General features: G+C 40.8%; 6 protein-coding genes across 13 annotated transcripts in view; 4 read left to right on the forward strand and 2 right to left on the reverse strand.

Moving 5' to 3' along the window:
- Positions 1–11,596: 11,596 nt before the first annotated feature.
- Positions 11,597–32,158, reverse strand: mrrf (mitochondrial ribosome recycling factor). Of its 2 annotated transcripts, XM_058057783.1 has the most exons (8): positions 32,074–32,158; positions 31,342–31,491; positions 27,323–27,481; positions 27,096–27,248; positions 20,700–20,818; positions 17,250–17,341; positions 14,032–14,191; positions 11,600–13,209 (listed from the first exon to the last, which is right to left on the reverse strand). In XM_058057783.1, exons 3-8 carry the CDS (start codon positions 27,477–27,479, stop codon positions 13,132–13,134), a joined length of 759 nt encoding a protein of 252 aa, XP_057913766.1. In that variant the 5' UTR covers positions 27,480–27,481; positions 31,342–31,491; positions 32,074–32,158; the 3' UTR covers positions 11,600–13,131. The 2 variants fall into 2 exon arrangements, with proteins under 2 accessions (XP_057913767.1, XP_057913766.1); XM_058057784.1 differs by lacking the exon at positions 31,342–31,491 and having other exon boundaries at positions 11,597–13,209; positions 32,074–32,128.
- Positions 32,159–32,290: 132 nt separating this feature from the next.
- On the forward strand, positions 32,291–45,327 carry rbm18 (RNA binding motif protein 18). Of its 4 annotated transcripts, none has more exons than XM_058057508.1 (6): positions 32,291–32,489; positions 32,899–33,012; positions 36,701–36,827; positions 39,901–39,987; positions 41,946–42,046; positions 44,347–45,327. In XM_058057508.1, the coding sequence occupies exons 2-6, from the start codon at positions 32,906–32,908 to the stop codon at positions 44,516–44,518; spliced, it is 594 nt and encodes a 197-aa protein (XP_057913491.1). In that variant the 5' UTR covers positions 32,291–32,489; positions 32,899–32,905; the 3' UTR covers positions 44,519–45,327. The 4 variants fall into 4 exon arrangements, with proteins under 4 accessions (XP_057913491.1, XP_057913492.1, XP_057913493.1 ...); XM_058057509.1 differs by having other exon boundaries at positions 39,901–39,981; positions 44,347–45,324; XM_058057510.1 differs by lacking the exons at positions 41,946–42,046; positions 44,347–45,327 and adding an exon at positions 41,640–41,938.
- Positions 45,328–45,507: 180 nt separating this feature from the next.
- Positions 45,508–59,213, forward strand: lhx6a (LIM homeobox 6a). Of its 3 annotated transcripts, XM_058057506.1 has the most exons (10): positions 45,508–45,947; positions 46,025–46,264; positions 46,783–46,839; positions 46,945–47,130; positions 48,142–48,263; positions 54,901–55,121; positions 57,924–58,024; positions 58,113–58,208; positions 58,294–58,468; positions 58,571–59,213. In XM_058057506.1, exons 2-10 carry the CDS (start codon positions 46,199–46,201, stop codon positions 58,648–58,650), a joined length of 1,104 nt encoding a protein of 367 aa, XP_057913489.1. In that variant the 5' UTR covers positions 45,508–45,947; positions 46,025–46,198; the 3' UTR covers positions 58,651–59,213. The 3 variants fall into 3 exon arrangements, with proteins under 3 accessions (XP_057913489.1, XP_057913488.1, XP_057913490.1); XM_058057505.1 differs by having other exon boundaries at positions 45,508–46,264; XM_058057507.1 differs by having other exon boundaries at positions 45,508–46,264; positions 54,904–55,121.
- A 4,392-nt stretch (positions 59,214–63,605) lies between these two features.
- On the reverse strand, positions 63,606–69,611 carry morn5 (MORN repeat containing 5). Of its 2 annotated transcripts, XM_058057780.1 has the most exons (6): positions 69,577–69,611; positions 69,035–69,276; positions 68,804–68,951; positions 66,331–66,442; positions 66,131–66,262; positions 63,606–64,862 (listed from the first exon to the last, which is right to left on the reverse strand). In XM_058057780.1, exons 2-6 carry the CDS (start codon positions 69,079–69,081, stop codon positions 64,753–64,755), a joined length of 549 nt encoding a protein of 182 aa, XP_057913763.1. In that variant the 5' UTR covers positions 69,082–69,276; positions 69,577–69,611; the 3' UTR covers positions 63,606–64,752. The 2 variants fall into 2 exon arrangements, with proteins under 2 accessions (XP_057913763.1, XP_057913762.1); XM_058057779.1 differs by lacking the exon at positions 69,577–69,611 and having other exon boundaries at positions 69,035–69,475.
- A 17-nt stretch (positions 69,612–69,628) lies between these two features.
- Positions 69,629–74,342, forward strand: ndufa8 (NADH:ubiquinone oxidoreductase subunit A8). Its single transcript, XM_058057782.1, has 4 exons — positions 69,629–69,842; positions 71,796–71,959; positions 72,110–72,275; positions 74,077–74,342. Exons 1-4 carry the CDS (start codon positions 69,792–69,794, stop codon positions 74,212–74,214), a joined length of 519 nt encoding a protein of 172 aa, XP_057913765.1. The 5' UTR covers positions 69,629–69,791; the 3' UTR covers positions 74,215–74,342.
- A 27,210-nt stretch (positions 74,343–101,552) lies between these two features.
- si:ch211-243g18.2 (uncharacterized protein LOC559906 homolog) overlaps positions 101,553–102,450 on the forward strand; it is an 11,265-nt gene continuing 10,367 nt past the window's right edge. Inside the window, exon 1 of the mRNA XM_058057734.1 lies at positions 101,553–101,692. The gene's annotated coding sequence lies outside the window, so the exon portion shown is untranslated. The remainder of the gene's footprint in view (positions 101,693–102,450) is intronic.

Raw genomic sequence — 102,450 nt, forward strand, 5'->3', positions numbered from 1 at the left:
TGTGTGAGTGATTTTTTTGATTTGTGTGTAGAGTTCTGAGAATATGAGGCATCCTTTCAGAAAATGTGTTTAAACAATCGAGAAAAACTAAATACACTTGACTAACTGTATGGTATGGGCTGGATCCAGAAAAACACAGAAAGGACCCCCCCCCCCCCCTCCCACACACACACACACACTAACAAACAAAACGAGTTGAACCTCAGGGATGACCCCCCCCCCCCCCCAAAAAAAATGACTTGCCCACACCACTCACAAAAACCCAGAAATCCAGAAATGAGTTGCTCCCCCCCACAAAAACCCCAGTAATGCATTGCCACCCCCACTAAAACCCCCAGAAATTTGTTGCCTCCGCCCCACAAAACTCCAGAAATTAGTTGTCCCCCCCAAAAAAACACAGTAATGAGTTGCCACCCCCACCTAAAAAACTAGTCCGCCCCCACATACACACATAACACACAAAACCAGAAATGACTTGTGTTTGTATTTCCATTCAATGAGTGAAAGATCTGCTGACGTAGAGATATAAAGTAAAGGGAAGCACCAGACCAGAAGTGCATCATGAAACCAATGGAAGGATTCCCTGAGGATGACGTCATTTACACCACAATGTCATGGAAAAGAAGATAATAGCATAGCTTAGTTAGTTTGTGGAAGCGCAGGTAGCACAGGTTTGACTGGCTCATTGCTAAATAAAGATCTGATGTTTACTCTGGCCTGGGAACTATTTTTATTCTTCATGTGCATACACTATTAATACCACTTCAGTTATGGGAATTATGGGAATAAAGTCATAATACCACAGGAATAAAGTCATAATTTAACGGGAATTGGGTCATAATATTACAGGAATGAAGTCATAATATTACAGGAATAAAGTCATAATATTACGGGAATTAAGTCATAATATTACAGGAATAAAGTCATATTATTACCGGAATAAAGTCATATTATTACAGGAATAAAGTCATAATACCGCAGGAATAAAGTCATAATTTAACGGGAATTAAGTCATAATATTATAGGAATAAAGTCATAATATCATAGGAATAAAGTCATAATATTACCGGAATAAAGTCATAATACCACAGGAATAAAGTCATAATTTAATGGGAATTAAGTCATAATGTTATAGGATTAAAGTCATAATATTACACCAATAAAGTCATAATATTACCGGAATAAAGTCATAATATCACAGGAATAAAGTCATAATATCACAGGAATAAAGTCATAATTTAACGGGAATTAAGTCATAATGTCGTAGGAATAAAGTCATAATATTATAGGAATAAAGTCATAATATTACCGGAATAAAGTCATAATACCACAGGAATAAAGTCATAATATCATAGGAATAAAGTCATAATTTAACGGGAATAAAGTCATAATACCACAGGAATAAAGTCATAATACCACAGGAATAAAGTCATAATATTACCGGAATAAAGTCATAATATTACAGGAATAAAGTCATAATATTATGGGAATAAAGTCATACTATTACGGGAATAAAGTCATAATATTACACCAATAAAGTCATAATATTACCGGAATAAAGTCATAATATCACAGGAATAAAGTCATAATTTAACGGGAATTAAGTCATAATATTATAGGAATAAAGTCATAATATTATAGAAATAAAGTCATAATATTACACCAATAAAGTCATAATATTACCGGAATAAAGGCATAATATTACTGGAATAAAGTCATAATATTACGGGCATGAAGTCATAACATTACAGGAATTAAGTCATAATATTACAGGAATAAAGTCATATTACGGGAATAAAGTCATAATATTATCGGAATAAAGTCATAATATTACAGGAATTAAGTAATAAAGTCCTAACATTATGGTTAGAGTCGTGCCTGAAAGACATTGGAACCCTAGACTTAAATATCCATCAAATAATGTACCTTTAACACCATCTAGCGGCCAGCCCAAATTAAAGTCACTAAACGTAGACCGCAAACGGATTATTTCCGTTCGGTGGTACGTCCAGCTGCACCGCACGGAGCCAGATTGGGCTCGAACAACACAAAGTGTTAGTTTTATATGAGGAAATGCAATACTACACAAAAAGTTGTGATAATACAAGAAAAATAAGTATATATATTACACTGAAGTATTTCACCTTAATTAGAGCAGCTCCAGAAGGAAACTAAGACAGCCGCCATGTTTTCATCCAACGTGATGTATTTTTCAGAAAAATAATAGCACAGGCAACAGATTGGGGGTGCTTGTTCTGACAAAGTTTCAGTCTTTTGCGTGCGGCGCTTCAGGAGGAGTAGCGCTCCAAAGTGTTGGATGGCAGCAAAAACTTATTTTCAATTCAACTTGCATTATCTTATCGCTAGATGGCGCCATTATCCCATCCGTAAAAGCTGCACAGTCTTTGAAAATATCATTTGCATTAACTATTTGAAATATAACAGAAATGACAGCTACCAATAGCAGAGCACCATGCCCCCCCCCTCATTTTCTTTATGTAAAAAAATGCAATCATAAGGAAGTGTGGAAGTGTTCATTATTATTATCTTATTTATTATTATTCTATTCTATTTCACTTTGGTCTCATTAAGACCCAGACCATTTTTTTCAGGAAATTTACATACAACTGTTCAGGATAAAATAAAATGACAACATGTCAAGTGTAAATTAAACAATATATAAATAAAAATGGAAAAGAAAATTACTTTATTTAAAAATGATTAATTAAAATGAATGAAAGAAATGACCGTGTATGATAAACAAGCAACACTTGAATACAACAACTGCACTAAACTATCTCACACACACACACACACACACACACACAACAAGCACCCCCCACCCACCTTTCCCATTTCCTCTTTGGATCTCAACCTTACAGACCAAAGGCTTGGTTTCATCCTTTGGTAATTAATATTCGGGGGAAGAAGAAGACGAAGCAGGGGAGCATGAGGAAACAATTATTCCTATGATGTGGAGATGTACTACATGCACACCGTTTACACACAAAGCCTTGCACGCGCTCACAAATATTCCTCAGCCACAATATACGTATAACTGTATCTAACATACTGTACATTACCTTAGTCAGGTTTAGTGCTAACTACTGTGTACTAAGGTGTACTAAAGTGTACTAGAGTATGCATGCAAAGCTTTTTTTCGGCTTTTTGAAGGCCCTGGAATGAAAGCCACGCATCCCATATGTTATGTGATCTGAAAGCAAAAATGTGACCTTTCACCCCAAACACCAAGAAAAACTCGTCATAATTAATAAAGATTCCTGCCACTGCTTTTGCACAAAAGCCAAACATGCAGAGATCCATGCTTTTCATTGGCCAGTCAAATAGAAGTGTTTTGGTTCTACTGCCATTCATTGATCCACTGTTGGAAATGAAACGATAACCATAGATCTCCGTCTCCACTTTTGTGTTTTTCCCCCTTTTTTTTTAAATTTGAAACAGAAACTAAATGTTGGATTGTTGTTGTTTTGGTGTGTTCATGAAAGCACCACGGTACAAACTGTGGAGATATACGAACATGTCAGGCTTTCAAAGATTACAGAACTAGTCAACAGCAAAAGTGCTAAAGCTCGTGCCTAGCTAGTCCTGACAGCCATGCTAACTTGCCAACTCCCAGTGTGAAATGCAAAAGTGCACATAAAGTGCTGACACTAATACAAATTTTGGGAGAATACCAAAAATACAGCAATGCTAACAATGCTAATAGTTAGCATGCTAACTGCTAGTAAACTGCATGGACACACAGTGATAACAACATATCAGGCTTTCAAAGATTACTGGACTAGTCAACAGCAAAATTGCTAAAGCTCGCGCCTAGCTAGTCCTGACAGCCATGCTAACATGCTAACTCCCAATGTGAAATGCAAAGGTGCACATAAAGTCCTGACACTAATACAAATTTTGGGAGAATACCAAAAATACAGCAATGCTAACAATGCTAATAGTCAGCATGCCAACTGCTAATAAACTGCATGGACACACAGTGATAACAACATATCAGGCTTTCAAAGATTACAGGACTAGTCAACAGCAAAAGTGCTAAAGCTCGCGCCTAGCTAGTCCTGAAAGCCATGCTAACATGCTAACTCCCAATGTGAAATGCAAAAGTGCACATAAAGTCCTGACACAGTGATAACAACATAACACGGTACAAACTGTGGAGATATACGAACAGATCTCGTTAGCATTATGTCTTTGGGTTACCTATTAGGCCACATTTACACGTTTTTATCAACCCAGCATCTTGTGAAATAAAATGTAAAGTATGGATCTCCAATTTATGTTCCTTTTTTATCTGAAAGATTAAAAAAAATTGGATTTTGATAGTTTTTTGTGTGGACGTTGGACAGCCAGGGTTCGATTTATTTATTTTATGATGAAAAGCATCTCTAAAAAGTCAACAAGGATTGTTGATATCCTTGTAAGACGCTAACTTTACCAACGCCATCGCTTTCGTATGATTTGGTTTCCGACTAAAACGCCGTCGTGGTGCAATACCTGCCGGCATGCGGTGGCGTATGTTCAACGAAAGGTGAGGAAGATGAAAACGGGCTTAGATAGGACGGCGTGACGCCGGGTGGTGTGCGGCAAAGCAGAAGAACACACGGGCCGAGCCCATCGGACAGGAAGTCTGTTAATCTGCAATCCAATCCGGGCCGAGTCAAGTGAAACCCGGCTCGGCTTGACTGAGCGAATCCTGCAAGGAAGGAAGCGAAGGACTCAGGAAGCGGCGTTCAGAGCTTTCACCAGTCATATCCATCACCAGCGTGCACGTGTGTGTGTGTGAGTCATTAGAGGGGCCGGGCCGCAGCGCTGCATTTTAACTAAACATCTTTTCCATAAAATAAATGCTTCCAGGTTAGCCCGGGTCCTCGGAGAAGCCGGGTCGCCGAGGGTTTCTGCGCCGCCACTCATCTGATCCCAATTACCAGGGAGAGACCGGGTCACGGCGTACGTGCACGTGCTCGCGCACGGAACTCACAACGCGAGCGTGGTGCCGTCCCTTTTTGCTTCCAATTGACACATGCTCACCCCGCGTTAACCTTGCAAAACAAAAACAGCAATTACAGGACTCTTATGGGAGACTAAAGTATTGGGACACCTCCACAGCCTCCTACGAGTGGGGGACCATTTGTGTTATACGCAAAATGCTACAGTGCTAAAGCTAGCACCTAGCACATGCGGAAATTCCCAACTCCTATTTTCATTTGACAACCCCCCCCCCCAAAAAAAATTGCAATGCTAACAGTTAGCATGCTAACTGCTAGTGAACTGCATGGACACACAGTGATAATAACATATCAGGCTTTCAAAAATTACAGGACTAGTCAACAGCAAAAGTGCTAAAGCTTGCGCCTAGCTAGTCCCGACAGCCATGCTAACATGCTAACTCCCAATGTGAAATGCAAAAGTGCATATAAAGTCCTGACACTAATACAAATTTTGGAAGAATACCAAAAAAACAGCACTGCTAACAATGCTAATAGTTAGCATGCTAACTGCTAGTAAACTACATGGACACACAGTGATAACATATCAGGCTTTCAAAGATTACAGGACTAGTCAACAGCAAAAGTGCTAAAGCTCGTAGCTAGCTAGTCATGAAAGCTATGCTAATGTGCTAACTCCCAATGTGAAATGCAAAAGTGCACATAAAGTCCTGACACTAATACAAATTTTTGGAGAATACCAAAAAACAGCAATGCTAACAATGCTAATAGTTAGCATGCTAACTGCTAGTAAACTGCATGGACACACAGTGATAACATATCAGGTGTTCAAAGATTACAGGACTAGTCAACAGCAAAAGTGCTAAAGTTTGCGCCTAGCTAGTTCTGACAGCCATGCTAACGTGCTAACTCCCAATGTGAAATGCAAAAGTGCACATAAAGTCCTGACACTAATACAAATTTTGGGAGAGAAAAAAACAGCAATGCTAACAATTTTAATAGTTAGCATGCTAACAGCTAATAACCCGCCTAGTGTTTCAACAAGACAGGTTCTACAGACAAATATTCAAGGCTAGGCAAGGCAAGGCTAACAATGCAAATAGCATGTTAAGCTAGTAACCTGCATAGCTAAAGTACAACAACATCTCAGCATCTCTCTTGCTTCAGTAGATAGGTCGCTAAAGTCACAAATCTCCATTTGATATGCTAACTTATAAAGAGCTAAACTAGCACGACTAGCATGATAGCTACCGTAAAACGGCGTAATAAGGGATAATTTTCGGGAAAATGTTTTTGACGATTTGTTCAGGAATATACGCTTCTTTGAAAAAACAACAACACAAAGCAGCTTCCTGTTTAACATGAAAAGGCAGCATTACATTTAAAACATTTTCCAGAAAATTGTCCCTTATTACCCCGTTTTACGGTAGCTATCATGCTAGTCGTGCTAGTTTAGCTCTTTATAACTTGGCATATCAAATGATGATTTGTGACTTTAGCGACCTATCTACCCTTATTACCCTGAAAATTATCCCTTATAACCCCCGTTTTACGGTACTAAAAATGTAAAAAGCTATTTTAATTTTGTGAGTAAAACAATGTCAATGTTGACAATGCTACTAGCTAGCATGCTAACAGCCAGTATCACTTTACTCAAAAGATACAGTAGCTGGCTAAAGTGCTAAATTGCCATATGACATGCCAAATGCTAATGCTAGCACCAAGAAAAACAATTGTACTTTTAAAACATTTTTTAAATACAAATACATCTATTAATAAAATATTAAAAAATAGTGTTTTCATTGAAAGAGCTTTAACTGCTAGCATGTTTTGACCTACATGGCAGCGTGTTTAAATAAGTTTGTAACCCCCCCCTCCCTGCTTTAAGTATTAATTATAATTAGCGTCCATTGTCCTGCCCTCTGCTACAGCCCATCATCATCAACATGCAGCGATGTCCACCTCTCATCTTCCACCCTGCTGGAAGACTTGATTACACTCGTCTCTTGGTGGGGGGGGGGGGGGGGGGGGGGGGGTCCTGACATGGGGGCCACTCTACTAGCTAGTCACTTCAGATCAGCGCGTGCGGAGGAAATGGCGACGGACACAAAGCTAAATATGTAATTCCTCCCATGCCGGTAATCATGGCGGCGGGACTGAGGGCGGCTTTGTTCGCGTTTGCTGCAGAAGCGCGTGCGTGCAGGATGCTTGGAGGTAAATGTGTGTGTGTGTTGGGGGGGGGGGGGCAGGAGCAATTGTGCCTATGACTGACGTGGCGAGCGCTTGCGGAGGAAGGAAACACTCTCGCCCGACCGCCATTTAGTTGAGCTGATTATTAGGGATATCCAGCTTCCTCCTCGCCTATTTCCCAGTTAGCATCCCCCCCCCCACTCCCGTAAGAGCATCCACCTGTAGCACGGGGGCGGGTGGGGACGCTCCACCCCGCTATCTATAAATATTAATAGACTAATCTGCACTATTTGGCTTGAAAAGGTCAGAGATGCTCCGGAGAACATCAGAAGATGCTTTTCAACGTTGGCCTTCATTTGCATAAGCAGCTCTTTATGCCGCATTTCATATTCATGCGCTGATTGGAGCCTCCCTGGCATCTTCACACTCCAAAAGGTGACGAGGTGGGGGGGGGGGGGGGGGGCGTGTGCGCGATGCTCCCTCTCACATATGCAATCTAAAAATCAGCAAGAAGAGGATGAGAGGACGCACAGAGTGCAAATTGCCCTTTAACATCTTCTTCCCTACTCGCGTTTTTAACTTCATCATCTCCACCCGGGACACACAACGTTAGCACGGCCGCCCCACGCCACCTCATCCTGGAGCTGCGCTACCTAGTGGGCAAGGTGGTCTATTACACTTTACTCCTTCCAAACGCACACAATTCATCTACTGTTATTTATAGCATTTTTTCTTCCATATTAAAAAAAATTTAAACAGCTTTGATTTATGATTAAAAAAAACTATTGTTTTTACCTTGTTTTCATATTGGTGTTTACATTTATGTGGTACATTTACCAGAAAACAAATGGAGAAAAAGTCATAACATAACCTTTGGCCTTGGGCACGTAGGCCCCCTTTTCATAGCTGTCCCAAGCAGTGCCTGTTATGACCGAGTATTGAAATACTCAATGATTTTGTATATAAAGTTACAAGAAAAAAATGGTAAGTTTATGTTACAACTTGCATACAACTTTTTTTTTATTCTGAATTGAATTTTTTCCCCCTCATAAAATTACAACTTTAGTCTCAAAATATAAGATTCCGACCCCCCATGTGACCCTAATATTTCCCTAATAAATATATATTATTTTCCGGAAAACAAAAAATGTCATTCAAATTGCAAAGAAAACCATCACAGTGATTAAAAACAAATAGATATCATATTTTCATATTGGTGGTCAAAGCTTTTGAGTTTTAGTTTAACCCAAACCCGCCCCCCCCCCCCCCAAAAAAAATAGAAAAATGCAAAACATTTTAATAAAAAAAATATGCCTAGTAATGTTTTATTTTAATATTGGTCCTTAAAAGTCAAACAAAGTTTAAGTTTTTATTTATTTAAAAAAAAATCTAAAAAAAAATTACCAAAAAAATGATTTAAATCATTTAAAAAATTGAAATGGCAAAAAAAAATCTTAGTGATTTAAAAAGAAATGTATATTGTTGGACTTTTTTCATTTTGTTTTTAAAAACTGCAAAAAAAACCCTCTTAAGTTAAAATAAATACATACAGTCACGGATTAAACCACTTCATTTGTTGACTTGAATATTTGATACATATTTCTTTGGACTGCTATCAGAACATTTTTCATTGAAGAGATGATATCTGGCAACTTCCATGCTCTTCTTCATCATATCCAAAATTACTCATATTTTGACATGAATGTAACTTATAACATCGTATTTCCCAAAATGTAACTCTTTGTCCAAACAACTGCCTTTGGTTGTACCAGGCATTCAAATGAACAGGAAACTGAAGAAACTAAATGCTCCAATTCTTTTTTCCATGACTGTATATATATATATATATATACATATATATATTTCATATTTATTATCATTTTCTGGAAAATGTCATGATTATTTTAGAAAAACTGTCTGTACAATCACATTAAAGACATTTATTGTTTTATTATTTATGGAAACATTTGCCTCTAAAACGTAGCAAAGTGACTTAAAACGGTTTAAAGAAATATGATATTTTGTTTTGCTTTTTCTTTGGCTGTAGAAATATTGACTGTACCTCCAGGGACACCATCCAGTGTGCAGTGAACGCATCGTTTGATGGTGTATGATAGGCTACGTCTTTATGGGACATTCACTTTTGTGCACCGAAAGCCTATGCTAAATAAAAAAAAGAGGTCATGTAGACTGAAGTCACGCACGCCAAGAGGGCGGGGCCACGGGTTTTTGCAGTAAACATTTGTTAAAAAAAAAAAAAGAAGTGGTCCTCCACTTGATAAATGTCAACCCAAATGAAGCTATCAGCTGAAAGCAATTTCCTCGCCTGCGCTTTGCCGGCGTTGCGCGCCAGAGACTCGGGGAGGTTTTCTTCGCCCCTCCATCGATCATGAAGCCTCTGTTTTAGGCCAAGGTACACAATGCCCCCCAAAATTGCTGACATCTGGACACGCGGCGGCCAAAGAGAGAGAGAGAGAGAGAGAAAGAGAGCTGCCATTTCCACGCCAGGCCGCCTTACGTCCCCCGCTTGTTTATCCAAAATCTGCTCTGTTTAGGCCATTAAAGCAAAAGCACGGCTGAGGACGGCCCGATGCCGCCCCCCTTGGACAACTTCTGTTGGACCAACCCAACAACCACGGCTTGGGTTGGCGTGGACGCCCCCCTGCGCCACGAGGCCCCCTGCACCACAAGCTCAAAATAAAGACAAAGTAGTAGTTACCTTGGTCATGGTCTTCTAGTCCATCCCAGTCTTGGATAGGTCTACAAGCTTGTTCATGGTCTTCTAGTCCATCCCAGTCTTGGATAGGTCTACAAGTTTGTTCATGGTCTTCTAGTCACTAGAAGACTAGAAGACCATGAACAAACATGGTCTTCTAGTCCATTCCAGTCTTGGATAGGTCTACAAGCTTGTTCATAGTCTTCTAGTACATTCCATGGTCTTCTAGTCCATTCCAGTCTTGGATAGGTCTACAAGCTTGTTCGTGGTCTTCTGGTCCATTCCAGTCTTGGATAGGTCTACAAGCTTGTTTATTGTCTTCTAGTCCATCCCAGTCTTGGATAGGTCTACAAGCTTGTTCGTGGTATTCTGGTCTATTCCAGTCTTGGGATTGGTCTACAAGCTTGTTCATGGTCTTGGATAGGTCTACAAGCTTGTTCATGGCCTTCTACTCCATTCCACGGTCTTCTAGTCCATTCCATGGTCTTCTAGTCCATTCCATGGTCTTCTAGTCCATTCCATGGTCTTCTAGTCCATTCCATGGTCTTCTAGTCCATTCCAGTCTTGGATAGGTCTACAAGCTTGTTCATGGTCTTATAGTCCATCCCAGTCTTGGATAGGTCTACAAGCTTGTTTATGGCATGCCCAGAACTCCTCCCAGAGAGGCATCCGGACTAGATGCCCGAGCCACAGTGCAATGTGGTTTGGGAGGCGACGCCCAGGAGACCTGGTCTTTGACGGTCAAATCTGGTTCTTCAGACCTATTGCCCGTGTGATATCCATACCAAAAAGATGTCTGATAATGTCTCCTTCATTACTGGACACAGGGGTATGGTACAACTCCGAGGTGCCACTGTGCTGTGGGCCAGAAGTGAATGTCCCATAAAGACGTAGCCTATCATACACCATCAAACGATGCGTTCACTGCACACTGGATGGTGTCCCTGGAGGTACAGTCAATATTTCTACAGCCAAAGAAAAAGCAAAACAAAATATCATATTTCTTGTTCATGGTCTTCTAGTCCATCCCAGTCTTGGATAGGTCTACAAGCTTGTTCATGGTCTTCTAGTGACTAGAAGACCATGAACAAACTTGTAGACCTATCCAAGACTGGGATGGACTAGAAGACCATGAACAAGCTTGTTCTGGGATGGACTAGATTCTAGTCCATCCCAGTCTTGGATAGGTCTACAAGCTTGTTCATGGTCTTCTGGTCCATTCCAGTCTTGGATAGGTCTACAAGCTTGTTTATGGTCTTCTAGTCCATCCCAGTCTTGGATAGGTCTACCGGCTTGTTCATGGTCTTCTAGTCCATTCCATGGTCTTCTAGTCCATTCCATGGTCTTCTAGTCAATTCCAGTCTTGGATAGTTCTACAAGCTTGTTCATGGTCTTGTAGTCCATTCCAGTCTTGGATAGGTCTACAAGCTTGTTTGTGGTCTTCTACTCCATCCCAGTCTTGGATAGGTCTACAAGCTTGTTCATGGTCTTCTAGTCCATCCCAGTCTTGGATAGGTCTACAAGCTTGTTCATGGTCTTGTAGTCCATTCCAGTCTTGGATAGGTCTACAAGCTTGTTCATGGTCTTCTAGTCCATTCCAGTCTTGGATAGGTCTACAAGCTTGTTCATGGTCTTCTAGTCCATTCCAGTCTTGGATAGGTCTACAAGCTTGTTCATAGTCTTCTAGTACATTCCATGGTCTTCTAGTCCATTCCAGTCTTGGATAGGTCTACAAGCTTGTTCGTGGTCTTCTGGTCCATTCCAGTCTTGGATAGGTCTACAAGCTTGTTTATTGTCTTCTAGTCCATCCCAGTCTTGGATAGGTCTACAAGCTTGTTCGTGGTATTCTGGTCTATTCCAGTCTTGGGATTGGTCTACAAGCTTGTTCATGGTCTTGGATAGGTCTACAAGCTTGTTCATGGCCTTCTACTCCATTCCACGGTCTTCTAGTCCATTCCATGGTCTTCTAGTCCATTCCATGGTCTTCTAGTCCATTCCATGGTCTTCTAGTCCATTCCATGGTCTTCTAGTCCATTCCAGTCTTGGATAGGTCTACAAGCTTGTTCATGGTCTTATAGTCCATCCCAGTCTTGGATAGGTCTACAAGCTTGTTTATGGCATGCCCAGAACTCCTCCCAGAGAGGCATCCGGACTAGATGCCCGAGCCACAGTGCAATGTGGTTTGGGAGGCGACGCCCAGGAGACCTGGTCTTTGACGGTCAAATCTGGTTCTTCAGACCTATTGCCCGTGTGATATCCATACCAAAAAGATGTCTGATAATGTCTCCTTCATTACTGGACACAGGGGTATGGTACAACTCCGAGGTGCCACTGTGCTGTGGGCCAGAAGGAGCCGTGCTCTCAGTCTGAAGGTTTAACAAGCACGTCGGGGGGGACGGATGGAGACCCAAGCAGAGACCAGACCGGTCCTACAAGACACTTGGGACTTATCACAGGCACATCAAATTTGCATAGAAATTCTGGACTGTTCATATCTTTGTAAGGGGGATCAAATACTTACTTACCACTTATACATAATAATACTAATACTAACAATAATAATTAATAATGTCAGTTCCCTGCCAATACTTACCTTTGTAAAAATAAAAACTAACTAACTTAGAACTGGAACGGGAACTAAGTGCAAATTCAAAACAAAGACTAGCCGGCGACATTCACTTTGTTAAGTCCGCTAATGGACCATTGTGGTACCGTGCACACAGGAAAAGTCCATTATCACTCCAACTAATGGGGGGGGGGCTTCAAACTGAAAGTGGAGAAAAAGAAAATAAAAAGCCATCTATCTCTCACACACACACACACTACAAAGCGGTTGTGAGTCCATCAATAAGCCTGTGATGGAGATGTAATAGTACTATGTGTGTGTGTGTGTGTGTGTGCGTGCGTGTGAAGCAAAGCTTTGTGTTGACCATAACGTTGGCCTTTTTCCACCAAGACAAAAAGCTGGCAGCCGGGTGCGTTTGTTTTATCTAAATAGACAGCCCTTGTGGCAAGAGGTTTGCCACGGAGGAAGCCCACGAATCCCATTAAAAAGCCATTTGTCGCCAAGAGCTGTGTTTATTTTAAGACAGGAAGAGTGCTAGCTATTTCCTTCTTCATGTGAAGATATACTTCGTACAAACACTGCAATGTGCACGCCAGGCCGGTAGATGGCGATGGGGCGGGGGGACCCCCCACACATTTCTGCTGTTGAATATCAACATGGATGATTCCGTTTGTCTGCGTGTGTGTTTTTCACCCCAACAGCTCCTTGGTCTTCACCGCCAGGTGTTTGTCGATGTCTGCCGACACGTCGTCCGCCATCCGCTGAATCTGCCGAGGCAAAGACGCAGGCGCTTTGCAAGGAATGGCAGCAAAAACACAAGACCTCGGCCCCCTCCCCTTTGTCGGTTTGACTTTACAAACGATCCGCTACAGACGGTGCCTGAAGCCAGGCTTTAAAAATACTCATTTTGTCCTCAATTAATGGCTTTTTTATCTTTACAGAACGATGAACCGTTTACATCAGGTGTGCCCTAGGACACTGGCTCTCAAATGGGGGGGGCAGGACCCAAAGGTGGGCCGCACATGACATGAAAATATGTAATATATAACTCATGTCCAACTTCCTTTCAAGTCAATTTGAACGATATTTCAGTCATCTGAATGTTTATTCAACAGTGACATTGGAAATGATGTTATTCATTGTTCAAGTTGTAATGGAAAAATCTAACATTAAAAATGTCTTAAAAGTCTAAATAAATTATAATAAAAATAATAAAAATGTAAAAATTAAAATGAGTTATGAGAAAATAATAAAACATATGTAATAAACTAATATTTGAAGAATATTTCAGTCATCTTACTCTGTTAAATAAAAGCATAAAATATAGAAAATACTAAAAATGAAATATTTATAGTCAAATAAAATTTCAAGGTGACTATAGGGGTGTTGTTTCATGTCTAAAGGGCTCTAATAATGTAAATAATATATTTGGAAGATGTGTAAACATGTAAACATTTGTAAACATGTTTTATATGCCATCATTTATTAATATTTCATGTTACTTGTGGAAATTGACTTATGGCAGTCGGGTCTGGAATGACATCTTACACTCAACAGGAGCGTTTGCAACCAAGTTTCAGTCCACCTACCTCTTTCTCCACCAGCCGTATGGTGTCCTCCGAGTGTCCCTCCTTGGCCTTCTTCACCTGCGTCACGGCACTGGAGCGCACCCTCCTCAACGCCTCTTTGGCCTTGTTGCTCAACTGCTTGGCCGTCTTGGCGAGGTTCTCTCTGTGCTCACGGGTCACCCTGCCAGGAAGTAGCAGCAAAGTGGTCTGGAAAGTCTTTTCAAACATGTTCCTCTCCATCACTTTGGAGAGAGGAGGTTTCACTACAAGTCCTAAATTTACTATTTTAAAGGAATAGTTTAATACTGTGGAAAAAATATTTTTTTCTTACAAGAAAACATTTTTAATTCTCTGAGGGCATAGTTGTATATTGTGGATAAAAAAATACAGATTTTTTGTGGGAAAAATATAATATTTTCACAATAATGAATTCATCATTTGAGTCTTTTAAATCTTACAAGAGTAAAGTCAAAATATGTCACAGGAATAAAGTTGTCATTTTTAAAGAATAAGGTAAAAGAAAATGGCTAAATATTTTTATGAGAAAGTAATTTTTTTTTGAATGAGGGGGGAAAAAAGTGAATGTGGCTGTGCAAAAATTCATTTTCTACCGCTTTTCCTCACGAGGGTCGCAGGGGGGTGCTGGAGCCTATCCCAGCCAATCACAAGGCACATATAGACAAACAACCATTCACACTCACATTCACACCTATGGACAATTTGGAGTCGCCAATTAACCTAGCATGTTTTTGGAATGTGGGAGGAAACCGGAGTACCCGGAGAAAACCCACGCATGCACGGGGAGAACATGCAAACTCCACACAGAGATGGCCGAGGGTGGGGATTTAAGTCATAAGTTTCCGAAAGAATACTTTAATATTATGAAATGCATTTGCTTTTTTTGTGTGTGGAGGTGATGATGCAACTCCGCAATAGAAGAGATCATGTGTGGTGCAGCTGAAGAAACAGCCACAAGGTGACAGAAGCGAAGAAGTCTCCGCAGAAACCAGGAAGTGAAAAGGCATCTCGCCGATGTGAACATGGTCAATATTTGATGCTGTTATATTTGTAAAAGTATAATTGGGGACACGTCTCTCACCATATACACACATTTAATTCTGTCTTTTTGACATGGAAGTGCGTCCCCTGCCTCTAAATCAAAAATGGTACAGTCCCCCTTCAAAGCCCCAGACTGCTTCACTATTGCCAGAATGCACGCTGCTGATTGCGGAAGTACTGCTCACGTGGGCCCGACAAACAAACACTAATACAGTTTATACAGAGGAGGACGTAGTAATAAAATACTACCGGTAGAGTAGTATTGGTAGATGATACTAATATTTAGTGTGGTGATGTAAAATGAGCTCATCGTGTAAAGTTTGTACTTCCTCCCCAAGGTTTCCATCTTTGCAACTTTGCAATCACACCTCGCTTGTTTTAATCACCACTTGGCCATTCTCCTCCTTTGTCCTTAATTGGCGTTTTCTGCCAGGTGGAAGTATTTGCAAACAATCCGAGAGCAACGTATATTTACCGCAAACAATACGGCCTAATTACCGATTCCGCCGCCAAATCAACCACGGCGCCTTCGTCTCTTTGGAAATGCAAATCCTCAGGCTTGCCAAGACTGATTGGAGGAGGTAAAAAGGGGGGGGGGGGTTGAAACGGGCGGACGCGTGTCCCGCCTCAACCAGACTAACACCTGCTGCTGCATCCGCCAGGAAGAGCATGTGTGCATGCTCATGAACAGGAAGCACAGTTATGGAGATATTATATGCAAATGTGGGAGATGCTCAGATCAACGCGATGGGCATGAAAGCCCCGTTTCATAACACGAGCAGCTTCCATTATGTTCTATGCCACAGACGGGACAGTTGACTGAAAACAGTTATTAACAACAACGCAGCTTGGTGAGTGCAAAGCACTGAACTGTATCAGGGTCAGCTTGAAGCATGGCGCTACCAAATAAAAATCAGGGGTGGTGTCTTGTTAACGCCGTTTGTTAGTTAGTTAGCAGGACTACGCAGAAAACCACACCAGCGATTTCTATGTAACTTTGAGAAGGGATGGCGCGGGTGCCGAGATAGAACCTGTCATATTTGAGTGGAAGTCTGGTCCTATCGTCTTATTGATCAGCCGTGCACCACACCATAGGATTTGTGTTGTCATGTTTAGCTTGTGGTCAAACTACTTGGGTACAGGAAGTGTGACAAACATGGGAAAGACACTTTGGGGGAAGTGATTTTTCAAAATAAAATTGAAATTGGTAAAAAAAAAAAAAAACAAACAAAAAAAAAAGACAAGCGAGGGTAATTGCTTATGATTGACGTTTGCTTGTTAGCTAGCAGGGCTACACATAAAAAAAAGACACCATGATTTTCCATGAAACTTATTACGTATGGTACTGTGTGTGTACCAGTGGCTTCATTAGGCCTAGACAAATTTCATTTAATAGGGCAAAAACAGGCTAATAAGCAAGCCAATAAGCAGGCTAATACTAGCATACTATTACTACTACTAGTAGTAGTAATAATCAGAAGAAGAATAATGATGGTAGTAATAATAATAGGCTAATTAATAATATAATAATGATTATTATATAATTGATCACTGTCTACTGGACAGAATGGTTGCAGAGCTTGAGCAGCGGTTTTGCAGTGTAGATTGTGTGTACTTTTGTACATTTAAATGGTGGCCTAAAACAATTGAGTATCTCTACTAAATCTGTCCAAAAATGGGAAAGTTATATCCCGGTTCTTGTTCGTTATTTGTTTTTTTTTTTGTTTTTTTTTGGAAAGTCTACTACATTTATTCATTTCCTGTGCATCTCCAGGGGTCTAAGCCCCCCCGTCCTCAGAACCTAGTGACGCCCCTGGTGTGTACCACACCTTATGCAGTCTTTAGCATCTGTACCTTCTCAATAAAGTCCATTCAAAGATATCTAGCACAGGTTTCACTTTCACTCTCCTTTAGGCTAGGGTTAGCTTGTGGTCCTAATAGATTAGTTAGACATTAAAACATGGAAAAGACAAAAAGAAAGAAGTCATGAGGATTTGTCAAAAATAAAAGTGGTTGAAGGGGTAAAAATATTGAGGGGTGTTATAAGTTGTCACTATAATTGGTTCCCGAGTAATAGAATAAACAGTAGAGTGTTATTGTATGTAATCCATGTGTTGCCTGGAGGAGGAGCAGGAAAAGTGAAAATACAGGGAAAGTCTTTGTGTGTTTAAGAGACTCACTTGGGGACGGGCACCTTGATGATTGTCCCGTCCACCTCAGGGTTGAGGTTCATGCTACTCTCTCTCAGGGCACGGGCGGCCGCCGCTGTAGCCTGGAGGCACGCAAACACAAGGAGGGCGGGGTGAATATGAAAAGAAAACTGCAGGTAGTGGTCTTTCTCCAGCTGGCAATCATTAAGGTGTGTGTGTGTGTGTGTGTGTGTGTGTGTGTGGCGGCCCGTGCACTGTGGAAGTGCCTTGGGCCACTGTCAGCGCCAAGTCCTGTGGGACAGGACTGAGAGGTTGCAGGGCAGGGCGCTGACCCCCGGTGACCCCACAAGGGTGTCTGCTTGCGACACACACACACACACACACACACACACACAAACACACAAATGGGCCACACTGGAAAGAAAAACAGTAAACGCTAGAAGAATCAATCAGTGACATAAAAGTAGGGATTTCTCCATCCTCCATTTTGGCTTCTGATCCTATCCGATTAAAAAAAAAAATCTTACTGATCTGATACAGATTTTTGGAACAGACCTCTTGTGACCAGGTCCCTAACGCAATAAAAGACATCCAATCAAAGACAGAATGGGCATGCAAACTTTTAGGGTAGGACTAATCATTTGAAGTGGTGACAAATGACATGTTTCCACAAACCCTCCTCAACACAACAATCAATCAAACTTTATTTGTAGAGCACTTTTCACAAAGTGCATTACATGTTAAAAAAAACAAAAACTGTCATTTATTGACAGTCCCTAGTACAATGTTTCATTGGGTTGGCCAAGGTGAGACCATTGCTCACAACTGGGTGGCATGAAGTCGATACCTGCCGTGTCTAGATGGGGTGGGGTGGCACCTGCCGGCCCCCACGCAGCCCCCCCCCAAATCAGGTCATGTGATGGATTGCTGCTTGTTTACCTGCTGCGGCTGCCACAAATACCGAATGATAGTATGCGGCTACTTGAAGCAGGCTCTGATTGAGATTGCGAGAAAGTGAGGCCTCGTTAGCGTGGGCCTGATTGGACATCAGATAGGCTGAAAATCCGCCATGGTGCTGCGTGACATTGAGGGCCAAGTGGTGCAGAAATGCAATCATCATGCAACCACAAAAAGGCATTATTGATAGATTGCAAACATCTGAGCGCGTGCATATAGCTTCCCCGACAATTAGCTGCATGACAATTCCCTTTGCTGAGCATTCCATTACTTTCAACATGAAGAAAAATGGGAATATCATTTTTTTTCAGCCCCTCCTCCCCTTTCCCGTTCCTTCTCGACAGCTCCTTCTGCTGTTTTCCTCCGGGAGGAAAGAAATGGCAGCCAGATTAAAGGAATTTATTTGTGTGCGTTGAATTAATTCCTTCAGCTCTTGTTTCTTTTCCTTAGCGAGAGCTCAGACCTCTGCGTGCTCCCTCCCAGCGCCGAGTGATAGATTCGGCCCATACCTCTGTTTGATTGTTCTCCGCATCAAATTCATCACCGCTTCCGCTCTCACGACCACCAGTCCAGCGCAACAACAAAAAAAAAGGAACGGGACTGGAATAGCCCGGGCCAGGTTCTTGTTAATGTGTAGGAGAGGGGGGGGGGCTTACACTGAAGTTTGACATCAAACGTGGGCGCTGAGAGCCAAGGAGTGAGCTGAGAGGAACGTCCGTGTGCGGTGGCGCTCACCCATACGGGCCCATACGGTGAATTCACACAATGGAAGCCCAGGGTCCAAGCCTGGAGGCTGTGGCTGTGGGCACCCTGGACTCTCCTCAAGTGGCGGAGTGTGTGTGGTCTGCGGTTAGAAGGAACACTTACCAGAGGGGTTGGAGGTTCGTGTGTGTGGGTGGGGGGGGGAGAGGGGCACCCTTAGATGACTGGCTAAAGATGTTGGCGCTCTCACGTTTACATCCTCACACAAGACTGTGTAACTGGGTCAAAGTAGCTGTGGCTGTAGGCAACCTCCTCATGTAGGTGTTTTTTTTTCTCTTTATCTAGCTCTGCCTGCTCATTAAATGTTGCTCCTCATCAGTGCTACTACAGTAAACCTCGGATATATCGGACTCGGATATATGGGAAATTCGCTCACAACGGACAGATAAAAAAGAACCGATTTTTCTGTAATGCATTTCCAATAAAAATTCATTGCATATATCGGATTTTTTATAACGGATTTCGCCCATTTCGGACAAAATCTCCAGTCCCGTTCCAATGCATTTCCATTCAATTTCCCTCGCATATATCGGATGGCCGCATCGTTATGCTAATCTTGTTGATGTCACTGGCTATTGTCTTTCTCCTGGCTCCAGATTTAGGACAAATATAAAAGTGAGTGACGTCAATAATACTAGCACAGCAGTGAATGAGATCTTAACCTCACTATTGGAAATAACGTAGGCCTGACGGGCGTAACAGGGCCTAGCTTAATTAACAATTTGTTATGCTCAGAGTCCAATAAAGTTAAATTCTCATTACCTTGCGTCTCTTTTCATTGCCCAGTCCAGGTACATTGGAAACATAGTCAAGGAAGTGCCTTTTTATAACGGATAAAATCCGATTTACGCATATACCGGATATACTAAATCCGATATATGCGTAAGACGGACATTTTCCGGTATACGCATATAACGGATTTCGCTTATATCGGACAAAACCAGTGGGAACAATTGAATCCGATATATCCGAGGTTTACTGTATTTGCTCTTTAGCGAAAGGTGAGAAGAACTGTTTTCTGGTCAAGACGTTGCTGGTGAGGTGTTCAGGGCCCGCACGATTGGTAGGAGGCCTCGGGGGAGCTGGGCCAAGTAGCATGGGAGAGACAACCTCACATGAGCGGAAGCTGATGGATGTTATGTAAATGGAACTTGGTTGGTACGGTGGTGTTTTGGGTTTTAAGTGCATTGTTAGCTAGCTCGTAAGGATTGGAGATGGTAGGCAAATTTCCCACAAAAAAAAATGCCTGCATTTTATTGCGTTGTCAGATTTCACAAGAAGCCAGGAGCTCTACTGTCTGTAAGCGACATGATCATGACGGTGTAATGCCTCCATTCTTGTAACGCCTGGACTTTCCAGACCACCAGTCTGGAGGTCTGGACAGTATAAGCCTACTGGATGAAGCACAGCTCTAATTAGCGCTGCGTTGCTAAAGAAGGAGAGAAAGAAATGTAAAAAAAAAAAAAAAAAAAAAAAAATAATTCATTCCTTCCTATCCTGGAGGTAAGATGAGGTCATCTCCTCTTTGGTGACGCACACAAACACACACGTCTACACTTTGAACACACATCTAGTTCAAGTCCTTGGTGCTATCTTTCACTGCTTCCCCCAGTGATCAATCAATTGGCATGGGAGATTTGACAGTGGATTTGGGGGGGTTACAGTGTAAGGTCAGGCTTCATTTATCCGACAACGCCTCGTATCATATCAGGATGAAACATTCCACTTGTGTGTTGTTGTGTTGTTGTGTGGTGGTCTTACCTCAGGGAAGCTGCTCATGTTGACCAGGATGATCTGAGGGGATTTCATGGAGACCTGACCCAGCTGGTTGAGGGGGAACTTCCCATCTTGCGTTGACACCACAATGTGGTCCAGAGCCCCTAAACACAATTATCGTTAGCATCGACCTGCCGTGTCATTCATGTCATTGTTATTAACAGTAGAGTTTGGAGATACTTTCCCATACTTTCAATGGCTTGCCTCTTTCACACAGAAAGGTGATTAGGCATTTATTCAGCTGTGCATTTCACACAGAACACGGAAAACTGCGGTATAAAATATGTAACAATCAAAAGTTTGGAGACACTTTCCCAGTCAATAGGATGCAAGAGTGACTGAAAACTTTTCAATGGTTTGTGCTTTCACACAGAAAGATGATTAGGCATTTATTCAGCTGTGCATTTCACACAGAACACGGAAAACTGTAGTATAAAATGTGCAACAATCAAAAGGTTTGGAGACACTTTCCCAGTCAATAGGTTGCAAGAGTGCCTCAAAACTTTTCAATGGCTTGCCTCTTTCACACAGAAAGATGATTAGGCATTTATTCAGCTGTGCATTTCACACAGAACACGGAAAACGGTGGTATAAAATATGCAACAATCAAAAGTTTGGAGACACTTTCCCAGTCAATAGGATACAAGAGTGCCTCAAAACTTTTCAATGGCTTGTGCCTTTCACACAGAAAGATCATTTATTCAGCTGTGCATTTCACACAGAACACGGAAAACTGCGGTATAAAATATGTAACAATCAAAAGTTTGGAGACACTTTCCCAGTCAATAGGATGCAAGAGTGACTGAAAACTTTTCAATGGTTTGTGCTTTCACGCAGAAAGATGATTAGGCATTTATTCAGCTGTGCATTTCATACAGAACACGGAAAACTGCGGTATAAAATATGCAAAAATCAAAAGTTTGGAGACACTTTCCCAGTCAATAGGATACAAGAGTGCCTCAAAATGTTTCAATGGCTTGCCTCTTTCACACAGAAAGATGCTTAGGTATTTATTCAGCTGTGCATTTCATACAGAACATGGAAAACTGCGGTATAAAATATGCAACAATCAAAAGTTTGGAGACACTTTCCCAGTCAATAGGATGCAAGAGTGACTGAAAACTTTTCAATGGCTTGTGCTTTCACACAGAAAGATGATTAGGCATTTATTCAGCTGTGCATTTCACACAGAACACGGAAAACTGTAGTATAAAATATGCAACAATCAAAAGTTTGGAGATACTTTCCCAGTCAATAGGATGCAAGAGTGCCTCAAAAATTTTTAATGGCTTGTGTCTTTCACACAAAAAGATCATTTATTCAGCTGTGCATTTCACACAGAACACGGAAAACGGTGGTATAAAATATGCAACAATCAAAAGTTTGGAGACACTTTCCCAGTCAACAGGATACAAGAGTGCCTAAAAATTTTTCAATGGCTTGTGCTTTCACACAGAAAGATGATTAGGCATTTATTCAGCTGAGCATTTCACACAGAACACGGCCCACTGTAGCATAAAATATGCAACAATCAAAAGTTTGGAGACCGTTTCCCATTCAATAGGATGCAAAAGCGTCTTCAAAGTTTTGAGTGCTTAACCTCTTTCCCACAAATTGGGAATCTGGCATTTAGTCACTCGGCAAAGTGGAAAACTGCACTATAAAACACACAATTGGCAAAAGTACGATGCCAAAGGGTCACCAAACTTTGGACTAGTTGGCCTTTTTCACAGTGATCCAACAAATCAGTGATTCCAATCAGAGGAACTGGAATTTAATTTATCCAAATGCCATCGAATTGCAACGTTCAGTATACAACACTCATCCACCGTATACAGATCGGTCAAAAGTTTGGAGACGAGGGTCCACTCGACAGGATGCAATAGTGTCTCAAAACTTTTGATTGACAAGCCTCTTTCATGCAGAAAGTCCACAAAATTGGCAAATGTGATTCATAACAAGCGACGGGGGCATCTGTGCATGTCACACAGACAATGTAGTATAAAATAAAAAATACTTGATTGCAGTATACAGAATGATAGAGAATACGGCATCGGAAATGACAGGGATGGAGAAAAAGCACCTCGAGAGAAGCAAAGGTGTGTTGACCCCCCCCCCCCCCCTTCTCTTCTCTTCCATCTGGCTAACCTCAAGACGCAGTTGTTTCCTTCCCTTCCACCTCTGCCTTACATCACACCATCCCTGCTGCTGGGCATGTTTCATGTGTGTGTGTGTGTGTGTGCCAGGGAATGAAGGGGGTGTGAGGGCGACTTTCTCCATTCCATCCTTTTATCATTTGACTCCAGGAGCCAGTCAGACAAAGAAGATGTTAATAAAGACTGTATGGTTGTTGTCCATTTAGAGTACGTACATAGACGTACATAAACGTACCGTACACTCCTGTCTGCCTGTCCGTCTTTGCTACTTGTGGCTTGACGATGTGCACCTACACATCTGTTAGCACTTAACGCACACGGGCCAGACAGGCGGCCATTTCTTTACCCGGGAGGTGAGGAGGGTGAGGGGTCTGACAGGGAACGTATCAGAAATGGGCTAAAACAGGGGTCTCAAACACGCGGCCAGCGGGCCAAATGTGGCCCGCAGGACACAAGTTTGAGGCCCCCGCCTTGATATGAAAGTTTAATGTTGCGGCCCGCGCAAGTTTGATATGGATGCTGTATGGTATCATGTACCCAGAAAAAATTATTACGTTTGATTAATGTTCATGTTAAAGGTTAAATAACTGTTAAAAGTTATCCTCTCTATCTGTGTGGAAGTGGTAAGTTTTGGGCGTTTTAAGTTTAAAGGAAATAACTTGGAGGCTACCGTTTAGGTCGCTAGCTCTCTACTTTGCGAGTTAGCATGCATCTCAAGACCCTGCAGTTGCGCAATATGTTGTAAATAAAAAGAGTATAAATGTGACTATAGTCATGTTTTGTCATGTCTACAGGGCTCTAATAATGCTTTGTTCATTTTAATCTGAAAAAAATAATTTGTCTACCCACCAACTATATGTGGTTTCTTAAGTTTTTATTATTTGCCGTTTTATATTTATTTATTACTGATTGATTGGTTTCCTTTATTCTTGATTTGTTTATTTATTTTTCATCTTATTTTGTGTAGAAAAATAAAAAGTAAGATATTTGAGAACAGTGGAATGTTTTATCAGAGATTGACTTTATTTTATTTATCTAAGTTTATTCATTTTTCTGTTTTTAATAAATGCGTTTTTTTCTTTTTTTTTTTTTTTGGAAAACCTGATGCGGCCCAGTCTCACCCAGACCCTAGCTCCAGTGGCCCCCAAGTAAATTGAGTTTGAGACCCAATGTTAACTCTAACCACCAAAAATACACCTTTTCTAAAATGCTAAATACAATTTTTCCGCAAAAATACATCTTTGTAAACACAGACCCCCATTTTCTTAGCAAAAAGCTAACTTTTTCCTCCAAACATATATTTTTTTTCTGCAAAAATGTAACCCTTTTCTTCCAAAACTACAGAATTTATGCAAAAAATATACAATGTTAACTCTAAACACCAAATATACACCTTTTCTAAAATGCTAAATAAAATTTTTCCGCAAAAATACATCTTTGTAAACACAGACCCCCATTTTCTCAGCAAAAAGCTTACCTTTTCCTCCAAAAATGTACCTTTTTTCTGCAAAAATGTAACCCTTTTCTTCCAAAACTACAGAATTCATGCAAAAAATATACAATGTTAACTCTAAACACCAAATATACACCTTTTCTAAAATGCTAAATACAATTTTTCCGCAAAAATACATCTTTGTAAACACAGACCCCATTTTCTCAGCAAAAAGCTAACTTTTTCCTCCAAAAATATACCTTTTTCTGCAAAAATGTAACACTTTTCTTCCAAAAATACACCTATTTTATGCAGACCTCCCTTTTTTACTCAACTTTAACCTCCAAAAATACATACTGAAAATGCAAAATACCATTTTGTGCTTTTTTTTGACAAAAATTACATTTTGTTCTGTAAAAATACAAATTTTTTATGCAAAAATATACTTTTTCTGCAAAGAGAAAAGAAACTTTTCTCCTCCAAAAATATTGACACCCTTTAAAAAAAATATACAAAAAAAATATTTCATTAAATATTACAATAACCTTAAAAAAATTACAATTCTCACCAAAAATGTGGCCACTATATGCATTTTTCTTGGTACTTTTCCGATTTCCCCCCCAGGCTTCTGCAATCAAACATATTTTCATAGCTGCTCATTTCTTTTATCACCATCTTTTTCTTGTTTTTTTCCATTTTGGACACCTGGCACATACAGTACGTACGTATAGTACATAAAGAGATGTGGTTACCATGATCACCATGATCCACACATTAGTCCAGATATGAAACGTTTTTATGCAATTCGGTCACAGGCCAAGAATTCTATTAGTATGAATTAATTATGAATTATTGGCAGGATATTGGGTGCTGAAATAGTCTTTCATCCCTCCAACTCTTCCTTTGGAAGGCTCGGAGGGATGTCTGCTTCCACCGGGAAGATGCTGCATGGGCGTTTCCACGGCAACAGGCCTCCATCCGTCTCGGACGGACGTCCGTGCGCACACACACTTATTTGTAAGCCTGATGGAATCCAGATTTGCGAGAATAAAAGACTCGGACAACTGACGTCATCCCATTCCAACATCTCCTCCGTCCCGTCAGCCCTTTAAGTCCCTGCCTGCCTGGATTAGCACGCAGCTGGACGCACGCAGAGATGGACGCCGGCTCATTTCATTGGAAAGGTTTGAGTAAAAGCCAGAACATTACAAAGATGAAGGATACATGAGTTTGGGAGGGGGGCAGGAAAGCGATGAGGTTGAAAAAAAGGACATCTTGACAGGCTGCCCATATAAGGACGCTTGTGCTGTGATTGTGTCCTACATCTTTACCAACGGCCTCCAGGAAAGGGCTTTGCTGTATCAAACGCATCAAAAACCAGCAAGTGGCGCTTTAGCCAATCGGAAGCCCGAAGAAAGTCATCTCCGGGAAAATTCAAAGGCAACTTTTTTCCTCCAATAGTAGAAAAAAGTACACCTTGATGCAAAATACAGCTTATTTAATGCAAAAGTTCAACTTCTTTCCTCCAAAAGAACATTTTTTTTGCAACAATACAATTTTTAAATGCAAAAATACACTTTTTCCTGCAAAATACACCCGTTTTATGCACAAGTTCAACTTCCCTCCTCCAAAAGAACATCTTTCTAGGCACAAATACACCTTTTTTCTGCACAAACAGTTTTACATTTTCTTTTTATGCAAACATCTTTCAATGCAAAAAAATATTTTTCCTCTAAATGCACTTTTACTTTTTTTTTACTTTTTTCAATGCAAAAACTTTACTTCCAAAAACATTTTTTTCAGCAAAAAAAATTTAAACAGTGTTTCACTCCTGCAGTACAAAATAGCTTCTATAATGCAAAAATAAAATTTTGAATGCAAACATTAAACTTTTTTTCCCTCTAAATTGACTTTTTCGGCCTGAACTTTTTACTCAAAAATAAAACACAAATTTTTAAGTAGAAATACACCCTTTTTCAAAATAGAGAACAGTTTTAATTCTGAAATACACTTTTTCATTTAAAAATACAATTTTGAATGCAAAAATTAAATTTTTCCCTCTAAATTGACTTTTTTTCCGCCTGAACTTTTTACCCCAAAATAAAGCACAAACTTTTATGTAGAAATGTTTCTCCCCTTTTCAAAATAGAGAACTGTTTTAATTCTGAAATACTTTTTTTCATGCAAAAATACACTTTTTCATGCAAAAACTAAACTTATTTTTTTACATTTTATGTTTTTGGTCCTGCAATACACCTTTTTTATGCAGCAATACACTTTTTTAATCCCAAAGAAATTCAATGTTTTCCCCTCTGGCAAACTTTTTATGCAAAAATACAAGCTTTGCCTCCAAAATACATATTTTTATATAAAAGTACCCCCTTTTTTCCTGCAAAAAGACCCCTTTTATATTTGGCTGTATGTTTTTTTCCCATTGCTTGAAATTGATTATTATTTATAATAATTAAAAAAAACTGTATTTCTTCTCAAAGGATCCATTTTCAGCACCATTTTGGGCTAAAATGCTGAAAAACACAGTTTGATACCTGTGAAATAGACTTTCCCTTTCCTTTCCCCTCCCCCCCACCCCAACCCCTCACCCCGAAGCCCTAAGCCAGCTCTCTTCCTTTGGAGGGCAAGAGGCAGCAGGTCATGACCTGGATATAGTAAAGGAAGGAAAGGTCAAGCGCGGGGTCAAGGTAAGGCCATGTGGAGGTCTGGTTGACACAAACAAGATTGGAGGGTTTTGGGAGGTGGTGGGGGGGGGGGGGGGGATAAAAGTGAGGTGAATACCTGGTGAGGTTCGGATGCTCAGGTTGCGTGTGAAGTCGTCCTGAAGCGCAGTAAGAACGGCTGTCATGTCCTCCTTCACGTCAGGCAGGCTGATGATGTCCTCCACCAGGGCGGCGCTAATGTTCCCCTTTGACGACTGTGCCTTGGCCTTGGCTGAGAGGAAGAGGATGGAATGAAAATCATGAAGAGTGCGAGCTATTCCAGCACATCGTACTCCCATCACTGACCTTTAGCCTTCTTGGTGGCATAGAGTCGTGCCCATGCGGCAGGGCGGAGCGGAGGTGGGGCACCGACCCTGGCGGAGGCCACGGGGGGACACATGAGCGGTGGCACCAGGGACCGGCACAGCAGCGGACGTAGTCGGATCAGACGAGTCGCTGCCATGACTGAAAAAGAGTAACGGGGTGAACAGCGACATATTATTGGATGTGTGGAGCGTGTGTCATAAGAACTCTTGAACTCATACATTTAAACAACATATTTTAAAATGATGGTGTTTGTTTATATTATTTCTGTGTTTTGTATTTATTATTGTATTTATACAAGGTTATCACATGTCACATGATTCTTTGGTCCATTTATCTGAACATATTTGAAAATTATGCTTCATTTTCACCCATTTTGAAGGATTAGTACTTAACATTTTTGTGGATACTTACATTTATATGATATTTTTTTGCACTTTTATGTGAACATATTTGAATTTTTTTTGTTTTCACCCATTTTAAAAGGTTTGATTTTTTTTTTTATTTGCTATCATTTTATTCATACACATTTAGAATAAAATTGTTTGCACTTTTATCTGAACATGACACTTTTTTCAAATGGTGTTTCCTGCCATTTTAAAAGATGACAACTTTATTTATATTCTATCATTGTTTTGTATTTTACTTGCACACGCATGTGATACAATTTTTTGGTATTTGTATCTGAACATGTTTGAAAATTCATCCATTAAAAAAAAGCATTTTTTTCCATTTGTTATGATTTTATTTATACGAGCGCAAAATATACCGTATTATATCATTTGTAGAGCTTTGCATTGATTATTATTGATGGCTAAAATGATTAATTATGGCTGAAACAATACCGATACATGCTGATGCATAAAAATATCTAAATCTATGTTCATGTTGGCAGCATCCTCTGCCATGTTTTTGTTTTCCTCTAGTACAGGGGACTCAAACACGCGGCCCGCAGGCCAAATGTGGCCCGCAGGACACTAGTTTGAGGCCCCCGCCTTGATATGAAAGTATAATGTTAGTGCGGCCCGCGCAAGTTTGATATGGATGCTGTATGGTATCATGTACCCAGAAAAAATTATTACGTTTGATTAATGTTCATGTTAAAGGTTAAATAACTGTTAATAGTTATCCTCCCTATCCGTGTGGAAGTGGTAAGTTTTTGGCTTTTTTAAGTTTAAAGGAAATAACTTGGAGGCTACCGTTTAGGTCGCTAGCTGTCTAGTTTGCGCGTTAGCATGTGTCTCAAGACCCTGCAGTTGCGCAATATGTTGTAAATAAAAAAAGAGTATAAATGTGACTATAGTCGTGTTTTGTCATGTCTACAGGGCTCTAATAATGATTTCTTCATTTTAATCTGAAAAAAATAATTTGTCTACCCACCAACTATATGTGGTTTCTCAAGTTTTTATTATTATTATTATATTTATTTATTACTGATTGATTGATTTTCTTTATTCTAGATTTGTTTATTTTTTATCTTATTTTGTGCAGAAAAATAAAAATGAAGATATTTGAGAACAGTGGAATGTTTTATCAGCGCTTTTATTGTAGAAAATCGGAACCAAAGCACTGAAAAAGTTTGTATATTTTTCTGTTTTTAATAAATGCGTTTTTTTGGGGGAAAACTTGATGTGGCCCAGTCTCACCTAGACCCTAGCTCCAGTGGCCCCCAAGTAAATTGAGTTTGAGACTCCTGCTCTAGTACTACTGTGATGAATAAGTAGACTGTAGTAATGGCAGATATCAGCCAGTAGGAGGTAGACAATCATTGTGTACTTGCTCCATCCAGTCAGGTGTTGGGGGATTCCTACAGGGGAAACTCCGGCTCTTAAAAACACGAGCGGACTAACCTCCCTCACCCTCGCCTCCTTTATTACGGACTCACCACCTCCCACCTTGAGACTGCTAAACTGCGGCGCTGAACCTTAGAGCGCACACAAGTACAGACAAACTGGTGGAGTAACAAAAGGCCACAGACACAAACACACCAAAGCCCGTCTTTCATCGTCAGTGGCTGTGAAACTCTCTCCGGCAAGCCGTGAAGGTGGAAACATCTCACGCTGCGTGCGCTTAAAAACACATTTCTCAATGAAAACATGAGGAATGCACAACCACACACCCTTTACACTCCGAAATGTACTTTTTAAGGACGTTCAAGCAGTCCAAGGTGTCCTTCTAGCCAGTCAATGTGCACCAAACCTGAGAAGAATCCACCATCCACTTGTCGGCCTAGAAGCACACAAATGGTCACTTCTGACATCGGACACACCTGTCACCCCCCCAACAACATATCTGCACGTCTTTTAGGTTGTTTTTTCGCCAGAGGCAAAAAGAGGTGATGGTGCAACTCATGCATCTGCATGTATTAAAATTTCCCTTCAATTCATAACCTTGTGCAAGCTACACCCCTCCATGCTTCTTGACTTCCTGCTTGCTGTGGAGTGCTTTATCACATGGGAGAGAGAGATGCATGCCAAGCTATTTATGGCCTTTTTAAGGCTTAAAACTGCACCAAACATGATCTATTCTATTGTGGAGTTGTATCATCACCTCTTTGTGCTTCTCATGCAAAAAGCGTAAACATTTTTTATAAATACGTCTTTCAGATCAGTCGTTTGGGTTGGAAAAAAACGTATAATTGGTAGCGAATGAGCTTACTGTAATGGTGATTAAGGGTGCAAACAAGTCCAAACATTTATGTGTTTTGATCTGATAAATCTAGTAATGTTTATCAAATGCAGATCATCAAACAAATGTAAATATTACTCAATGACAACACAACTCAACACTTTTTAAATGAAACACACGTACGAAATTGAGATCTGGCGCTGTGGGAAAGGTTCTAAAGCCATTTGCAAAGCTTTGGGACTTCAACCAACCACAGTGAGAGCCATTATCCACCAATGGCCAAAACATGAAACAGTGGTGAACCTTCCTGGGAGTAGCCGGCCGACCAAAACGACCCCAAGAGCACTGCCATGACTCATCCCAGAGGTCACAAAAGACCCCACAACAACATCCAGAGAAGCGCCTGCATGTCAGAGTTCCTAGACCAAAAGCACTGCTGAACAAAAAAAAACATGAAGGCTGGTGAAACATCTTGATGATCCCAAGACCTTTGGGAAAATACTCTGAAGGCCCGTGTACCATTCCATCTGGCCTTGAGAAAAAGAAGAGTCCAACGTGGTGGTGGTAGTGTGATGGTCGGCTGTTTCAGGACTTTTTGTACGGTGGCAACCCTCATCGGGACGCTGCTCTAACACACCTCATTTACACCTGGACTGCCACGGAAGAAAACAATGTGGAAAGGAAGGATACGTTTTGCCAACTTTGCCACAATGTTGCTATATTTAGTATTCAGACTCTTGATACTCAACGACAACAACAACAAAAACTAAATGCCAAGCAACCTTTTCTGGTACTTGAGACTTTTGGAGATTGACATAAAGACATGTATTGCTCTTCCCCCATTGTCCCCCATTGCTAAGCGCAAAAAATTGCAGGCTTTTTGTTTTTCTAGGTACTAGGTCAGTAATATCTTGAAGTACCCTCTTGAGAAACTACCAGTCTACTACTACTTTCAGATCGGATTCGGAATCCAACACATATGGCTGGTTGTTAAAAGCGGACATTTAAAGAAGATAAATCGTCATTAAAAAATGGGTTCGGCAGCCATACGGAAGTCCTTGTGAGCACTTGAGAGTGCTAAGACTGCGGAATGGGTGTGCCTGGAGGCGGGCCGTGGGTGGAATAAATAAAAACAGACCATTTTCACAGGATGCACAAAATCCAAAGAAATACAGCTGGAATAGGTGCAGATTGTGGAAGATCTGGAAAGCTTTCTGTGCTGGTTATCGTGTGTAACTGCTCTATAGGAGTCCACTTAACACAAGGGGGTGACAAATTAGCACAATAATAATAATAGGTCCCCTTTAATGTTTCCGGCTTCAGTCTGACTCATTACAGACATAAAAATCTCAAACCAAAACTGTGAAATGTACCTCCAGAGACCAACAGATATCCAAAAAGGTGCCAAAACCGGGCCAGACGGATCCCTGACAGGCTTTGAAGGCAGGGCAGCAGCAAGCTGATACGATCCCACCCACCGTGGCAGAGCAGATCTGTGGTGATGCGGGACGCTGACGGAGCTCCTTGGAGGGGAAGTCGAGCAGAAAATATGAAGCACAGGTGTTCAATGAGATACTGTAGCCACACATCCTGTGCATGCAGCTGCACTCGCACCTTTCCTACAGAAGCAGAGCGTCAACCCGCATCGACCTTACCTTTGTACACTTTACAATTCTAACACACACAAAAAAAAGAGATAAAGCACAGTATCTGATCACGCTCTTCCTGGTTTAACATCACAACTGCTCCATCACACAAACCCAGAATGAAAACGCAATCTTTTATGCGTTACAACCTCTCTGTAATGATTTGTTTGGATAGGACTTGGTTTATTTTATGCAAATAAACACGAAACACAACCAATAAACCTAACCGTACTGTCATTATTCAAAAAAGTGTTCGCTAATTGATTAATTGATTGATAAGAGCACTAAATCATTCAGCTGGCAGGATGAAGGTCGGCGTCAACAGACATTTTCTAGCCCCCTTTCTCCATTTTTAACACAACAGTAATTCACAAAAACTTTATCACTTGCATGATACAAAATAATTTCCACAGTAGACATATATTGTAATAATATAATCAACCAAATAAGCTTACTTACTTATAACTTTTTTACAGGAGCGTGCTTACGAGGCAGCCATATTGAAATGCGTGTCGTCATTTTTACGCGACGAGGTTTTCGAGACGGGAGCGCTTAAAATATTCACCATATGTCCCAGCCAAGCGGGAACCTGATACGTCTTTGAGCCTCCCTGTGCTTTTTGGCATGTGCTAAACAACAAAACAACTGCGCTACAGTTGACAACTGTTACGACATCACAATGCGCCTTTGTTGTTAGACGGTTGCAAAGCCAGTTGCATTATCAGCAACCAAATGAGAAGAAATACATGATATAGATATAAAAATGAGCCCTTATAGTATTTGACACGGGCGAAGCACCCCGAAAGTGGGATTAGAAGGAAGTCAAGTGGGAGAAGAAGCCGCGTTTTCTTAGAGGAAGTTTGACTTAGCGAGGAGTAAGTGCTAGTAGCCACCGACAAGCGAGCAGCTAGCAACAATAAAGCCGTCTCGTAATATCGTCACCGGCCAATTGTTACTCTTAATGAATGTGTTTCTTGCTTTGCTATGAATAGACAGAAGCCGAAAGCGGTTAAAATGGACGTTAGACGTCCAGCTGGGAGTTGCTTATAGAGCTAACGTTACGAGCTAGCTTGTCACCTGTATTGTTGATGTTTAGCAACAAATTGGCGCCACATAACATAATTTGTCTTTGGCCATTATGTTCTCGCGGTAATATAAATATGTTGTTAGCTAATGTTTTGTGACGGCAATTGCATGAACTCCGCCTGTATTGCTGGTGTAATTTATCAGTAGCACTCCAGAACTACTGAATATTGCGTTAATGATTTATATTTCCCCCCTCAGAGGACACATGTCGTCTGCAGCAGAGACTGTGGAAAATGCCTCCATCATTTCCGAGAGTGGGACCCATGAGGGGAACCGATTGTGGATAGGCAACATTGATCCTAAAATCACTGAGTAAGTAAATGACTTGCTTTCTGTAGATATTGTCTAACCACCATAATCTACTCCAGTATATACTGACTTTGGAGAGATTGCTCCATGATCAGCACAAAGAAAATGTCACAAGTAATAAACGCAAATCAACATTCCACCGTAAAGCTTACACGTGATGCTGCCAACTTTAAGGAGCGCCAACTTTAAGACACGAGGATGATGATTGGCAGCCTGCGTTATAAATCCCAAACTTTGCTTTCCAAACTTGCCAGGCTATGCCTCCAGGAGAGGCACTGCATTGTGTGCATGATTGATGAACTGTGTGTGTAGTGTGTGTGCGTGTGTGTGTGTTACAGGCTGAGACTGAGCAGACGTCGCTCGTGTGTGTGAAAAAGAGGCAGCGAGGCGTGGAGCCGCTCTGCAAAAGTGGGCAGCCATCATTCTTCACCCACCTGCCCTGTTTACTTTCTCAGTGTCAACCTGGAGCTCTGTGTGTGTTTTATGAATTATTTTTTGTTTATATTCGATTATATTCATGCAGCTTCTCTTGTTGCTTCTTGGAAGGTGTCTCAATGTGAAATAGCACCAATGTACATGGTCAGCAGCACCTTTATTGCACAATGTGCTGGAAAGAATGGAAATAATTGTTTTTCCTTTATAATAAGAGATTGCTTTTGTGTGGCCGTGGGGGGTTCTGCAGAATATACATGCTGCAGCTCTGGTGGGCGTCTAGACAGGCGTTTCCTTCCCTTTGCTTTGCTATGCTCTGCCCCACTTCTGTTTAAATAGCCCACCGGCTCACCGTGTGGAGGGAAAACATGAGAAATGCCCACGGCCCCCTGTTGCTGATTGAGAAGATTAATTATAGCTCCTGTTCCTGCATTCGCAATACGGTCTGTGCTCCACTGTGCTCGGCGAACTTCCATACCTGCAGTTAAAGTTATTTGGAAAATTGTTCAAAATGTCAAATTACAGCACATACATTTCCCCACTGTTACTTGTAGGAATGGTAAGTCTGTCTTGATTCCGAGAGCGCTGCTTTTTCCAGGGCACCCTACAGATGATCCATTGGATCTACATCTGTGGTCTGGCTGGGTCATTCTTGATTGGGATGTACCTCGTCTCATTGTCTCTTTACTTTCCAAAGTAAAGTATTCACTGAGGTGGACACTAGTACTGTTTTTGTCAAAGCTCCACCCCCCGCCATCATTTATCTGGAATTACACCCCCCCACGGCTTTTTCCTTTTCCTCCCACTACCTGGCTGCCCTCCCTGGGCTTCTCACCTCTCCGTATCCTCCCGCCGCCTCAACCTTTCACCTCGCCGCCAACATTCCCTGTCTGAACTTTACTCTCACTCTCCCTACGCTCTCCCACCCTTTCCTCGCCCCCCATCTCCTCCTCCTTTTCCTCCGGTGGTTTTTACGGCTCCCGTGAGATACTCGGTCCATTGTGGTGCTTCAGCGAGTATCCAAAAATGTTCTTGGAGTGTCTTGCATTGTAAACGCTCTCGCATTTACGCACATGCACTCTGTTTGGATTCTGTATTTTTAACATTGCCAAGGAGATTTTTTTTTCCTCCTTAGGTTGGTATTGTCCAAATGCATGCTAACATTATGCAGTGTTCCCTTGTCTACCCTTTATTATGTATGCTTCAAGGCTGTAAACCCCTTCACCGTACACTTTTACTTACTCAGACGGGCAATAACATGTTTTAACACTCAAAGTTCAGGCCTTTGTTTGTATTTGAATGATCAACCCGCAGGTTGGTGATGATTAAGTGACACGTGTTATTTCACTCCTGTGATCATGCCTTTTAGTCCTGGCGTCATTCTGCTGCACTGTAGCGTTTTTGTATCCTTGTTAAAACATATCGCTGCTTTTTCCTCTGCCTTTTGGCCTGAGGCATTGTGGGAAAGTGTGTGGTGAAGCTAACCGTTTAGTAGCAAGCCGGTGAGGTGTGGCAAGGTGTCACTAAACCAGTAACATAGTTCTTGGGCGTAACAATGTTAACAACGTCGCTGTAGTTTGGTTAATATGTCGGAAGAAGGTGTTCTAAGTGGAATAGGTGCGTCCCATTACGTGCATTCCTATCTTCCTTTTTATCTGATTGTTTATCTTTAGAACACAGAAGAGTGTGAAAGAAGTGTTCGTATTTTACATCAGAATTGTGAATGGGAAAAAGTTCTTTAGAAAAAGTGCATTTGTCCTTTTTATAGGGGAGTTTGAAAAAAAATGCATGCAGTAAAAAATTTCTTTTGACTGGACAGAACAAATATATTTAGTGAGAAACATTCTTTGGGATGTTTTTTATTTTTATGTAAAATACTTTTTTATAAATATATAAAAATCATTGTGTCTTTTTGACATGCATTACTTCCATTATTTTGTATTGTGATCTCAGACCGCAAAAAAAACAATGTGGCGTGCCGAATGTGGCCTTAAGCCTGACACAAGTTGGGCTTGCAGGGTGTTGTCTGGGAAAAGCAGAAGTCATTTGTCGTGCAAAGCACCCATCACGTGTAGTGTAGACCTCTGCTGCGGCCTCACATTGTCATACAGTCGCCCCCTGTGGTGCCAGGCACACAAACTGAACATCAGCTGAACAGTAAGTATGGTCACTGTTAGTAGAGGAGGAAAAAACTGGTCCAACCATCCAATTTTTATTCCTTTAATTCTATGTGAAGTAAACTAGCAGTATTAAATCATGCTAAAATGCAGTGGAGCATCCAGTAGAGAAGAGGGAAACTTGAAATAATCTGTTCCAGTGTCAAACCGTGGCCATCCGATCTCCTGTTTCCGTGTCAGTGTTTTGTGTTGAGTAAAAATAAAAGTAGCCATCGTTCGGATGTCGCTGAATTTCCCATAGCAGACTTTATGTTGCGCTTATTTCAGAAAAACAGCGTCTCTGCTGGTTGCCGTCAGGTAGTGCGCTCCATCCTCCCCCACCTGATTCAATCAGCTCCTGTCAAAATCCTTCGCTGTCAATCAGCTGAAGCTTATCATACCCATACCTCTTCCTGAAGTTGTCCAAGCAGCTAACGTCGGCCGTCAACTGATGTTAGCGGTTAACATAATATGGTGCTCAATTCCCTGCAAAGTGCTTGTGAGAATGCATTGAAGTGGGGGAAAAGGGGGGGGGGGGTCCTTATGCATTTAATTGAACATGAGTCATAACACAAGTGCAGCCAAGCAGAGCCTCGGTTTCGGCAGGTGACGCAGGTCTCATTGTATGGCCTCTTTTCCCAGAAGACACTTTTCTTTCCCATGCCGCTCGAGGCCAGTCGCTTATCCCCCCCCCCCCCCTCCCCCTCCCACACACACACACACACACACACAGTACATAGCTCTTCAGTGAGGACATATCTATGTTCAGTCGCTGGTTCGGATGTTGTTTGTGCAGAGCGCGGCGCTCAGGAGGGGAGCTGGAGGTTTCCTTTGTTTTATTCCCTCATTGTCCTGCTACTGTATCCTCGCTGCATTGTCTCAATAAAAGATTTACTGTCTCTGGCGTGCCACCGCCAACGCTAAAAAGGTGTCATGGTGGGGTGGGGGCGGGTGGGGGCATTGTCATTATCCCATGCGTTTGACAGATTGACATGCTACAGTAGCAGTGTACAGGATGACAAGAGTTAGTTTCAGCACTCAATAAAGATACTGTACACTGTACATACTCACTTGCTTTGTATATGGATGCCTTCTCTTTGCAGGTATCACTTGGTCAAGCTCCTGGAGAAGTTTGGAAACGTTAAGCAGTTTGACTTCCTGTTCCATAAGTCTGGGCCTCTGGAGGGGCAGCCCCGTGGGTACTGCTTTGTCAACTTTAACACCAGAGAGGTACCGACCAGATTAATCACAACTTTTATAAGTGTTTACATTTTCTGCTTTTTTTATATCATTTTTTGTGCATTTAAAAAAATCTATTTTGTAAATTATTTCATTTTTTGTAGTTTATTTTTTACTAATACTAACTTTTAAAAAGTGTTTGGAATTTTTCACATTAAGTTTTATTTTTTTTTATTATTTTTATTGATTGTAATTTATTTTTTATTCAATTATAAAAACATTTGACTTATTTTTTATTTAAACGTTCAATATATTAATTGTAATTTATTTATTATGTATTTACAAAAAACTTGTTTTTAAATTTAAAGGTTTACATTCTGCCCTATATTTCCCACCCCAATACTTTTGCATCAGTGTCTGCCTCACATCAATTTTATTAGTTGGCTTTATTTACCAGATTAATGCCAACGTTTAAAAAGTGTTTGTTTTTTACATTAATTTTTATATTTTAAATAGTTTCCATTTAATTCTATGAATTGTAATTCATTTATTATTTAGGTATAAAAATACTTAAGGTTCCTATATCACTTGTAATTATTTATATTTTTAACTTGTTTAAAAAAAAAAAAAATCTCCCTACATTTCCTGCCCCAATACTTTTGCATTAGTGTCCCCCACACATACATTTGGACCACAATGACAAGGTTTGGCCACCCAAACACATTTTATTATAATGTGTTTATAAAGACACATTATAATGGGACTTATAATGGGACTTTCTGTGTGTCAGCACACCTCATTCGCATCTGAGAGAATAAATTCCGGAAGATTAAAATGCCTGTTGTGGGCTCACACCAGCTCCGTGCGGCGCTGCTCCGTCTGCGTCAAGATGGGAAGAATCCGTTCAGGTTCTAACTTTTTTTTCCCGGGCGTCACAGACATCAGAAGAATTGTCATGCCCTTTGAACACACATACAGTCATCTGATGCTTATTTTTTTGAAAGAAGCAGTACATATGTGTTCAAGTCCAAGAGCACGACTAAGCCGTGGCAGCATTGGGGAAAGTATTACATTTCAAACGGTGCGTTCAGGGACCGCAGAAGTGTGAAATCATAATGCTCAACAAAAAAACCTTGTTTGATGCAACAAAGAGGGGTGAGGGTGGTTGGATATGGAGTTTTTATTCTGTGTAGACAAGGAATAATATATGTTTTGTTGGGATGAGTTTGGAATCTGGGTGGTTAGGAGGGTGGGACTAGATAAGTCTTGACTTCTTCCCATTCCCTTTCAAACGCGTGTAAGTTTATATATGGTAATGGTCTTATTTAATTTGAACATGCATCAGATTACAATTGAGTGCATGACATAATCAGTTCCCAGTTCCACATGTCCAAAAGGAGTAGGAAGAAGCAAAGCTTATTAAATTCTACCCCATCCATCTGGTACTTTTACAATCAGTAACAGTTACATTTGTTCACTTCCTGCTTTCCATAATACAGTTTAAGTTTTTTTGTAGTTTTTTTTAATAATGTACCTCGTACCGAAGTACAAGGTGATATGAGCATCCAATGACATAATGGGTACCATAGTAAGTGTCAATATAGTGATATATATGGCACATCATGACTGGTTCAAGACTCTTCATCCTTGTATTTAGCAAACATCAACTGCTTGTATTGTTTCTTGAATTGGCTCATCGTTGTGCATTGTTTGAGGTCCTTACTCAATCCATTCCATAGTTTGATTCCACATACTGAAATGCTATGGCTTTTTAACGTAGTCTTAGCATAGAAGTGTTTCAAATGTAGTTCTTCCCTGAGATCATATTTCTCCTCTCTTGTAGAGAAGTATTGGATGACATTTTTAGCTAATTGGTTGTTTTTAGCCTTATGTATTATTTTAGCTGTTTGAAGATGAACTATGTCAGCAAGTTTACGTATTTGTGATAAAATAAGGAAATAAGGAGTTAGTATGTTCTCTGAAGGCGACATTGGGAATTATGCTTACTGACCTTTTTTGCAGTACATTTAGCGAGTGAAGATTGCTTTTATAGTTATTACCCCATATTTCCACACAATATATACATAGGTATTTTTATTTTAATTGATTTTGGTTGGTTTGTTGTGCTTTGGATGTTTTTCATGTTCAAAATAAACTTAAAAAAAAAGACGTAAACAGTCGCCAGCGTCCATTAAAGTGACATGCAAATGTGCCATGTCTCTACACAAATTTGACCACCACACATATATTGGAGGCCGGTGGGGAATCATTGTGGATTTTTATGTAAAAAATAAATAAAATAAAAATAATAATCAAATGTAGCATATTTTTTAATATTCATATTTTATTGGTTTTTTCCCTACAGCCTTACTGCATCACGTAACAAATATCAAATAATTCTTAATGATGTATTTGTACATTTTCCTAATTTTTTAAATTATATTTAAAAAATAATAATAATGTATGTTTTTTCCCTATGTATGTATATATGTGTAGATATATGTATATATATATATATATATATACCAGCTGAATACTGATGCATCACTGGTCAAATATCAACAAATTATTGATGATGTATTTGAACGTTTTCATGTTAGTTTTCGTTACTTATGTGTCATATATCAATCTCCTTTGTGCAGATGCATATTCACGTGAGCAAACAAGAAATGTAATATTAAATAGCTCAGTGCCATATATGAATTTCTTGGACATATTTTCCATTTGCTGTTTGTATTTTAATCAGTATACGTGTACATCTTCAACAATTGGCTGTATTTCTTTTATTTGCTGCATTTCGACGGCACCACATGAGTGTGTCTGTCACTGGGGTGGACGTCTAGACTTTATGAGCTGGGCGGCTTGTATTTGTTTTAGAGTGAGCCGAGCTGGAGGGGGGGGGACGGGATGAAGATAAGCATCTCGTTTCACGGCCAGTGTCTATTGGCGGGCTGTGAAGTCCTCCCTGAAGAGTTATACCGAGGAAGTGTGTGTTTATCTTCAGCACTCGCTTACTCAAACATAGCCACGCAGCCGGATTAAGTACTTCATTAATACGCTGTCATCAGAGCCGCTGAACTATTACTATTACAGTACTTACTCCATTTTCGTCTTTCTTCCGCAGGAGGCCGAAAGAGCCATCCAGTGTTTGAACGGCAAGCTGGCGCTGTCCAAGAAGCTGGTGGTGCGATGGGCACACGCGCAGGTAAGGGTAAGTGTCATGCTTGCACCTGCATTTGCATCACACACACACACACACACACAGTGTGTATCAGTGGGGGGGAGTACTCTTACCGTAGGATGTCTGCTACGTGCAAAGAAGGTGTGCACCAAACGCTACGACCGCCTTGCATCGGAGGTACTTAGTTTACAAAGTAGAGCACTGGGATCTGTCTCTTAACAATAGGCTGTCGGCTGGCAAATAGTGGAGGGATATCCTGAATAGAGATGAATCACACCCTGCGCTCACACACATTTCCATCACTGCCGATTTGTTGGAACAATTGCCATCTTTTACCGAAGCGTTATAAATACCTTCTGCTTTGATCTTCCGTTCTTTCGTTTCATATTACAGTAAACCTCGGATATATCGGATTCAATTGTTCCCACTGGTTTTGTCCGATATAAGCGAAATCCGTTATATGCGTATACCGGAAAATGTCCGTTTTACGCATATATCGGATTTATATCCGGTATATGCGTAAATCGGATTTTATCCGTTATAAAAAGGCACTTCCTTGACTATGTTTCCAATGTACCTGGACTGGGCAATGAAAAGAGACGTAAGGTAATGAGAATTTAACTTTATTGGACTCTGAGCATAACAAATTGTTAATTAAGCTAGTCCCTGTTACGCCCGTCAGGCCTACGTTATTTCCAATAGTGAGGTTAAGATCTCATTCACTGCTGTGCTAGTATTATTGACGTCACTCACTTTTATATTTGTCCTAAATCTGGAGCCAGGAGAAAGACAATAGCCAGTGAGATCAACAAGATTAGCATAACGATGCAGCCATCCGATATATGCGAGGGAAATTTAATGGAAATGCATTGGAACGGGACTGGAGATTTTGTCTGAAATAGGCGAAATGCAATGAATTTTTATTGGAAATGCATTACAGAAAAATCGGTTCTTTTTTATCTGTCCGTTGTGAGCGAATTTCCGATATATCCGAGTCCGATATATTCGAGGTTTACTGTATCTACATACTGTATTGTAATAACTCTGGGAAAACTGTTGATTTTGTTAATACTTGGGTTGTTTATATTGTTTATTTTTCTATATTGTGTATTTTGTACTGACTCTGTACTCTTGCTGCTGTGCAATACAAATTTCCCTACTGAGGGACGAATAAAGGCATATCTTAATCTTAATCTTTACTTGCAGAAAGTCTTAATATTACCAATATTAAGTACCAATATACTTCATATTACCAAATAATAATAATAATAATATTACCCATTGGTGTCCAGGCTTTTTCCGCTGAGGCCCACATACAAGGATGCAGGGGCCTCTTGGACATTAATAATCATCAAGAAGAATAACCCATTATTCATTCACTCAGTCACACACTGGTGGTGGTAATCTACATGTGTAGTTACAAGTGACCTGGGTTAGTCCGATGGACCGGTGGCCGACTGCCACCAAACATTCATACACCAGTGTGGGACACAACACACACGCACACACACACACACACACTCAACTTGGACGTTAGATATGCTGAGCTGATGTACACCAAAACCTTGGACACCCCTGGTTTCACATCCTGTTCCATGTAGCACCAATGGCTGGGCTTTGTTCTGAATATCACATGACTGTTTTGTTTCTTTTGTCCCCGTTTTTTCTTTATTTCTCCGCAGGTGTGGAGAGAATTGAGTGTCGCAGGAAATGAGTGCAGACGGCAGCGTGTTCTTTGTCTTAGTCTTACATGCCTCTCTCTTCCTGCAGCTTGCTCTGTAGTCACGATGCTAAATGCTAAGCTATCTCCTTCATTCCTCCGCTGTAGATGTGTGTGTGTGAGATAACCCGATGCCTTCTTTTCCACTTCTCTGACCTTTTGCTCGTCTCTCTCCATCCTGTGTGTGTGCTTAATTGTGTTTCCATCGCCGTTTGTTCCCGTCGCCTGTTCTCCGGCCGTGGTTATCGTCGTCGTCGTGGTGGTGCAGAGGTTTGAGGGTTTCCGCAACGACAAGACGATGCCGTCCAGCCTGGAGCCGTCCAGCAGCGGGTCGGCGGCAGATGGAGCGCTAACCACAAACCACCTCAGGTTGTTTGGGCACACTCGCATTTACACGCATTTATTCTCGTATTTTACCGTATGCCACAGGAAACAATGCATTTATTGCCATCACCAAATTATATTCACACAATTAGAGCAGTCGGCAATAACTCATGAAACTCATCAATTTTCCAACCAACACCTATATTGCGCAAAAACAACCAGTGATGTAATGTCGCAAAGGAGACGATGAATTGTTAAAACCAATACATACATAGTAGTCCCTCATATGGGCCCAGTAATTACTTACTTAATTAATAATTACTCCTAAGACCAAAATAAAAGTCCTGCTCCAGGGTTCTTATTTACGAGTCGAGTACCTGTCTCACTGAACACTGACACAATTATTCCCAATAATCCCAACAAAGGCTGCTTCTGCCTTGTACTCTATTTGTACCGTATTATATTTCATTTACTTACATCATGTAGCCATTTTTATGCTGGAAAATGCTTCTTCCAGACCAAAAGTGAGTACAGTTTGCTTCAATACATTTTTTTAAACCAATAAAACAGGGATCATTGATGAATCAAAGCAAGATCGCGATAATCAAACCGCATTACCATATATGAGGGATATATGCTGTATTTGTATATATCGGTATCAGCCATGAGAAGCAGGAAGTTGGCGGTATCGGCTTGGAAAAGATATTGTGCATCCCTAGTACAACACAAAGCACGCATTTTGTTAGCATGAACGCTGCATTGGTTCAAGCCTCTTTCCACAGTGAAAAATATCTATACATCCATTTTATATATGGTCGCACGTATACTGGAGCCTATCCCAGCCAATCACAGGGCACATAGAGACAAACAACCATTCCCACCCACATTCATACCTATGGACAATTTGGAGTGGCCAATTAACCTAGCATGTTTTTGGAATGTGGGAGGAAACCGGAGTACCCGGAGAAAAGCCATGTATACACGGGGAGAACATACAAACTCAGATTCCCATCCCCTGACTGTGTAGCCAACATGCTAACATGCTAACTCGTCCACTGTGCGGCCCATGAAAAATATCAAAATCCTTTTATTTTTCAGTATGCTGCCCACAGTCTAAAGGTGTTGTTTACGGTGGTTGAAACTGTAATTCACCAATTTCCCCAGGAGGTGGTAGCTCTCTAATTGGGATTTCTCTCTCATTAGCTACCATAGAGGTATTTATACTTATTTTTTCTTTCCCAAGAACAAATAAATGATGATGCAACTCCACAATAGAAGAGATCATGCCGAAAAAAAAAAACGACCACAGGGTGGCAGAGGTGCATTTTATAAGAACTCGGCCTGCATCCCTCCCATAGAAATACACTCTGCAGCAACCAGGAAGTGAAAAGGCAGCTGGCCTTGTAGCTTACAGGTTACTCATTGGAGGGAAATTTGAATTTTATTTCTACTGCGTGTACACATGCACAATCGCATGCACACACGCAGTTCGGTTACGGATGTCAAAATTGTAAAAAAAAAAAAAAAAAAGACAGGACAGGCATGCAGCTATTTTGTCCAGTCTGGTTCTGGCCTCCAGACCCTCATCTTTATCATCGTTTTATTTTATTTGTATTGATTATGAGGGTGATTTTATTATTGTAATTATTAATTATTATTGTTATTATATTTATGTACATTTTGAGGGACCATTTGTACAAACCACATTTAACAGAATTCTATAATCAAATTACATATATGGATTTCTGCTGGGCACCTTCTGATTTCAATGTAAATAAATAACTAATGCAAGTAAGTAATCAAACGTGTGATAGGATGATACATTGATACGGTTTCACAGGTGACCCATAACGGCCATGTGGAACGCCCCCCTTTTTTACGGCATCCCAATTACAGAATGGTCCCAGCCGCCCCGCACACGTCAGATGAGCGTATTTGCATGCCGGCGAGTGCTGCCATTCTTTCATGTCTGCAGTCCCGGTAAATAAAGCAGAGTGAGAGCTCTCAGGGAGACAGTCTGCGAGCGCGGGATGCCATCTCAAGGGCTCTCCTGGAGACGGCGCCGCACACTTGGACTCTAGTGTGGCCTCCAAATGGCTCTCTTCACGCCTGGCAGGAGAGGAAATAAAAACACTCCCTTCCTAGGCGACGAGGCGTCATCTTGCCGCTCTTTACTCCTCTCACCTGCCGCGCGTCCTCCTCTCAGTCCGCGCTTCAGCTTGCATTTCTCCGTTTAACCCCCTCCTTCCACCGCCGCCCCCTCCATATACCCGCCACAGGTATTATCTTGTTGAGCCTCGTCACTAACTTCCTCCATTTTTCTCCCCCTCTCTCTGTCCGTCAAGTACAAGCGCCAAGATCCGTGCCATCGAGGCCAAGCTGCAGATGATGGAGGAGAATCCAGATGATGACCCGTCGGGCCCGTCTGCGTACGTCTACAACAAGCCGCCGGAGAGGAAGCGCTGGGAGCCCTACTCCAAATCACACAGCAGGCCCTTTCGGCGCTTTAGAAGATGACCCCGTCCTCCCACTTACCATGGAGAAGCCATCACTCCTACCACCTCTTGTATTTACCTCTTTTGCTACACCTCAGAGCACCCCCACAGCCCCCAGTCCCCCCCCAACACGACTCCCTGCAGGAGCTTTTCCCCACTGACTTTTCATGAAAGACTTTTTGTTGTGAATAAGCAGGGACAGAAAAAGCAGTGGGTTTGTTGTGTTCTAGTATCATTTAGGAGTGTGTGTGTGTGTGTGTGAGGGCCTCCATTCGGGAATCGTACCAAACACCACATTCATCAGGCGCAAAATGGCATAACTCTGTTGACTGTATTTATTTTATTTTTTTATTTTACATTTTCAGTATGACAAACCAGCAGACATTTAGAAGGAATGTGTGTGACGTCTTAGATCCGACCATTCTTTAAATTAAATTGGATTTCATTTTTATCAAAAACTCATTTTGTTTCTTTTTAATTATACATTTTAGTGATATATCTATGCACCTACAGTACAGAAGCTATAGTACTACGAAACTTCCAGAGCCATATCCACAATATGTCAAAATATTCTAAATATTATATTTCATAAGCCGGTTTTTCCTGCTATTTTAATTTTATATTCTTTCTTATTTTTGCTGCAAAAGGATATGTTTAATAATAGTTTTGCTATAATTACAGTAGCTATGAATTAGCACATCATATTGGGAAAAAACAGACAGCATTATCTCAATGATTCCAATCCAATCGAACACAAATCCTTTTATTGTTCCTTATATTGTCATTTTTATCCTGGTGCTTTTTTCCACCCCAACAAATTGTACAAAATGAGCGTATTCTGGATTGAATCAGTTTATTATTAAAATGTTGTTTTCTTCAGTGTAAACATATGAGGCCTGATGCGCGTCCTTTTTAAAATATTGCCACGAATATTGTTGTCTATTGGGAGGGAGAAATGCAAAGTGGTGATTTATTTTAGTATTTATAGCCGCTTTCTCGGTCCAGACCAACCAAAAGTACGTCACGGCCGGTCGTCATTCCGATATCACGTGATTGCTGGAAATGAAACGGAATCAGCCTTTGCTGAATTTGAACGATGCCGTCAAATTGTTGTTTGTTTGCTGTTTGTGTCTTGGCCGAATGATGCTGAGGCAAAAACGGGCTTAGTTGAGAAAATATTTGCAATTGTTTGTTGTGAAAAGCGTCTGAATATATCCGTTGGCAAATGTCAAATATTGATGATTTTTGGATGTATTCTTGTTTTGCTGCATGCAAAAGGCCACATTTGCCAACTTTCCTCTTTGCTCCCTTATAGTTGCAGCCTCCTCCCTTCCTTCCATCTCTGCCTCCCTCTCTCCCTCCCTCCCTCCCTGCACCTTGGAAAGCTTTGCATGGAATAAAGAGTTCCACTTCCTGCAAGTCACAACTCCATCCTAGCCGTGAGGGAAGAGGTATAGTGGGCGAAGTGAGGGGGGTGTGTGTGTGCGTACATGCATGTTCCTATTTCTATTACCGTCCTCTTTTCAAGTGGAGCTGCCTCATATACCGCATAAGGAGCGGATATAGGAGGGTTCCGAGGTTGGGAAGTCGCGGACCGTGGAAGCTCTACCCGCCGACCATCGACGACTACAGCCCGGCTTGAGTGCTGCTGTTGACTCGGGAGGAGAACCGCTGCAAGCAAGCTGAGGCTCCCGGGGAGTTAATGTACTGGAAAAATGAAGTTCTGTCCCCTCTATCAGAGGGCAACACAGTTCCCACTACGAAGCAGGTACCAACATGTTTATTTATTTATTTTATTTTTTTTATTTCTGCTGCATTGTGCAACCTTTTTGCTGATGTTTGTTGTCGTGCAGCCAGAAGCGAGCCGTGCTTTTAGCTCCCCGGCAGCCCGGAATGCGATTTTAATTGCAAGCATTTGAACCAAATCACATGTGCAGCTCTTTGCATGACCCGTCGCCTGCTTCTGATTGACACCTGAAATAGACACTCGGGCAGCCCTCTTATCCCATTGCAGCTATTTGTAATTACAGCTAGTTTAAACGCCAGGCATCATTCTCACCCCCCCAGCACCCCCCACCCCTGCCCTTCCTATCCACGCGCCTGGATTGCAAAGAAGAATGTTATTATTCATGCAGCCAATTTCAGATCATTTAAAGCTGCCTTTTGTTGCTATCGAGGCAAGGGGGGGCTTTTTTCAGGTTTATTGTGCGTGTAAGCGAGGCTATAAAAGCGGAGCATTCATTGGTTGATTTATCAGAAGTGATGGAGATGTTTGTTTGCTCGTAGGTGATCTCCACGGAGCGGCAGAGCGCAGCCGGCTGCAGCGTGGACTCCAAACAAATGGTCAGCATCTCCTCGTCCTTCTCCTTCCATTATTTTCTTCTGCTTCAATTTGTTGCGTGGATTTCGATCCAATCCAATCAAAATCAAACACTCGGACTTGTGCAGTCTCAGTCGGACGCAGAGTCCCAGCGGGCCAACGTCATGGAGCGGGAGGACGCGCGGTCGTCCCCGAGCACGCCCTCCACGCCCTCGGTGTGCTCACCCACCTCCACAGCCAGCTCGGTGCCTTCCACCGGCAAGAACGTGTGCGCCAGCTGCGGCCTGGAGATCCTGGATCGATACCTGCTCAAGGTAAGGCGTCCCGAATCGGACTTCGGTAAAGGCCTCCGACGCTTGCAGGCCTTAAAAAATACGAACATAGCGACGTTTAAAATGTATACTTTAACGTGATTTCACAGAGCATATACACACAAAGCCGTATTTGTTATTTATTGTTGTCTTCGGCCGTCGTGGTATTTCCGCGGGTTTTAAACACATCACAACACACATTATTAGTCACGTGCCCGTTTGAAACGTTTGATGATGGCACGTTTACAACCGTAAATATCACCTCCATCAGAAGGACATCGTTAGCACAAAACCTTACATGAGTGACTTAATACTCTTTGATTTGTAATGATTGAGATAAAAATAAATCATACTGACATTATCATATATATATATATATATATAATATTTTAGCAGTCACGTGCAGTGATTTGGTTTCCAAGATAAAACCATCTTGTTTTTTTTTCAAGACGCAAACGAGACGTGTTGATTTTTCATTTTCTGGGGAAAAAAATAAAAAAAGAGGCTTATTCACGGATGGCATGTTAATATTCGATAGATGGATGGATGATGGATGGAATTGTCATCTATTCTAATGAACCGTTTCATTATTTTTGAAGGTTGGCTTTGTGTTAGCAACGTATGTTTATTTTTTTTAGATCTTATTTGTTCCCACTAAGACTCGTTCTCTCACGTTTGAAAGGAAAACAACATCAGTTAGCTTAGCCTCTATTCTATTCTATAAATGTATTTTTGGCTATTTTATTATTGATATGAATGTTGTGATTAGCCATTTTTAGCAACTACATTAATGTTGTTTAAAAATATATTACAAAGGCCTCTTATTTGGAACCAATTTCACAAAATATGTCATTTTAAAAAATGTAAATAAGCTTGATTTGAATATTTAATAAATAATTGGCTGCTAGGGTGTATTTCCTTCCGGTGATATTGTCATATCTTGTCATATAAATAAGATGCATAAGAGATTGATTGTTGCGCGTGTGCGCATGTGCGCTCGTGTGTGTGCCACAGGTGAACAACCTGATCTGGCACGTGCGCTGCCTGGAGTGCTCGGTGTGCCGGACGTCGTTACGTCAGCACAGCAGCTGCTACATCAAAAACAAGGAGATCTTCTGCAAAATGGATTATTTCAGGTAGGGTAAGTTTACCACTTTGTTTTCACAAAAACACCACGGCCTCGCTCTCTCTCTCTCTCTCTCTCTCTCTCTCTCTCTCTCTCTCTCTCCCTCTCTCTCCTTCTCTCTACCCACGGGCGTTTCGGCAATAATGGCGGGTATGTCCTTATATCTCTTGTTCCATTATTTTTTAGATTTTATTTTCTTCCTCTTGCCTTTCGCTCATGAAATATGAGCGGAAAATAAGCCGTTCATTTCTAAGCACGTGTTCCCATATTCATGTGTTGACTTTTTAAATATGACCAAATATTCCCTGCAATTTGTCTAATTCATTCATGTAAAAAAAAACGATGATATGAAGTGATATTATTACAAACACTTCCTGTGTTCGATTGGAGACTGAAGTGATGGCAGTAGATTTGTAATAATAATAATTAATAATAATCATTTATTATATATAATAAATTATGTATACATATATTATATATATTATTATATTTTATTACTATATTTTCATGTAAGTCACAATCGGATAATAGAAATAGTCACGTGGAAAATTAAGCTGAGTTGCTGTGGAAATTATTGATTATGAATCATTGATAGTTGCATTGCTGCAGCAACCGTGGAATCTCATATCTCTGAATATATGCTGATTGTTTTATGATTTAATGTTTTTGGTTTATAGCATCCTACTTTCGTACTTTAAATCAAAAATCAAAAAGCACCAGCGAGAGACAGCTTAGACTCTTAGAGGCAAAAAAAACAAATTTGCATATATTCATAGACAAATTATGTTTTATTAGTCTCAACATTTTAGCTTATTTTGTTATTTTTTGGTCCCATGTTTCTGATAAATAAAATGTTATTGATTTCTACGCAAGTCAATGGCAGGTTTAGTATTTTACATAAGGGGGAAAAAGACAGGTTAGCAACCAAACCAGGTCACGTGGTCATTCAGTACATTAAAGGCAGCATTGCTTGGTTTTATTATTATGATTTTATTATGACTTATTAGTGTCAACATTCCAGCTTCTTCTTTTTACATTTTTGCTCATTTTGCTGGGATTGTTGTGGAAACAAAGACAGCTTAGCAACTAAACCAGGTCACGTGGTCATTCCAGACCTCCACAGAAAAAAAAAAAAAAAAAAGCTTGTTAAAGATGGTGGAATTAGTATTTCCTTTATATAGCTCTAATAATAAAAAATAATACCAACAATTTAAGAAAATGAAAGTGTTGTAAATGTAATACATAATGATGAAATAAATAAATAATAATAATAATAGTGTTTTTATCCTTGATGAAATATGCACACCCCACCCAAATAGTTGATGATGCAATCCCACTCAGGGACAAACACAGGGTGTTGGCACGTCTTCATCCTGGAGGAGGAGGAGGAGGAGGAGGAGGATGTGTACTAAACACAATAAGACACCACACATTATGTGTGTGTTATGTTGTGTGTGTGTGTGTGTGTGTGTGTAAGAACATGAATGTCATTCAGTGTGATGGAAACCTGACACAACCCCCCCCCCCCCCCTTTCTAATCACCAGCAATTAGCCATCCTCCACCCCCAGACCCCCAGAGCAGCAATTAAAGCTCCAGCATGTTTGCTCTGATCTGAATGTGATTCTTATCCACCCGGCGACACGTACTGTATATCACCTTCATACACACACACACACACACACACACACACACACACACACACACACACACACACACACACACACACTCCCGGCCAGTGTTTATTTATGCGCGTCCAGCAGCTGTCAATCAGGGGCCTTTTGACAACGCTCACGTCTGTTTGCTCCGCCAGCTTCCTGATAATATTCTACCATCACCCCCCTCCCCTTCCAGCCTGAACTGTGAGCCATTATTATTAAATATGTAAAGCACACCTTAAGAGTATGCGGGGTGGGGTGCCTTCCACAAGTGGTCAGGAGGGCAGGGTGCAAATAGCTGTCACATGTTGGCTGGATGCCAGCATCGGAGACCTTCACTTGCTATCCCTCTCATGGAGGTCGACGGAAGGCCACGGCCTGGCCTGGTCTGGCAACGGGGTGAACGCCCGCAGGAATAGTTTTTTATTGGCCCATAGCAAAAACAAAACAAAACAAACAGCAGCGATAAAATATTAAGAGAAAGGATAAATTTGGTGTTTTACCACCTCATTTTTCACTCCGAAAATTTAAATATTTAAGAAAGTGTATTTTTAACGTCATCATATAAAGAATAGAATAAACATTTCATCAGCGTAGAGTTGAAGTGGAAAAAAAGGTTTTTTTTCTGTTAAAAAAATTCAATATGATGAGAAGCAAACCAAACTAAATAAAATAAAGTTGTCGTTTTTGGAAAGTTAATACAAATATTATTATGAAATATGATCAGCAAAAATTAAAGCATTTTTGTCTCCTCATGTTGAAATATAAATATAATATATAAATATATATATATATGTAAATATAATATATCTAAAAATACAAAATAAATACAATTCCTCTCAGCTATATTATGAAATATGATCAGCAAAAATTAAAGCATTTTTGTCTCCTCATGTTGAAATATAAATAAAAATACAAAATAAATACAATTCATCTCAGCTATTTATTATTCATTTATTGTATTGATTTAATGAGTTCAAATTAACAAATGTATTGCTTATTCTGGTCAAATGCCATATATAGCTACTTTTAACATGCTAACACATGAATGAGTACAGTACAATTGATTACTACTGTGTATATACAGTACACCGATCAATAGTCCAAATAGTATAAATCAATTACTTATTTTAATTGAGTGGTATTTGCTTAGTAAACCTTTCTTAGGAGCGTGTTTTGTCCCTTCCAGCTGGTGTATCTACTTGACTTGACTCTGCTTGACTACCATGGGCCGCGGGGGTGTGGGGCCGTGGGGCCGTGGGGGCGTCCAGCTGAGTGTTTCTGTTGCATATTTGTGGTCAGCTTTGAGATGTGCAGAGATGTTTCCTCATCTGTGTCAGTCTGTCCTCTGGCTTTGGGCTGACGGATGCTTTAATGAGGAGTAATAGCAGGAAATGGCCGCCTGTGTTTGGCTAGGCTAGGCTAGCGTGTGTTGGGGTAGCTGGGGTAGGGGTTGCAGGACAGAGCCCTTGCTGTGTCGGGGGGATGACTTCCACACGCACAAACAGGAAGAAGGAAGTTGCATGATTGTTGCAATGAGCCCCCCCCCCCCCACACACACCGGGGTGCCGGCAGCGTATCCAAGCAGTATTCATCAAGCCACCTCTGCTGAGGTGATTGGGTTTCCATGGCAACGATGCTGAGGAATGAATCCAAATGACAATAAGACATTCGTCAGGTCACACAAAGCCGCAGACGGCAAATGTATTTCCTGCCCCCCCCCAGAAAGACAGTTTTCCAATGATATATGATTTTTCTTTTCATTGGATTATATTATGTGTGACCAGTACATTAAAAATATGGGTGGAGTATCTGTTAAAAAAAGTATACAAATATTCAACTGAAACAAATTGAAAATATTATTATAATAATATTATTATTATTAATAATAATAATAATAATTATTATTTATTTCCAAAGTTGGCATAATTAAAATAATTAAAATATTGGTGGAATATTGTTTAAAAAATTATAAAAATGTATACAAAATATTATTTTAATAATTATTATAATTTAAAATATACTATATTATTATCAAATTATACTAATAAATATAATACTTATTTGTTTAATTATTATTTTATTTTAAAATTATTATAATTTAAATTATAACAATGTTTAAAATATGTTTTCCAAATCATGAATAGAAAATAAAATAGAAAATATCAAACATTATTGAGAGAATATATTTAAAAATATTAAATTCAAATATTTACATTATTTTTTATGATGAATTAATTTTATAAAAACTGGTGGAATGGGAAGAGGGGCCACAGACCAGGAAGTCTGGACTTCGGTCCTGAGACCGCTGCCCCCAAGACCAAGGCCCCGATAAACAGAAGAAGACGGATTCTAAAACTGATTTCATCAGTAAAACGTTTGAGTCCCCAAAGTTGCCGTATTTCCCCCAGAAAGACATCCTGTGGTCACGCCCCCTCTCCGGGTCTACCGGTGGCCTGCGTAGAAGCGGCGGATCCTCGTACCGTGCCCAGATTGTGGCGCTATGCTTTCAGCTTGTTAGCTTCCGAGTGAACAACTTGGGGTTGTTTTGGTTGGCCGGCCAGTTTGTGGATGATGGCTCTCACTGTGGTTGGTTGGAGTCCCAAAGCTTTACAAATGGCTTTATAGAACCTTTCCCACACTGCTGGATCTGCATTACGTACGTGTGTTTCATTTAAAAAGTATCAAGTTGTGTCGTCACGGAGTAATATTTACATTTGTTTGATGATGAGAAACATTTCAGTGTGACAAACATGGAAAAACGTAGGAATCAGGAAGGAGGTAAACATCGTATGCAAGCGCGCGGAACACGCTGCTGAGGCTTCTGGGTACAACATGGGCTTTCATCCCAGCCAGAGTGGGCTGGAGTGGGGGGCTGGTGCTGCGCCAAAACCCACTCAAGTGTCAGCCCTCATACTCCTAAACCCCCACCCCCCCTGCCCACATCTCTCATCTCACTCTACTCGCTTCATGTCTGCTTTTTTTTTTATTTCTCGCTGCTTTTCTTGCTAGCCTGAGTGCTTGTGTGTGTGTGTGTGTGTGGGGGGGGGGGGGGGGGGGTGACTGTGTACTGGCAGAATAGCATCCGTTTTCAAAATGCGTGTTCCTTCCAAAGGTGCAGTCATCAGTGCAATGATCATCTCCTTCTCTTGTTGTCTCTTCCATTGTTGTCTTAAACAACAACAACATCATTCAGAAAGTGTGAACATCCAGCAGCAACACAGCGTTTTGGCATGACTACTATTTGCATGCCAAATACCAACCTCCAGAAGTGTTTGTTTACCACGAATCCATCCATTTCATCTTTGTCCTCTGTCCTTCTCAATCTCCTACCAGGGGGTCTGCAACCCCTGGTTCTTCTGCTGTGGCGCCAGCTGGTTTATGCTTCTGTGTCCTCCTCTGATGCCGCCATCAGCCTGTCAGGGTCTGTCGATGCTAAGCGTGTGTCGTACAATTCGCCGCTGCAGTGCTTAGGGGTGTGTCCACTCGGTGAGAAAGCACGACGCTGGTCAACTTCAGCCTTTGGTGGCTTTTTATTGGCCTGCAGCACGTTCTAAAAATTGACTTTAAACACTTAAATAAAAAAATTATAATAACAGGTTTTAATTAATTAATTTCTAAAAACATTTAAAATATTGGTGGCATATCTGTTGAAAAATGTACCAAACATTTTTATTAAAACTGATTGAAAAATCAATGTTATGTTAAAAATCCATGCAATCAAAATCAAGTTAAAAAATGTAAAATTATAAAAAAAAACTCATCAAAATTGAGAAAAGAATATTAGATACTTACACATGCACTAATTTTCAAAACATAAAAAATACTGGTGAAATATCTGTTAAAAAATGTACCAAACATTTTTTTTGAAACTGATTGAAAAATTAATGTTAAAAATTTTGGTTGAACATTGTTTTAAAAATTATAAAAATGGGGAAAGTTACAATTCATTAATTTAAAAACATAAAATAAATAGCCGAAATCTGGGTTTAAAAAAAGTACAATTATAAAAAAAATTATAAATTAATTAAAATTAATCCAAATTAAGAAAAGAATATTAGTGGAATTTCTACACTTTTTAATTAATTTTCAAAACATAAAAAATATGTGTGGAATATCTGTTAAAAATGTAATTGAATTTAATTACATGGAACATTTTAAAACAAATGAATTAATTAATATTATAATTAATATATAAATATTGGTGGAATATTGGTTTGAAAAAAAATATAAAAATGGAAAATGACATTAAATAAAATATCAAAGTTAAAAAGGCTGGTGCCCCCACTGACAATCCCCCCCCTCCCCGGACAAGCCAAATAAAGTGGATGGTTGGATAGATTAAAAATTATTATTTTTGATAACTCAAACCCCGTAAGTTGGTGTATTTTCCCCCAGAAAGCCATCTTGGGGTTAAAGAGGCAAGCAGTATGGATCATATTTAGATTTGGTAACATTCCGTGTAACCATGGCGACATCATTGACCAACAAAGTTGAAACTAGGCCACTTGATTAGAAACCCCTCCTTCAATCCACACGTGCATGTAACAGGCGGACCCCTTCAAAATGTCCACAGGAGTGATGATTATTATTATGATGATTATTATGGTTATCATGGAGGAACGTCCGTGTCCTGACAGCTCCAAGCGCTCTGCCTCCGTCAACGCCGCGTTTGTTCCCTCCGTCCTCACACATTTACTACCCTGCCCAATATTCCTCATGGACCCACATCTCTTCTTCTCACGCTTTTCCCCTTGTTTTGCTGGCTGACCTCAGTGTTGCTATCGGTTACAGAGTGATGTCATGCACGTCTGTGTGTGTGTGTGTGTGTGTCATGCATCATTCAGGAGATTTCAGGTGTCGCTTTGTTTGCATTCAAATCTCAGCCAGGCCTCCTCCAAGGCTCGGTAGGGCGGAAGCACACAGATGTCATCAGGAGGAAGTAAGAACGTTTTCCCGTGCCTCAGCGTGTCCTCCTCTGTCCCTCACAGTAGGTTTGGTACCAAGTGCGCCCGCTGCGGGCGTCAGATCTACGCCAGCGACTGGGTGCGGCGCGCCCGAGGCAACGCCTACCACCTTGCGTGCTTCGCCTGCTTCTCCTGCAAGCGGCAGCTCTCCACGGGGGAGGAGTTTGGCCTGGTGGAGGAGAAGGTGCTCTGCAGGATCCACTATGACACCATGCTGGAGAACCTCAAGCGGGCGGCAGAGAGCGGTGAGTGGAAACGATTGGACTGGTGGACTCTTTAGAGTAGTCTGTGTACAGCTTGCCTTTAGTTATTAGTAGTCAGCAAGTCAGCAGTGCACGAGTGCTGCTGGCACGGCAGCCATTAAAACAGAAACACGATGATGGATGTTAGACACGCCCCAGACGTACTTGACCTTTCCATGACCTTCACCTTCAACCTGCCATACGTCATGCTTGACAATATCACAGAACATGTTGGAATTCATCTTTCCCAAAAATGAAACGCAACTGCCCGGTGCCGGCGGCACTCATGCAGCCCTGGACCGGGACACGACCTCCATCGAGGGAACCAGTCTTCAGAATGTCAAAGTACAAGTTGGAATTCAGGTGGCCCCTCAATAAAACGGAGCTCCCCCTGGTGCCGGCAGCCCGGTGCCGGTGGCACTCATGCAGCCCCAGACCGGGACACGACCTCCATCGAGGGAACCAGTCTTCAGAATGTCAAAGTACAAGTTGGAATTCAGGTTGCCCCTCAATAAAACACAGCTCCCCCTCGTGCCAGCAGCCCAGTGCCGGCGACTGCCCGGTGCTGGCGGCACTCATGCAGCCCCAGACCGGGACACAACCTCCATCGAGGGAACCAGTCTTCAGAATGTCTAAGTACAAGTTGGAATTCAGGTTGCCCCTCAATAAAACGCAGCTCCCCCTGGTGCCGGCAGCACTCATGCAACCCAAGACCGTGACGTGACACCCACCATGGAAACCAGTCTTCAGAATGTCAAAGTACATGTTGGAATTCATTTTTATCTCCTATTAACCGGTGCTTCCTAAGTGCTGGCAGCACTCATGCAGGCGCGGACTGTTGAGCTACCATCTCCCACTGGAAACAGAATGTCAGAATGTCAAATTCAAGTTGAAATTCCTATTTATCCTCAATGAAATGCATCCCAGTGCCGGCAGCACTCGTGCAGCCTCGGACTGTGACCCTATTACTACTAAGGGAGCCAATCTTCAACATGTCAAAGTATATGTTGGAATTGAGGTTTCTTCTCAATGAACCACAGCTCCATTGAGGCTGGCAGCACTCATGCAGTCCTGGACCTGACTGAGATGCGACCATTAGAATGTCAAATTACAGGTTGGAATTCATGTTTCTCCTCAATGAACCACATCTCCTCCAGTCTCGGTGGCACTTTGACACCACCACCACCAAGGGAGCCAATCTTCCGAGTGTCAAAGTTGGATATATCTTTCCCAAAAATTAACACATCTGCCCCGTGCCCACAGCACTCGTGCACCTAAGGTCCGTGACGCTACCGCCACCATGGGAGCTAGTCTTCCAAATGTCTCAGTACATGTTGGAATTCCTGTTCTTCATCCCAATTCCAGCAGCACTTGTGCAGTCCAGAACGGTGACACTACCACAACAGGAGCCGATCTTCAGAATGTCCAAGCACATGTTGGAATTCATCTTTCCCAAAAATGAAGCGCAGCTCGCCCTCAGTGCCGGCGGCACTCATGCTGCCCCAGACAATGACCATCACCACCATGCTTGCCTGGGTTATCTTACTATTTACCCGGCAATGCCAGTGTGCTGGCAATGTACAAGCTGTACACAGACACTACATACTAGACGTATGATACGCTACGTCATGACGTATGATACACTACGTCATGATGTATGATACGCTACGTCATGACGTATGATACACTATGTCATGACGTATGATACACTATGTCATGACGTATGATACACTATGTCATGACGTATGATACGCTATGTCAATATGTATGATACACTATGTCATGACGTATGATACACGAAGTTATGACGTATGATACACGAAGTTATGAGATATGATACACAAAGTCATGACGTATGATACACTATGTCAATACGCATGATACGCTATGTCAATATGTATGATACGGTATGTTATGACGCATGATACACTATGTCATGACGTATCATACACTATGTCATGATGTATTATACACTATGTCATGATGTATGATGCGCTATGTCATGACGTATGATCCAGTATCTCATCACGTATGATAGACTATGTCATGACGTATGAAACACTATGTCATGACGTATGAAACACTATGTCATGACGTATGAAACACTATGTCATGACATATGATCCAGTATCTCATGACGTATGATACACTATGTCATGACGTATTATACACTATGTCATGACGTATTATACACTATGTCATGATGTATGATACACTATGTCATGATGTAATATACACTGTCATGACATATGATACACTATGTCATGATGTATGATACGCTATGTCATGATGTATGATACGCTATGTCATGATGTATTATACGCTATGTCATGACATATGATCCAGTATCTCATGACGTATGATTCACTATGTCATGGCGTATGATACGCTATGTCATGGCGTATGATACGGTACGTCATGCCGTATGATACGCTACGTCATGGCGTATGATATGCTACGTCATGATGTGTGATACGCTATGTCATGATGTGTGATACGCTATGTCATGATGTGTGATACGCTACGTCATGATGTGTGATACGCTACGTCATAACGTATGATACACTATGTCAATACGTATGATACGCTATATCATGACGTATGATACACTATGTCAATACGTATGATACGCTATATCATGACGTATGATACACTGTCATGATGTATGATCCAGTATAAATGAGCACCTCATAGCTAGTATGAATATGAATACATCCAGTATATGAATAGTGGTGTTGATGCTAAGTCAGGCAAGTGATGAAAGTTTCCGCGTCTTTCATTGCCGATGTTGTGGTACTTTTGCAGGTAACGGTATCACGTTAGAGGGGGCCGTCCCCACGGAACAAGACAATCAGCCCAAACCGGCCAAGAGGGCTCGAACGTCCTTCACCGCAGAGCAGCTGCAGGTGACACCACCCACTTCATGCAACCAGAAAAGCCAAAGAAGAAGTTCTTTGGGTCTCCCTTTGACGTGCTGTTCATGTCCTCCTGCAGATCATGCAGGCTCAGTTCGCCCAAGACAACAACCCCGACGCTCAAACGCTACAAAAACTGGCTGACATGACGGGTCTCAGCAGGCGAGTCATCCAGGTGAGCACACCTCTGTCCTTTTTAACAAATACTACATTCTACTATACATTTTACTACAGTACTGAGTGTACCTCGTGTCTTACAGGTGTGGTTCCAGAACTGCAGAGCGCGACACAAAAAGCACACGCCCCAGCACGGCGGGGCCCCCCAGGGTCACCCCCAGGCCAGGATGACCCCTTCTCTGCCTGATGAGCTCCACTACTCCCCTTTTGGCAGCCCCGATCGCGCCCGCATGGTTGCCCTGCACGGATACATCGACAGTACGCAGTACTTTGGATTTCATGACACTACAATTACACAGAGATCGTACAATTACGAAATACCATCAAATTGACGAGGATACGCATCCTTTCTCCGTCCAGGTCACCCCTTTTCCGTCCTGACGTCTCAGAGCCTCCCCCACCAGGCCATGTCGCTGCCCCAGCTGCCTCTCAGCCGCTAGCGCCGCACGCCCACGGCCCCCCCACCCTTCTACTCCCTTCACTGAGCCCAGGTCAAGAAGGACCGTAGCCCCGCCCCCCCAGACAAGGACGTCATACAACGCAACGATATTCCACCTGAGCAGGAAATGGCTACGGGACCCATCAGGAGCCGTCTAATTGCTGGAACTCGTCACTCGTGTGTGTGTGTGTGTGTGTGTGTTGTTGGGCCGACAATGAAGGAAAAGCACAAAGTCTGACATGAACTCAACTAAAAAAATGATCAGATTGTGTTTTTTTCATGTGTGAGCAGAAAAAAAAACAGTATTGGTACAAAACTGACAACATGGAACGGAACATGTGAGGTTTTCTTTGTGTGTGTGTGTGTGTGTACTTCATGGCCATCGTGTAAAGACGCGACTCCAACACGACCTCAATGTCCTTGTAATAATTTATTGACATGGTAAATCCCTGTAAAGCACTTTTTGTCTTCTTTTCCGAGATGCTTTTGTTATGAAAAAAACAATCAAATAAAAGAAAGTGGCAATGAAAGGAAAACACTAAAAGTTGATTTGTGCCTCATCAATGTTTTGTGTAAGAAATGCAATAAAAAAAATAAGAATGTGAGGATTTTTTATGGTCCTTTTCTGGATTTCTTTAAAGAGGGGGCATTTTAAAAAATCAACAATAAAGTTGGAAATTTTCGAGAAAAATAGTCGGAAATATGAGAAAAAAAACATTGCCTAAGGCCCAAACGTACAAAAAAACACATTTACCAGAATAAAGTCAGAAATTTTGTAAAATTTTGTAAAATCATTTGTTTTCACCACTTATTTTATAGTACACATACTACACATACTTTGTTTTCATGTAATTTACAAGTTTATTCTCCAAATCCAAATGTACGACTTTATTATGGTAATATTACAACTAATATTCTGTATATTCTATTCTATACATATATACGTATTTTACATTTCTATTTATTGATTTTCTTTTCATTAAATGAATTATCAATGTAAAATAAACAATTAACATGAAGAATAACTATTATAAGAAATACAATACAATGAAAGACAACATTTAATATGATCTGATTTATTTCTAATAAAATACTTATAATTATGATTATAATTTATTATTGACAGTATTGACATAAAAACATACTTATTTTACATATGAATACAAATATTTTATAATAATACATAATAATAAATAATCTGGCGTATGAAATAGTATTTATTTGGTCCTAAGTAGCAATGTCATGATGCTAACCATGCTAACATGATGCTAAGAGACTAAAGCAGACGTGCTAGCAGACGCGTTAGGTTGTGTTTGTGGTCTCCTGGCTGGCAGCTGCGGCGCTGCTGCGGTGTTGTTGGGTGCACACTTCCTGTTTCTGGGCTAAGCACTTCCCTTCCAAAGGCTTTGCGCTGTGAAAAAAAACCCAGTACCAACACAAACACCTCTGCTGAGACCCCCCCGCCCCCACCCCCCGGCTCGCCGGGGTCCCCCGGCGGCTTGAGGAGCGAACATTTCCTCACTCACTTGCAGAAAGGCTTTTTACTCTTTGCTAAAACGTGCAATCATCGTTGAAACATGTCATGTAAACATGCTAGCTTGAAAATAACATGGTTAGCATTCTGTTTTTTATGTTTATACGCAAGACAGACCTCGAAAAACGTCATCTTTTGGTCCATTTGTGTTGCTGTCCTAGTCCTGCAAATACTTCAGGAACATAGACCTACACAAACATCGGGAAGGAGCTAATAACAATAGTCGTAACCAAGCTAGCTGGTATTAGCCAGCCCGCAGCTAGCATGTAAAAAAAATGTGGTTAGCATTTTGTACGACGACATTCATCTAGCTTTTCATGTTTACACGAAAGATAGTACTAAGAAAAAGTCAAACAACATTGGCAGCGTGAAAGAGGCTAATCCTTGTAACCAAGCTAGCCGGTATTAGCCAGCCCGCAGCTACGTTGGAAAAACACTGTGGTTAGCATTTTGTACGACATTCATCTAGCTTTTCATGTTTACACGAAAGATAGCACTAAGAAAAAGTCGAACAACGTTGGCAGCGTGAAAGAGGCTAATCCTTGTAACCAAGATAGCCGGTATTAGCCAGCCCGCAGCTAGCATGGAAAAAAACTGTGGTTAGCATTTTCTTTGACGCCATTCATCTAGCTTTTCATGTTTACACGAAAGATTAGCACTAAGAAAAAGTCGAACAACGTTGGCAGCATGAAAGAGGCTAATCCTCGTAACCAAGCTAGCCGGTATTAGCCAGCCTGCAGCTAGCATGGAAAAAAACAGGGGTTAGCATTTTGTACGACGACATTCATCTAGCTTTTCATGTTTACACATAAGATAGTACTAAGAAAAAGTCGAACAGCGTTGGCAGCGTGAAAGAGGCTAATCCTTGTAACCGTAGCTAGCTGGTGGCAAAGTGTTAGCGTGTAAAAACAAACGTGATTACATCATGATATTTGTTAGCGTTTTGTCTATTTGTGTTGTTCTCCTTGTCCTGCAAATATTTATGGGTCAAATTTATGTTTGGAAAAATTCTTCCATGCTAGCAAAACACACGATTAGATAATTTGTTTTGGCTTTATATTGAATGCAGACTATCAAAAACATTGGAAAATGCTGGCATTCACAGGCGCCAGGAAAAGAGCTAATAACTATAGTCCCAACCAAGCTAGCTGGTATTAGGCTAGCGGCTAGCATGGAAAAAAACATGGTTAGCATTTTGTACAAAGCTTTTTTTTCCACATTTATAAGCAAGAGACCTCGGAAAATGTCAGACAATGCGACTGTTTTGTCCATTTGTGTTGCCCTCCTTGTCCTGTGAATATTTATGGGTCAAATTTATGTTTGGAAGAATTCTTCCATGCTAGCAAAACACACAGTTAGATTTTTTTTTGCCTTTATACTGAATGTAGACTATCAAAAACATTGGAAAATGCTGGCCTTCACAGGCGCCAGGAAAAGAGCTAATAACTATAGTCCCAACCAAGCTAGCTGGTATTAGGCTAGCGGCTAGCATGGAAAAAAACATGGTTAGCATTTTGTACAAAGCTTTTTTTTCCACATTTATACGCAAGAGACCTCGGAAAATGTCAGACAATGCGGCTGTTTTGTCCATTTGTGTTGCCCTCCTTGTCCTGTGAATATTTGTCAACTTTGTAAACAACCTCACATCATGGATTTTTCCATGCTAGCAAAAAAACATGGTTAACGGCTTTAGCTCTTCTTTTGCCTTCATACGGAACATAGACCTAAAAAACATCAACCAATGCTGGCATTCACAGGCACCACGAAAGGCGCTAATAATGGTAGTCCCAACTAAGCTAGCCGGTATTAGCCAGCCTGCAGCTAGCATGGAAAAAAGTTAGCGTGGTTAGCGTTTTATACGAGACATTTTCTGAGCTCTTCCGGCTTCGGAATATTCCTGGGTTGTTTTCACATTCCCATTCCAAAAACATGCTAGTAGAGCATGCTAGTAGTACAGCATGTTAGCGTTAGCGTTAGCGTGGCCATGTTGTGATTCCGTCTCCTTGACAGAAAGTAAGATGGCGTGTTACAGGCGGGGGTCAATCCAATCATCATTAATGCATGTTTTTTGGGGAGGGTGGGGTGGCTAACAGAAAAACCTCTTGACCCGGTGACGCGCTACACGGAGGCCAGGATAATTACCTTTGAAAATGTTTGCAGCTGCTGATAAGTCCAATCCCCCCCCCCCCCAGGTAGAAAAAGAGAAAAGATTGTCTGGAGTTTGGTACGTGAAGTGGCTGTTAGCGTCCGAGTCCTTTGCTGCCAAATTACACACAATCACACGTCGGACGGCGGCGGACCTGCACACCCCCCCCCCCCCCCCCCCCCCCCAAGTCACAATGGAGGGGCCCTGGGCGGCGTGCTCCGACCTGGGGGGGGTGGAGTCCGGCGGGGGCGCTCAAGTGCGTGCAGCTGGGGGCGCTCCTGAAGGGAAAGCTGACTTCCCTGCAATTAGCTCGGCATTTCAGCGCTAGCAAGACTAAACGCAGCATTATCCGCACAAAAATCATAAAGACAAAAATAAAAAGGACCCCCCCCCCCACATCATTTCTTTCAAAGGAGGTGTGTGTGAAGTGGCTGTGAGAAGTTATTTGCTCCTAATTGTCAGGCTTATCTTGATTGGCCAAATTTACCACTTCACTGCCGCTCGGGTCTTTTCTCGTTCTTTTGTTAGCACACAGCTTCAACACGGCTGCACGTGGCCTTCACTGTACGCCACATCATTCACACACAGTAGTATGTAGTACTATTAGTACTATCTAGTACACATCTAGTAAGATTTGGAAGTGTTGGTCAAGGTAATTATTTAGGACATTCACATTTGCTATTATTCATCACTGCTTTCATGAACTTTTATATTTCATAGAAAATCTAAAGACGACATGACTCTTTTAATGTCATATTTTATGAAGTATTATCATTTCAGTTGGGAAAATATGCCATGAAAATGAATATATTCAACATTTAATGTTCAATTCCTTTTGTCTATCCCAGCTGTCTTTGGGCGAGAGGCGGGGTACACCCTGGACTGGTGGCCAGCCAATCACAGGGCACATATAGACAAACAACCATTCACACTCACATTCATACCTATGGACAATTTGGAGTCACCAATTAACCTAGCATGTTTTTGGAATGTGGGAGGAAACCGGAGTACCCGGAGAAAACCCACGCATGCACGGGGAGAACATGCAAACTCCACACAGAGATGGCCGAGGGTGGAATTGAACCCTGGTCTCCTAGCTGTGAGACCACTAGACCACCGTGCCGCCCGATTTGGAAGTGTTGGTCAAGGTAATTATTTAGGACCCGTCTACCATTCACATTGTCTATTTCATGAACTTTTATATTTCAAGACAAAAATCATTCAAGACAATCTAAAAAGATGACATGACTCTTTTAATGTCATATTTTATCATGGATTATCATTTCAGTTGGGAAAATATGCCATGAAAATGAATATATTCAACATTTTCAAGTTCAATTCCTTTTGTCGTGGGGGGTTGTGGGGGGTGCTGGAGCCTATCCCAGCTGTCATTGTAATTTTACAATTATTTTTAAAAATGTACACATTTTATTATTGTAATATTACAAAAATTTTTCTTGTAAAATTAGGACTTTATTCTCATAATAATAATAATAATAATAATAATAATATCATATATTTTGTTGCAAATTTAAGGCTTTATTATCGTAATTATTATTTAATTCATTCATTCATTTTCTACCGCTTTTTCCTCACAAGGGTCGCGGGGGTGCTGGAGCCTATCCCAGCAGTCATTGTAATTTTACAATTATTTGTAAAAATGTACACATTTTATTATTGTAATATTACAAAATTTTTTCTTGTAAAATTAGGACTTTATTCTCATAATAATAATAATAATATCATATATTTTGTTGCAAATTTAAGGCTTTATTATCATAATTATTATTTTTTCATAAATTTACGACTTTGTTATTGTTATAGTACAACTTATTTTCTAGGGAATTTTCAACATTATTCTTGTAAATTGCCAACTTTATTCTCGTATTATCCTGTTATTGACTTTTATTATTGGAATTTACGACATTATTCTCTTAACATTCTGCCTTATTTTCTCGTAAAACTTAAATAAATGTGATTATAGGGGTGTTATTTGATGTCTTGAGGGCTCTAGTGTTGCTGAACAAGTGTATTTAGAAGATAGTAACCAACATATTATACGATATAAGTTTCTAATGAAGGTGTCTGGAAGCAATGAGCTACCATAAAGAAGGGATGACTACATTTTTTACCAGCTTGTTTACATTAGTTAGCATTGTTTACATTACTGTGAATTCTGCCTAGCAACAAGAAGCGTGGCAAGAGAATGGGAGCAATTCTATCAGGCTATGCGCGTGCCGGGGTCGCTTCTTAAGATTCTTTTCCTTTTCGCCTTTTCCAATTGAAAATGTCAAAAACCGAGCCCCAGTGAACGCAACACATGTAAACTAACAACAGAAATGGAGGGCGGCATGGCCAGCTCTGTGAATACGTCAACAATAAATAGGTCGTCTTCAGAGCGGCAATTCATGATGAAGGTCACTCTAAGTGGAGGAAGTCTCAGGTGACTCCTCCATGGCGCCGTACACTTCTTCCGGAATCGGCGTCTCGGCCCTCCGACAGCAACGCACGATCCACTCGGCCTCCGAGTCGTCTGGTGATGGGAAGTAAGGACAGTCACAAGTCTGCAAGTCCAAGTCTTTCTTGATATTTCTTTTTGAATGTATATTTTGTTTCCATTTGAAATAAGACATTTTCAAATTCTAAATTAAATAGATTCCTTTTGTAAAAGTGGAATTCTGCAGGCTGGGCCTACACCCATGGGGCCCGAAGAGGCATTTATTTTCCAAGCTAAGGAAGCGCAGGGGGCATTTGTCAGCGTCTGTGTAAAGATGGGATTTATTGCCTCACGGCTTCCCGTCCAGGATGCAATGATGCTGATGGGACACCAGGAAGGAGACCCCCAAGAAAAGATACAAGTCAGCTTATTGGACAGGAAAGACCTGCGTTAGCTTTCACTGGGCTGCCCAGGTTAGCCTTAGCCTCCTTGGTGGTTAGCCTCGTGAACTGGCACGGTGCCAAGATGGAGAACAATAACCAGTATTCCCCCACACGGACGTGGGCACATGGCGGGAAGACACGATAGCAGCAGCAATACAGTTAGCACAATATGCTAACATTAGCATTCCAAAACATTTCTACTTTGCATTTTTCTTCATTCAAACTGGTTCAAGTCAACAAATCCTTGATAAAATAATTTCATCATAACACAAAACAAAGCTTTTGGGATCATTAAAAATGCTTTCCTTGACCCTCGTTCTAAGACAGGGGTCTCAAACCCGCGGCCCGGCCCAGGACACTAGTTTGAGGCCCCCGCCTTGATATGAAAGTTTAATGTTCGTGCGGCCCGCGCAAGTTTGATATGGATGCTGTATGGTATCATGTACCCAGAAAAAATTATTACGTTTGATTAATGTTCATGTTAAAGGTTAAATAACTGTTAATAGTTATCCTCCCTATCCCTGTGGAAGTGGTAAGTTTTTGGCTATTTAATTTAAGTTTAAAGGAAATAACTTGAAGGCTACCGTTTAGGTCGCTAGCTCTCTAGGTGCGAGTTAGCATGTGTCTCAAGACCCTGCAGTTGCGCAATATGTTGTAAATAAAAAGAGTATAAATGTGACTATAGTCATGTTTTGTCATGTCTACAGGGCTCTAATAATGCTTTGTTAATTTTAATCTGAAAAAAAATAATTTGTCTACGCTGGTTGGTTAGTTTTGGGGTACGGTAATCCTGCTGGTTCCTGATCTATCATGTCTGGCAGTAAAAGCTGCCAACAGTTGTTGCAGACCAAATAGCCCCCAAATAGCACACTGATCAGGGGTCAGCAAATAAGAAACGAAAGCGGCACATTTACGCCTCACCTGCCGTTCTGAGGAAAGTCCCGTCGTAGGAGGTCACGCTTCTCGTGGCGGGGTCGTAGAAACCGTCACCGCAGTCATAGCAGTCGTCAGGAACCACGCGTGGAGGATGGAGGTCGGTGAGCTGGGATTCACCTGCCATCAGGAAAGTGACATCACGTGACCATTGTTAAGTCCGACATGGACTTAACAGTGAAAGCAACCTGCGGGTCTGAGTCCGTGGCATCTCTCCGTGTAGAAGCGCCTGTCCCGGCCGATGCAGTAATCCCAGTCCTTCTCCTGGTACAGCAAACCGTCTGCAAAGGTGAAGGATCCCTTTGGATGGAAGAATAAACAAGAAACATTCAAACAAGCAAAAGCTGCTGTTTTGAGTAGCGAAAAAGAACGTCCATTTTCTCCATTACTGCTTTTTAGTTTGAGGCAGAGACGGAGATCTAAATTTTCTTTTAATGCCAGACAATGACAAAGGAATAAACATTTGTCTGGAACGTTCCTACTTTCCTAAATCAACAATGCAATCAGAAAAATCGGCGATAGAGGAAAACAGATGCTAATCACGGCGTACATTTGTACCCAACACCCATCTGTCAGTTAGCATCATGGCCACGCTTCAAACCCTTCACGCTCCAAAACAATTCAATATTGAAGCTGCTGGGCCACCTTTTTCCGTGGAAGGACACATCATCTGGTCCAGGGTCAAAGTGTCATCGCTTGTTATTTCTTAAAAAAAATACTTAAAAAACAATACAATAATGATGACCTTTTTTGGCATTGTTCATATAGATAATTGTTACTTTGTTTAAAAATACTGATAATTACTTTTTTTTTTTTTTACTAATTACACTTCCGTGGCGGCACGGCGGTCTAGTGGTTAGTGCACAGACCTCACAGCTAGAAGACCAGGGTTCAATTCCACCATCTCTGTGTGGAATTTGCATGTTCTCCCCGTGCATGCGTGGGTTTTCTCCGGGTACTCCGTTTTCCTCCCACATTCCAAAAACATGCTAGGTTAATTGGCCACTCCAAATTGTCCATAGGTATGAATGTGAGTGTGAATGGTTGTTTGTCTATATGTGCCCTGTGATTGGCTGGCAACCAGTCCAGGGTGTACCCCGCCTCTCGCCCAAAAGACAAGTGGGATAGGCTCCAGCAACCCCCGCAACCCTCGTGAGGAAAAAGCGGTAGAAAATGAATGAATGAATGAATTTTCCGTAATTTTCCGTAATTTTTGCCAACTTCCAATCCACCGATGGCCCTGTTGGAATTTTTTTTGGATACCAGCACCAATTACCCTTTTCTCATTTTTCCCCCGTCATTTTTGTCTGATACCGATTACCTTTTTGTCGTTTTTGGTCTGTTACTGATTTTTTGGATACCAATAGCAATGACCTTCCTTAGCTTTTTTTCCCGACAGGATTACTTTTTTGTCATTTTTTTCCCCCACCAACATCAATTACCCTTTTCAGTACCCATTTTTGGATACCAATATCGACCATCTTTCCCTCGATACCAAAACCAATGACCTTTTTTGTCATTTTTTCCTGACACTGATTACCATTTTGTCATTTTTGTCTGATACCGATTAATATTTTGTCATTTTTGTCTGATACTGATGTTTTGGATACCAATAGCAATGACCTTCCTTAGCTTTTTTTCCCCCACCAACATCAATTACCCTTTTTGGTACCCAATTTTGGATACCAATATCGACCATCTTTGCCTGGATACCAAAACCAATGACCTTTTTTGTCATTTTTCCCTGACACTGATTGCCATTTTGTCATTTTTGTCTGATACTGATTACCTTTTTGTCATTTTTGTCCGATACTGATTTTTTGGATACCAATAGCAATGACCTTCCTTAGCTTTTTTCCCCCCACCAACATCAATTACCCTTTTTGGTATCCATTTTTGGATAATTTTGGATCTTTCCCTCGATACCAAAACCAATGACCTTTTTTGTCATTTCTTTTCAATACTGATACGATGACCTTTTTGTTTTTTTCCAATAACCAATACCAATGACGTTTTTTTTTCATTTTTTTTAAATACATTTTGGGCATTTGTCCCTCATACTGATGAGATCTTTGCTATTTTTTTATACCAACACAATTACCTTTTTTGGTATTTTTCCGGTTATTGGTACAGATGACTGTTTTGGACTTTTTTAAATATAAAACAGCACAAGAGTCTCCCTAAAAGATGTGGCAGTGACACATGCTCTTTTTTCTTGAGCTAAATAGATAATAATTCGATTTTCACATGCGTATTGATACATCAATACCATGTAATCAATATGTCCATCACAACTGTACTGTGCCAGTAATTGTTCTCCATTGGTCTATGGGGCAATTATAGTTCTGCATTCTATGAAATCTGCCTAGCAACAGATAGCCATTCAATGATACAGAATACAGAATGATATCCGTGCTGGATCCATGCAAGGCTCAGGCAAGTTTAAGCCAAGTGTCGCCATTGTTCATCGTTGCTATCACGTGAAATGACCCTCAGCTGAATTGATGAGCTTAATTGCAGTGATGGAGGTATACCTCCGCCAAGGCTCAAGAGAAACCTAATAACGACTAGAATAGTGCATGATTGCTGTAACAGCGACCAGATGTATGCGTGTAAGTAGGCGAAACATGTTCTCACACACACACACACACACACACACACCTGTGTAGCGATGCCATTTTCCCAGGTGGCCTCGTATTTGCTTCCATTCAGAAAATGGAGCACCCCCCTCCCGTGGAACATCCCGTCTTTCATCTGCCCGACATACTTGGTCTCTGAGGGGAAGGTGTACTCCCCTTCTCCTTCCATCCTGACAAAGGAATACAAATGATATGATTATTTCATGTCTTTTATTGTCTCACTAAAGGGCTTCATGAACTAGCTTTCACTCACCTGCTATTTAGCGTCGGCCCCTTGTAACTGCTTCCTGTCAGCTCCATTTTTTTTTTAGCTTGAGATGCAGTCTTCCCAAAAGTGAATTCCTCGTTGATTTTCAACTTTGACCTTTTGGTGAGCTACTGCAGCTCAGTGTTATATGCTTCTCACAAGAAAGTATGGTGATTAAGTCTGCTTTTTTTGTGCATTATCTCAGTTGTTCCAGTATATTGGTTACTAGCTGTTCTGTGTGCCTTCAACTGGGGAGACAAATAAAGTTTTTTTCAGTTGAATTAAATTGAAGAACCTTAACGTTTTAAGTTGCGAAGATGTTGGCACCAAAAAGACTACGAACTAGAAGCAAAAGTGAACCGTCTTCCGATGATAGTCGGCATTGTGTACAGTTACCATGGCAACAAGGTATCCAATGCAAACCGTCACCATTTAGCCAACATTGTGTCAAATTAACATAGCATTTAAGCGCTTCGTATGCTACTAAAACATAATATTACAGAACAAAAAGCTAAAGTTACAGAAAGATTATAAATTTCATACTTCACCCTGGCAACTATTGCGCACGCGGGCTCTGCTGTTTGGAGTCGCTCGCTTCTGACGTCATTGCCGCGCGCCTCCTCGTTGACAGCAGACAGAGGAACGCTAGCTGACCTTCCACTGCGCCTCGGCGCTCCTCGACGAGAAGACCTTCAAAGTTTACTCAACGTCTTGTGTTTCTCCCTCTCTCTCTGTGTGTGCTTTATTACACACTTATGCAGCCATGCCCTCGACGAGGGAGGTTCCCACTTTGCAGGAGCTGAATGTGGACGAGGTGAGTTTATATGTCAATGGACGACTAGAGGGGACAGCTAGCTAGCTACTTCGCTCATAGGCTAATATGAGCCGCGGCTATATGTCTAACTAATGTTTCCACTAAACCTCTGCTACCGTGCTTTAAAAAATTTACATTAAGTAAAAATAACATTCCAGATTATGTTTCATGACTTCCTGCAGGTGTTTGGCCATTTATCGTATTACACCCACCGCTTGAGCGAAGTACAGTACAGCTAGCATTACAATGATGATAACAAACTTTGGGGTGTCTGGATATGACTTTGGAAGACTGTGACAGCAATGCTATGGACACATCGAGCTTGTCCTTGGAAAGTCAGGTGTTAGCTGACAGCGTGTTTTTGCACGGTTCTTGGAGGATCCCTGACATGATTAGTCAACTTTGCTAAAATATGTTATATCTTGTTTTTAATTATGTTCAACGTGTGAAAGTCAACTGTAAATTTGCAAAAATAACATTGATAGTTGATGGTGCCGCAGTTCAGAGTCATTCAGAGAGTGACACGTCTCAGCTAAAGCAGGGTAAACAAACGCTTGTCACGTAGATGGTCAACTTGGTTCAGTGTATTTTTCATTAAAATAGTAGCCATGCCAAAATGTTGTGTTGCTGCTGGATGTTCATTCCGAGTGATATTGTAAGTTTTTCTTTTCCTAAAGAAGAAGGTTTGGTACTGCAGACTTGCGGTAATGCCAGTCCTCTTCAGAGACAAGCGGCGTGGCCATCTTTTTTTACGGATGTGTTCCACAGCAGAAGAAGATGCGAGTGTGTTCATCACATACCCATGAATGAAGAGGCGAGTGTGCACAAATCCAGCGGGAGATTAATATAAAGCCCAGCGTTTTGTGTGATTTTTATTTTTTTTGAGCAGGCACTTTTATGATGCATCCTTTTTTTGAACGATTATTGTTTTGACAAGCGAAACTCTTAACTCAAGTGACCCTGCAACTAACTGGAACTATGTTCTCATGTTCTCATCACCAATCTCCGACTTAGGAAACCAAGTAGGGATTAAGTTGCTGTTAACGGACTACACTGTCGATGGGGATGTTCACACAGGAAAGAGAAGATTGCCACAGAACAGAGCCAGTTAGCCAGATTGTTACCAGATTGTTTGGTGCTGGAGCCTATCCCAGCTGTCTTTTGGGGTGGGGTACACCCTGGACTGGTTGCCAGCCAATCACAGGGCATATATAGACAAACAACCATTCACACTCACATTCACACCTATGGACAATTTGGAGTCGCCAATTAACCTAGCATGTTTTTGGAATGTGGGAGGAAACCGGAGTACCCGGAGAAAACCCACGCATGCACGGGGAGAACATGCAAACTCCACACAGAGATGGCCGAGGGTGGGATTGAACCCTGGTCTCCTAGCTGTGAGGTCTGCGCGCTCCAATAAATACATGTGCTTTACAATTTGACACACCTGTATTTCATGATAAGGCTCAAGTTTTTAGCTTTTTATATAAGACTCAATTTAAATTTTATACCGTGATACATGTTAAGATCCATATCGCCTAACTCTAGCGACAAGGCTATAAAGCATTATACAGTACATGTTATATAAACATCTTTTCATAGCTATATGTATGTTTACCGTGGTTGGACGCTGTGTTGGCGACAAAATATAAATAAATCAGACTTTAAGACCCCTTTACGCTCATGAGGAAGCCGATTTAAAACAATACAAAAAAGCGAGAGCTTGCTCGTCATGGCTGGCACCATCAACTACACATATAATTTTTTGGGAATTTACCCTTTGCTTTCAAAAACTGGACAATGTAGAATACTGTGATCAATCATGTCAGGCTCCCAGGGATGGAAATGGATATGAAGGTGGAAGTAGCGCTAATCAATCGTGTATGAGCGTTATTACAGTGCAGCGTTACCTCATGATGTGGCAGATATTTATGTTGATTTTGTGTCCAGATCAATGTTTCCTCGGCGGTGCTGAAAGCCGCCGCTCACCACTTGGGCTCCCAGTGCGACAAGCCCAACAAGGAGTTCATGCTGTGTCGCTGGGAGGAGAAGGACCCCCGCAAGTGTCTGGAAGAAGGGAGGAAAGTCAACGAGTGCGCGCTCAACTTTTTCAGGTACCGACACACCAGCCTTTTAAACAGGATGTCTTATACTGGGATGTACAATGTACTTCTAGCTACTCCACGCAAACGGCTCCGACCTCATCATTGCGGTTGTAGTTGAGATAAAACATCTTAACCCAACCCCCCTTCCGGCTTTTACAGGCAAATCAAGGGAAACTGTGCCGAGCCGTTCACCGAGTACTGGACCTGTCTGGACTATTCTAATTTAGCGGAGCTGCGTCATTGCCGCAAGCAGCAGCACGCCTTCGACAGCTGCGTTCTGGATAAGCTGGGCTGGGAGCGACCCGGGCTGGGAGACCTGTCAAAGGTGAGCCGTTTGCTTTGATGGCCGCTCTTCTTCTTCTTGCTGATGAAGAGGCGCTGATTGCTGAAATTATGCAGCGTAGACGCGCAGAATGCTATGTAAATGGTGATTACCAGGATGCCACTGGCTCACTTCCACGGCCTGTTGAGCTCCATGTCACGGGAACGCTAATTACTGTGTGTTGGTGGCCATGATATTTTCAGTCCTTTAAACACATCACCTGTTTTTTACTGCTTAGAGTCATCTATTCCGTTTTTCCTCCTTGTTACCTCTTTTGGTGCAACGATAAATATTAGTTTTAATCAGGTTAGTCTATTTTGTTATGAATTCCTTCTCTTTTTAATGAAGCTACTTTCATGAGTGCGCCAGATTTTGCTTGTCTAAGCCCTTTAAAAACACTCACCATAGACTCGTACATAGAACAAGTGAGAGACACGGCATTCACGGTACAAAACATTATACCATATTGCAAAAGCATGATAGAACACAGCTTGGATACAACACATCATATACTGCATCAACAACGTACTATTTCCCAACATGCCTACACTATGATGTATCATTTATATCATTTTTAGATTATATAACATAAAACATAAAAAGCCCCTGCAGCGCTATACTGTCAATTGATGCCTGTCTTATAATTAATTTGAATTTTTTATTCTTCATTTTATCCATTTTCTGTGCCACTCATCCTCATTAGAGTGGGTTGCCTATCCCAGCTGACTCTGGGCGGGAGGCGGGGTACATATTCTTCATGTAAATTTTAATTTCTTGAATTGGTTGATTTTTAACTGTATAGTTTTGCATTTTTACACCCAAATTATGAAGACTGGAGCTTTGGAGGTTTTTTGTTTAGTTTTTTTTTTCTAAATGAAAATGCAGCAAAGTCATTTTACATCCAATGTAAATATAATATAAATCTAAAATTGTAATAATATATAATAACACATACATGCACTCCTGATGAAAATGTTAAGACCAGTCAGGAATGGATCTTAAGGAGATAAGTGGAGATTAAAAATGCAAAAAGTAGAAATGGCAGTGAGAGTGAAAAAAAAATCAAATGATTGCAAAGAGCATTGCAGTGAAATAGCTATTAAAAGGCAAAATATTGGTAAAAATGTGAATTTAGTATTGGGTATTCACACTATCCTGATATCCTGATGGAAAAGGCAAAGAGGCTTTCTGTCTTCGGACAATGTGGGATTGTCGCCACAGCGGATCTTTTTGCTCCGCATACTGATTTTTGGCTTGAGCCTTTTCTATTCCGGATGCCCTTCCTGACGAATACCTATGGCGCTTAGTAGTGGAGATTCATTCTGAAAAACATCCTGAGGCTCATGGAACCAAAAAGTCAACAGGTAGACCCAACAGTGCAATAACAAGGTAGGATAAGGATAATTCTATTATGTAATATAGAAGAACTAAATGCTGTCATGATAGCCAGGGTGTTTTGTTTACCTCAGAAGCATACCATTTATTTATTTTATTCTTTATTATTTTCATCTGACAAGTTAATTTTCTAACTTTAAGAATGATTTGGAGTGCATGAGAAAGTGGAAAGGTTACTTATGAGCAAATCAGTAGCAACGGCAGTGGTGATGTAACCGGCAGCAGTAGTGTACACAGAGCTAGATATAAAGCTGCTGGATGCTGACCACTGGCGTTACTTGACATTTTAGAGGAGGTTGCCTACAGCCACAGCTGTTAACGTCGTCTGGACATTGTGGGTGGGGTTCATTCATTGGAGCCTTGAGGTTATCTTCTGTTGAATATGTTCTTATTTGCGTCGTTTTGGTAGGTGACAAAGGTGGCGACCTCGCGGCCCCTGCCCGAGAACCCCTACCACTCCCGGCCACGCCCCGAGCCCAACCCCACCATCGAGGGGAAGTTGGAGCCCTCCAAGTACGGCAGCAAGTTGTTCTTTTGGCCCTGGTGAGGATGGAAACACGCTGCTTCTGTGCTCACCTTTGCTCCTCAACGTTGTTTTGCGTTCTTCTCTCAGCTTGTAAATGTCACACGTGAACATCGTCTAGTAATAAAATAACATTTAGAAACACAACCTTTCATTTGGCTCTTTTTGCACATCTGCTGCGCTTGGTTTTGTCAAGACTGATGGAGGGTGGAGCGGGAGGTCAGGACTTTAACGGTCGCTACCTGCAGGCCACAAAGTGCTGCCTCCGCTTCCTCCTTTTCTCCCCGCTTGCTTCCTGCCCGCTGAACTCCCGGACGGGACAATGTCTGAGAAGAAGCGCTGATGAGACGCGTTTGTGTCACAGAGTTCACACGCGTGTACGCATGACCTCCCAAGGGAAGAGAAGCCCATTCAAACCACCGTTGGCGCAAAAGCGGGACTTTTCTGGGGGTCCAAGTTGTTATGAGGAAGGTCTTTAACCTCTGCCATGTTGCCTCGTGCAGGGACCAAGACTTTCCTTCATTTAGTCAGAAAACCCAATGGATGGTTTCCCCCTTCCCCTGGATGCCAGCAGGCCGTGGCCAATAATAATCAGTTCCAGGGTTAAACTGCTGCCACCCAGGGGCCCCAGTAAGTAATAATCCCTACCAGGTGGGCAAAAAACGCACACATTTGTATTTTTTGTAGTTTAATCTTTAATCCAATGAAATGTGGGAAATAATTTTCCTATCAAACTTTCAAATCATTAATCCTTGGAAAAGTGTGCTTGGTCAATCTGTGGTCCCTGATGGGGAATAATCCCTAAGGCATCATGGGAAAACCACAGATTTTCCAGGTTTCCTGGCTTCTAATCCCATGAAAAGTGCTTCAGGAATGTGTCCAAATACAGCGGAAGTGAAATAATCTGTTCCAGGGTCAAACTGTTGCCACTGCTAACGAATGATGGAGCACACGTGTGGTCTTTCTGTCAAATGTGTCATCATTAAAGCCTTGGTCATCTTCCTATTAGGGCCACATATAGTGCAACTTGAAATGGTCTGTTCCAGGGTCAAACTGTCTTGTGGTCACTGGTGGCTAGTTGAAAACCCACACATTTGTAGGTTTCCCGTGGATTCATTATTCATATTCATTGAAATTTTGAAATGATGGCAAAATACAGTGCAAAGCGGCAATAGGGTCAAACTGTCTCCATGTAACCTTTATGAACATTTTAACATCTCAGCAACTGTTCTGAACTCCTGCTTCCATGCCAGTGTTGTTTTTAGTGTTGAACTTGATTGAAGGAGAAATCCCCTCACAAGGTGTGGTCTGGATCAGCCGCTTGCACAGGAAATGTCTGACAGAACCTCTCCTGACCTGGGGGGGGCGGCCGGGAGGGGTAGGGGAGGGAAGCAAAGAGGAAAGGAAGGATGCATGGAGGAGGTAAATAAGGAGGGAAGATTCACGGCCACGCCATTGACATCTAGAAGAAGAAAGCTACAGGATGGAAAAGGCCAGGTGGTGTGATGACTTGAAAGTGAGGCGGGGAGGGGGGCGCTCCTGGTCTCGGCCCCCCCGGGCTCGTGGCAGGGCCTCGTCTCCATGCGACTCGCAGGAAGCGGCGGGTCATCGTCGTTTGACACGGCAGCCGCCACAGGAAACGTGCGCCGGGCAGGAAAGAAATACAATACGGGACTTTCTCAGAGCAAGAAGCCGCAGTCGCTAAGAGACTCCCAACAAGATGGCAGCTTCAAGAGGGCAGCCCCCCCACGTCAATGCGCCCCCCTGCGCTTTTTTTTGATGCGTGTTTGGATTGCCGATGAGCACCAAGGATGCTTTTGATACTCAGCATCTCCGACATGAGGAGCTCGCAGTGCGGGTACTAAAATGTTTACGCTCCTGTCATCTTGCTACTTTCATGGCCCCCCCACCCCCTGCACTTTGAACAGCCATGCAGGTTAGGTTCCATGCGGCCTGAGTGACGCTGCTGCCCACATGCTTGTTTGCATCATGCAGGTTTTTATTCTTTCCTGCCGATCTTCAGCCTCTAACAGATGCTTCTAGCACTCCATCAGTATAGACAACCAAAGACAACATACTGTATATATTGTACATGCTGTATAGTATACTGCTTTACCCCGTACACCTTAACACAATACACATTATTATCTTACTATTATTCATTATTGGTTATTATTCTGACTGGAATACATTGAAATGTTACAAACTGATATTTTATTATATTATTTGAATTTGTTTTCAAAATTTTTAACTATTTATTCAAATTTCAAGCTACATTTTTAATTTCATTAAACAATTTAAATTGTATTATTTTCTTACATCAGGGGTGCTCATTAAGTCGATCGCGATCTACCGGTCGATCGCGGAGGTGGTACTGGTCGATCGCTGGTCGATCGCGGCGTGACATTAAAAAAATATCATCCTCGCATCAATGCCGTCACTTGATTGATATACAGGGCAGCCATTCAGATGACAACTGAATGTTGCCCTTCGGGTGACCAATCAAATCAAACAACGTCTCTAAGTGCAGCAGAACTTACGATGTCAGCCTATCATCCATCCCCGTTACTTGATTGACATACAGGACAACCAGTCAGATGACAACTGAATTTTGACCTTTAGGTCACCGCTCATGCGTAAACAACGATGCAAAGTGCTAAGCTAGTCGGCGAATTGCGTTAGATTTTAAGCCCTCGCTAAAGTTTATGGTCACTAAAATGAGTGAAGGAGCTGGACCAAGTAAAAAGGCAAAAACATATCACTTCCATACGGAATGGGAGGTGGACTTTTTTTTCACAATGTCTTTTTCGAAGTGCGTTTGCCTCATATGCCATTCTACCATCGCAGTACCAAAGAAGGGAAATGTGGAGTAATGTGGAGGTAATTACAAAAAATGTTAATAGTTAATTATGTGTGTTTTGCAATATTGGCTCATTTGGTTATGTAAGGTACATCAACATACATTGTACGTACAAATAATCCTCAATACATTTGACAATAAATAGATGTTTTGCATTTTTGTAGTGGGTAGATCATTTTGACTCGGTCATTTTAAAAGTAGCTCGCATGCTGAAAAAGTGTGAGCACCCCTGTCTTACATATACATAAACATGCATATTTTTAAATATATATATAATACATAAAAATACATATTTAGATTTTTAAATAAATGAAACCTATAATATTATGGTAAAACTTATTACATTTGTAGTTTGTATTGTTTTTTAAATATTTGTAGTTTTTTATGAAATACAGTATACAGCGTATATATAATATTATACATTGAAAAATTGTTTTCAAAGTATTTAATTACATTCATTTTCTACCGCTTTTTCCTCACGAGGGTCGCGGGGGTGCTGGAGCCTATCCCAGCTGTCTTCGGGCGAGAGGCGGGGTACACCCTGGACTGGTGGCCAGCCAATCACAGGGCACATATAGACAAACAACCATTCACACTCACATTCATACCTATGGACAATTTGGAGTTGCTAATTAACCTAGCATGTTTTTGGAATGCACAGGGAGAACATGCAAACTCCACACAGAAATGGCCGAGGGTGGAATTGAACCCTGGTCTCCTAGCTGTGAGGTAAGCGTGCTAACCACTAGACCGCTGTGCCGCCAACTTTCATCTTTTCAATTGTTATTTTATTGTTATTGCTTTTTTATTATTATAATTTCAAACCAAATAATAACCAAAGCATCATCATTCCAAAATATTATGAAAATAGTTGAACTTTAAATATGAGATGACAATAAAAAAAGGATATTTGTTGTCATTATTGATGGGGGCGGGGTTGTCCGAGGTGGGGCATTGACCCAGATCCTAATTAATTGAAAGATTCTGCTGTATTGATCACTATTGTGCCAATATGGGCCAAAAACTCATTTGGCGCCACCTGTGAGTTTGTATGGGGCGTGTGAGTGACAGGGAGAAAAGCTCTGACTGATTTGGCGCCACCTGCTGGTGTGCTTGTAAAATATAAAAGGGACACATATTTTCAGACTTGTCTTCCTTGTGTAGCGGTGTCAAAACGTCAAAAAGAAATCTCACGTCTGGACAGAGTGATGACCGTGACTCGTGTTTCGCATTCCAGGCGGACACGCTCGGCAGAGCATCTTTTCACGCTACATTTTTTTTTCTTCCCCCCCACGCCTGACACTTCTTCAGTATGCCGGCTAAAGAAAACACCAAGCCCACGTCGGTGGCAAGCTCCAAGACAAGACGGAGCTCGCTAATCATGTCAAGACGCTGTGTCGTGAAATTCACAATGCGTCACAGAAATCCAAACGTGAGACTCCATGCTCAGCATTTTCACTTTTTTTTATCAACGTCGAAGTGGATTGTTTCAGGGGTTAACTTCTTTTTACACTTGTGTGACGGTGAAGATGGCTAAATTCCCCGTCCGAATGTCTTACTGTGTCTGCGCTGTCACTACTATGTCTTCGCTGTCCGCGCTACCACATGCCACATGCTACCATACGCAATGCTATGATACACTATGCTACCATATGCTATGCTACCATATGCAATGCTATGATACACTGTGCCACGATACACTGTGCTACGATACACTATGCTACTACATGCTGTGGTACAATACGCTATGCTGCCACATGCTATGCTACCATACGCTATGCTATGGTACAATACGCTATGCTGCCACATGCTATGCTACCATACGCTATGCTATGATATGCTGTGGTTCAATACGCTATGCTGCCACATGCTATGCTACCACATTCTATGCTACTATATGCTGTGCTGCCACATGCTATGCTACCATATGCTATGCTGCCACATGCTATGCTACCACATGCTATGCTATCATATGCTACACTATGATATGCTATGCTATCATATGCTGTGCTACCACATGCTATGCTACCATATGCTATGCTATGATATGCTGTGCTACCATATGCTATGCTAGCACATGCTATGCTCCACATGCTATGCTACCACATGCTATGCTGTCACATGCTATGCTACCATACGCTATGCTATGATATGCTGTGGTACAATACGCTATGCTGTCACATGCTATGCTACCACATTCTATGCTACTATATGCTATGCTGCCACATGCTTTGCTACCATACGCTATGCTATGATATGCTGTGGTACAATACGCTATGCGGCCACATGCTATGCTACCACATTCTATGCTACTATATGCTATGCTGCCATATGCTATGCTACCATATGCTATGCTGCCACATGATATGCTACCATATGCTATGCTACCACATGCTATGCTACCATATGCTACACTATGATATGCTATGCTATCATATGCTATGCTACCATATGCTATGCTATGATATGCTGTGCTACCATATGCTATGCTAGCACATGCTATGCTCCACATGCTATGCTACCATATGCTATGCTACCACATGCTATGTTACCACATGCTATGCTATCATATGCTATGCTACCATATGCTATGCTATGATATGCTGTGCTACCATATGCAATGCTAGCCCATGCTATGCTCCACATGCTATGCTACCACATGCTATGCTACCATATGCTATGCTACCACATGCTATGCTCCACATGCTATGCTACCATATGCTATGCTACCACATGCTCCGCTACCACATGCTACGCTACCACATACTATGCTACCACATGCTATGCTACCACATGCTATGCTACCATATGCTACGCTACCACACACTAGGCTGTCTTTTCTTTCTCTGGCGCTTTAGCAAAACAAGGAATCACATTTTAGTTTTTGAGTGCGCTTGGGAGACATATTCTGCGTCTGTTTATTTCCCACGTGTAAAAAAAGAGCCATATTTTTTTTTCTTCTTGAGTGTTTATGCTGCGGTGTGGTAGCGAAGTGGACTTCATGTGGAGTATGTGATGAAATGAAACCACACACGGCTTAACACTCAACATGTTGCGGTTTGGGACTCGCACCGAGCACTGTGTGTGTGTGTGTGTGTGTTGTTTGCGTGACGTACGTATGTACAGTATGTTTCTGTGTTTGTCTTGGCCTGAGCCCAGACCTTGATGGCCTGTCTGCTGATAGCTCCATTTCTCCTTCCCTTGCGTCCCCGCGGCTATTTACAATATGCTCTCTCACAGGCTGACTTTCCCTGCGTGCCAACATCCAATCCTTTTCTTTTTTACCCCCCCTCCTCTTCCTCCTCCTCTTCGCCTTCCTGCGCTGTCATCCCTTTGGCTGATGTCACACGGGGCCGCCTCTACTCTTGCGTTCCCATTTCTTTCTATTATTGTTTAAACACGCCGGCCTTTTTGTCAGGAAAAATGATGCATCATTTTTGTAGTGTGTGTGCGTGTGTGTGGGGGGGGGGGGGTTCTTGGATTGTTTGCTAATGAAACCTCTCTTCATCGATCCATCACTTCATAACACTACATGTTGGGACAAATCTATTCCTCCAACCTAGCAGGAACTTTGAAGAAGTTGACTGTCCTTTCCATCCCGATGTGGACCCTTAGCTCATGTGTATGCTCGTATCCACCATAATGGACATCCCTGTTTTTATATGTCATGGCCAGCCGGCTGTGGAAAGTCTATTCTCCATATGGGGACTAATATATTTAATATATTTTTTATTTAATATATTTTTATGTGAATTTAAATGTGTCATGTAATGCAGTCACATTTCTACTGTATATTCTCGGTACTGTAGTGGACATTTTTATTTCAATTAATTAACTTGTTAGCTTGCCAGCTAATTAGCTGCTAGCCTAGCATCGGACGGATGTTTCCCAACAACAAAAGCACATGTTGTAGTGGCAGTTAATACTATAAATATTGTAAGGCTAGAATGAGAAACTAATGTTAATAATGAAAGCAAAGTAACCAATTAGCTTGCCAGCTAATTAGCCGCTAGCCTAATGTTAATAATGTAATTTTAATAATGAAAGCAAAGCAACAATGTGACAAGCAGCTAGCTATCTTGCCAGCTAATTAGCCGCTAGCCTAGCATCGGACGGATGTTTCCCAACAACAAAAGCACATGTTGTAGTGGCAGTTAATACTATAAATATTGTAAGGCTAGAATGAGAAACTAATGTTAATAATGAAAGCAAAGCAACCAATTAGCTTGCCAGCTAATTAGCCGCTAGCCTAGCATTGGACGGATATTTCCATACAAAATAGCACATGTTGTAGTGGCAGTTAATACTATAAATATTGTAAGGCTAGAATGAGAAACTAATGTTAATAATGAAAGCAAAGCAACAATGTGGCAAGCAGCTAGCTAGCTTGCCAGCTAATTACCCGCTAGCCTAGCATCGGACGGATGTTTCCCAACAAAAAAAGCACATTTTGTAGTAGCAGTTAATACTATAAATATTGTAAGGCGAGATTGAGAAAACTAATGTTAATAATGAAAGCAAAGCAACAATGTGGCAAGCAGCTAGCTAGCTTTCCAGCTAATTAGCCGCTAGCCTAGCATCGGAGGGATGTTTCCCAACAAAAAAGCACATGTTGTAGTGGCAGTTAATACAATAAATATTGTAAGGCTAGAATGAGAAAGTAATGTTAATAATGAAAGCAAAGCAACAATGTGACAAGCAGCTAGCTAGCTTGCCAGCTAATTAGCCGCTAGCGTAGCATCGGACCGATGTATCCCAACAACAAAAGCACTTGTTGAAGATGTAAGTATTTTAGCAGGTCATAACTTTCCAGTGTGGAGTAAAAACAAAGTCTGTTGGCAGTCAACTGGACTTTTTTTTTGTTTTTTTGCCTCCGGAACGTCGGCTCCCATCACGTCACCGCGGCTCCTTTCTGAAAATCAAGTCTGACGCAAATCCACATAGGAGTCCTTTTGCCCTTTTCAATTCCCATTAAGCTTTTGCTGACAATGCTACAGCATCCAAGCTAATGTTGACTGAAGGATACGATACGAGCTAGCTGGTAGCCAAAGCGTACGCCTTCCCATGGTGCTGGGTGTTGTGCTTGTGGTTACTTTAAGGTGCACCGGAGCATTCCTGGGCCGTGCCCTCATGTAAACAGCGCTAGTTAAAGAGGACACACGGCTGCTCGGGCTACACCGTTCCTCTGGGTGGCTCCCATCTGACCCAGGTTTGGGTTTCCTACGCATGTCAGGATGTATTAGCCGTTTCCCGGCATCGTGGGGGGATGGGGGGTGGTGCTCTGTGGGCCCCCGCTGGGCTATCGCTCCGCTCATAACGGCCACTCCTGACTCACAACCTCCGTCCGTATGCTAGCCTTCCTGCGTTGGTCTGATTGGTCCTTTGAGTCAGCCTCCACGCAGTCATTGGCCGTCCATGTGCTTAGCATCCATGCTAAGCTAGCAGCCTGCATGCATCATGTGATTTATTCCCCGGGATTGATATGATATGCTGTGATCTTGATTGGAATAGTTCTCTGAATCCGAGTTATCCAATGCTTCATAAAAAATGCAAAACATCTATCACATAACATTTAATTCAGTTGTGAGATTGATTACTATATTGATTATTTTTATTATTATGAAATATGTATTTATTATTTTTTCATGTAATATTTTCTAGTATTTTAAATTTTACTTTAAAACAACATTATGTAATAGTGTCATATTTCGATATAACAAAAAGTCATAGAAATATGAATATTTCATCATTTTATATTTTATTGAGGATTTATTGAGGAACAAAAACATTTATTATATGTTTATTATATTTTTGAATGCCAAAACATTGAATAGATATAATGAAAAGGCTTTGCCCCCAATGTCAATCTATTTTAAATATTGATTTTAATCAATTAATCTATAGTGACCAACAATCCATTTTAAAGGGGATTATTATTCTAATATTATTCTCATTAAATAATATTAATATTATTATCTGTTATGTTGTTAAATATGTTTTCTGAGAAAATAAAACAATAATGTATTAAAAATTAAAAAATATTTGTATAATATTATTAAATATATTAATTGAATGAATGAGTCCATCAAATATAATATTAAATCAAAAGCTATTTAAGTACCCGTATTTTTATATTCATTTTATATTTTTATATTAATTTTATATTCACGTCCACTGTAGGTATTTAATGACATTATTTTTATTTCAATATTATATATATATATATATATAAAGAATTATGACATGTAAATATGTATATATTTATGTATATATAATATTTATAAATATTTGATATTAAAATATTCATAATATTAAAATATGAACTAAATCCAGATTCAATTAGCCATATTTCGTTCCACTTTATTGCCATGTATTTCTATTTAATGATATTTTTCATTGCTTCATTGCATATTTTAGTTTTTTGTCATGTATTTATTATTTGAATATTATTGTAATAAGATAAAATGTTCTATAAATTATTATTGTATTATTAACTTAATTCTAGCAGCATTTAGATTTGAATAAATACAAAAAAATCTTGTGAGGAACATTCAATTTCAAGTCAATTTTAAGCAGGATTATTATTCAATATTATTTATTGATTATTGCAATAAAATAATAAAATAATATTTTTTTCTAACAAAATAAAGTCAATATAAAAATACATACTTTGCAAAAATATGAAATAATAGATAAAAATGTGCAAAATGTAAATGTATAAATTAATGTGATTTAATTCATGAATTAATGATATTATTAAATTGACATAGAATTTATAAATTTCTAATAATGTCCTCTTTTGTATGTACTCATTTGAGATTGAGTTGCCGTATGTTTTCATTTCCCAATCTATTGATATATTACATGGCCATTGTAGTAATGTAATCCCATTTTAATAACAAAGTAGTAGTAGCGATAGTATGTAGTGTAGTTGTGGTAAAAGTATAGCTGATATAGTTGAGCCACGCTAACGTCTCTGAAAGGCGTAAAGAATGGCAGCGCTTCCACCTTTACGTTTGTCTTGTGGCCTTCTCGCCGCCGCGATGGAGGGCCGGCCTGCGGGTCAAAAACCAACTTTTTGCCGCGGAAAAATAAACTGTCAGGGATTTTTCCTGAGAGGAAACCTTTCGTTTACGATATGACATGTTGCTTAATCGTGCTAAAGTGTTCAGCCTTCTTTAAATAAACAATGTGGACTTGTGCAGGACAAAAAAATGGGCAGGCGGAGTCTCGCTGCCCCCTTCTGTCTCTCTCGCTCACACATGTCAGCAATTTGGCTGCCTTGTGTATTTTGGAAGTTTGGGGGTGTGGGGGTGGGGGGGTGTGGGGGGGGGGGGGGGAAAGGAACATTTCAAAGTAAACGAAAGAAGGAAAGTCTTATCCGCCTGGCAGCTGCGCTCCGGACCAAATTGCTTTCAGCTGATGCGCCGCATCTCAAAACGTGCTTGGGTAATGTCAAGCGATGCGTCGCAACGCTGAGAAAACAACACACACAAACACACACATACACAAACACACACACTCCAATTAAATAAATAGCAAGCAACACAAACACTTTCCCCTTTTTCTGTATATTTATTCTTATTTACTGTAAATCCTCAAAGCCAAAACCCACAGACACGCTCACTGAAATGAAGACGTGTTCTCCGATCCATGCCATCGCTCCTCACCAGTTGTGCATGACAACAGCCACCTTTTATAGAATAAATCAATAGACTCCCAACAAAGATCCAAAAAGTCAAAACCCACGGCCACACTCGCTCAAAGGATGTATCGTATAAATAATGCGATCGCTCCTCACCAGTTGTGCATGATAACAGTAACCTTTGATAAATTAACCAATAGATTCCAACATAAAGCCACAAAGTCCAAATAAAAATGTGTTGTACAATTAATGCGATCGCTCCTCACCAGTTGTTATTCATAACATAAATCAGTTTACCCCAACATGAATCCACAAAATCACAACCCAAGGATGGATGGATGGGTGGATGGATGGATGAATGGTTGGATGGAGGGATGGTTGGGTGGATGGATGGATGGGTGGGTGGATGGTTGAATGGATGGGTGGGTGAATGATGGTTGGATGGATGGATGGATGGTTGGTTGGTTGGATGGATGAATGGTTGGATGGATGGATAAATGGTTGGATGGATGGAGGGATGGTTGGGTGGATGGATGGATGAGTGGGTGGTTGGCTGGATGGTTGGATGGGTGGGTGGATGATGGTTGGTTGGATGGATGGAGGGATGTTGGGTGGATGGATGGGTGGGTGGGTTGGATGGTTGGATGGAGGGATGGTTGAGTGGATGGATGGATGGGTGGGTGGGTTGGATGGGTGGAGGGATGGTTGAATGGATGGGTGGGTGAATGATGGATGGATGGTTGGTTGGTTGGATGAATGGTTGGATGGATGTATGAATGTTGGATGGAGGGATGGTTGGGTGGATGGATGGATGTATGAGTGGGTGGGTGGATGATGGTTGTTTGGATGGATGGAGGGATGTTGGGTGGATGGATGGACGGATGGATGGATGGATGGATGGATGGATGGATGGATGGGTGGGTGGGCTGGATGGTTGGATGGATGGGTGGATGGATGATGGTTGGATGGATGGTTGGTTGGATGGATGAATGGTTGGATGGGTGATGGATGGATTAATGGAGGAATGTTGGGTGGATGGATGGCTGGTTGGATGGATGGTTGGATGCGTGGGTGGATGGATGATGTTGGATGGATGAATGGTTGGATGGATGAATGATTGGATGGATGGATGGATAGTTGGGTGGGTGGATGTATTAGTGGGTGGATGGTTGGATGGGTGGTTGGATGGGTGGGTGGAAGGATGATGGATGAAGCCACAGGTCAAAACACATGACCAGGCTGAAATAAAAATGTCAATTTTTATTTTAAATTAATGCAATTGTTCACGCCAGTTATACTCACAAAATCAAAACCCCCAGCCACAGTCAGTCAAGTGTAGACTTGTTGTGTAATGAATGTGCCTGGTAGTTGATGGGGGGGTTGGGGGGGCTGGGGGGGCTGGTCATGTTTTAGAAGGTGGTAAACAGCTTTTGACGTGAAACCCATGGATGAATAAGAAACCTTACTTGGTGGAGATTCACCCATCAGGGAGGGGTCTAGAGCCAATGAAGCGCCATAAAGGGGGGGGGGGGTGACTGTCCAGTATACAGTGGACTGCATATACACGCATGCGTGTGTCATTCCACATTGCTCCTCATCGTTGACTTTTATTCCCTTGAATAGAAATGTTTGATAGCACAGCAATGTTACATCAAGCCTACATGTTGTTGTTGGGGAACCTTGGCCCCGCTTAAATGTTGGACATCTCTTCGCTCGGCTGTGTGGTAAAGACCTCAATGACACACACACACACAGGTTAGCGTCAGCGCTCCCTCCCAGCCGGCGGCTGTGTTTACTTTCCGCTGGCAGGGCGATCTGGAAGCGTTTGGCGGGGCTCTGCACTCACTGGGAACTATCAGCCAATTCACTTTTTAAACTATTTTGATATCAGCTCTGTGGAGAGTTGCTCTTTTCCTTGAGAACATGACTTGCCTTTGGGCTCGGGGCCCCCCGCTCACACGCCCCCCTCCCCCGCTCGCACGGCCTCCGCACCAATAAACATTCATGGAAGCAGAGTTCCTTTTTCCGCACTGTGGATAAAAAATGTTGCAGCTGAAATATACATTTTCATAAATAAACAACATGAAAAATAAATCACATCAAAAATATTCAGTATAGGAAATTGAATGTAAAATATCACATCTCAATACAAAACGTTTAAAAAGTACAAATAAATAAATGGTCTGAAAGACCTGCCTTTACCTTTCACTTTCTCATGCACTCCAAATTATTATTAAAATGTAAAAAATGAACTTATAATACACAGGATCGTTTTCACAAGCCTGCTTCCAATCCACACTCCATCCTCTATGTAGCTACAATGAAAGCATTTATACCAGTAATATATATATAATAATATGGAATATAAAAGTAATATATATATAATAATAATATGAAATATACCAGTAATATGTATAATAACAATATGTAATATACCAGTAATATATATACGAATAATATGAAATATACCAGTAATATATATAATAATAATAATATGAAATATACCAGTAATAAAAATGTAATAATATGGAATATACCAGTAATATATGGAATATACCAGTAATATACGGAATATACCAGTAATATATATACGAATAATATGAAATATACCAGTAATATATAAAATAATAATATGAAACATACCAGTAATAAAAAATTAATAATATGGAATACACCAGTAATATGTGGAATATACCAGTAATACATATAATAATAATTTTAAATATACCAGTCATATATATAGTAATAATATGGAATATACCAGTAATATATAAATATATATATAATAATATGGAATATACCAGTAATATATAAATATATATATATATATATATATATATATATAATATGGAATATACCAGTAATATTTATTATAATAATAATATGGAATATGCCAGTAATATATATATATATATATATATATAATATGGAATATACCAGTAATATATATATATATAATAATATGGAATATACCAGTCACATATATATATAATAATAATATGGAATATACCAGTAATATATATAATATTTTAATTAAATTACAGTTTTGGTTTTCGTATCATTCAGTAGTTTTCGTTTTCGTACGCTGTCTCGGTTTTCATTCAATGTTGCAGCTAACAAGCTAGTTTTTTTTGGGCCCTGTGCTGTATCACTCACTCATAAACCGGCTGGTTTTTGTGGCGTGTGGCTGTTGAATAAGCCGCCATGGGGCCAAAGAGGTTGCGGGTAGCATCGGTTTGATGCCGAGGTTGAGAAACATATTGAATCCCATCTGGAAGCCTTCATCAGCGATAACCTCCATCCATTCCTCACTTTGATTTATTTCCCAATGTTTTCTGCCAGTAAACTACAACTTTTCTTTTTCAAATGTATTCTTGTTCATTGTTGTGGTTCTCCCAAACGGATACCTTGGTTTATGGACCTTTTGGTTTTTATTGAACCAAACCAGGTCTGCTGATCGTAATATTAATAATGAAGCATCTTGTGTTGTTGTTGCTTGTGTTTTGCACCTGGAGGCCATGTTGGCGTCCTGGAAGGCTCGCAGCCAATCAGCTGACCCCCATCCTCTCCGCTTTGGCTGGGAGTGACCTATTAGCCAAATGTGTTTATTCAGTGTTTAGTCACTATTAGCCTCACTGTGATCCCTGCGCTAAAGGGCTAATGGCTGAAAAAGGCCGCCCCCCCCATCCCGAACCCCCCCTGCTGGACTTTGCAGTAATTGGTGGCATATGACAGCGGCTGGCACGCGTTTCCTCGTGTTGTGCTAAAGAGGTGCTATCATGCCGCCTGGTTGTGGGCGAGATAGCGTGGAAGGAAAGCGGGGAGGATGTGTGAAATCACGTCATGTGACGCCGTAAGTCCCGACCGGATTTGCTTGACTCTTTTTAAACGGCCTGTCATTAAAGGAGCAGGAAATTACCCCTCGTCTAAAACTACAGCGCTTAAAATAACATCAGTTCAACGCAGTTGGACTCTTTCCTCATATGTAACGCAGAACATTGCATTTCCTTTTTTTCCCCACCATGATGACATATATGACATATATGACATATATGTGTACTGTTGTAAAATATGATAACTACAGCAACAACCCTCATCAAAGATCCTCAGTATGACAGGAGCACCCTGCTGTTCAAAAAGACCTACCACAAAAATGCTAGTCAAAGATCCTTTACCCGACAAGAGCTGCTGTTTTTAACAACAAACTCCAGAAACACTAGCCAAAGATCCTACGTATGAGTGCTCTGCTGTTTTTGCCAAAACACTAATTGCAGGTCCTCTGCATGACATCATCACTTTGCTGTTTTTAAGGACCTGCTGCCAAAAGCAAGTCAAAGATTGTCCACATGACAGGAGCTCTCTGCTGTTTTTACATTTAAGGATCTACAACCGAAAAAACTATTCAAAGATCCTCTAGATCAGGGGTCTCAAACACCGCCAAATGTGGCCCGCAAGACACTAGTTTGAGGCCCCCGCCTTGATATGAAAGTTTAATGTTAGTGCGGCCCGCGCAAGTTTGATATGGATGCGGATACAGAAATACGAGTCAAAGATCCTCTATGTGACAAGAGGGCTCTGCTGTTTTTCAGTTTAAGGAGCTACTGCCAAAAAGCTAGTCAAAGATAGGTCCTCTGCATGACAGGATCACTCTGCAGATTTTGAGGGTCTACTGCAAAGATTGTCTATATTAGAGGAGAACACTGCTTAAGGACCTACTGCCAAAAAAGTCAAATATCCTCTAAATCAGGGGTGCTCACACTTTTTCAGCATGCGAGCTACTTTTAAAATGACCGAGTCAAAATGATCTACCCACTACAAAAATGCAAAACATCTATTTATTTTCAAATGTATTGAGGATTATTTGTACGTACAATGTATGTTGATGTACCTTACATAACCAAATGAGCCAATATTGCAAAACACACATAATTAACTATTCAATTTTTTTGTAATTACCTGAGTTTACTTTGATGACTTGCACTGAATTGAACCAGCCAGGGATGCATAGTCCGGACAGTAGCTGCTGATAGCCAGCCTCAAGCACACTTCCAAATGTTTATCAGTCATGGATAATATCCGTATCATAATATCCGTATAATATTCCATATCCGTATGGAAGTGATATGTTTTTTGCCTTTTTACTTGGTCCAGTTTTTGCCTTTTTACTTGGTCCAGCTCCTTCACTCATTTTAGTGACCATAAACTTTAGCGAGGGCTTAAAATCTCGCAATTCGCCGACTAGCTTAGCACTTTGCATCGTTGTTTACGCATGAGCGGTGACCTAAAGGTCAAAATTCAGTTGTCATCTGACTGGTTGTCCTGTATGTCAATCAAGTAACGGGGATGGATGATAGGCTGACATCGTAAGTTCTGCTGCACTTAGAGACGTCGTTTGATTTGATTGGTCGCCCGAAGGGCAACATTCAGTTGTCATCTGAATGGCTGCCCTGTATATCAATCAAGTGATGAAGTGCTGGGATGATATTTTTTGAATGTCACGCCGCGATCGACCAGCGATCGACCAGTACCACCTCCGCGATCGACCGGTAGCTCGCGATCGACTTAATGAGCACCCCTGCTCTAAATGATATGATCACTCTGCTGTTTTTGAGGACCTGTTGCCGAAATGGAAGTCAAAGATCATGTATCTGACAAGCGCATTGTGTTGTTTCTAAGGAGCAACCACAGAAACGCTCGTCAAAGATCTTTGAATATGACAGGAGTGCTGCGTTGTTGGAAAGGACCTGCTGCCAAAACTGCAGTCAAAGATCCTCTATGTGATGGCATCACTGTGCTGTTTTTGAGGATCTACTGCAGAAACGCTAGTCACTGCAGCTCGGGTCTGGGTGAGACTGGGCCGCATCAGGTTAAAAAAAAAAACAAAAAACGCATTTATTAAAACACTTTGGTTCAAATTTTCTACAAGAAAAGCTCTGATAAAACATTCCACTGTTCCCAAATAGCTTACTTTTTATTTTTCTACACAAACTAAGATGAAAAATAAATAAACAAATCAAGAATAAAGAAAATCAATCACTCAGTAATAAATAAATAAATATAATAATAATAATAATAATAAAACGGCAAATAATAAAAACTTAAGAAACCACATATAGTTGGTGGGTAGACAAATTATTTTTTTCAGATTAAAATGAACAAAGCATTATTAGAGCCCTGTAGACATGACAAAACACGACTATAGTCACATTTATACTCTTTTTATTTACAACATATTGCGCTACTGCAGGGTCTTGAGACACATGCTAACTCGCAAACTAGAGAGCTAGCGACCTAAACGGTAGCCTTCAAGTTATTTCCTTTAAACTTACCACTTCCACACGGATAGGGAGGATAACTATTAACAGTTATTTAACCTTTAACATGAACATTAATCAAACATAATAATTTTTTCTGGGTACATGATACCATACAGCATCCGTATCAAACATTAAACTTTCATATCAAGTTTACACACTGTGCACTACACAGTACACAGAGTATACACTACGGGTACTGTCCATACTACAGTACTGTACATACTTCAATACTGTGTGTCCTGTATAAGATAGACTTACCTCAACTGCCGCTCTTCCTCTCTTTTCCTGCTTCTTTTTGACAAATTTGAGTTTCCAGGAAGCCTCTGAGGTCAGAAACAGCATCTGTTGCTACTTAGACACACACACACATGCACGCACGCACACACACACACACACACACACACTAAGCAAGTGGGAGCCAATCAGACATGAAAGCTTGTTTAGTGACTTTTCCAGAAGAGTCCAGGTTAGCATGGAGGATGCTTCAGGTTATGAGCGTGTATAATTATGGAAGCGTTATGTCAGGAAAGGATCTACATAGCGTGTAATATTCAGATGGCTTATATACGTATATACTTAAATACATAGGTATATACCAAACTGTACAAATCTGCATCCTGGCTCTGTTCTACGGCCTCCTCATCCATGACCATATATGGTATGATCCTCTGTATATGGACGTACCTCTTCATTGGTGGGTTGACCAGCCGACGGTCCATGCTGTCCAGTATTCCATTTGATTGGAGTCCCATTAGTTATGGATATGCATAACAAACGTATGATACACACGGACTAGCGTTTGTGTCTGGGCATGTGAGTCTGCCCGTCATCGTCTCTGTCCCGCAAAGGAGAAATTCAATTAATTACATTTTTGATAATACTTCTAATATAAAATATAAACAGCATGGAAATATATAAATCCAGTAAATAAATGCTAAATTCCAGCAAGACTGTAGTACACTGTAGTACACGTCCAATGGAGTATTATTGGATGTATTTACCATCAACATTACATCGGAGTATGGGGCAGGTGTGCTGCAGCAGCCAGAGCGGAGATGTAACCATGTTAGCACGTCGACGTTGCCTGCCTGTTAACAGCACTGCTGGAGGAGAGGGGACCACCCTCACGCCGCCCCCCCCCGCCCCCCCTTGCCAAAACTCAAGCAGATGTTTGATGAAGGCCGCTGTACGTGTAATCACTCTCACCTGCGTCCGCCTTAGCCCCTCCCACCTCGGCCATGAGCATGAGTGACATCACCCAACAGGTCTTTTACATGCGGGATTGATTTTTATATTACCCTCCCCCCCCCCCGTTTCCCTCCTGGTAGGTTCCAGCTGTTGTTTTGGATTAGCCAAATAGCTCCTGTCAGAGGCGGCCATCGCTGCGCTATGCCACCCACCGAGCCGCACGCTCCCTTTCTTGCACGCCCCGTGCACGTGCATGCATGTCTCTGACAGGTGCGTGTCAGGATGCCCCCCCCCCCCCCCCCCACACACACACCCCGGGCCCCACCACCCTCATTTCTATTAGCGGCCCCGTCCTCCTCCGCTTGTCTTTTCTCAAGTGGAGCGGCAAAAGTTTCTTGTTTTTGTGTCAGAAAGGGGGGGGGGGGATTCTGACAGCCGTTGGAGAGACAGGAGGAGTGTTTTGACACGGAGATGGCGAGCCTAATCGTGTTATTGCAGCAGTTGGAGAGGACACGTCCTAATCATCTGACACGGGCCTGTCAAGAAGCCGGCTGGGACTGGGTGGAGGTGCCGTGGGGGTACCGTGGAGGTGCCGTGGGGGGGTGCCGTGGAGGTGCTGTGGGGGTGCTGTGGAGGTACAGCAGTGGTGCCGTGGGGATGCCGTGGCGGTGCCGTGGGGGTGTCGTGGAGGTGCCGTGGACGTGCCGTGGAGGTGCCGTGGGGGTGCTGTGGGGATGCCATGGGGGTGCCGCCAAGGCAAGGCGCCAGTGCTTTATACTTAATACAGAGCAGCCATTCAAATGCAAGATTAATGCGTGCGCCATGGTATATTATTTTATTGTTGTTATTATATTGCAATAACTCTACATAAAATAAAACAATAAGAACATAAGATGACAAGAAATAATTGAAGGGTGTCAAATTTCATATTAATGAATAATAAGAGAATAATGAAATAATGCCAGATATAGTAATAAATGATGAATATTTGATAGTAATAATGGAACGTGAATGTGCAGCCCATCACCATATTTATATTTTTGGATTACAATCAAATGAGGCTGCACGGCGGGCTAGTGGTTAGCGCGCAGACCTCACAGCAAGGAGACAGAGGGTTCAATTCCACCCTCGGCCATCTCTGTGTGGAGTTTGCATGTTCTTCCCGTGCATGCGTGGGTTTTCCTCCCACATTCCAAAAAAAAACATGCTAGGTTAATTGGCGACTCCAAATTGTCCATAGGTATGAATGTGAGTGTGAATGGTTGTTTGTCTATATGTGCCCTGTGATTGGCTGGCCACCAGTCCAGGGTGGACCCCGCCTCTTGTCCGAAGACATCAGCACCCCCCGCAACACTCGTGAGGAAAAGCAGTAGAAAATGAATGAAGGATTACAATCAAATCATTTGGAATTTTGTCAATTTTAATATTAGTAATGCTAATAAAATGCTAATAAATACAGCAATACATATTTAATTAACACAACTGTATCAAATGTTTATATAGTAGTTAATAATAATCGATAGCATACTAATAAATATGGTAATAAATAACTAATAATTGCTAATAATGAAACGTGAATGGGAGGGATCCTGTATACAATCACAGTATTTATGGAAGACAAAATCATTTCAAATTCAATTTTCATAATAACATCAATCATTATTAATAGGTAGAATAATAACGCATATGGTCATGCATATTTCATAATAATAATGAAACAGGACTACAATCACAATATTTGGGAGAAACCCAAATAATTTAAAATGAAATTAAATGTAATATTCATTATCATGTATATAATACTGATATTAATATAATAATAACATGTATCTAATATGATATTTTAATATAAATGAAAGTCCAAATGAATAAAATAATGAAATAGAATGAAAGTGTAAAATGTCCAAATTGCACATTTTCCCAGCTGGCCAGCACGTGAGCATATATATATATATATATATATATATATATATATATATATATATATATATATATATATATATATATATATATATATATATATATATATATATATATATATATATATATATATATATATATATATATATATATATATATATATATATATATATATATATATATATATAGATAGATATACAATGTGTAGATTTATGGAATATAAGCATAACTAGTTATGCCACTGTCAAACAATAGAAGCGTGCCGGACCACGTGTACCTTCCGCTTCAGGCCGGATGTAGGAGAGCCAATCGTCATCTACGAGACAATGGCCTGAAGTGACAACCGTCAGCGTCCCGTCTCGACGGACGTCTGGAAGGACCTCTTCAGACCAAGTCTCGCGGCGGCATCGAACCTCGGCCCGGCGCCATTAAGCTGGCTTTCATTGAGCTTTCTCCAACCCCTTTCTCTCCCACAACGAACCGCCAGTCAATCACCTGCGTGACTAGCCGCCTAAATACAGGCTGGAAGACGTGTTACACCACGACGCGCCGCCACGGCTTGTAATTGAAACTTTTCCATCCGTCGGCTGCTTTGCCTGCCGGGGGGAGATTGGCAGCTCTGAGTGGCCGGCAGATGAAGCGGCTGGCGGCGCTAATGAATAGAACGCTGATTGCAGGATCCCCCCGAGATGCAAATTACGGTTCCTGCCACCCCTGACGACCGGCAATTACCGGGCGGCCGCCGCCACCGACAAGCGGGAGGAGGAGGGAGGACGACGACGACGAGGAGGAGAAGAAGGAGGAGGAGGCCTCGTGCATATTCATCGCGCTCGGCGGCGGCCATGTTGGCTTACGAACTTCCTCAGGCAAGACAAATGTTACAAATGTTACAAATGTTACCAGCTACAGGTCTCGGGGTTATTCGACGGGCTAGCATGCCTGCCGACTGCTATTACGCTTCAAAATGACTAAAACGTACAAATTTATCGACTAAAGTAGGAACACTTCCTGTCAACAGGGGATGTCAACAGGCCACAACATTAGGTACAGTGTGACAAGTGTGGCCTGTTTAAAGACATCATGCAAAATAATGAAAAATGGGTCAGAAAAACAAAACAAAATGTGGATGTAGAACAAAAAAATGTCATGTAAACGTGTATGATTATGACTTTCACTCTCAAATACAGATAATAAATATTTAAGAAAACATTTAAAAACAGAAAAAAACTTCAATTCCTACATCCAGAAATGTCAGCTTCACAAAAACTGCTCTAAAAATATTTAAAAAGTCGACCAAAAAAATGCCAAATCATATTTTCCCCCTCCACCTTAAATCAGTCAATCTTTTAAAAACATTTTTATGAAATAAAAAAACTCACACTTGAATTCCTACATCAAAAATGTCACATTTCCAAAAACTGCTGCAAGAATATTACATACTATAATTTTTCACACCTTAAAAGAGTCAGTGTTGCTTCACATTGAAATGAGCATGTCAAATAATATATTAGTGTGTATTTGTAAGCGTAATAAAATGGCTGAATACTACATAAATATATATTCGGTAGGTGAGATAAATGTTACACGCCATGATCCGATGATCCACACACTTAGCATTTCAGCGTATGCTTTGAATGGGAAATAGTAGTGCCACCTAGTGGGCAAATGTCAAATAATGAAATATTGAAAGCCGGTAGTACAAATGGAAATGTGAAAGTAAAAAGATTGCGTTAGTTCATATTAAAAATAACGATGGTATTTCGTCAATTTGGCATATGCGAGGAACCATGGTGTCACTTTTTGTGTTTGGTGTTGTCATTTTAGACTCTCAATCCAGGAACATGGATGAATAAAAAGAAATAATACCACTAACGATAATAAAACAAACACAATGTCCATTTAATCAACACAAGCAAAATGGCTTGAAAATAAGGAAGTGACTGCAACACAGAATTACCCCAGCATCCCTTAATGCTCGTCTCCCAACATTTGCATGAAAGGAAACACATTTTCTCACCAACGCTTACATTCCAATCCAATATTTTACTGTCGTCAGGCCACACAAACTGAGAGTAAAATAAAGAGTAAAAGTGGTGATTATCGTCCAAAAGCGTCCTTGTAAGTACGACACACAAGACAATAAGGACCCGGCTGTGATGCGTAGCCAACCATCATGGATGTCGGTTTGGAGGCAGATGCTGGCCTTTCCGGGGGCTGGCACAGCAGCTTGTTGCCCAAGCAGGCCTTTCATATTCATATTCATATTTATCGTCATGGACACGTGCACGTTGCACATTGCAAACGCTTCACGACTCCCACATTTAAAATTCCTTCTCATTCTTCAGCAGACACAAACATAAACCCACTTTAGTAAGAATGGAAAGAAATGTGGACATTCATTCAACACACGAGTTGCCTTCACAAAAGATAACATTTGACAGCTATTTCATCAACCGTATCTTTATTATTGTACTTTGCAGTGGTGCACAACTGCACACATTTTTTGTTTTTTAACCCTTAACACTCCTGAACAGAACATAACACTGAATACATCATTTATATAGGCTACATTTATGATTTTTAACAAAAAAAGAATGCTGAAAGAGAGATGTTCTTGCCGATGAAATACAGTAAAATTATATACAAAAATACAGTATACAGTCATCCCTCATTTCTGGCAGTTAATTGGCTCCAGACCCGACTGTGATGAGCAGGATTTCATATTCATACAATCAAGCAATATTTCCATAGTTACAGCGTGGAACACTTGTTTACAACCTTCCAAATACGCTTTTTAACATCTTTAAAGCACTCTAGACATGACATAACACCTCTATAGTCACCTTTACACTCATATTATCCAATGTTGGAGATATAAGAAAAAAATAAGACACATTAAACATAGAAAGCCTGTTTACAACCTTCTAAATATGCTTTTTAACATTATTAGAGCCCTCTAGACATGACACAACTCTATAGTCACCTTTACCCTCCTATTATCCAAGTAGTAGATATAAGAAAAAAATAAGACACATTAAACATAGAAAGCCTGTTTACAACCTTCTAAATATGTTTTTTAAAAGTACGAGTGCCCTTTAGACATGAAATAACACCCCTATAGTCACCTTTACACTCATATTACCCAATACAGTAGACATATCAGAGAACATAAGACACATTAAACATAGAAAACATGTTAACAACCTTCTGAATATGCTTTTTAACAGTATCAAAGCCCTTTAGACATAAAATAACACCCTATAGTCACCTTTACACTCATATTACCCAATACAGTAGACATAGTAAGAGAAAAATAAGATGCATTAAATATAAAACACCGCTTTGCCACCTTTCTAAATATGCCTTTTAACATTATTAGAGCTCTTTAGACATGAAATAACACCGCTATAGTCCCCTTTACACTCCTATCATCCAATGTAGTAGACATATAAGAAAAAATTAGACACATTAAACATAGAAAGTCTGTTTACAACCTTCTAAATATGCTTTTTAACAGTATTAGAGCCCTTTCAACATGAAATAACACCCCTATAGTCACCTTTACACTCATATTACCCAATACAGTAGACACAGTAAGAGAAAAATAAGACACATTAAACATAAAACACCGGTTTGCTACCTTCTAAATATGCCTTTTAACATTATTAGAGCCTTGTAGACACGAAATAACACCCCTATGGTCACATTTACACTCCTATTACCTGATATAGTAGACACAGTAAGAGACAAATAAGACACATTCAGCATAGAACATCTGTTGGCCATCTTCTTAAATACACCTTTTAACATTATTAGCATAGAACACTTGTTTAAGACCTTCTAAATGTGCCTTTTAACTTATTAAAGCTCTCTAGACATGACATAACACCCCTATAGTCACCTTTACACTCATTACTATCCAATATAGTAGTTTATTGCCTTCTAAATAGAGTTTGTAACATTATTAGAGCCCTCTGACTGTGAAATAACGCCCCTGTAGTCACCATTCAAATAGAACAACTTTTTTTTAAATCTAAGAAAAAAAAATATCCTGAGTTTAAAGAAGAATAAAAAAATGCAGCATGTCCGGAAAAAACATCTCCTTCCTGGTCAGTGTGGCGTGTTGGCCACAAGGGGGCAGATTTTCACGACGTTCGAGGGCCTGCAGTGACCCCTGCTGTATAATCAGTGACCAATGGTGGCCGGTGGTGGCCGTGGTCAACCCCCCACTGTATGTGGGTAACAGTTTCACCTTGGCCACTCGATGAAACGTGGCCGCCTCCACCACTATTTGAGTTTATACTGTATACATGTTGGGGCTGTCATTCTATTTATTGTTGCAGAAACTTTTGTTTTTTTTTTGGGGGGGGGGCGGTTTCAGGAAGTGCTACTGAGCAAGGCACCACTATTCACTTTACTATACAGTGGTGGAGGAAGGAGGAAGAGAAGGACCTTCCCGGGCCACGCAGAGGACAACATCGGGCTCCTGGCCAACTTTCCACTTAAATAAAAGGTTACCACACAACACCCCCCCCCCCACCCCCCCAAAACACGTATGGCCATGCGTCACTTTTTCCCTTTCCAGCTCCCCTCCCCTCTGCAGCTAAGCCTTGTAGATGCATATCTCCAAACATATCACCAGCTTTCTGAAATCATCATCTCCACAAACACTCTGATGTTTTCGGGTGGGGGGTGGGTGGTATGTTATATTTGTTCCTTGTTGGATTGCTATGGCCTTATCGCAAAATGGCTGCTGGCCTGAAATGGGCCCATCAAGCTGATGTTGGGGCCCCAGGGGAAAAAACATATATACTAGTATGTGTATATATATATTGTATGTATACGTACGTATATATATATATATATATATATATATATATATATATATATATATATATATATATACTCTATGTGTATATACTAAAATACTCTGAAGTTTAGCAGGCAAATTTGTATGGAGGACATGTAGTCATGCATGCTAACAAGTACAGTATACGTATACAGTGCAGTACTATATATACACACACGCGTATACACTGTAGGTGTATCTTATTTCATGTTATTCTTCTTCCAATGTTACGTCTCTAAAAGGATGGCTTTTTGGGGAATATTTGGACTTTATTTCTCGTGAAGCTGCAGCACGGTTTTTCATTTACTAACGCTGTCGGAATACCAGGAATTCCTAGTGTCCATGTTTGACTTTATTCCAGTCATAATATTACATCTTAAAAAACTGAATTTGTTTCCTTTGTTTTTATTATTTATGCCATAATTTTTCTTTGTTTCTTTCTTATTATAATAGAACTATCAAGAAAAAAATATCATGTTTTTATTCTGAGTACTTCAATTCTATGCTGCTAAAATGATATCATTTTCCCAAAATATTACACATTTATTCTTGGAAAATTTGAATGTTTTTGTTTTGTCTTCAAATTCTTTATAGATTTTATTTTTGTAAAATTACAGCAGTTTTTTTTTTAATTTTTGGTGTTTTTTTAATGTGCAACTATATTCTCCGTGTAAATGTACATCTTGTATTTGATTTATGGCCATAATATTTTGACATGATTTCATAATATAACAACCACAAATGTATAAAAATGATTTTTTCTCTTAATACTACGACTTAAAATGAAGCCAAAAATAGCATCAGGACGTTGTTCTCATAAAATGACTCCTTTTCAGGTTGCAGTACATTTTTTTCTTTGTGTAAAAATAATAGCAGATTTTTACTGTGTTTTGTTTTTCTAGTTAAATTATATTTTTAGAATATTCCACGGGCCAACAAAATATATATATATGGGGGGCACACTTTGGAGACCTCTGCCTTAGCCTGATTGCGCTGATATTGTAATACCGACGACGACCATCAGGGGCATCCTTTGCCATGATTTGTGGTCCAAAGGAAGAAGATAAAGATGGCAAAAGCATTTTAGACCAACTTGCCATGGCTGCAGCGTTTAGTTAGGTAGTTAGTTAGTTAGTTTGTCCACCAGGGAGAGAACGTGAGAGGCGGTAGCAGGACTTCAAACAGGAAGTCATCACTTTGAGAGGCGGCACTCGTGCGCTGCGCACAGATGCACCATCTTCTGCTCTGCATTTTTTTTTTTTTTACCTGATCCAAGCAAGATGGTCCAGGCCGGCCACTCGGCCGCATGTGCCCACCGAGGGCGTCACATGATCGCTTGTGACAGAGGTCACCGGAGGTCAAGTGGGGTCGTGGCGAGCATCCTGACGGCCCGCTCGTTTAATCACAGCTTTATTTATGTAACAGCCAAACACCAGGAGAGGAAAGCCGAGGAGGAAGTGAAAGTTGAGTCATGGACTAAATGCTAAATACGGCTTTTATTATTTATTACAACCTTTGCAGGCCTTTCATATACTCAACTAAGAAGTATCAAGGCATGAAAAACAGTTTTAGATATTCTTATATATTCTTCTATATATTCCAATATAATCCACGTGGGCTGTGGGGGGCAATCAGAATAAACAATCAAATAAGCATATTTTTTTTAAAATAAATAATTCATATAATATAAATAATATAACTGATTCCATATAACATGTACGTATTTATATAGTTTTTATTTTTATGTTTTATTTATATATTTTGAAACTCTCAAGTAGACATTACAGATGGTTTAAAACAAGAAGTACAAGTAAAGATTTTCAATGCAGCTCGTTGCTACCCTCTTTTGGCCACTGGTGGTAACTGCAACTGTCGCTTGACTTGCCATTCATCACCGGTGACGAAAATACACTCTATATATTTATTCATTTATTCATTGTTTTTCTACCGCTTATCCTCACTATATATTATAATATATGACATAAAATATATTAATAATATAATATATATAATAATATATTATTAATATATATTTATAATATATTTTATTATTTACTATATGATATACTGTTATAATTATTACATATATTTATTCATATGCTTTTTATATGTGAAATGATATGTATAAGCTTTATACTGTATGTATAATTATATATATGTATATATATATACATATACGTATATGTGTGTATATATATATATATATATATATATACACATATATACACACACATATATATATATATACACATATATATATACACATATATATGTGTATATGTATATATATATATATATATATATATATATATATATATAATTATACATACAGTATAAAGGCCTGTCAAAGTTAACACATTAATGACGCGTTCCCTTTAACAACGACAAATTTTTTGATGCGCGATTAATGTGCAAGCCTCCTCGGCCCCCACCGTAGTTTGGTTGAAGTACGTTAACTCTGTAGCCCCAAGCTGGAACAAATATTGATGGGAAATGGAGAAAGAAAAGAATATTTGGTGTGGAACAGGATGGCACTATTTCTTCATATTCATATATAACAGGTGTATAACGTCTGACTTGCAGGCTCCGCCCCCTCCCTCCCCACCTGAATATAAATAAGCGCAGGCTCAGCATCTGCAGCACAACGCCCGCCCTACCCGCCCGCCGGCTGCTCTACCAGAACCACCTCGTCACAATCAAGCTCTCGTCTCCAGACCATCTCGGTAAGATGAAGCTTTATTGTTTTATCTCGTGGCTGGCTCGCCTATATGAATGCTCGCCGAAATGACCGCTCATTCTGATTACCAATATCGGTAATATCGCCAATATTGCCAATATCGCACGCTTCTTCCAATCGGAATTGGCTGTCAAGCATTTTCCTGCCATCCTTTTCCCACGCCAACAACCAGCGTCTGTGCCCTCCTGCCTCCTCTGCGCTCGTCTGGTGGTCAGGATCAGGTGACACCGACACAAGAGAGCTTCCCTTCACCCTTAATCCGCCTCCACAACACACACACACACATACAAAGGCTGACTGTCCGCCACGGACACATGAACTGGTGCCATACAGGAAGTAAGGTGACACCTGGAAACGAGAACATGGACAGAAAGACTCTTCTAGGATATATGTACGATATATGTAGGATATATATAGGTTATATGTAAGATATACGTAGTATATATATATATATATATATATATATATATATATATATATATATATATATATATATATATATATATATATATATGAAATATGTACGATATATAAAGGATATATGTGTCATATATATAGGATATATGAAGGATATATATATATAGGCTATATGTCGGATATATGTAGGATATATAGGATATATGTAGGATATATATATATAGGATATATGAAAGATATATGTAGGATATATGTATATTTATATATATGTTATGTATATGTAGGATATATGAAGGATATTTGTAGGATATAAATAGGATATATGTA

The sequence above is a fragment of the Doryrhamphus excisus genome, chromosome 19, assembly GCF_030265055.1.
Source record: "Doryrhamphus excisus isolate RoL2022-K1 chromosome 19, RoL_Dexc_1.0, whole genome shotgun sequence".
Lineage (NCBI taxonomy): Eukaryota > Metazoa > Chordata > Actinopteri > Syngnathiformes > Syngnathidae > Doryrhamphus > Doryrhamphus excisus.

Coding starts and splice junctions, on each gene's coding strand:
- lhx6a (XM_058057505.1), top strand. CDS start 46,199: ATGTACTGGAAAAATGAAGTTCTGTCCCCTCTATCAGAGGGCAACACA. Junction 55,122..57,923: donor CAAGCGGGCGGCAGAGAGCG/GTGAGTGGAAAC, acceptor GTACTTTTGCAG/GTAACGGTATCACGTTAGAG. Junction 58,209..58,293: donor TCAGCAGGCGAGTCATCCAG/GTGAGCACACCT, acceptor CGTGTCTTACAG/GTGTGGTTCCAGAACTGCAG.
- morn5 (XM_058057780.1), bottom strand. CDS start 69,081: ATGGAGCTGACAGGAAGCAGTTACAAGGGGCCGACGCTAAATAGCAG. Junction 66,263..66,330: donor CCACGGACTCAGACCCGCAG/GTTGCTTTCACT, acceptor TCCTGATGGCAG/GTGAATCCCAGCTCACCGAC. Junction 64,863..66,130: donor GACTTTCCTCAGAACGGCAG/GTGAGGCGTAAA, acceptor TCCCATCACCAG/ACGACTCGGAGGCCGAGTGG.
- mrrf (XM_058057784.1), bottom strand. CDS start 27,479: ATGGCAGCGACTCGTCTGATCCGACTACGTCCGCTGCTGTGCCGGTCC. Junction 27,249..27,322: donor TGCCACCAAGAAGGCTAAAG/GTCAGTGATGGG, acceptor TCTTCCTCTCAG/CCAAGGCCAAGGCACAGTCG. Junction 17,342..20,699: donor ACATGAGCAGCTTCCCTGAG/GTAAGACCACCA, acceptor GCGTGCCTCCAG/GCTACAGCGGCGGCCGCCCG.
- ndufa8 (XM_058057782.1), top strand. CDS start 69,792: ATGCCCTCGACGAGGGAGGTTCCCACTTTGCAGGAGCTGAATGTGGAC. Junction 71,960..72,109: donor TGCGCGCTCAACTTTTTCAG/GTACCGACACAC, acceptor CGGCTTTTACAG/GCAAATCAAGGGAAACTGTG. Junction 72,276..74,076: donor GGCTGGGAGACCTGTCAAAG/GTGAGCCGTTTG, acceptor TCGTTTTGGTAG/GTGACAAAGGTGGCGACCTC.
- rbm18 (XM_058057508.1), top strand. CDS start 32,906: ATGTCGTCTGCAGCAGAGACTGTGGAAAATGCCTCCATCATTTCCGAG. Junction 39,988..41,945: donor GGGCACACGCGCAGGTAAGG/GTAAGTGTCATG, acceptor GTGGTGGTGCAG/AGGTTTGAGGGTTTCCGCAA. Junction 42,047..44,346: donor CTAACCACAAACCACCTCAG/GTTGTTTGGGCA, acceptor CTGTCCGTCAAG/TACAAGCGCCAAGATCCGTG.